This window comes from Zootoca vivipara, chromosome 15 (genome assembly GCF_965207765.1).
Source record: "Zootoca vivipara chromosome 15, rZooViv2.hap1.1, whole genome shotgun sequence".
Lineage (NCBI taxonomy): Eukaryota > Metazoa > Chordata > Lepidosauria > Squamata > Lacertidae > Zootoca > Zootoca vivipara.
Genome location: NC_142598.1, coordinates 17,927,764 through 18,060,779, shown reverse-complemented (window position 1 = coordinate 18,060,779; position 133,016 = coordinate 17,927,764). Strand labels below are relative to the sequence as shown.

Here is a 133,016-nt window from a genome sequence, read left to right as displayed (position 1 = left end):
CTGAGAGGTAAGCTTCCACTGGCACTGGAGAAAGCTTCCCTATCTGGAGCAAATAGCAACTTTTGCACACAATTTTAATCAGGGCTGCAGTAAAGAGGTTACAACATACACCCATCACCATGTGCTACAGTTCTTATCAGCCCCCATATGGTTGCTATTTAAATAAGAAAATCATACATGCATACACATATAGAACATATAATCTTGTTTGGCCCTCTTTGTGAAAAACCAGTGAGCTGGCCATTAAACACAAGCAAAGCAACACCCCTTCACAGTCCCATGGCACCCCTGTTGCTGGTTCACCTTACCACAAGTCAACTCTTACTATCCATTTCAAGGCCTTTCTCCAAATGTATGACATGCTGAAACCAAGCCATATCAGTGGAATGTTTGCCCTTATCAAGTCATTACAGATACCCAAATCTGGTTCCACTTTGGGGAACAGAATGCTCTGTTATTTAGATCATACGCGGTGGAACCTAATAAATTAAGTGGGAATGTATTCCTATTTGACATCACCACAGCATTTAACTATAACATTTCCTTGGGAAGAGTCTAACAGGTAACCTTTCAATACAAAGACACTCTAGATAGCATAGGTGAAGCCACCTCACCTCCAGTCAATGGAACCTCTTTCTTTTTGGATCGGGTTTAGCTGAAGTGAGACTGATATTCTCTTGGTACAAAAGGGACAATTTGAAAAGACTCTTGTCAACACATGTCACAGATAATTGTGACCTAGCAGCTTTATTTGATGACATCACTCCTTGTACCAGAGTAGGGTCTTCAACAACTGGGCAGAGTCCTCTACGCTTATACCATCTTCCTTAATTCCAGAGAAGCTTGGCCCCAAAAATGAGGATGCAGTTTACGGAAAAGAACCACAACAGTTTTATGATGCAGGCCCTCAACAAACAGAGAAAGAACCGGGAGTTTTGTGATGTAGCCCTCAGTGTGGACCAGAAAGTCTTCTATGCCCACCTCAACGTTTTAGCAGCCATGTCCTCCCATATTAGGAATCTGATATCCAGCAATGACATGAAAGCGGATGATGAACTCTTTATTATCATTGATGCCAAGTTCCTGAGCTCCGAGTTGGTGGAGCAATTGCTCGACTACTTCTATACTGGGAAGATTGTAATTTCTGAGAAGAACGTGGAGGACCTGCTGAAGGGAGCCAAGTATTTCAGTTCCCCATCTCTAAGGAGCCACTGTTCTGACTTCCTCCTTAGGTCCCTTAAGAAGAACAACTGCCTCTATTACATGCTCCTGGCCACCTCATATGATATGAAAGAAGTGGCAAATGCTGCTTATGATGGTATACGAGACAACTTCAACTACTGGGCAGGCCCTGGCATAACAGACTTTATGCACTGCCCCCCTAACGTCTTCAGCAGGCTCCTTAAGGATGAACATCTTCATGTGCAAAACGAGGACCAGACTCTCTCAACCCTCCTCCAGTGGGTGAAATACAGAAAGGCTGAAAGGGAGAAATATTTTAAGAAGTATTTTACCTACATTCATTTATCCGCTGTCTCCACCAGTATGCTTCTGTCCACTTGCCGTGAAGTGTTACTCTTTGCAGACCACACTGGTCCCCTGTCCCGGATAGAGAGCACTTTGAGTGATCGTAAAAAGGGCAATCCTCAAAGCCTGATGCTTCAACAAAGGAAAGGGGCGTTAATGGACTCTGTGGTGATCTTAGGAGGGCAAAAAGAGCAGGGCAAGTTCAACAGTGGGGTTTTCGCTTATATCATTGGAGAGAACATCTGGCTAAAGCTGACAGAGATGCCTTACAAAGCAGCTGCTCTCAGTGCAACATCACTAGGGAGATACATTTATGTTTCTGGAGGAACAACAGAGCAGATCTCTGGCTTGAAAACAGCTTGGAAGTATGATATAGATACTAACTCCTGGATCAAACTTCCGGATCTGCCTATAGGTTTGGTCTTCCACACCATGGTGACTTGTGGGGGGGCAGTGTACACTGTAGGAGGCAGCACGGCCCCAAGGAAGTACATTTCAAGTATCTACAAGTATGACGAAGGGAAAGAGAAGTGGATTCTTGCTGGAAAGATGAGTATTCCTATGGATGCAACTGCATTGATCACCAAGGGAGACAAGACTATTTACATTGTGACAGGAAGGTGCTTGGTGAATGGGCGCTTCTCCCGAGTAGGTGTGCTGGACTGCTTTGACACTCAGACTAAGAATGTGGTGCAGTACATCACATTTCCCATTCAGTTCAATCACAAGCCCTTGCTGTCCTTTCCTCAGGATAATGTCTTGAGCATACAGAGCCACAAAGAGAGTTTGGAAATAAACCTGCAGAAGATCAAAATGAGCAAATCCACAAAACTTGTCCCACTCTTGCCGAATAACTACAGCTTGGATCTTTCACATGCAGTGTGCTCAATTGGGGATAACAAGGTGTTTGTGTGTGGTGGCCTGATTTGCCCAGGTGAAACACGTCCAGAGGAGTATGCCATCAACCGACATGCATATATGTTAGATCAAAGTGTAGGGGAATGGAGGGTTTTGGCTCAGCCTCCAGAAGCTCTGGATTGCCCTGCTTGCTGTACAGCTAAGTTGCCATGCAAGATTCTCCAAAAAACTGTAGTCAATTAATAGGGAAGACAAAAGCAAACCAGAATTTCTAGCAATAAAGGATGACTGAATTGTAAATCACAGGTAAACACCAGGTTTCTTCCCTTCGTCTCTTTAACAGTGTAACTAGGGTGGGCACAACCATCCAAGACAGGGGCACAAATGGGTCATGTATTGATAGTTTAAAAGGTAAGATTGTGTCATGTTTTCTTTTCAGCATGGAATACTTAAGCATGTTTTCAAAATGGTAGATGGAAAGTCAGAATCCAGCTTGCTCTGAGGCCAGCCAGCCAGCCCGAGAGCCACCACTACAGTTCCTCCTTGGGCTTTGTGCCTGGAGCCTAAGGACCTCTAGCTACTGATTGCCACCAGCTGGGGAGAAAAGCAAATAAATGTGATGTTGGATTGCAGCGACCAGCACAGCAGCTTCTGGGAAGAAACACTCATCTGACCAGTGGGACTTTGGAATTGCAGCAGCAACAGCTTCTAAAGTCCACAACTATTCTTAACTATCTTGCTGCTGGTTTTTCAGGTGGCAGCAGCAACAGAGAATTAGGGGCCAAAAAATGACTAGTTATGGCACTGATGCATATGGTTCTGTAGCACTAAGGCAGCCTGTGCTCTGTATATAACCAGGGGTGGGTGCCTGTCTGCTTGTTCTCGCCTGCTTCCTACCCCTTAGGAAGCACAGTCTACTTCCTGAGGAACTAGAAAACGCACAGAATTTTAAAGAGGAAGAGATGTTACTCTCACTAATGCAACGTTATGATTCTTTGATCTTGTGACTCCAATGCGAGTTTGCTGACAAAACCTTTAAGAAGGTCTAAGCCCTGCTTTCGATTCCATCTTTGTTACCGGATGGACACAGTTGGAAAAAATAAAAGCCCTCTGCCAGTTCTCTTCCTCAAGCAGCTCTTTTGCCATTTACAAATTGCCTCTGGACCTCAAAGGAAGAAAATGGGTGTTATCGGTGCCATAGACTTCAATTGGTTTAATAGTATTGATCCTACCCATAGCCCCCCTGTTCAGAACTGGGACCATTCTGCACCCCTGTGAACTTTTTGCTTCACAGGAGGAAAGCCACTATTGGTGTTCATTATAGTCTTCCCTCCTAGGGCAAACAGAAGGGTATGTGCAGTTCTCATCCCATGGTGCAGAAAAGGGGTTTAACCCACGTGCCATGTTCCAAATCCTGATTGAGGGCCCTGTGATGGGTTTTGTGTAATGTTTAGAGTGTTGGACTATGATCTGGAACACCAGAGCTGGAATCCCCACTCAGACATGAAGCTAATTGGGTGACTTTTGGGCCAGTCACTGTCTCTCCGCTTCACCTACCTCACAGGGTTGTTGTGAGGATAAAACTGGGATAAGAGAACCATGTTTACCATTTTGAGATCCTTGGATGAAAAGGTGGTACACAAATGTCATCCATCAAACAAACAAACAAACAAATGTTATATGCAATCACACATTTGACATAACATTTTAGTTTGTGTGCCTGGCTGCTATGAAAAGTGAGAGCAGCATAGCAGGTTTAAAAGGAAGGGGGAAAGGCAGAAGCTTCCCACTTTTTAGCAATGGATGCTGGTCCACTGAGGTTACTAAGGCACAAAACTCCCTAGGAAAATGTCAAGCATTTTTTCCTCTTCAAAATCACTCTCTCCTGACACCTCCCCCCATTTATACTTCCTTGACCATACAGGGAACATATCTGCCAATCTCCTGTTCTCTGGCCAATCAGCTCTCTGCATCACTCAGTCAATCCTAATCCAAAAGTATGGCTATGGCAAAGAGGTGCTTCCCATGTGTCTCTAAGGAGAAAAACCATGTGATTAGATTGCAGGAAATTTAGCCCTAGCAAACAGACTCTTATTCCATCTGTTATTATGGGGCCTGTCCAGCACAGTCACCAGAGCAGATATGGGAGGAGTAAGGAATGCTTCCCAAACAGCCCTATGTGCTAACATTAGCCCATGCTTTCCCTGAAGGCCAGAGAAGCATCAGGAAACACTTCCTAATTTGAGGAGCATTTTGTTTGTTTGTTTGCTGAGTTCAGTATTGTTTTGTGACTTTGCTAGAAAGAGCAAGCGAGTCTCTTTCAATAAATGAATTTACTTAATCATTTTGCATATTGCATTTATCTTTCTGGGAGGCAAAATAGTGGGTGGCTTGTGTATATATTGCAACAAACTATTAATAATTTCTCTACATTCATTATTAAAAGCTGCTGCTGCAGAAGCAACTGACAGGACAGCACAGTGCAGATAAGGTAGATTTGAACTGCGTGTAATTACAGAGTATTTTCCAGGGTATTTCTAGAAAAGGTGTGTGGATCTGCTTCCAATCAGCCCTTCCCCTAGCAAGGTATATATCTTGAATACACAGGAATTGGGTAGGGGGATGCTGTCGCTATTTGAATTTGTCTTGTGAATTTCTAAAATGACAAATTTGGGCTCTGTTTGGATATGACTCAATTCTACATCCTTTCCCAAACCTGGAAGATAGTATCCCAAATCTTGAAAAATATCTGAGACTGATTATGATTAGTCTGGTGTAATGACTCTGCACATGAGCAGAGACTGCACATTGTCAGGACTGAGCCATACACTGCAAATACCGTATGTTCAGCTGTGCACTGGTGTGCCCTGGCTTGAATGAAACAACCTCTCTTTTGGGGGGGATAAATTACCACTTTGAATGATGAATGCTGTAGTTAAAATGATTTGGGGGGGGGAAGAAAAGCTACATGCAACTGGACACACATTTTCCTCACGTGTGTACAGGCAATAATCATTTTAGGCACATCCAAATGATGCACGATCATGCATGTGCAGGTTGTTCTGACGCATGATGAAGTAGGCAGAAAAAGAGGCTGAACAGGCTTACACACTTTGACAACACAAGCAGGGGCCAGGAATGCAACTCCTGTGCAAAATGGTTGTCAGTATATAGGGTTTTGGCAACATGTTTTTGGCAACAGATGTGTAGGTGTAACTCATACATGAATTCGTCATGCGCTATGGCTTAATTTCTAAATAGGAGTATGGAGTCAATCTTGTCTGAAAACCATACTTTGGCCGTGGAAGCTCTTTCTTCCCCTGTACATAGGTATGCGTATAATAATTGATTTTTACTTTTATTTTAGAGAGAGGAGACAATGGCACTCTGCACATGTGAAATGGCTCACTTTCCTAAATAAGTTCTGTGTGAGTCCTATTGTGATGAAAACTGCAAGGTTAAAAATTGCGGCCCTACCATGTCAAATTGCTACCAGTTGCCATTGCCTTTCAGTGTTCCTTCCTTGGCTAAAATGACATATGCAGTGTCTCTAACCCATTTTTATTTTTAACCCAGCTGCCTCAGAGGCTGCAATCTTAAGCAAAGAGTGTGTGTTAGGAGGGGTGGCTGCATTGCTTAACTCTTTCTCTTCTTGTAGTCATTTCCCCCCTGCTCAAAATCCCCCTATAGGAGCTTTTCTTCCTAAGCAAGGATGGAGGAATATATATCCATTCCCCATCCCACCCCCACATCAGCAGGAGCCCTAGCCCTGTCTCTGCTTCCTAACTCTCATAAACACCAATCAAGCCCTCTCTTACAAGCATGCTTCACTGCAGGTTGCTAAAGAGTTAATCTGCCCTTGTTTTTCCTCTTGAGTAGCTTAGGCTGAGGATATTTCACAGAGGGAGCTGCATTGAACTGTCTGTTCAGTTCTTGGTCTCTCACAATCCATACATTCTTGAGCATATATTTAATACAATGCTATTTGGATAAGTCTCATTTTTAAAGTTTCCCAGCAGTCCAAAAATCCTGCCGTACAGCAACTGGAAAAAGATTGCTCAAGAATTCAAGGTCCTAGCTAGCTATCCTTCACAACATCAATCAATCATTTTATTTGTATGCCGTCTTACCAAAGTTAAAACCATGCTCAAGGTAGCTTACAACATATAAAAAATACATAACTACAAACATAACAAAAGTAGTCATAAACCATAAACAAAAACATCAAAACACATAAGACCAAATTGAACCATTTCCACATAAATCATAAGATCCAATATAAAGATCCAAAAAATTGACAGCAACAATAGCAACAACCCCCACCAAACAGTCCCCCCTAAACAATACCCCAGCTCCTTTAATAATCTTTAAGGCATGTATGTTGCTAGATGTTGCGCACGGTTTAAATCCAGGTCTTGCTAGCAGGTTTGCTATCTAATATGTGAACCAGCTTCATTGGGTTCATCGGATACAGGCTGTGTACACATTACTGGCTTAAAAGCACAGTTAGGTTATTCTTTTTCTCAATTTGGATAGAAGCTGGTTTTGAGGGTAAACTCTTCAAATATTTTGTGCAGTATTTCATTAAGAAACAACAGGATAGACATGGACCGTAGCTAATGCCGTGTGCACATCGCTTCCCAAACCAGCAGTGAGAACGCACTAGATGGATAGTAAACAGGAGTGTGTACAAATCCTCCATATTTTTTAAGTGGGCCTAAACCCAAGGTTGGCTGCAATCCTAAACACATTTAAATGCTGTAATCCAGGACTTTTGAATTTAATTAGATTTAGATACTGTATAGGATTATGAGGTCTGGCTTTTAGGCTGTAGCTGTATTCCACTAAACAATAAAAAGGAGAACAAAGAATTTGTTCATCCCTAGGATGACCACTTATTTTATTGAAAAAATATAGCCCGCAGAAGCCCATGAGAGGTAGTTGCATGCAATCTGGAGAAATCTGGCGAGGTGAAGACAGGAAAAAAAACCTGATTAGTCAGGAGCAGAGTCAGATGGTAGGTCATGGATTATGGGTGCACAGCAGCTTGTCAGTGAGAGGCAACCAGAAATAATCCTTGCTTGAAGTACAACCTGGGCGTGGGTGCCACGATAGAATCAAAGCTTGGAAAAACAACATTGTATCCAGTATTATTTCAATTTGGAATAGATTTCTTCTCCCCCCAAGGCGGTAGACAATCAGCTTGCTCAAAAGCCCCAATCTGTAGCTTTGTAGGGCAAACAAAAGAGCCCACTTCCTCCCTGCTTGCATTTTTTTTCCACAGGTGGTGACATTTATTTACTAGAGTATCCCTAATTATTAATGCCGCTCACCACTATTCTTTAGCTACATTTTAACTGGATTTTTTGTCTTTTAATAGAGTGCTTCTGCACAGAAAGTTTTAGGTGCTTTCCTGACACTTTGCAGGTTTTCTTAACAGAAAAGTGACTTGTAAATACACAAAGTAAATACTAAATATACCCACACAGAGACAAACATATTAAATGAGGTGGCTGTGTACTCCATGGTTGTTCTGTCTTACTCAGATGAATTGAGGAGCAGAAATTACACCAAATCCAGGTCAGTAAAGAGGAATATGTTGTCTCCTGCTGCCCCTTCCTGCAATTGTAATTGAGGTGAAAAAAGGTTGTAGTGCGTGGAAGCGGGGATTTTTGAGCAGGCCATTGGGTTGCATATGAGGTCTAGCGCACTGGCCCACTAGATCTTCCATTCCAGCAAAACTAGTTGCCAACCAAGGGACTAGGATGACTCTGACTGCAGTAAGGCTTTGGAAGTTGAGCAACCAAGCTTACAATTGCACACATTTCCAGAGAACTATAACAGAAAGCGGAACCAGTTGTCCTTTAGAAGGAAGGGAAATGAGAAATAATAAAGCTTGCCACTGGAACTGGCTGATGTAAAGTTCTGTGCAACTATCTTAAGACCATCTTGCTCCAGTAAGGATTCATAATAAATACAGGGCTTTTTCTGGCCTTGTTCCTGTGCTTTTAACAGCCTGCTATGCAAATATCTATCAGGCCACACTTTCATAATTCTGGTTTACATGTCAGTCAAAACGTCACCTGCTTTGTTTCTGCATCTCAAGTAACTGTAAAAAGTGCAGAGGCAATGGAAGTTAAACAGAAGGCAACCCCAAGAAAATGGATTGCAGGCACTGAGTTTTACATTAAAAGAAGCAACCATTTACCGTGTTTCTCATATTTTAAGACATGTCTTATATTTTTTTACTCAAGAAAATAAGCCTATGGCTTATTTTCGGGGGTGTCTTATTTTTTGCCGAGCCCCGACTGAGCGGGAGCTGGCAAAGGCAGCAGCCCGCCGCCGGCTTGGAGCTCGAGCCGGCAAAGGCAGCAGCGGCGCTTTGCCGAGCTCCAAGCCGGCGGCGGGCTGCTGCCTTTGCTAGTTTTCGCTCCGTTGGGGGGGGGAGCAGGAAGTCGCTCGCAACTTTCCGGATCCCTCCCCGCCGGTCTCCTCCTCCTCCCCGCTGCGCCTCCCCTTTCTGGGTTTCTCGGCGGCACCTCCTTCTCCTCTTCCGACGCTGGCTGGCGGCTTTGTGCTGGAATGCCGCGTGCGCAGCTTTCAGGTACCGGTAGACGAGGACGCGGGTCGGGGGTGGAGATGCACGTGTGAACGCCCTGGGTGAAGGGTCAGAGGCTGCAAGGCAGGGGTACGAACGCAATTCTCACCCGATTCGGTGGAGCTCGGCAAAGCGCCGCTGCTGCCTTTGCCGGCTCGAGCTCCAAGCTGGCGGCGGGCTGCTGCCTTTGCCAGCTCCCGCTCAGTCGGGGCTCGGCAAAAAATAAGACACCCCCGAAAATAAGCCATAGGCTTATTTTCTTGAGTAAAAAAAAATATAAGACATGTCTTAAAATATGAGAAACACGGTACTTAGGAAGGAGAAAAAATAATCATTACGTTAATAATAACAATTTAAATAGATTTATTCAACTGAAACAATAACATTACAGCATATGTTATTTGCTTAAACAAACATCCATGTTTGTTAACTAATTTGGCTAAACAAAAACAAAATGTATATATTTTAAGAAACTTAGACTGTCAGCCCAGCCTACACATGAAAAACTTAAATACTGTCCACTCCAAACAATCAGAAAAATATTGTTTCTATCCTATTCACTGAACTTCTTGAAACTTAGCACTGAAGGAGTTGATTCTGTATTCATAGGTTTGTAGAACAATAGAATTAAGGTCTTTTTCTCAACTCTGTTCATGTTATAACATTTTTGCTGTGAAGAAGAGGCATGTGATCTCTGCTGAGTCAAATTCAGTTTTGAGAACTGCAAAAGTAAACCAAGCACCTGTGATAATATCTTGTAGGCAGAGAAACTGCCCAATAATCTTACAAAAACCTCTGGAAGAGCATGACATTGTGAATGGATTAATGGAATTTATTTACCAAAAAAATTAAACATATACAACCTTATTCTACATAATTAAAAAACTAATCTTTATTTCATGATGGAATAACCTTTGGATGGTAATATATTTTCCTCAAAAAGCATTTGATTTTTTAAAAAATCCAATTTAAATAAATAAATCAAATTTAAATTTAAAAAACCGATTTTTTTTTTAAAAAACCCATTGATTTTTATCCACCCTGCTTGCTCCCCCCCCCCCACTTTCAAGGAAAGTCCAAAAGGGGATAAATGTAGCACAGAATAAAATGAATGTGTATCACAGTCACTGACAGCTCTACAATACTGCTTCAAAGTTTCTCAATTTATCGTAGTGGACACATCCTTAAACTGCATCTATAAAGCCTGCAGAATAAAACGGTAAATGATGTGGACCATACCATATGATCCTTCACATAAAAGTCACACTGAAGGCAGGAAACTAACACATCAGAGAGAAAGGTTCTAAGCTAGTTCCCTACTTGCTGAGATAGTTTTCTATTTGCAGGATATTTTTGGTGTTTTTTTTTTTCAGAGGTCAATACATATTCAAAAGTGTTATCCCCACCTGCAGTCTGTTGTACCATCTCAGGTCCTTATTCCATAAAAAAAAAAACACCACCCTAATCTCTATATAACAGGGGACTTCATTATGTTGATAGTTGATAGAGTGCCTTTCTCACTCTAAAAAATAGAGAAATTGTATCTTTCTAGGCCACCTTCTGTTGAAATAAGATTACAACTGTAGAGGCTGTTCATGTGAGTTCTCACACACTCCACATTGTCATAACTGGATTCCAAACAAGGGTTTTGCTAGGGCACGGTGTGTTATCTGGTTCAACATAGCTCAAACAGGAGAGTCTCACACAATGCTTTTTTTCTGGGGGTCCTCAAGGGTAAGCAGTACCGGCACTTCCCCCCACTAAATGTTAAAAGTGTGGCACTTACAGTAATAACATCATGCCAAATAAAAAAATTCCTTCAGTAGCACCTTAAAGACCAACTAAGTTTTTATTTTGGTATGAGCTTTCGTGTGCATGCACACGAAAGCTCATACCAAAATAAAAACTTAGTTGGTCTTTAAGGTGCTACTGAAGGAATTTTTTTATTTTACTTCGATCCAGACCAACACGGCTACCTACCTGTAACCAACATCATGCCAAGTACGGCACCTTTATAAAATAAAAAAGCAGCAGCAGCAACACTGGTTTCACCCATCAAATATAAAGCAAAACAGTGTTGTCAGTCCCAACCAGCTAAGTGGGTCTTACTCCCATGCAAAGTGTAATCCTAAATTAAGGACCTAAGCCTGCACCCTATACACAATTACCAGGGAGCAAGCTCTACTGAATCCAGTGGGACTTATTTCTGAGTAGACATGTATTGTATAGGATTGCGCTGCACCCAAGCTCTCATTTCATTTCCAGATCAATCCTAAACATGTTTTACTCAGCTTGTGAGTTTCAATGAGCCAGGCTCCCAAGGAAGTACCGGTCTGTGTAGGAACGCTGCCCTAATCCACAATAAAAAGGACATAACCTTGTGGCATGTCTTAATATAGAGCACAGCCAACAACAGCTCTGCTCTACAGGCATAACCAGGCGGGGCCAGATTTAGGTTTGATGAGGCCCTAAGTTACTGAAGGTAATGTTGTTGTTGTTTAGTCGTTTAGTCGTGTCCGACTCTTCATGACCCCATGGACCATAGCACGCCAGGCACTCCTGTCTTGCACTGCCTCCCGCAGTTTGGTCAAACTCATGTTCCTAGCTTCGAGAACACTGTCCAACCATCTTGTCCTCTGAATCTTTCCCAACATCAGGGTCTTTTCCAAGGATTCTTCTCTTCTCATGAGGTGGCCAAAGTATTGGAGCCTCAGCTTCATGATCTGTCCTTCCAGGGAGCACTCAGGCCTGATTTCCTTAAGAATGGATAGGTTTGATCTTCTTGCAGTCCATGGGACTCTCAAGAGTCTCCTCCAGCACTGAAGGTAATGGGGTCCTTTATATGTCCAGCTGTCCTATATCAACAACAATTTGTTGCTGTTTTTTGTGTTGAGTATATGCTATATGGTAATTTATAGGTATCTAAAGCCATTTGCACATATGGTAACAAAATATGTATTTTATCAAAGTAATTGTTGAACTGAAATACAATTAAGAAGTAGTATATTGATAGTGAAATACAATCAAGAAGTATATTAATAACAAAATACAATAAGAAGCATATTAATAGTGAAATACAATTAAGAAGTACCGGTATATTAATAGTGAAATATGGTAATTATTAAGCTCTAACTTAAAATGATTTTTCACATTTTAGGGAGCAGGCTAGCAGGCAGGGCCCATTATTTACATCATAGGAGCCTACACAACACAAAACACTATTGCTGTTATGTAGGGTTTTTTTATTTGTTTTTTAATCTTATATTTTGGAAATGTACATCCAGGTTTTTTTCTTTAATTTTTTGGGGCCCCCCAAGAGTGGGGCCCTGAGCTATAGCTTGTTTAGCTTATAAGGAAATCCGGCAGGACCAGACCACGATTTTAAGATTTGCTCGCCCTCCCATCGCCAGATTGTCACTTCCGGAGCGATAAACATACATATTTTGCCCTCAAGCTTCCTGAACAGTGACTTATTTACTTATTTACTACTCTGCCCGCTACAATTGCGTTTCATTTTTATCTAGTTTTCAGGGGGGGGGGAAACCCTCCATTGACCGTTGCTGTGTTTTTATGCCAACCGTTTAGAGACTCTTATGACTGAGAAATGTGCACAGTGCAGTTGCCCCTCACGAAACCATTCGGGCACCGTCTTCCTTACAGCGCAACCGAGAAGCGAGCGGAGTGGGGGGGGAGAGGGGGAGGAAGCCTAAGCGAAACGCCGAAGGGCCGCGCGTGCGCACAATTAGGCCACACGGCCCCCTCAGCGGAGTAAGAGGGAAAGCGGGGGGAGGGGGGAAGGATAGATCACGTGCGGCGCACTCCGCCAAGCCCGCCTCCTTGGCGCGCTGGTTGGCTTCACGTTTTCGTCCCCCTCTCAGCTGGTTGGTGGCGCGGCGCCGTCGCTCTCAGAGCTTTCCGTCTAAAAGGAGCGGGGAGGCAGGCAGGCGGGCGGCGCTGAGTGCTCGAGTTGGCTGCTTCACGGAGGCCGGAAGTAGTAGCCGAGTCCGTTAAACGGCGACGAGGCGGGGGTCTTTCCTTGGGCGCTCTTCGGCTTCTCGCTCCCGCGCGGCCCCTTTACTTCCGTTGGCTCCTTCCTTCCTGCTGCCTGCCCCGCCTCCCCTCCTCTTGCGCCCACCATGGCCGAGTTCGATCTCTTCGGCTCCCCTCAGCCGGCGGCGGGAAACGGAGCGCTGGGCGGCGGCGGCGGCGATGAGGACCCGGCCGCCGCCTTCCTGGCCCAGCAGGAGAATGAGATCGCGGGCATCGAGAACGACGAGGGCTACAGCATCCTGGAGAACGGCGAGGTGCCGGCGGGGATGCAGGAGGGGCTGTCCGCGGGTAAGCCCGAGGGGTAGGGGCGGAAAGCTTCGTTCGCTTCCTCGCAGTCACGTGATGGGTGGCACGTGTGAACGGGCTGACGCGGATATAGTTTCTCCGCCACGGCTTAGAACTCTTGCAATATTGGAGGGGTGGCGGCAACTGTGGAGTAGCGCGCTCATGTGGCGCTTGTTCGGAGACGGTGCGGAGTAGAGATTAAGGGAGCGAAGTAGTGAGGTGTAGTGGTTAGAGAGTCTTACATGGGCGAGACCAGTGTTCAGAACCCCCCACTCGGCCTTGAAGCTTAAGGCGTGACCTTGTGAGGGAGGCCAGTCATTGCCTCTCAGCCTAGCCTACATCGCAGGGTTGCTGTGGGAATGAGATGAGGAGGGGCAGAACCATATGCGCTGCCTTGGGAGGGAAATGCGACCGTCTGCATAGCCCACTTCTGGAACACGAGAATCACAGTACCTACAAGCTGCTACTTATTACACTTTGGCGATTTTCATTAGTGGGCAGCTACCTTCCCCTTTCCAGATTTATTTAGGAAATGAAGCCCTCCAGTAAAAAAAAAATCCACTCATTTGGATCCACACCCAACATTATGGCTTCCCAGCAATTAGCAAGCCAGGAGGCTTTGGGTTGCTTATAGGTAGGGCTTGATGGAGATGCACATCCCTATGTTTATTTCATTTTATCTTAGAAGACACACATTCTCAGAACATGGCAGCTCTTTTTAAATAATTTCACCAAAAATGTTGGTTTATATAAAGGTAAAGTTACCCCTGACCATTCGGTCCAGTCGTGGACAACTCTGGGGTTGCAGCGCTCATCTCGCTCTGTAGGCCGAGGGAGCCTGCGTACAGCTTCCAGGTCATGTGGCCAGCAAGACTAATCAGCTTCTGGTGAACCAGAGCAGCGCACAGAAACGCCGTTTACCTTCTTACCGGAGCGGTACCTATTTATCTACTTGCACTTGACGTGCTTTTGAACTGCTAGGTTGGCAGGAGCAGGGACCGAACAACGGCAGTTCACCCTGTCGCTGGGATTTGAACCACCGACCTTCTGATCGGCAAGCCCTAGGCTCTGTGCTTTAGATCATCTTAAATACGCAAAATAATCTCGGTAAACCTTTTACAACAGGGGCTACTTTTGCTGAGGCACATTCTGGTGATTGTGAACTGCAGTGTCAAAGCAGTAGGGGCTCACTTAGGGCTCTATAGCAAGTTCATGGGGGAGATGAGGCAGTTAGCTGGAAACTCTCAAGCCAAACTCTTAGTTACGTAGAATTATAGACTTGTAGAGTTTTATGGTACCCTGAGGATCATCTAGTCCAACCCCCTGTTGGGCTCAAATCACAACCTTGAGATGGAGAGTCTCATACTCAACCAATCACCTGCTGTGCTAGTGTTGCTCAGGGTTGCAACCTCCCAAAGCTTAACCCCACCCACCCAGGTTCTTAAAAACATGACTTTTTTTATTTCTGTCGCTCAATTTCTGCAGGTTTCATTATAGTAAATCTCTTCAATCCCATATTGTCCTCTGTTGATAGATATTTTCTCAGTCATACTAAAGCAATAACTTGATCTGTTCTGTGGTTTCCTGTTGAGTTTTTTGATCACATGACATATGTCTGTTAACACAGCTCCAATATTTTATCTATTCATTTTAAAACTTAGACCCTGCATATTTTCAAGAAGCCTTCAAGGTGTTTTTTTACAGCATTAAAATGGCCAGACAAGAGAGAGAGAATACACTGTTTTATGGAGTTTTGTTCATCTGTTTTATATACATCACAGTGGACTCTTCTGGGGAAGAAAATAATAAAGAACAATTAAAATATAAATTATAGACATACCATATATTCCGGCGTATAAGACGACTGGGCGTATAAGACGACCCCCAACTTTTCCAGTTAAAATATAGAGTTTGGGATATACTCGCTGTATAAGAAATACGACCTGGCGTATAAGACAACCCCTGACTTGAGAAGATTTTCCTGGGTTAAAAAGTAGTCTTATACGCAGGAATATACAGTAATTATAAAACATACAGATCGGCAGCATATAAGATGGTAATAATGAGAAATTATAGTTAACAAAACTCCAGAAAGCAATTAAATAAAGCATTGATCAAAAAAGGAACAGTAATCATAGCAGCAAAAACAAAAGGGAATAGGAAATGTGGGTTAAATAGTGCTTGAGGGAGAAATTCTTTTTTAATCATTGTATGTTTTGGTGGACTTGGAGGCTCTTCTGAGTTCTGAAAGGTGGTATAAATTGATTTTATAAAAAACAGGAGGTGAAATAATTTGCAGCAACACAAGAGATTACAGCAAACAACTTAACATATAACTGCAAAGCTGTCAAATGTAATTTAGAATAGCACAGAACATTGGATGCGTTGTACTTGCAGCAACGAAAACATGTGATCACTTCCCTCTGAAGCATAACTCAGCCTACATCTGCCCAGTAGCAATTTCTCCTTTCCTGTGAGAGCTGTCAAGCCCACAACATTGTGTGTCTTCTGCTCTCTGGCTGCAGCCTGCTTTTTAGTTTTTAGTTTTTGTTTTTTTTAAAAAGAAGAGTTTTGGCTGATTATTCTCACTGAGAGGCAGGCATAACTATGGATTGAGCTAGTTCTTCAGGGATCCCAGCGTCCATATATCATCAGCAATAAATGAACTTATCGAGTGCTAGAATGATTTGGGTAACGTGGTGGAGCCCAGTGAACTGAGTAATACTGTATTTCTAAAACTAAAAGTACTGGGTTTCCTTTGAAATATAAAAAAGAGAGACTGCTGGATATGGACTAGTTCTCCAGAAAATCTTTCAGAGACATGAAGCAAACAGCTGATATTGCCAACTGGTTAGATCCATACCAGTATCATCTCAGTGTACTCTTGAAACAGGTCTCTAGTATTCTAGGCTTCTCTCGGCTCTTTTAAAAAAAAGAATACCTAGATGCAGGTTCATTACAGCAATAAAGTATTAAAATGTCTTAAGATAAAGATAAGCTGCCCAGTACTAGTTCCTTGCAGTGTGGTTAAACTGACAGCAATAGCCCAGTAGCAAACATAAGTATTGGGCATAAGTAACGTTGACTCTGCAGCCTTACCCAGCTATATTTCTCTCCAGTGAGCTCATCTCTGGTATATCTAGTGCAGCTGAAGGAACGTGATGTTGCAGGCAGATTTGGGGGAAGTAAGGCATTGGTTTGGAGGCAATTAGACTTCCCCAGCCTTTGTCTTGTCTTAAAATGTTTCTCCTCTTACTCTCCTTCATATATAATTGAGAGCATTCCAGGTTTTAAGCACATGGATATGTTGCATGTCATGCCATGCATTTTCTAGATTTTGGATGCTTGGAATTATTAAATCAACTGGTTGACTTATCTTCCATCAGTGCAGAAAGGTGTCAGCTTCCTCTGGGACTGAAGCACATTTGGTGCTAGGAATTGGGAAAGCAAATGGTAAGGTGAAATTGAGCCAAATGAAACATCTGGTTTTTAAGGATTGGCAGTTCTCTGCTGCTTCACTTTTTCTAAAAACAAAAACTTCTGCATCATTAGGTTGAGACAGTTGATTGGAGAATTCCATATCTGCTGCCAGCTGCCTTGTAAGAAGGATATGTGAAAAGATGTTTGAGAGATGGATTCTTCTCTTCCAGCTCCTGTGGTTTTCAAATTGTAATCAGGGAAAGACAGGCTTATCGGTGAGATCAGAATTTAGCAGATCACTTGCCCATGTGCCACTGGAGAAGATGACGAATGGGTACAGCCACGAGAGAGCATTGACCATGTTCTAAATCACTCTTCCATGGGTATGTGGTTGGCCACTCAACATGGCCACTGGACTAGATAGGCATTTAGTCTGACCCAGCTCTTGTATTTTGCCGGGCAGCGATTTACACTTAACAGACCTAGTTAGTGCCACATGTGAGCCAGGGGTGTCTCTAGAACATGCCCCAGAAGCATCTGTAGCATTCTGGGGTAGTTTGGAAGATGCACACAAGTTTCATCAACCCAGAAATGGTTTCCTGAAGGTAAATGTTTGAATAGCTACTGGCCTACTTTATTGGAGGTTATAGTGCTGGCTGTTTTTAAAAACCCTAAATGGAGGGACCCAGGTGGCGCTGTGGGTTAAACCACAGAGTCTAGGGCTTGCTGATCAGAAGGTCGGCGGTTCGAATCCCTGCAACGGGGTGAGCTCCCGTTGCTCGGTCCCAGCTCCTGCCCACCTAGCAGTTCGAAAGCACATCAAAGTGCAAGTAGATAAATAGGGACCGCTCCGGCGGGAAGGTAAACGGCGTTTTCGTGCGCTGCTCTGGTTCGCCAGAAGCAGCTTTGTTATGCTGGCCACATGACCCGGAAGCTGTCTACGGACAAACGCCGGCTCCCTCGGCCTATAGAGCGAGATGAGCGCCGCAACCCCAGAGTCGGACACGACTGGACCTGATGGTCAGGGGCCCTTTACCTTTAAATGGGTGATGATTGGGATATGGTCCTTCCTGTCCCTTAAGATCAGAAAGGGAGGCCCTTTTGTATGATATATGTATGGCAGGCATATGGAAAAGGGCATTTTCCATTGTTTCACTAGGGTTGTGAAACCTGCTCTAGGACTGTTTTCTCTGGTGTCTCCTGAAGACATTCTGGTTTCTTCAGGCATTTTTTTTTTTTTGCTATGGTAAGATAAGATTGGCTGTGGTGTTGAAAGTGGCTTGACTTGCTCTTAATTTAAGCTGCTGGTCACTTGGGTTCTGCTTTTGAAAATGGAAAAGTGGAATCTAAATGAAGTGTCCTGATCTCAATAGTTACTGTTAGCACTTCAGAGAAAGATGCTTACTAGCACTATTTTCTTTGGCCAAATGACCCACACACTGTTTAAAAAACAGGAAATGGTAGTATAGAAAAACAATCTTTTGCACTACAATGGAAAAACATTTTCATGGAATGTCTGCTTTTTGTGACATTACAAATACGCTGATAGGAAGTTTGACTTGGACTTAATTCTTGTTTCAGGTGTTCTGGGCCAAACCTTCAGAAATAGGATTCACTTTAAATCTGGATAGGCTCTTTCATGAACTTACTATAGTTGATGGATAGAAACAGGGCATGTTTTAATAACGAAGTTGCCATTTTATGCATGCACAGTGGGACTTGCATTCCACTAAGCTTGGTAGAACATGCTTCTGAAGAAATTTCAAGTTTTATGGTGTTATGTGGAAAGATACCCAACTAGACTTGCTTAAGGTGCTAATGAACTCTTTTTATCTTAGAATTCTGAAAGGCTTTGCTTATTTTTGCATGTAGAAATTGCCTTTCTGCAGGTTGATATAAATAGGGAGAGAGAAGCAATGAAACTAGTTAAAACATTAAACGTACCCTCTCCCATTGCATACATGCCATTTGCCAGGATCCATCCCCTCTTCTGTTGAGGTGAGAGGTAAGTAGTAACCTGATTGGCTACCAAGATGCCTAAACATTTTGTACCCCTATCAGTGAGTTTTTACTTTCATTTGTGATACACTGGTAAATAGAAATATGTTGGCAAAGGCTGTCCAATTTCTTTCTTAATGCAGAGCGAAATTAACTAGCTACATGCGGACGAACTGCTTTTTTGCACCCATGTTAATTTTAAGCACTTAAGCAGGGAGAGCAGCTGGGGATTTTGTGGATTTACTTTTTATAACTCTAACCTTCCAGACCATCTTATTCAATTTGTTGCTATTGAAATGTGTGGCTTGTGCCAAGCTTGACTCTGATTTGGAATGAAATACGGTATCCCAGCGGTAGTTGTGGCATCTTAGGTGCTTTATTGAAACTACATTGTGAGTAAAATTACATAGTAAGAGTGACTGTTTTACGAGTGGGCGTCTATGAAATGATGCCCTGGAGTATCCCATAAGAGAGCTGATGACTCAGTAGCTTAGCAGCATTCCTCATATCTAAAAAGAACAGATATCCTGCAGTGATAGGTGATGGAGAGAAAATAACATTTCTTTGGATTTTCTAAAACTGAATTTCCCAGCGATCTTAATACTGTACACAGTTTGTATTACTACTGTCATTCTCATTTCTGGATATTCAATATAGATAGGCACTTCTAAAAGCAAATATTCAAATGTTTTATGAACAGCCATTGACAGATTCCTGTATCTGTCAATATGACTGCATCACCACATAGGACTGGTTGAAATACTTACCTGGGCAGTAGTTCTTGGGAGATGGAAGGGTGGACATGCACCCTTCTCCTCTGTACACCTAAAGCATGAGTAGGCAAACTAGGGTTGGCAATCTTTTAGCCCCAAGGTCCACATTCAGCAGCGGCTGAGCAGTTTGGGGTAGGGTGGCACAAATGGAGGGTCACTATGAAGGAAGGAGAATGGCAAAAGCTCTAGTAGTGTATCTTAAACATGTTCTTCGTTTTTGCCTTCCAAGGCTATTCCCTGAGCACCTCACAGCCATCGCTGTCATCTGACTAGTATGAAGCGCATTTTAGGACAGCAGGTGCTAAATAGTTCCTACTTTGGCCAAGCTTGCACAGCTTAGCATCTCTACTAGGGAGCATACATTTTGGTCTTACAGCTGTTTTTGAAGTAGTCGTCCCTTGGAAGTCAAACGGAATCCATTCTGGAAGTCCATCCGACTTCCAAAACGTTCGGAAACCAAAGCACAGCTTCTGATTGGCTACAGGAGACTCTTGCAGCCAATTGGAAGCCACAGAAGCCCCGTCAGACATTTGGCTTCCAAAAATAGTTCGCAAACTGGAACAGTCACTTCTGGTTTTCGATCATTCGGGAGCCAAAATGTTCTACTCCCAAGGTGTTTGGGAGTCAAGTTACAACTGTATCACCTTCATCACCATGTTACCAGTAGTTTATTACAGTGGTACCTTGGGTTACGAACGCGATCCGTTCCGGGTCGCAGTTCGTAACCCGAAAAGTTTGTAACCCGAAAAAGGCCCGAACCGCCGTTTTGCGCAAAGCGCGTGGCGAAAACACTTCTGGGGTTGCGCAGTTCGTAACCTGAGTTGTTCGCAACCCGAGGTGTTCGCAACCCGAGGTACAGCTGTAGTTTCCATAGTTAAACCATGGTCAAGATGGCTTACAACATGTAAAGATTTGCTCAATTAAAAAAATACCAGAAGTAGTCATAAGCAATAAATAAAAACATTTTAAAGTGGGGTTCTAGACTAGGGTTGGTGAACCATTTTAGTTCAAAGGCCCACACTCCTTTGTTTTGGGGGCCAAAAAAATACATCCATTCACCCATTCATTTTCTTACTCTTAGCCTGCCACATTAAGGCTTGGAAAGAAATTCCTCTTTCAGGATGCTTTTTTCCAGCCAGATTGTGTGGAGCCATTTTTGCTGGAGGCGGCGGTCACACTGTGCAGAGAGTTGCATCAATTCACATATCTCGCTAACCTTTGAACCTGCACAAAAAGTAGATTAGCACTGTTCTCGTATTGCAGATTGGTCGTGGTGAGACTGAACCGTAGTGGCTTTGTGTAAATCCCTTGCGTTCATTGCTGGGGTAAGAAGATTTGAACCTGGGACTCCTTGTAAGTCACTTCTTTTGCTCTTAAGAATTATTAAAATTGTACCTGCTTTTGTATTGGAAATTCCTTTTTAAAACCTTCAGGCTAAATGCATTTAGGTCTCTTAAAAGCCAGGCTGGTGGCGTCAGTCTTGAGTCGATATCTTCAAAGGATGGACCGGTGGTCTTGTTAGCATCGCTCAGTTTGAAACCACCCCAGAAAAGCAAATGTTGCTGTGATGGTTTAGGCAAGCACTGCACATGCTCCAAATGAGAAAAAGGAAAGAGAAAAGGGAGCAGGGTTAGGAGAAATATGTGTGCTATCTTTGCCGTCTCAGGATGCTTTGTGGGCTGTATTTGGCTTGTTGAGTCACAGGGTGCCAAGGCTTGACTTCAACCTTCCCGTTCTGATAATGTTCCCCCACAGATAAGATGGTTTTGGATATGTTAAAACAAAAACTGACCACGGGAAGCAACTGTTTGTTCTTTCTGGCAGCTCTTGATAGCTTGTGTCTCCTCTTTGTTCTTAGTTTGTGGAAATGGGTCTTGCAAATGAATCTACACTTAGCTGATCCCTTCCTTGGAAGATACTGAAAGCAGTATACAGTTCAGTACATTCGTACCTCTGAAGCCAAATGCCTTTAAACTTGAATGTTTTGGCTCCCAAACAATCGAAAACTGGAAGTGATTGTTCCAGTTTTTGAACGTTTTTGGGAAGCCGAAAGTCCGGCATGGCTTCCGCAGCTTCTGATTGGGTGCAGGAAGCCTTGCTTCTCGAACCGTTTTGGGAGTCAGACTCCCAGGATGGATTAAATTCAAGAACCAAGGTGCGACTGTACTGTACTTGCAGGGCAGTGTCTCTTCCATGTCTGACTGTGTGCTAGCTTATAAACCGGGCCAGCAATTGTTACCCAGACTCCTAATACTAAATAATGTAGGCATTGAAATCTACAATGCCGGGTGTTGTGTTTCTACGTCTGTGTAGTAAATCATTTCCTAGTGTCGTGCACCCTTTTGCACTGTTATTTTGCAGTATGAAGAGAGGGCAGTGTCTTGGGCCTGGTGAATTTTACTTAGAAGGATATGTCTAGATCAGGCACCCCCAAACTCGCCCTCCAGGTGTTTTGGGACTACAGTTCCCATCATCCCTGACCACTGGTCCTGTTGGCTAGGGATGATGGGAGTTGTAGTCCCAAAACATCTGGAGGGCTGAGTTTGGGGGTGCCTGGTCTAGATTGCTTTTCAAGCTTCCTAAACAACATGCAATGCCTTAAGAGACAGGAGTGGTGAAGAATACATTTTTAAAAGGGAATGGGAAACCTGTGGCCTTCTAGAACAGGCGTTAGCAACTTTTTCTGGCCGTGGGCCAGAGCATTCGCACGGACTCTTCATCTGTGGGCCGGACATGCGCAGAAGCGATTTCCGGTGTTGTGCTGCCCATGTCTGGAACACCAGAAATGGCTTCTGCGCATGTCCGCAGCTTCTGCGGCTGCGTAGACACTATTTCCAGCGCTGCTCGGCGAGTTGCCGCACTGCGCCAGTTTAGCACAGTGTGCGGGGGACTTGCTGAGCAGGCAGCTTGGTTCACGGGCGGCCTGTGGGCCAGATAAATGGCCTTCGTGGGCAGCATCCAGCCCATGGGCCAGACGTTGCCGACCTATGTTCTAGAAGTTGCCTGGCTCCAGCTCTCACCATCCTTTATAGTTTGTCTTGTTTGTAACTAGGGGGAGTTGAGAGTCTAGCTGCATGTCGGGACGCACAGTAGTGTTTTGATGTACTAAAACAAAGTAATTAAATCATTTACTCAGTGTAAAATATAAACCAGCATTTAAGCAACTAAGACCATAGATTTAAAAGTGAAGAGTGAAGAAATTAAAGCTTCAGTATTGCTAATTAAACACTGGTAAGCCTGATGAAAGAAATGTGCTTACTGCCTTCAAGTCTTTGGGGAGGGAATTCATCATGAGGTTGCTGCCACAGCATGTGCAAATACCTAAAATACATATTTTTCAGGCAGTCCCCCTTTTGTGCGGGGGTTAAGTTCCAAGGCAGTGTGTGCATCAGTGAAATAATGTATATTTGAAACACCCTTGAAAAAGACTGCAAGCACCCCTTTCTTCTCTCCCCCTTTTTGTGAGGGTTTTGGGTCACTCCTGGGTTCAGTGTGATGCACGTATGTGCAGTCATGCACATATTGAACGTGCATAAATGGGTTGCCTGTATTTACAAATAACTAAAATAGTACAGTGGCGCTGTGGTTAAACCAGAGTCTAGGGCTTGCTGATCAGAAGGTCGGCGGTTTGAATCCCCGCAACGGGGTGAGCTCTTGTTGCTCGGTCCCAGCTCCTGCCAACCTAGCAGTTCGAAAGCACGTCAAAGTGCAAGTAGATAAATAGGTACCACTACAGCGGGAAGGTTTCCGTGTGCTGCTCTGGTTCGCCAGAAGCGGCTTAGTCATGCTGGCCACATGACCTGGAAGCTGTACGCCGGCTCCCTCAGCCAATAATGCGAGTTGAGCGCCGCAACCCCAGAGTTGGTCATGACTGGACCTAATGGTCAGGGTTAGCGGAGTCTGTAACCCGAAGTGTTAGTAACCTGAGGTGTTTTTAACCCGAGGTACCACTGTATTGAATTTTATGATGATACTGAGTTAACTTGTTGCTAATTATGGTTTTAACACTGATTAAGTGCTGCCTTGGGAGTGAAGGGAGGATTACGAATACCTTAAATAAGTAAATGTATGCCGCACTGGCTATGTACTATTTCACCACTTTTGATAAATGCTAAGATAATGTTGCAAAGTATTTATCTATTCCTGTGCTTCTGATCCATATGTTTTTGAGAGTTCATAAAGGAGTGCACTTCTTCTGATGTTCACTAGTTCTATGAGGTGAAATTCAGAGCGACACTGAGATCACTGTCAGTGCAAGCGTTCCTGCTTGTCTGACGGCACAGTCTCCCCTCGTTCCTCCCTGCTGTGTTCTGGGAGAACCAGTGTGGGGTACAATGGAAGAGGGGGAATGCCCTGTTGCACTAGTGGGGCTCATTCCACTGGCTTCTGCTGGCACAGCTATTTAGTTGAATCTGGTCCAAATCTAATACACCCCCCCCAATTAATGCTGTATTCCAACACCTGCATAACCAGTTCATTGAGATTGCTGTAGAGCAGGGGTATCAAATGTGGTGCTGTCCAGTTGTGGACTACAACTCCCATTAGCCTCATTCTGCTTGGTCCGAGGTGATGGGAACAGAAGTAAACAACATCTGGAGCAGTGTTAGAAACACATATATATATAAGCTAGGTGCCAACTGGCCCCTTAAAGTTAGTCGCCAAAATGGAAGGTCTAGTTGCCATTTTGGGGCAATGGACTGACTGTGATTGATTCTCAGTTAAACATCTGGCTAGTTTAAATGACAACCTTGAGCCAGCTTAAGAGCTTTGAGAACTTAAAAGAAAAAAAGTCACTTGATCCAGGGACAGTCCACATATATATTGACCTATTCCAACCACTTTTTCTTAATTGTGGCTGCTGCTGCTCAGGCAGCACAGAGAAAAGCATTTTGGTTCCAGAAATTCATTTTGATTGTGCATTTAAATATGACTGATAGAATTCTACAGGATGGGGTATTAGTGTGTGAAAACAGTCCAGATCCAATTGTCCCCAGATGGTGGAGATGTCAGACACTATCCTGGCAGCCGGGCATCTTCACTTCGTTGCAAGTGGTCGAAAGCCAGGTGCAAAATTCGCCTGTGCCTGATCTGGAGGGCACCATGATGGCTACCCCTGTTGCATATCTTAGAAGAACTGAGAAGAGAATATTTTCTGCCTACATACTGAATGCTAGTGCTAAAGCATTCCAGGTGCTTCATAACCACAATTGTCGGATGCTTTTTACAATAACCTTGTATACAGTACAGTCCGAGATTATTGTATTGCAGCAAGGGCAAGGTAATGGGGGTGAGGTTGAAAAGTAACAGCTGCCCCAAGATCGCCAAGTGTGTTCTGGACTGTGATGAGCCTCTGAACAGGGTGCTTCTGCCTCGTGTTTGCCTCTGGTCTACATCATCCTCTTCCAATTCCCTGTTGAGAGTGTGCCTGAAGCCTGTGTCCTCGCAGCTGTGTAAAACCCTCCAGTCTTTTTCCTCCTTACATAGTCTTTGAACTGCCGTTATTGTCTGTAAAAACACTTTCTTGTAAAAAGAAAAAAGCTAACACAGATAAATTCTTCTTCTTCTACAGATTCAATTGACAGTGTGACGAACGGTGATGTCTACCAGGTAAATGGAAGTGAAATGAGCTTTAAAGCAGCTCTAGTTGCTGGATGACTCTCCTGATAAAGAGTTTTATTATTCCTCTGGCTTTTGCTCCCATCCAGACTGTCAGCAGATTTGCGCTCAATTGTCGTAATGGTGTTTGCCTCCTGCATGCCAGAGTTGGCAAAGGTCAACAAGCCGAGTCTTTAACTGAACAGGGGTGGAAGGGCCAGGCAAAGGGTTTTGTGGGTTAAAAGCACTGTCAGTCCTCCTCATCTGCCTCTCCACAGCCCACACACCCAAGAATGGGGAACTGAGGTGGATGAAAGGAAGAGCTCTAAAGGCTTCCATTACTGTCCTCGTGGGAAGAGGTCATCTCTTGCCTCTGTCTACACTGAAGGAAAAGAAGCAGAGATGCCTCAAAGCACTGGCAGAGCAGGGAATTAATCCGGAAGCCCTTCGATTGGGTACCAGTTGCCTGCTTCTGCCACAAAAAATGGATTTTAAAATGTGCCTGTTCCATTTTGGGAAGCTGTGCCTGGCACGTGATCGGTGTGTTTACAAGTGCATGTTTTTCTCTTTCTACTTTATTTTAATTTTTGCTACACTTGTACCCCATCTTTCCACCAAGAAACTATGGGTGGCATACATGGTTCTCTCCCTCCCTATTATATCCTCACAGCAACCCTTTGAGATAGGCTGCGAGAGGCCCAGGGTCGCCCCAGTGAGCTCCATGGCTGAATGGAGATTTGAACCTGAGTTTGCCACCCGCTAGTCTGGCACACCAACTATTAAAAGTATGTTGGTGTTTCAGCAGCAAGGGTGTCACATATCTCTCTGAATTTGTCCTTTTAAAGCAGCAGATGTACCCCTCTAAAAGTTTGGGTTTTGGAAAGCTGTGCAGCCTAACTAATATGGGTAGTTGTTAAAGATCAGTGACATCAAACTTAATGATAGTAGGGAAAATCCAACATGAACTAGGGATTTATTGTATCAGCTGCTTATTTTCTTCCATCACTTTGTATTTTGGAGGGAATTGTTAGATAATTTGTCTTGTCTTGGTGCATTCTATAAAACGCGGTTTCCAAAACTTGGGTCTCCAGCTATCATCCCTAGGTAGCAGGATCAGGGATGATGGGAACTGTAGTCCAAAAACAGAAGAAGACTCAAGTTTGGGAAACCCCACTATAAAACAACAGTCTTCTGAACACCGCTGGCTTGCTGTAAAACAGGTGATAGGTAACCAGTGTTGTGGGATGGGTGGAAGAAAAAAGACTTGTCAATATGTCAATTCAATTTGACATGTTCCTTGGGTACATGTCTCTTCCTGCTCCCCACACATTGTTGCAGGGGTGCAGTCCAGGTACCTCCTACAGGCTAGTATTGTGATGGTTGCTGACACAAGAGTTGCATCTGATCTGTTGATTAGGAGTGGAGGCAATTTAGGTTTACTATTTCATATAGTTAGGTAGGTAGTCTGGACTAGCAATTGAGGCAGGTAGCTCTTTTTCTTAGACCAGTCAGAAACCCTGCTTTATGCCCTTGTTTAAAATGTCGTCGTCCATCCCCCCTTCATTTGAAGCTGCTATCTTATGGCAGCCTCCCTGCGCTAGTCATTTTGCTCAAACTTGACCTGTTCTCTAAATCTCTTCATCCTTGGATCCTGCTAATTTTTAAAGTTTTTTACTACAAAAGAACTGCATTTTTATCCAATGGCTACCCTAAAATGACTGGTCTTTTTGTGTGGTTCAAGGAGAGTAACGGTCCGACGGACTGCTATGCAGCTATTTCGCAAGCTGATCGTTTGCAGACAGAACCAGAAAGTATCCGCAAATGGAGAGAAGAGCAGCTGGAGCGTCTAGAAGTACTTGGTAAGGGCCAAGGAACATGCACACTTCTACCCCTAGCGTCTGACAAGACCTAAAGAGCAGTCACGGTGCCTCCATCTCTTGTTCTGAGATGCAGTCAAGGGCCAGTTTGACCCCCATCCCAGTGTGAATAGCAGAATTGGTTGGGATCTCCTAGAATGCACTTCCCTCTCGCTTTTGCACATAAGAGGAGAAATCTATTAGTGCTTCTGTTGCAGTTCTGTTGGCCTCTGCTTGTCATTTGCATCAGAGACCTTGTCTGAACAGCCTCAGCACTGGGGCCTGCACTAGGGACTAGATGAGAAAGATCCTGGAGACTGTTGGTCATCGTCAGACTCTCTGTTGCCTTTCCCTTCTGTAGCACCTTTTGCCGTAATGGCCCATTTTAAAAATTGGTACCCTGCTTCTTCAGTTTGTTGTAATGGGCCAAGGAACCATGGTGCAGGTATTGGAAGATGGCTTTCCCTCAGATTGGTAGCAGGGTCCTCTTCAGCAACAGGAGAGGACCTGCCACCAATATGGGGGAATGCCATCTTCCAATGCCTTGGTTCCTTGGATCAACACAGGAAAGAAGCCTGATTCCTTATTGCCTTGTGGGCAGCATTAGGTAAACACAGAGTACACAATCAAATTTCTTGCCTGTAGTAACTCAAACACCCAGAAATTAATGCAAATGTATATAGTTACCCCATCTTGTATATTTGCATTGACAAAGCCAGTTTTTGTGTCTTGAATTCCTAACCTGGACTGGCTGACCTGCGGGGGTCATTTAACCAGTCCACTAGCCACCCCCAAACTGAGCCGTCCACTTGGTGCTTCCCCGTGTGCTGCGCTAAACCGGCGTTGTGCAGTGCAGGGACTCGCTTCCGTGGTGCCAGAAATAGCATCTGGAGTGAACTGGCCCGGTAAACCTTGCCGACCCCTGCTCTAGATGATGCTAGACTCCAACACCATCCATAATGGTTGACCGTGGAAGTTGGGATTCCACCAACCTTTAGGGCAGGTTTCCTCAACCTCGGCCCTCCAGTTGTTTTGAAGCTCAGAGGTGGCTATCTGGCAATCTTTGCAGCCACATCTAGTCCATGAAGCAATTCATTTGACTCTTGGCTGTCCTACCAACTTATTAATCGAGAGTATAATGAAAGTTTACAAGTAAAACTGAAAGAAGGAAGAGGGGCTTCGTAAGCTGGAGGGAGAGAGGTTCCACAGGTAATCTTTTTCTCATTTGGCTTTTGAATAAAATGCTGAAGACCTTCATTTCTGGGTGGCACAGATTTGATTAGAGCCTGACAATCCATGAAAGGATGTAGATTGTACCGCAAAACAGACTTACTCCCTAGTCCAGGGGTCGGCAGCCTGCGGCCCATGAGCCACAAGCGGCCAACGGGGGACATCTGGAGTGAACTGGCCCGGTAAACCTTGCCGACCCCTGCTCTAGATGATGCTAGACTCCAACACCATCCATAATGGTTGACCGTGGAAGTTGGGATTCCACCAACCTTTAGGGCAGGCTTCCTCAACCTCGGCCCTCCAGTTGTTTTGAGACTACAATTCCCAGCATCCCTGACCACTGTCCTGCTAGCTAGGGATCATGGGAGTTGTAGGCCAAAAACATCTGGAGGGCCAAGGTTGAGGAAGCCTGCTCTAGGAGCATCAGTTCCCCCTTCCTTACATAACCCCTGGCAATCTTAGTCAACTGATCCTGTCTGCCCATACATTCAAGCAACTCTTGCAACCGAAGGGGCTAGGAAACTTCTCATTTAAAAAGAAACAAATGAGAGCAGAGTTAAATGTTTAAGAACTGCTGTGGGTGTTGGTCAGTCTGGTGAACATTTGCAAAATTACATGGAGAGTTTGAGAAATGGAGACAGAACAGTCAAACTTGTTCTGCCAGTTGAGCTTGTGTACCTGAAGCTAATGCTTATCTGTGAATTCAAACCATTGAACCCCTCTGTCCCTGCTCCAACAGCCCTTTAATCCAGCAGTGTTACGGTCAACACCCGGAGTATTTCGGATATCAAGCTGACTGGTTTCTGCTAGTGTGGTGACTCTTTGCCCTCCAGCAGCTCCCTGCCTCCCAAAGCCTTTGCCTACTTATAGTTCAGAATCTTAGCTATATTTAGCTCTCAGAGCAAATGTCTGTTCATTCTCGTCTGCCTCTGTTTTAAAAGATGCAAACTCTCGAAAGCAAGAAGCAGAGTGGAAAGAGAAGGCGATAAAGGAGTTGGAGGAATGGTATGCGAGACAAGATGAGCAGCTACAGAAAACGAAAGTGAACAATAGGTAAGGCGGGTTTGCCAGTTCTCTTGTGTGTCCTGGAGGGGACTGAGAGGTGACTCTGGATCAGCTGCAGCCCAGTTGGCGCACACTGGTGTATGGCCTAGTGCCTGCATGGTGTTGGCCCCCTGCAAATCAAAAATTGTAAGTGGGAAACCAGCCTCCAGAATACCCAGCCCTATGTCCTCCCCTCTCTTGTGTGAATTCCTCTGCCACCCCCTTCCATTGCTTGCCATTTTTAACTTTGGTGTGGTTATTACTCTAAATGATGGATGATTGATCCCCTTCTTCCCTTGGACAGAAATGGCAAGGAAACGGTTATTCCCAAGGTTAGGATGGGTTGTGAATTTGCAGGAGGCTGCCATTGTGCCTGCACCGGATCCCTTATGATAAGCCCGACTGTTGCCAGAGTCCTGTGGGTACCGCTCCCAAAGATCAGACCTTGGTTATGGCATGCTGCTATTTGTATAGGCAGAACCCTGTAATATGCAAGTTAAGAATGCCATATTCCTTGTACAATAATGGGGAAGGCAAAAGAAGTACAGTGGTACCTTGGTTCTCAAACTTAATCCATTCCAAAAGTCTGTTCCAAAACCAAAGCGTTCCAAAACCAAGGCACGCTTTCCCATAGACAGTAATGCAAAACAGATTAATCCATTCCAGACTTTTTAAAACAACCCCTAAAACAGCAAATTAACATGAATTTTCCTATCTTAGGAGACCATAGATCCATAAAATGCAGTATAAAATAAAAAGACAGTATTGTATTGTAGATGATAAAAATTAAAAATATTTTTTCTCTCTTACCTGCACTGATGATAGTCATTGTTTGGATGGGGGCCTTTTATCCATTTCTGCAGTCACACAATCAATCAATCAATGAATCAATCAGTAGCTGAACTGGGTTCCACACAGTCACAAAAACAAATTAACTGAAAAAGCCACAAAAATGCAAAATAAATACCAAAAACAATAAGCTCCAAACTTAATCCATTCTGAAAGTCCGTTTGACTTCCTAAATGTTCGAAAAGCGAGGTGCAGGCACCTTGGAAACAATAGCTGACAGCCACATTGGTCGTTTGGCTTCCGAAAAATGTTCAAAAACCAGAACACTTCTGGGTTTTTGGCGTTTGAGAACCAAGGAACTACTGTATTACAATGCTAAGCAGCCCTTCTAAGAGCTACATGGTTCTTTCCCATGTGTCCTTAAAAAACAACAACACCTAACTGCTCATGGCAAGTCTGGAAAAGGAAAAGGTGATATGCTGAATTCAGAATACTTGCGGTTTCTCATGCCAGCAAGGTGAACAGGCTTTATCATGCAAGTCAACAGGATCATGAAACTAGGCCACACAAGCTGCTCAACAGTCTCCCGTGCTGTGTAGTAATCCTCCTTTTATTAAAGGGGCTTATTTCTGTAGTAGTTGTGATTCTTCAGGGCAAAAGTCTTTTTCAAAGAGAATGGGTAAAAGAAAAAAATGCAGGGTCTACCCAAATCTTAGAGCATGTCTCAAAAGAGCCAATGGCCAGGATTCAAGGAGTTAGAACTCTACTGGTTATTAGTCCTGGGGAAGCCAGTGTAGAGCTGGAATGCTTGCCAGTTTTATGCCAGTATTAATTTAAAACCCTTGGCATTGTCTGGGCTTTCTTCTCAAGCCGTATGCTTGGACGCATAATAATGGCAGCAATGATTCACTAGGACTCAGGCAATATCCACTGGGTATCCTCAGCCGATGGAAGTTGGTGGAACCAGTGAGACTTCAGTAGAACACGAATGCCTAATTGTATTCAGTGTATCTTGCCCTGAGACCCTTTTTTGTATGTTTGTTGCTGAAGGCCTCCTTTATAAATGAGCTACGGTAACAAATAAATACTCCATTGTAGGACTCCCTGAGAAGTAGTAAGCAGGCCACTCATTTAATTGAGCTTAAGTGTACTTTGCTCTCTGGTTACGGTGTATTGACTCAAGGTATTGTGGGTGGGGGGTATCTTAGAGGAGAAGATTTTGTAGTACAAAATCTGGTGGTGGTGGTATAAATTAGCAGGGAGATAGCCTGGTCTTTGTCTGCTTATTGCGCTTAGCTGATAATTCTGTCCTTTTCCCCCTCTCGTTTCCCCCCACCCCCGACTTTCTATAAACAGTTGTCTTTTATCTTAAGAACCAACTCTCGAATCTAGTAGAAGAGAGCTGCTTCCTCCTTGTTGAAAACTACAAACAGCCAAAGGGGGAAAGCAGAATTTTGTCATTCCTCAAAAATGTTCAGGATGGTGTCCCTGAAGTCACCTTTACTGTTTTGCCAACAACTTCTGGTGCGTTTTAGGCTAAAATGTGGCTATTTATCCAAGGCTGTGGATGGAGCTTTGTGGCCAAAATGTGGATTTGAACCCAGGGCATCCTAGTGCTATTTACTAGTGGCAGATGAGTCAGTGGTAGCACAGGTTTTTGAACCCTGCTTTTGCTCCTTTTTCATATCCTAGTAAGGCAGCTGGGTCTATAAAACCAAAAACTGAAATAATGGGCTAATGCTGCCAATTTCTCCAAAAGTCCAATACAATACAAGCAGCATGCAAGGGCACAAGATTCAATCAAATTTCCATCAAGTATTATTAGTACAAAAAGAAAACAATAAGAGAACCATATACAAATGCTGACACAGAAGCCAAAACCAAACATATACAAATAAATACCGAAAGGCAAACCAGTCTTTATGGTCTTTGAGGCTATATAGCGGTCAGCAAAGTGGCAGCAGGTCGAACGAAGGGTCAATGATAGACAGGCTCGAATTTAGTTCGAATACTAATAAGACCTGGTTTATACCACCAGTGAATGTATTATTAAACATAACAGAAAGCAGAAGGAGAAACTACTGAAGAAGCCCGTCATATGGGCGAAACAGGTGAAAAACGCCGGCAGCCTGTCTATCATTGATCCTTCGTTCGACCTGCTGCCACTTTGCTGACCGCTATATAGCCTCAAAGACCATAAAGACTGGTTTGCCTTTTGGTATTTATTTGTATATGCTATCTGCTTGACGTTTGGTTTTGGCTTCTGTGTCAGCATTTGTATATGGTTCTCTTACTGTTTTCTTTTTGTACTAATAATACTTGATTGAAATTTGATTGAATCTTGTGCCCTTGCGTGCTGCTTGTATTGTATTGGACTTATGGGTCTATAAAACCAACAAGTTAAAAATCTACCACATCCACAGTAGGCTATTTTTGTTTCAGGTGACCAATAATTCAAATTAATACTAATATATTTCTGTGTAGGATAGCTCAGAATTCCTACAGCTGCATTTTTTCTTCTTTCTCCCCCACTTTTTGTTTGTTTCTTAACACATCAATAAAATATCACACACATCCAAGTCCTATAGCATTCAGTTACCTCTTGGATTGGTCATGGAATTAAGGATTATTTCTTCCTTTCATTGCTAGGCTCTTAAAATAGAATACTGAACTTGTCTCTTACTTGTACAAATACGTGAACTGTTTAAAAAGGGGGACGGCATAACAGAGCACAAGATGTCACAGGGCAGTTTGCTGGTGCAGACATAATGCTTGCCTGTACCAGCCACGTTGCACAGATTGGGAGCCAGCTTCGTGAACTTGCGCTCGTTTGCTTTCTGGCACAATTCTCTTCCTTTCTTGGCCTTAACCAAAGCACTAACACAAATGCCTAATGCAAGCCCAGGGCCCTAGTTAGTCATAGTTTATAAATCTATTCCAGTGGTTACAACCAGAGTGCCCTGGTTTGCATTGGTGCACCTGTAATGCAGAACCAGAGGGAAGGCCTGGGCTGGGAGGGGTGGGGTGGTTGACTGACTCTCAGTATGAAAATGATGGTGTGTCGGGAACCAGCCTTGTACCCGCTCTGGGCCAGAAGCATCCTTTTAACGACGCGTAAACCATTTTCCTAATATTTTTCCTGCCTATGAATTTAATATTTCTAAGGTCTTGTTGCATGTTTTAATATATTAAGCCTAACACAACTACAGCTGTTTTTTCCCTTCTGCTTATTCTTCTCTTTTTCTCTCCTGCCTGCTTGCCTCTTCTGTGGACCACCTTGCCACTTAGGGTGGCAGATGAAGCTTTCTTCAAACAACCCTTCGCTGACATGATTGGTTATGTGTATGTTGCCTAACTACTGTTTTGTTTGTTTGTTTGAACCATTCTCCATCAGTTTCAGTTAGCACTTCTGATCTGTGAGGCTGACTGTTCTCAAAGCGTCCCGAGAACAAACAACTTGAGGCAGAGAGGCATGTTCTCAAGCCACCAGGATGTGGGAAGGATGTGGGGCAGGGCTTTCATTCATAAGATGGAAAGGCATATTTAGTGGTGGTGATAAAGTAGGAAGGAATACTGAAGCTCAGAGGTGGCTATCTGGCAATCTTTGCAGCCACATCTGGTCCATGAAGCAATTCATGTGACTCTTGGCTGTCCTACCAACTTATTAATCGAGAGTATAATGAAAGTTTACAAGTAAAACTGAAAGAAGGAAGAGGGGCTTCCTAAGCTGGAGGGAGAGAGGTTCCGCAGGTAATCTTTTTCTCATTTCGCTTTTGAATAAAATGCTGAAGACCTTCATTTCTGGGTGGCACAGATTTGATTAGAGCCTGACAATCCATGAAAGGATGTAGATTGTACCGCAAAACAGACTTACTCCCTAGTCCAGGGGTCGGCAGCCTGCGGCCCATGAGCCACAAGCGGCCGACGGGGGACATTTTAACGGCCCACGAGCCACTGCCGAACCTAGCTGCCTGCTCGGCAAGTCCGCACACGCTGCGCTAAGCCGGCGAAGCGGGGACTTGCTTCCATGGCACCAGAAATCGCGTCTGCGCAGACGCGATCCGGCCCATGGAGCGATCTCCGCAGGAGTGAACCAACCCAGGCGAGGTAAACCTTGCCAGCCCCTGCCTAGTCTGACAGCTGATGAGAGAACAGCATGGTTTCTGTTACTATATGGGAGTTGGCCATCCATGCTGTGTCTGAAATAAAATGGTAGGATTCAACTGCTTCTAAGTCACACTGCTGAGTTCTGTAAGTCTTGTAGGAAGCAGGTCTGCCTGAAAGGGAGCTGTCAAAGGTATGTTGGAAAGGAAATGCCTCTAACAAAGTGCAGTTGATATTTTTCCCAACCAAATTAAGCTGACACGTATTTGGAAATCTGAAGATTGGAAGAACCAGTGCTAGGTTATTTCTGTGTGCCACCAACTAGGTGCTAAACAGCAACATATTGTGCAGTTTAATAATAATAAAAATTTTATTTATACCCCGCCCTCCCCAGTCAAAACCAGGCTCAGGGCGGCTCACACCAATAAAATTACAGTAAAACATAAAAAAGCAATTGATTAAAATACAGATTAAAATACAGTATTTAAATTTAAAATGCAGCCTGATTTTAAGTAGTCCATAAATCCAAGCCATGAGGGAGGAAAACACAGGGGTCAGACTAAGTCCAACCCAAAGGCCAGGCGGAACAGCTCTGTCTTGCAGGCCCTGCGGAAAGATGACAAATCCCGCAGGGCCCTGGTCTCCTGTGAAAGAGCGTTCCACCAAGTTGGGGCCAATACTGGCCATATAAAGTTGGGTGCCAGGAGCATGTCCAACTTCAGAGCAGCATGTGTGCTATAATAGCTTTTAAAAGCTGTGCTTGATGAGCAGTAAGTAATATATAAAACACAGGATAGGAGTCAGTAGGAAGTGCAGAAGGCTTGGATGCATTTTATCAAATTAATTGATTAAAATGCCAATTATGTTGGCATGAAGTATGGTAGGACTGCTATATACTACATGAATAGGTCAGATTCGTTGCACTGCATATAGGGAAGAAATAAGCAGTATGTGGAAGTCCTGGAAGTTAGACTTTTTTTTACTCTAATATTAGATTCATTTGGCTGATATTCATCTACACCACCCTCAAATCTACAGGATGACCATTTCCATACTAGGAGTGCTTGCACATGTGATGTTTCTTGGTTGGTTGGTACTCTGAATTGGGAAGTCTTCCACCCTGCAGTGCACATACTAAGAAGGTGATGATCCCTATGCTGGTTAATGGTAGTCAAGACTGAGGAGCAGGATCATCATGGGAGGCAGAGCTGTTGCCTTGCCAAATAGTGGCAGTGCTTCTAAGCCAGCCTTCCCCAGCCATGGGTCCTGATACGTTGATGGATTACAAAACCTGTCATTCCCAGTCAGCATGGCCAATGGCTGGGGATAACAGGAGTTGCTGTCCCGCAACATCCGGGGACCCAAAATTAGGGAAGGCTGCTCTAAGCAATAAAAAATCAAGAGCAACACAGTGCCCTTGTTGTTTGTTTCATTTTTGAAAGCCGTCACCTGAGTGACAAGATCAGGAGGCGGAAGAAGTTGCTCTGCCTCCATCTTTGTGGGGGCAAGCTTTATTTGATTGACATGGCCCCACCCAAATGACCAATTGGGAAATAGCAGATCAAACTGGGAACCCCTTACACATCAAATCCTTCCTGTTTCACAGGCTGTCTGGGCCACCAGGAGAGATTTCGTGACAGCACCTGAAGAGGCAGATAGTTCTTGCATGCAAGTTTCTGTTTCGTGTCTTGTATTTAAAGGCCCCCTTCCCCGATGGAAATTTGGTTTGACAGTTACCTGGAATAGTGTTGGACTTGTGAAATGCTGGACTCACAGGTGGTGTTTGCCCTTTTCTGTTAATGCAGAAGGACTTGTTTCCCGTAGCCAGTGGGGGAGAAAATTCTGCAGTGCCATTGCTGCAGGATAACATGGATGGCATGTTTTCCTGACTGTAGATGGTGCTGCAAGAAGTGCATGTCTGGCCAGCTTTACTTATCATCTGCATTATGCTCATTTTCATTTTCTATATCTGACTTAAACTCTCCTTTTTGTTTCTCTTCACCTTTAAGCACAAACATAAACCATCCTTGCTACAGCCTAGAACAGTTAAGTAATTTCTTCACTGCCCCTTAAGTGTCTTGTCACATGAAATAGCAGTGTTGTAGTGACCCCCTCGTCATCAGTGGTGTTTGTAAAATACAATCATCCTTGTGAACTGTGCTTAACCTCATGGGATCCATCATCATTGCTTCTTTTCTATACTGCTTGTTGGAGTAGATGAAGTCATCCTCTTCCCTCTCCCATTATTAGGGTGCTCACTGCATCTGCCCATGTGTGAAATCCAGGGCATCACTGTTTGCTTTAACCAGCCGTTGGGGGTGGGAATCACTTTGTTCATGCAATATGGTTAGCAGTGCACCAGTGTTGGAAGGATAACATAGATTCTTATAGAGATGCCCACTGAGCACAACTGTGTGTATGGAGGAATAGGCAAAGTTATCCTCTGAGCTGACCTTTTGTTGATCTCTCCTGCTCCAACCGATACCATCAAGTCCATAGCACTTACAAGCATGAGGCCTGTGACTCTTTTGCTGCTTCACCATAGCATTGGAAATGCTGTCATATACTCTCTTACAACATGGTTTTGTGAGCCTCGGAAATGGTGGCATTTGAAAACTTTAAGGGCAGTTTTTAGCACAAATTCCAAGCATACTCAACTGGGATGGTTAGCGCCCCCCCCCCCCGAATCTGTGCCCTATCCCAAACTTGAGGATGATGAGGAGATTGGAATCTTGCCTGACCCTACCAGTTAATCTGAATTCTGTGCATTGGATGATGTCATGTTTGCACAGGGACCTCTGCATGTAAAGTCCACCCTTTTGGGCCCCAATTACATAAACTGCACACCTTGATTTTGTGGCAGACCCAGTCTCCCTCACTATACATAGTCGGTGTCTGCATAGGACATCAGTACCCTTTAACAACATCACGAAGCTCCCTTGTAGTTCAAGGCTGGGTTTATACTGTTCTCTTAAATCAAACACCTGTATTCCAACATTTTACATAGCTTCTCCGCTCCTGTGGGCCTGACTCGCTGCCCCATCTCCCTTGTCAGGACTTTTTGGGGTGGAGGATGTGGGGGAAGTCCTCAATGTGCTACAGTTGACTTGAAGTCCATCGTGTGTAGGGGCGAGGGATGGATTCCAGGGGCTCCTGGGGGCAGGAAATGTGCACGGATGAAATCAAACATTGCACTGCATTGCTTCTAGGGCAGCTGAAGAAGCCTTTGTGAACGATGTTGACGAATCTTCCCCAGGCACTGAGTGGGAACGCGTGGCTCGGCTCTGTGACTTTAACCCCAAGTCAAGTAAGCAGGCAAAGGATGTGTCCCGCATGCGCTCGGTGCTGATTTCACTCAAGCAGGCTCCGCTGGTTCGCTGAAGGGGAAAGCGCACGCCACACTACAAATGCAATATCTTTAACTTTACTCAGAGAAGCTGTGTTTGCAGTAATTGGATTAATTATGTTTCAATGTTTTTTTGTTTTTTTGTTTTTTTGGACCAAACCTCATGACGTACTTAGAGTTTGATCATTGTTTTGTGATTGCATGTTTTTTTTTCTCCTCCTCCCCCCTTATCCGTGTCCTCCTGGTTGTACATACTGGGAAGAGACGTCAAGAACTGTAGTCTTTGGGCTCTGTGGTGCAGAGACTTCACTTTCAACTGTACTGAAAATTAAAGATCTGTTTAAGCGGCACTCTTGTGTGGGATTTAATAAGTCAAGGCAACTTCCTTGTGAAAGCTTGCACAGTAGCTAGGCTCGGGACTGTATGGGTGCTAATTTTAAAGAATGTGTTTTGAAGCAATCATGTTCTTAATGGTCCTATTTTTACAGTATCATCCAATGCACGGATGCGTTGTTTTTTTTACAAGAGACGTTGCCCCCTACAGCTGTGCCTTCAGTGGAATAAGCTTTAGCACCAGGTATTAAGGCAGATAGTTTGGGGTTTGTTCCATACATTCCCCCCTCCTCTAACTGCTAGCTTAATGTAGAGCTGTGGTTTCTTTCTGAACTGCTGCTGCTCTTGGTGTGTTTAGAGGAATGGTAGAAAAACTGGAAGCGGTTAACAGAAACTGGGTTCAACAAATGGTAGGTAGGTAGGTTTGGGGATGGGGGATGCCCCTGGTGCAAAAAGGTTTTCCAAATCCAGAACCTGAGGGCACTTTTAATTATTTTCCAGATGGCAGTAGGGACAATTCCTTCAGTGGCAGAAGTCATTCTTAAGTGATACAACAGGAAAAACCTGTAGCTGGTGAAATTGTATGTGCTGTCAAAGAAACAAATGGCTGGAACTTGGCAATGCTGTTCTTAGCATGTGGCAATAGTTTATCTTTCTGCCTAAAAGCCACCTCCAAAAGGTGTAACTGCTGTTCTTTTGAGGGCAACGTGGATTGTTTTAATTCCTGTGTTGGACTCCAGAGGCAGAGGCAGTCCTATTAAACAAGCATCCTATTAAACAGCCAGTCTCCTAGGGAAAATGTCATCTACCCCCTTGTCCCACCTTAACCAGAAAAGCTGCCCCCCCCCCCCGGCAACTGTCATTGAACAGACTTCCACATTAATACTAACACAGGCTTTCTTCCGTTGTACTGCTAGCTTGTTGGGGGTGGAGGGGTGAGAGGCAGTCTCCACATAGGAGCTGGAAGTGTTTCTAATTTCAGGAATGTCTCCTAGCTTGCCCTACCCAGTGGCATAGGAGTGTACTGTGTTGGCAACCTCCACATTTCTCACTTATGGAGTCCCCAATCTCCTTAGTGGCTGGCCAGAGGGACAACCTCTCAAGTGTGGTTTAATAGTTGTGTTCTGCACATGGCTAAGTAGGCCAGGTGTGGGAAAACATTGCTCCCCAGAAGATGCTGAACTTCCAACACTATCCCCAGCATGAATGGCAGATGTTGCATAACTCTGTCAGTAGAGCATGAGAGATTTTCCTGCATCACAGGGGGTTGGACTAGATGACCCTTATGGTCTCTTCTCTACAATCCTAGGATTCTAGATGACCAGGGATGATGGGAGTTGCAGTTCAACAAAATGTGGAAGGTCAGAGGTTCCCTGCATCTGAGCTAGGCCTGTGAATGAATAGGCACCACAAGTACCTGCGCTGCAGCCATGTTGTGCATCTTGCTCAGATAACACTAGGGGCCCAAATATTATCTGTGGCTAGGAGTTCATTTTACCAGATTTGTCAGCTGTGTCAATTCTTGCTGGTAACTCACAAGCTGAATACCAGTGTTATATACAGCTTCACTCCTTTAAATTTGGCAATAGGTTGATGTGTATGGTTTCTTTAGACTACATTAGTGATGTGTTCATTGAAAATGAAATAATTCCAGAAACTTGGGGGACATACTTAATAGCTTTCATTTTTATTTAAACCTTCACTGTTCAACGTAACACATAACCTACGTAAACCTTGTCTTTCAATGTAATTGGTAGGTCAAAGAGTAAAATGGTACAAAATTAATTTTAAGATGCAAACTAGGCTTCTATAATGAGGACAATGTTCACATCCTCGGTGTTCATGGTTACCCCCCCCCAAAAAAGCAATACAAAATGGCAATGAATCTGATACAGTAGTTCTCTACTGATTTAATGTTTTGCACTCATCACTTGTGCATAAATGGTTATACCAGAGAAAGATGCTTGTCACTGCATCAAAGGTGATTACTTCATAAGGAGTCAAACAACAAATGTAATTTTTTAACAGGAAGGGACATGATTCACCTCTAAAAGCAACATGGTTGGTATTCAGCTTATTAAGAGATCTACTGCCCTTTGCCAGAAGGGTAGTTTATAATTACAGCCCCCAAACACAATTCAAAAATAATTATCTCGATATAGTTAATAAAAGCAGCAGTTTCAAGCAGCTCATAAATTCATTCCATCAGAGTTTCCCCTCATCCAAAAGCCTACTCAATGTGGTACGCCTTCACTAGTTTGTGGAAAGAAAATAATTATGTGGCTGTTACAGTCACCACAACAGTAAGTCTAGGTGTTATCCCCACCCCCACAACAGTGGGGATTATTACCTTATTCTTAATTTCATTTCTATAACACTTTATATTTTAAAGAAAAAACATTAAAGCACCAAATAAAACAATCCAGTAGAAAACAAATTCAAGCTTCAAGATTTCAGATCCTTCTCTGACATTTTCCTTTCTCCATATTTACGCACTTAATTTAAGTAGCTGCCCCATAGCAGTATTCTAGGAAGCCAGTGTGGTGTAGTGGTTAGAGTACTGGACCTGGGAGATCATGACTGAGTGGGGATTTGAACCCTGAAGCTCACTGAGTGACCTTGGGCAAGTCACAGCCTCTTCACTTACCTCACAGGGTCATTGCAGGGGGATGTGGTGAACCATGTACTCCTTAGAGCAGGGATAGGCAACCTAAGGCCCATGGGGGTCGTTTAACCGGCCCACGAGCCACCCTCAAACCGAGCTGCCTACTCGGCAAGTCCCCGCACGCTGTGCTAAACTGGCGGAGAGGGGACTCGCTTCCGCGGTGCCGGAAATCACATCTGCACATGCTCAGACGCTGAAAATAGTGTCTGCACAGATTTTCTGTGCAGATGCCAGAAATTGCAGCTGTACATGCTCATGTGCGTGTGCTCCGGCTCACGGAGGGATCTCCACTGGAGTGAACCAGCCCAGGCAAGGTAAACCTTAGAGAAAACGGTGGGATAGAAAGGCAGTAAATAAGCTCTTCTGCTTGCGTGATTAAGAAAGCTGGAGGGGCCTGGCTAATTTCTAACACTGACACTGAAATAGTTAAAAGTGGACAACAAGCCATTGCTAACATGCTCACAGTAATTTTGATTTGAGAAAGGAATCCCCCCCCCCAAAAAATCATATTATCCACCATCAAACTGGACAGCATTTAGGGAAACTGATTCTCAAGTTTCTGTGTGATTTGAGGGTGATAAGAATTCAGAGCAGTGTTAAATAGGAAGCTACTGAATAGGAAGCTACTGAAGGTATTTGAATATAAATAGGAGTACCATTTGTACAAGAGCAGGAATTCTTATAGGAGCAGCAATTAAAACAATACAAAAGTGTAGTATTGCCCTCTGTTGGTGAGTGCATTTGTCTTTGCTACTCCACTGTAATTCAGGCCTTGTATGTGTCATATATTTGATATTTTTCTAAGATTGTCTAAGGGAGTGCTCCAATTTATCCTTATCCAGCAAGAGCAGAGCATAAGCAATTACTGGCTCTGGGGGGTCTTTCAATATAGGCATTCCCTTCCTCCACACATAAAGTGTGACCTGATGATGATTTGACATTTCATCTGAGATGTGTGTGCCTCTGCAGGCCCAACAGTGATCATATACATAGCCCACATTCAACAACCACAGTTCTATTAACTGGAGTGACAATTGTTTTTTTTTATATATATATATAAACCAGAAACCTGAGCTAGTATATACCTTTGCTGCAGCCAGTGTTACAGGATTCACACCTCAATGAAGATGGGTACATACAGTAGTATTTTTGTTCTACCCCCCCCCCCACTGCAAAACTTTCTTTCTTTCTTTCTTTGCTTGCTGGCTAAAGTGTGACAGTGAAGCATACCGCCATGCACAGAAAATTGCCAACTACTTCTGCTGGTGAGTACCAAATCAGTCAAGTCAAGATAATTCTGCAAGTCACACCAGTGTGTACAGAAGACAAATCAGAGGTAAACTGACAACACAACAATCCATTTACATATTACATGGTCATCACTACCACTCTTCCCAGTATCAAACTTCAGTGTTCCTGTACTTAATAATTTGAAAGCAAGTCAGGGCTACATTTTGAGCTCCTACTTGTTCCATCCAATACTGGACTTTGTGCTCCAATGCCGCAAAACATATGAGGTAGCCCACGGTGGCTAACCACATACAAGGTAGCAGTTTCTGTATATTTGGCAAGTTTGGAGATACGCAGAAAAAAATATCAGTTTGTACAATTAAAAAAAGCCAGTGGAATGAACATGCTTACTGCCCTCCAGAAGGCACGGAATATAGGGCAACAGCATCATTTGAAGGACAACGAAGTTGGTATGATCAATTATGTACTAGCAGCTTGTATGAACCTGAATGAGAGGTAACTATTACTCTTTAAATAAGTATACACACACTACCTTTTAGAATAAACTGTCTGAGGCTCAAAGAATGAGAGCTGAGGCATATGCACTTGCCCCACAATCCAATTCTCTCCCCCACCAATCCAGGAAGCTACAGTGGTACCTCGCAAGACAAATGCCTCGCACAACGAAAAACTCGCAAGACGAAAGAGTTTTGTGTTGCGCGAGGCATTCGCAAGACGAGGTTTTCTATGATCGCTGCTTCGTCTTGCGATACACGGCCATAGAGTGTAGAGCAGGAAGGCGGCAAAGGAAGATCAGCATGTCAGCTGATCTTCCTTTGCCAGGGGGATGGAGCCGAAGTGCGGCGGTGCGGTGGCTGCCCCCGCCTGTTTTCCTTCTGCCAAGGGGGAGACAGGCAGGGGCAGCCACCGCACCGCTGCGATCGGACGGGGCTTCGGAGACCTTCTCCGAAGCCCCATCCCATGCCAGGGAAGACAGGCAGGAGGGAGAAGTGTCTCTCCCCCCCCCCTGCCGCGCACAGCCGGCATCGTACGCAACTTTGGAGACCTCCGAAGCCCCGACCCATGCCGGGGAAGACAGGCGGGAGGCGGCGGCGGGGAGAAGCGCTTCTCCCCACGCCACCTCACACACAGCCGGCATGGGACGGGGCTGCGCCTTCTCCGAAGCCCTGTCCCATGCCACCGCCAGTCCCCCGGAGCCCTTAGGAACGCATTAAGTTTCAGTGCATTCGTATAGGAAACCACGACTCGCAAGACTAATTTTTCGTAGGATGAATTGAGTCCTGGAACAAATTAAATTCGTCTTGCAAGGCACCACTGTATAGTGTTTTAAGGATTGTGACCATTTTAAATCTAAAAATGTTTCTGTGGGTTTTTGGGGGGATTAATTAGGTCAAGGAGAGCCCTTCACTTGATCCTAATTATATACACTTTGAGTTACAAAATGGACACAGCCCAATGCAGGGGAACATCTGAGGACTGCTTTCTGGGCCCCACACCACACTTTTCACCACCATTACTCTAAACCTTGGCAATGCCTCCTGATTGCCTGGATGGTGAGACGGGCTGAGGGCAGAACCCAAAGTGGGCAGAGCAATGAAAGTAAAATTTACCTTTGCGCAGTAGGCCAATTTCTATACCCACCCCTCTATTCTCCTTCCAGGCAGGGTAGAGGCATTATCAGAGTTTATAGACACATCCCAGCCAGCAAAAACTACTTGGCATAAAAAGCAGGGCTAGTAAAGGGTGTGGCCCAAGGAGAGCTGCAAGGGCCAGACAAAGAAGCACAGAGGGCCGTATTTAGCAACAGATCACCATTTTCAAAATAAGGACTTTCAAACAGTTAAAAAAAAGACCAGTAGCCTGACCGTGCAGTACATTTTGGATCAAACCAAATCAGCACCCACAGCTGGTTCATACTTTGTTGGGGACGCATTAGTAATTTGCTGTGACGGAGAGAACTGCATCTTCAAACACCCCAAGGAACACAGCCATTGATGTGTCTGCAGCCAGTCTCCAATTAATGTCTTCAAGCAGGGTTAATACAAACATCAGTCAAACATTGCCATGCCTGTAGTGCTGTATAAAGAACCAGTTCTTGCTTCTGAGTAAGCCTGCTTAGACTTTCAGCCTCAAGGGGCAACATATAGCTGAGGCTATTGTTGGGAGCATTGTAAGGTAGCCTAACAAAAATCTACCTATAGAAAATAGGCACGTAAATACATTAGAGCTTGGGCTGCTGTGACATATTTGAAGGTCAGTTTAAGTGTGGAATTTATCCAGACAATGAAGACAAAGCAAGTGTTGAATGATACACGCACACACATCAGACAAGATTCCTTTCTCCAACCAATTGTCTAGCCACCAGCATGGATAAGAAAGCATGTAACACAAAAGACTACTCAGGTTAACTGCACATTCCTCTAAACATGAAGCTGCAACAAAAGACCAGGAAGTGTCTTTAACCTCCACATTAGAGGATAAAACGCGACTACAGGCGGATGTGACAAAGATATCACTTTCTTCTTCATCCAAGCATATTGTCTAGGGCTCTAGGCTCTTGGAAGCTGTACTTGTAAGTGCATCATACATCATTGGGCTCTTCTTCCAAACTAGGTTTTTCAATATTAATTTAACAAATAAATACATGGATGATCACTGCATACTGCTGGATTGTTGTAGTCTCATAAAGATTAAAGCTGCTCATTTAGCCTCTGCAGAGGCAGGAACAGTTGTACACATTCATATGGAAGGTTTCTTTCTTTCTTTAATGACTATTCCAGTTTCTGGTGACTGAGATGACTACGTCTTGGCTCATGTAGCTGGAAAATCCATGAGTAGGAAGTAGTGAGGGAATTAAGGTCTCTCATTTTTATTTTTAGATGTCTGGCATTCAGACATCCCCAGGAATTATTTAGTTTCATAAAGATCTGTGAGAAAGTCTCCCTGTGAGCAATCTTCCCAGGATCCTGTGTTCTTCCAGCACCCAATGAAACAGCACATTAAAAAAGTAAGATATAGATTTGAAGACCCTACTAGCCTACTTAAAAAAAGAAAGTTGACTTCAGTAAGAAACTTCTCTTTTCAGAGAGCTGCTATAAACTGCAGTAATGTGTTTCCAATGTTTTGCCTAGTATATCCTGCGTGTTGTATAGTCCAGAACCATACTAGCAGCTCCAAGCAAGGCAGGATCTGACAGCTCTGAGACAACCACCTTGACATTCTGCACAGAGAACAAGGCCTGCTGATGAATCACATCTTTGACAGTGTTGATATAATGGCTTGCAAGGATGCCAGAAAGTATCACAAGGGAGGGGTTAATAGTGTGCAGGATGTTCACAACTCCAAGGCCCAGAGCTCTCCCTGCTGTGAAAAGAGGAAACAGAAGTATGAATATGGCAATGGTCAAGAGGCAACTTTTTAAAGTTGAAAAATGCTTCCACAGAAGTTGTCTTGCCCTTGGTCTATATATCTACAGTTCTTTTGCTTCACTGTCATATACAAACAGATTTTGGTGGTTCTTAACACACAATGAAACATGTTTATTAGAGGTAATAGTGGAGGTGAGTGTGCAACACCATGTCTCTCATACACCACTTTCAAAAGTGAAAAATAAAGCTACTGCCTGCTTTTATTTTAGGGCAGCTCAATATCAAGAGCCATTAAAACTAATTTTAAAAAGGTTCTGGTATCGTGACGAAATTCATTTATTTAATGTGTACTAATTTATTTTGAAGGCTTACATCCCAGAGAAGATCTCAAGACAGCTAACACAAGATTCACAAAATAATATTGCACTCCAATCTAGCACAGGAATAGAAATGCCATAATGTCCCAGAAAGCAACAATCCCTGATAGGTATTATTCTGTTTAGGAGCATAAATAGTTTCTTAAATTGTGGGCTGGACTGATGCTTAGAACATCCAGCAAGGAAGAGAAGAACAGGACACAGCTGAAGTGACAAGGGCCTTCATTCAATTCAGGTTATGTCAGACAGCTATCTGCAAAACATCCATGTGTTGCCTGCAAACAGAACCAGTTTGTCAGACAGCAAATATTCCTCAGTCTCACCACATCACATCTTTATCCCTAGCCAGGATTCTAACAAAGATTTCTGCCCCATGTTTGCATTCTTACCTGTTTTGACAATATGGTCAGCTTTTGTATTTCCTAGTTTGGCTGCCTGAATGAGATGTGCAGCAGTTACTGCCTCTTCCTTCATTACAGACATCCCCCCAGTTAACAATAAATCCTCTGCTTGAACAAAAAAAAGAGGGGGGGAGAGAAAAGGGTAGAGAACAAGGCATTACAATTCAAGCACTACCATAAACAGGCTAGTGGTTTGTTACATTTCACCAGCCATAAGAAGCGAATGAAATACAGATTCTGATGTGAGCAAGTAAGTGCAAGGCCTTTGTTGTAGCTCAGATGATATGAAACTATTCTGTAGAGATACCACATTGTATATGAACTTTTTTCTTTTAGATTGCTTGCAATATGCAAATAATGTGGTTAAAAAAAAAAAGAGGAATAGGTTCCACCTACCATCGTGCAACTTCTTAGCTTCTCTCTGCAAGGCTATTCCAGAAGCATACGCTTCAATACATCCATGGCTCCCACAGAGGCACTCGGGTCCATCTAAAGAGACTACAATGTGCCCAAGCTCAGCAGCACAAAAAGAACTTCCATGGATCAATTCATTCTGATGAATGATTCCGCCGCCAATACCTAGAAGACATGAAAACACATTTGTGTTGCCACTTCAAAACTTTTCTTTTTCTTTCTAATTCATGAGATAGAAAACAACAGAATTCTAGAAAATAAATGCCAGGCATCATCTTCTACTAGAATTTGTAAATCTCCATTCCATTTTGATATATTTTCCACACCTATTTATTTATTTTTCAATTATATATATCAATCTTGGTTAACACATACCAGAGTGGTTAAATAACATTAGGCTTGGATATAACTGTGAGCAGAAGGAAGTATGGAAGGGGCATTTCCATCTCCTCCTCCTTGTATTCCAGGAAAGTCTATCCAAAGGGTCAGAGGACCTCAATGAATAGCACTAAATGGTGCATATGGGATGCTTGTGTAAGGGGCCTCCTCTCCATTTCGCAGCAATTGCTTCTTGAACTTGTATCTGAGAATTAGCAAGTTTGGCTCGTCTCATACATGCTCTTCTATGAGTGTCATAATCAATGAGAAGCTTTCTATTTGAGCTGCTACTACCCAAAATGACCACATATGTTTCCTATAGATTAAGGGAATTAAATGTCATAGCGAACAGTCAGGTTCAAACTGCAACCACTGGCACATAATTCATTAAAAAAAACTGCTTTGAGTCAGTGATTATGATCCAACACAATATTTAAGTGTGTTTAAAATGCAGGATTTCAGTGGTTTAGCTCTATGTTGGATTTTGGCCGAAGCACATAGATAAATACCTGTACCAGTGATGAGGGTTACAAAGTTTTCCACTCCTTTTCCTTGCCCAAATTTTCTCTCTGCCAGAGCTGCACAGTTACCATCATTGTCTACCCACACTGGCAAGTGAAGCACATCCGATATCGGAGTCCGCAGATCAACAGTATTCCACTCCTGAATAAGTTTTGTGGAATGAAGAACAACGCCTTCTCGGGGATTTACTCGTCCACCTGTAGAAATACCTGAGCCACAAAGAACCAGAAAGGAGAGCATATAAATATGGTGCTTTTAATATACAAAAGAAAAAAATCTTGCCATTCAGAAATACCTTCTCTCCAATCAGTCATTTTTTCCCCAGATTTTCAAATAAAAATAGGCAGTCATCAGTAATTCCCCCCTAAGCAAGCTAAGAACTGTCACTCGTTTTCTTCAAACTTTAAAGAAGATGCATCAACAGACTAGCTGGCTTCAGATTTTGACTTGTCCTTCATTGTTCCTTGTCTATCACACATCTCATTCATATAAAAGTATAAGGAATCCAAGAGGCCGCAAAGGACTTAAAGGCTGATTAGGGCTGTGTCTTCCATGTCACCTCAAACTTTAATACTGCAATCAGTGCCTTTTTTCCTTTAGTCTCAAAGGAAAAGAATATGATCAAATCTGTATGTGCAAATGCAAAATACTTTTGCAGAATTTAGCAACTTGTTATGAAAAGCACAAGGTGCAGAATTACAGAACTATATATAAGCATTAATATAACATAGTAATGCATTTTGCAGTTTATAATTATGAACAGATCTGCCTTTAACTGTTTTCTGTAGTCAGTTTAAATTGTACGGCAGATCCAGTATTGTGTGACCCACCCAGGGGACTCTGTTCAACAAAATGTTCTAAGTCAATAAATATAGTAATTATCTTTGAAATGTATAGCACTTTGATTTAATGTTCTCCTTTAGTGAAGTAAAAAAGATAAAATGTTTGTTAAAAACTTACCCACACCCAGAATTCTGCAGTTCAGATTTACTGCTTCTGAGGCTGCCTCTACACACATCTTAAGGATCAATTGTATTCTGTCCTCATAAGTTTTTGGATTCAGCTGGGTATATTTCTTAACTATTTCACCCTAAGTGAGAGGGAAATACCATTAAGCTTCTCATATTTTTCTAATTGACCACAACTACATTAAAAGTGGCTTCTCCACAGGCTGTCAAATATGTGATAGGGGTCAAAGAGCAAGAGAATATGCATGGTATACAAATGTAAGGTGAGGAGACAGAAGTGTTTGTGTGTGGACATGCAACCTCCCTAGGCTTTCATTCAGGGATGGGATGTACTCAATTGGCATATCCTACTCCTACCAAGCAATATGCCCAAGCTCAGTCTATGCTTAATTGCTGGTCCGAAGACTGTTTGCACTCCAGATGGGAGGAAAATGGTGAGGTCAACACACTCTACAGCAGGCATCCCCAAACTGCGGCCCTCCAGATGTTTTGGCCTACAACTCCCATTATCCCTAGCTAACAGGACTAGTGGTTGGGGAAGATGGGAATTGTAGTCCAAAACATCTGGAGGGCTGAAGTTTGGGGATGCCTGCCCTACAGCAGGAAATGAGCAATGGAGCAATACAAACAATCGTTTAAGGGAAATAAGCACACTAGCAGGTGCCATCTTAGAAAAGTATCCCTCCTCTGCAAGTGTGAAGGGGAGAATATCCCTTCTGAAACTGTGCTTTTCACCTGTACTTTTAATAAGAGCTTACATTAAATAAGTAATGCAAGGTTGCAGATGGCTGCAGTGGCTGGAAACAGACAGACAGGTCTTGCACAAATCACAGTGACCAGAGGAGAAAGGATCACAAGAAGCGCAGAGAAAAGAAATGCCATGGTACATCTGCAGCAGCACAACTGGACACCTTCATCTGCCCCAGCTACAACAAAACATGTCTCTCCCATATTGTTCTTTACAACCACAGCAGGCACTGCAACCTTCCAATGGTTTGATTCCCCCCCCCCCATGCACTCCTTCACTGTCTTCTGAGATAGATGGATCCCAACCCTTTCATTAAATAAAATCAAGCTTTTTAAAAAACGTTTCAAGTTATTCACCAGGAATACATTTTTAAATCAATTTAGAGCAGGGCTGACTAGCATGGGAGACCCACCCCACGTAATGCCTTCCAGTTGCATAGCACAGGAGTTCATCTTGTTGGAGATATGCATTATTTGTATGCAGCCTTCACCATCAACCAGGATGTAACCTGCATGTGACAGACTTTCTTCCTGTTTTTTAAGTGGTTCAGTACCACTCTCCAAGAGTGTTCAATGGCATTTTGACTTAAACCTTCTTCTGTGAATTGTTTGAATTCAAGTGTACAACCCTTTTTGGATTGTTGGGACATTCATGTACGGCTATAGCTTTAAGTTTTGTTTTATAACTATGGATCAATATAAACTTATTGAAGTGGGCTGTATATCATATAGGAAATTCTCATGCCTTTGGGTTTCAGAGGGTTTTTCCTATGCACCTAATTTAGTGCCAACATGCTACTCTCCCTTCAGAACTGCCTTATGTTTGGGTGAAATTGTTATTTATTAATTGCCTTCCACATATGTCCCAAAGTGATGCACAAAACATAACAAAGCAGTTAAAAACAGCACAAAACTAACTTATTATGAGCTTTTCAAAACATACAACAGAAGCTTTTTAAAGAAAGATGTATTCAATAATTTCTGGAAAATGTCATATCTTAGCAGGGATGGTGTTTTGCAGGACAGGGGCAGAACATTAAAATTCATTTTCCATCTTACTGTAGAACAGGCTTCTGATACCTTTGGAACTTGAAGGAGGAACTCTCCTGCAGAATGCAGTTACCTATTTGGTGGTATGTTAGGGATAAGGCAGTCTATCAAATAACCTGCTTTTATAAAGACCCTTGTCTGGAAGTACCAAAACCTATGTGACCTAGTAGCAGATTGGTAGCCAGTACAAATCTAACTAGCAAGGTGTTATATGCTAGTGATAGTTTGCCCCCACAAGCAACCCATCTGTGTTCTGCACCAGCTGAAACCTTTGGACCAACCTCAAAAACAGCACCACATAAATAGATAAACATGTACACTCTGCATGTATTATTAAATATGATCCATTAATCTATTTAAAATTTGCACTGTGCACCCCACCCCACCCCAACCTCCCCAATGGAAATTCCCGCCTGGTCTTATTGTTTATATTTACCTTCATGCTGACAATTGCTACTCGGAGGTTTGTTCCACCCAGATCCACTGCCAGAGCACTCTGGGTCTCAAGGATATGGTCAATATCTTGAGAGATGTTTTCCTTTACAGAAGGGAAGCAGAATTTCTTCTGAAGGGGTTCTTGAAGATCAATAGACTTAAGAAACTTTAGGATTCTTGGAACAGCATTCCCATCTCCATATATCTTTGAACTATAACAGCAATTAATGTAGGTGACATGTTACAAAACTACATACCTTAATACCCTAAACAATTTCTAGATTGCAAGTAGGGGGGAAGAAGACAAAAATATTACTTTGCAAATAGTAAATTTGCAAATTTATAGGAAACATAAATTTGAGAAGTTAAACGCATTTAGTCAAAAGTTAAGTACATTTAAATCTCATCTATTTCAAATGGAAAACTACATTAAGGATATCTAAAACGACATTTTTCATAGATCTATATATCAACCTGCATAACTGCTTATTCAAGAAATCCAGCAGGGTTTTTGCCTAGTTGGCAAAATTATGTGCTTATATTATTTTTACCATTTCTACTGTGCTTATGACCTTGGCACTGTACATAAAAATCAGAAGCTAAAATTCTATGCATCCTTAACTGGAAGTAAACCAAACTTAACTCTGTGGGATGTTCTTCTGAGTAGCTCTGCATTAAATCAAACTATATGAGACAGATTGTAACGACGCATAGGAAAGTGATGGGAAATGGTAAAGATATAAAGATCAGCTAGAGAAAGAGTGCAGTACAGACACATTTTTATCAAGCACTGAAATACACCCACAGAAAATAAAAGCGTTAAAGATTCCTCCAGTTATGTCGAAGAGTTCCATGTGATGGATTAGTAAACCTAAGTGAACTGTGAGTCTGAATAGGAACGTATGTATATAGAGCTTTTGAGTGTGCAAAGTGCTTTATATACATTATCTCAGTAATCCTGAGAATCTAGTAAAATGAGTTAGTTACATTGCAATTTATTTTAATATAAAATCACACTACAAACTTCTTATTACAAAAATGAAAGGGGAATACAGTGGAACCTCTACACACGTACGGAATCCGTTCCAGAGGTCCGTTCGTGAATCGATCAGAGTCGCTGGTCGAAGTGCCATTCTGCGCGTGCGCATTTGGCGGCAGCGTCGTTTTGCACATGTGCAGACACCGAAAGCTGCTTCTGTGCGTGCGCGAATCACAGCAAACCCGGTATTTACTTCTGGGTTTGCGCGGTCGCAAGTCAAATTGTTCGGGAGTAGGGGCAGTGGTAAGTCGAGGTTCTACTACAGGGGTCCCCAGACTTACCGCGCAGTGGGCCGGAGGGCAGGGGAGTGCGTGCGCAGCGGGCCGGAGGGCGGGAGAGTGCGCGCCCGTGCGCATGCGCACACGCACGGGGAAAAAAATCGCCGAAAATCGCTTGTGCGCATGCGTATGGGCCTCCCCCGACCCGGAAGTGCATCGGAAATGACCTCTTCTGGGTCGGGAGAGGCCCATACGCATGCGCACAAAGGATTTTCGGCGATTTTTTGCCGATTTTTAAGATCGTCGCCGCGCGCCGTAAGAGCGGGCGGCGGCAGCGGGCGGCGGCAGCGGGGGTCGTCGTGGGCCGGATTGGGAGGCCGATTGGGCCGCATCCGGCCCGGGGGCCGTAGTTTGGGGACCCCTGTTCTACTATAATGTAGGACACCCAACTTTAAGACATTTTGTTGCCATTAAGACACTGGTGTAAGGGGCTCAATTAATGTTGTCTGCATCAGATCCATTCACAGAAACAAAACAGTTCTATTTTACATAATGATGAGATCCTCTAGAAAATATGGCTGAACAGTGTTTCACCAACCTCATGGGGAAAAACTTTACCAGTGCCAGTTGTAGATGAGAATGTGACACATATTTCTGCAATATAAATGTAACAACTGTACAAAACCAGCATGGCACCAGCACTTGTTAGCTATATGCTCGTGCAGCCATAGGCCCTTCCTGTATTAATGCTTAACATTTATCTGCTAGTGACTAGGGTTGCCAGACTCAACAGAGGACAGGACTTCGGTGCCTTTAATTGCCCTGCCCTCTTTTGAGTCTGGCAACCTTAAAGAGAAACCAGCAGACCCTTTGTTTAATTTCCAAGCAAAGGGTCTGCTGGTTTCTCTTTAAGGTTTCCAAAAGAGAGCAGGGCAATTAAAGGCACAGAAGTCCTGTCCTCTATTGAGTCTGGCAACCCTACTAGTGACGCAAACTTTCATATGTATTAGGGATACAGTGGTGCCTCGCAAGACAAATTTAATTCGTTCTGCGAAAAAAATTGTCTCGCAAATTGGGGTTTCCCATAGGAACGCATTAATTAAATTTCAATGCATTCCTATGGGAAACCGCGATTCACAAGATGAATTTTTCGCAAAACGAATTCGTCTTGCGAGTCACCATCAGATTTTTCATCTTGCAGGGCATTCGTCTTGCGAGGTACCACTGTAGTTCAAAAAATATGTATTGTGGATTAACAAAAATGTAACTACCAGTATTGTAATAGCTATGGTGCAACTGTACTTGGCAGAGCCCAGTGTGATGCTACACTGCCAACTTTCTGACCAGTGGCACTGCTGCTGCTGAACCAGCAGGGGAAAGCTGCAACATAACAAATGTATTTTCACTATTTTAATGACTGTACTTACCAAGGATATTGTTTCCCAAACTGGAGGTGCAGAGCTTGCAGTATTTTGTCCTGGGTGTCAGCATCACGAACGTGAAGGACATTTTCACCTTGATTTTGTTTTTGGAAAAGTGATAGCAGTGATATTTAGGAAGAAAATGAATTTAAAATGAAAAATACTTGCTTTTGAACGCTACCAACATATCCTCACCAGGCATAATTAGTTACAAGTGATGTGATTGCAGTTGGAGAGATATTACACCCGCATTGCAGGCAGATATGCTAGTATAATCAGTAGCAGATTACATGAGGCAGAGGCCGTGCTTACCTAGCCAGGAAGGAGAGGGGAAGGGGTGAGGAGGTTGGTGAAGTGCAAACAGCACTGACCTTCCCACTACCTTGCCCCTCTAATAATAAACAGTGGTTCAACTGTTGGGAAGTCAAGTTAGCCTCTCCGCCCCACACTTCACCGTCAGCTATGGACTAGAACTATTCAATTTTAAGATAATTATACTATTGTTTTCACACTTTTGGCAATGACAGTCTGTGTATATGAATTAAAGTGCTGAACGTGTAAAAGTGTACATGGTGTGTTCCCTGAAAGCATGACAAAAAGCACACCACTCCTGTCCATGAAAACCTATGCTACAAGAACACTGCTAGCCTTATTTGAATACAATACCTGTTTCTCTTCCTATCTGGCGTGTCCCAAGATTGATGACAGGAGTACCAAATGCCCCAACCTCTCGCACACCACAGCTGCTGTTTCCAATCATACAGCCAGCGTGAGCCACCAGCTGAATGAACTGGTCAAATGGAACATGCTTTACTGCTCGAAAATTGGGGTGGTGTTCAACACCCTTCTTCCTCATTACCCGAACCATTTCTTTGCTTCCTGTAATGAAAATAACAGTAGATCACTTAATGGTAAGTAACTGAATTTTGGAAGCATCACTATGTACACCAGGAATGGGGAAACTTTTCTTTTTCAGCCTGTGAGCCATATTCCCTTCTAGGCAACCATTTGGGAGCTGGTGGGCCTGAGGGGCTGCATTTGGTAGTGTTCAAAAGCAAATATTTTTCATTCTCTTCACAGGCTACAGTATTAACTTTAGATTCCTTGAATAAGAACTCTTTCCCCTCACCTGCATCAATATTTGGAAATAAAACCAATGTCCTCTTGTTAAAAGAGATTAAGGCATCCAAAGTCAATTCAAACATCTTTATGGAATGTTTAATGTCTGTGGTCACTGGGTGCTGTAAAGCAATTATATAATCCTTTGGTTTTACATCTTCACCTGTAAAAGCAAAGTAAAAAACAAACAAAAACCCAGCTTTAAAAAAGTAGTATTATTAATTGCGTTTAACAAGAACAACCCCCTCCCCCAATACTTCATTCTGGGAAATTACTCAAGATTTATTCCACTGTGAAATAAAAAATAAATTGTTCTGAAGTCTTTACCGTAGTTACCTGGGGTATTTCTTGCATTATCTACTAGTGGTTTGGGAAGATTTGATCCAGACTGAATTGTGTATGGTGCCAGATTATTTTAGTACAATCATTTATCTGTTCAGCTTTGTGACAATCCTTGGCCTTAAAAGGAAGGTGTCTTCATTTATTTTAAAGACAGACAGAGATATTGGATTCTAGTCTCTGTATATTATACAATACTTGGTTCAATTTATACCTAATAAGCAGTTTGTACCCCCAATGCAGGAGAAGATTTACATTTAAGAACTTCTCTTGTCAAACCCCAAAGAATTGAACCAGCTGATCTGGATGGTTACAACAAATCAGAAGTTTATTAAATATATGCTGCTACACTGTTTATTGTACATGCCTTATATTCATTGTTCCTAATGCAAAATTCTCTAAGGGTTCCGCAATATTATCCATACATCCCAAGATTAACAGACCCCAATTTTCACTCTAAAATGTCTACTTATGAAGATATGAACAGGACTCTGACTCTGGGCATTTAGGAACATGTAAGGATAATCCTGTGAGACAGGAGAGTGCAACTGAGCTCATAACCCTACCTCTGCCTACCTAACACTATCCCACATTGTCAGTGTCAGCAGCAGGACAGCCTACCAAATGTATGAAGGATGTCCTTGTGAGCTGTAACCCCAAGCTAATGGATAACACTGGGAAAAGGCTGAAATAGAGGTGCACAAAGGGCAAATGTTCACAGCCCAACTGTACACAAACCAGCCTCACATGAGTATACTTGTGTGTTCCTGAATAAGCCTTCCGTACTCATCTAATCAGAGGTAAGAGAACAGCACCAATCTCCAACACATAACCTAAAGAAAGATTGCACAATGTGTGACACACCAAGACAAATGTAGCCCACTAACCATGATGGCAGCCCCATTAGGGGGTACAAAACACCCCCTCTTTGCTCTGTACCTGCAACCACTATTATTAGGCTGCCATATAAAGCTGCTGGCCTGCATTCAGCTTGGAGGGTCACAGGTCGGATAGCCTATATTTACAGCACACCTACCTAACCACATGAGGATAATGCTCATGTAGTCCTTGTTTTTGGCAGATAGCAACTTATCATATGAAGGGCAGCCTGCCAAGAGGATACGGTCGTGGTCTTCACACATAGATATCAAATGCTGCTCTGCACTTCTTGTGCAACACACATGGTAATGAGCCAGTTTGGTTATGGCATGTCTGATGGAGTCATCTATAGTACCGCTGACTTCTCCGCCTTCAATATGAAGAATTCGAATGTTCATTAAGGCTGCAGATGTTGCTAATGCTAAAGCATCAAACCTGTCTCCATGGACTATCATTATGTCAGGCTTCAGACGATTGAGGACATCTGGCAGCTTGACCAAGGCAAGGCCTACAGACTCCACCATGGCTGCCTCATCTTCTCCTCTCACTATTGTGTGTAACCTAGTGTGGATGTCAAAGTCGTCCTGTTCAATCATACGGTAAGTGTTACTGGGAAGAGGAAGAGGGGAAAGTGTTAAAACTGCAATGCTACATACCTTCATAAAAATGGTGTTTCTTTGACAATGTATGACAAGCATTAGGAAATAATAACATATTTTAACCCATGCAACTAGTTACAAACTGTTAAAATTTCTATGTTTATCTATGTCTGAGAGGTTTGGATACTCTAGGTTCCTAAAGTTTATCCCAAATGATAATGGATTCAGATGATCAACTTTAGTCACTTGTGAAAGTGAATGTTGCTCCAATTCCACTTTATGAATATGGAGCTGAACAGCATTCTAGTGTTTAACATAACTTCTGATATAATCATAGGATTAAATCATGTACTATGTACAATGACAATAAAGTATCTCTCTATCTAAAAAACTAGTAATATAAAAATGAAACTGCACTGTGCCAAAATAAAACCATATTTTGCTGTTAATAAGAGGAAATGAACGCTGATGAGACACAACGAAAGGGGAAAGATGAAACACTTGTGATGTTCCAGCATCGTTATCAGTGTTAATCACAAACCTATCTGCAAAATGAGAACTGGGCAAAAGTCAGGAGTCATAAGAATGAGGAGGAAAAATATTTTCCTTCCATCTCTAAAAGTGATTTACTTTCATGCCTCAATTATATTGGAATTCTTAATTGTTTCAGTCCATAATTTAATCCCTAATTCCAGCCAAAAAATTTGAAAGCCAGCAAAGCACTCTTTATTTTTTATCTTTTTTTAAAAAAAGCAAACACTTCAATTTGAATTGGATGGTTAGCAAAACTACTACCTTCTTCGTGGCCACTGGCATCCTGCCAAAATGGAAACCTATCACTTAGAAAGGACTTGAAGGTTAGACCTTGTGATTTCTTAATAACTGGCATTATTCCTTAAAATTATGGTGCATTTCCTACATAGCCCTCACACATTTCTCAGTTTATATATTGCTCATGGTCTGGACCGAACACCTATGTAAAAAAAATTGCAAGCTACTCACTTTAATTAGCCATCTATTGAAAAACGATGCTTTAAAAAAATATGGATGAAGCTGCATCTCTGAATTAGCATGGTGTTAATTACAATATTAGCAGAATAAGTTGTTCAGGACAGGGATCAGGAAAACTGGAATAACTCTTTTGCAATAAAAAAAATCATTTTATTAAGACTGCTGTACAGCAAAACAAAACCTCTCCTTTTAGGGTCATTTCTGCCACATCATTTGAAGACACCTATTACTGTGTTGTGTTTTGTGAACACTACATTCAAACACAATCCAAAGCCTAAGGATTATGATCATCAAACTGGCCTAGTCCTCCTGCAAATGGTGTTCAGAGCAGTTATCTCTAAAAACCAAAATAAATGACTATTTCTGAGATTTTTCAGTGCCAATAAGTACCCCAGGAAAAGGCAGAAACTGCTTCCCAGCCATGTCCACTGCTATGCTTTTATTCCCTGAAAAGCAGTTGAAAAATAAGCGTACCCAAAGGCTTTCCATGCATTCTCAACCCTAAGACTTAGCCTACCATTCTTTTTCAACTTGATTAAATATTGTGTGCCATATTCCAAGAAGGTAACATTTTATTACAGAACAAAGGCACTGCAGTTATGGGTGACATGGAAGAATGAAAGTTGGTATTAGTTTTCCTCAGCTTTACTACTATGTGTCTGGTATTGTTTGCAAAAAGAGCAATAAATCCATTGTTACATAATCAGTTCATAGAAATTGTCCTATTTGATGTATTTATCAGCACTGCATGCCAAGATAGCAGGAAAAACAAAATTATATACCTTACCCATAGTCATCAATCAGATGGGAGCCCAAAACCACAACATCCAGCTCAAAGAACTGTGGCTCTGTTTTAATGCCAAACATGATTGGGGCCAATTTGGAATAATCAGCCCTGTTGCAGGTAGCAACACAAACCCGAAGTTTCCGGTTGTTCCCATTCTTCTCCATCACTCGCTTTTGTTTCTGTTTAGAAAGGTTCGTGAAATATAGTTCCTGAAATGTAGGAAGCAAGATACAATTGCATACACATTATTACACTAGGAGTCAAGAGTCGAGTATTAAACAGAGTACTGGACAAGGTGACAGATACTATTCGGTCATGAAACCCACTAGATGATTTTGGGATAGTCACTCATTCTCAAACTAACATATGTCAAATAGCTGTTAGGGTGACAGTAGGGATAGGGTGGAGTGGTGATGCATGCTGCTAAGAGCTCTTTGGAGCAAGGGTGGGAAACAATTGTGATTGCCAGACGGGCACTATGCAAAGGTTGTAAGCTAGAAGGCCACATGCCCAAGATACTGTAAAAACTAATAATGCATGCATGCATAAGCAATGGCATTGCATAGTGCATATACAGGAAAAAAATAACTACAGTGGTACCTCTACATACGAATTTAATGTTTGTAAGTCGAATCCCATAGGAATGCATTGGGAGAAAAAATTCGTAAGTAGAAGCAACCCTATCTAAAAATTCGTAAGTAGAAAAAATCCTATCTAAACCGCATCCAAGATGGCTGACAGAGCTCCATTCGTAAGTAGAGGTACCACTGTATGCTGAAGTGTCTATTTATATACAACATATTCCTGGGTGCACAAATGTCTTCATTCTGTAAATGAAGCAGCTGTTCCGTATGTGAGGCAGATTTTTTAGCAATTGGTCACCGTTACATAATAGACTCTGTACCATTCCTTTATAGCAGAAGCGGGAAAACTTTAGGCTTGTGGGTTTACTTTGTCATGAGAATCCTGAGGTCCACCATCTGGAGCCACATACAAAACAATGTCTTAGAAAGAACACAGAACTGAGGAAAATGTTGTCTCTGAGAATATGCTCAGCCCAGAAATTTGTTTTCAGTACCAGAATGGAAACTCACATAGATCCATTCATACAAACATCTTCATCTTCCTCTATTGTTTTTGTCACTAATCACCCACCCCATCCCCCATCCAAAGGTCCCACGTCAGGTCACAACAATTAAAATATTAAAATCAGTTTATAACAACTTAAAATTATAGAAATAAGGTGGGTCCTGAAAACATACACCCCAAATGTCAAAAGCCAGGGTAAAGAGGTATACCTTTAGCATTATACGAAAACTATATAATGAAGGTGCTAGACCAGCCATCCCCAAACTCGGCCCTCCAGCTGTTTTGGGACTACAACTCCCATCATCCCTAGCTTACAGAACCAGTGGTCAGGGATGATGGGAGTTGTAGTCCCAAAACAGCTGGAGGGCCGAGTTTGGGGATGCCTGTGCTAGACACACCTCTAGTAGTAGGGAGTTCCAGTGATTCAACAGCCTAATTTGGGGAGTGGGGGGGGGTCATATTTGTTAAACCATAAGTAGCAGGAAACCTTTGCTGGTCTACTGCAAACCACCCAGAGACCTACCAGTAGGTTCTGAACTGCCCTGCTCTGCTTTACACATGTCTATACGCTGCCAACAGAATTCTAAGGATGGATTTTTTTGCAAAACAGAACAAAAGTTTTCATTTTCATGTCTTATATAGAGAGAAATCCAGAGTTGAAGACAGATGACCTAAGTAGGAAAGTCTCATTAAGCATTTTCAATTTACCGTATTTCAAAATACGTGTTTAGCATTTGTTTTGTTATGAAAGGTAACCATACAGAACACAACCAACTTCCTTCTGTAGTCTCACTGAACACACCCATAAATACAAAGTACTTTCCAAGAAGTAGAAAATGAATTGTGCTCTGCCCTTGCTTGATAATAGTACAAAATGTATTACATGCCTTGCCAAAATGAAGCAATTTTTTGAGGCTATTGTGACTTACCCAGAACCTTTATCTAGCTTGCCTTGGAAGTAAGCACGATTGGGACTTACTCCAAGGTAAATGTGTACTGTATATAGGGCTGCAGGCTAAATTGGAGAGACCTAAGCAAAAGAAAAGAACAGGACTGAACTCTGATTTCTTACTGCCCAATTGCAAGCATAAATGGAAAACAATTATCCCCCTCCACATTTGCATGGTTTAGTAGGCACAGAGCTACTAACTGACCAAGTTTTATAGCTTTAAGTGGCCATGCTAGACCTCATGTCATTCAGTTATTTTTTCCTCTCAAAAGCTGAGAATAATTACATGACATGCTACAAAAATCTAGAACAGACATTTCCTTAAAGTTTAAACAAGTCAAACATGCTCAGTCTAGTTACACATCTAAGTATTCATGATTTTTCTCATATAAAATATGTTTAAACTCTGGAAATTAGCTGCTGGCAGGTTTACAACAAATTTATCATTAGTCATGGGCTGCAATACAACTTTATACTGGTGGCCAAAGTACTGCTTTCCCTCAGAATCATAAAAGAGAGAGAAAAGTTCCTCTTCGTTTAATACCTAGTAAAACACCTTCTATAAACACAAAAGGCTACTGCAGAAAGTATTACTTTGGACAACTCTCTCAAAATATTTTTAAAAATCTTTTTAGCTTTAGAACAAGTAAATGTTACCTTGTATCTCTTTGCACACCACCCAGTGAAGGATTAAATATTAGCTTTTACTAATATTTGCATCAGAATTACTCTGCCTCTCCTTCCTCAACACTGGCCAGTGAGTCATGATTAACTCATAAATTACTCATCTTTTGAAGCTTGAAACTTTTTCAGCTGAAACAAACAGCATGCAACATACAGTATAGGAGGAGCAAGGGAACCTGTTCAGTCAAAGGGTTATGCCAATTTAAATGCCAAAACAGCAAAGGAATGTGAACTGCAGTAAGAAAGAATCTACAAAACTGAACACCTGTTAACCAAGCAGAATGTGAAAATTAAATAGGTATACTTTTCTGAGCTGAAATCATTGTCATTATTGTGGCAATGTGGGAGCTGGAAACAAATTACAGTACATACTTTTAAACCATTATAATAAGTTAACCAGTTCATTAACTGTTTTCAGGATCAGCAGCAGAAACCCACTTTTATTTATTACTACCTCCCATTGCAGTAAGTTTTTCTTCACATAGGGGCATACCTAGGGGTTGGCTAGGTTGGTCCCTGCCAAGGGCATAGACAGGGGGGGGCACAAAAATTGTGCCGCTGGTTGGCACCCCTGAACTGCTACCAAGAGCTGCGGCCAGCCTTGGTCTTCTTAGCACTGCTTGCTCCTTTAGCATGCGTCTCCTTTTCCTTGGCACTCAGCAAACTTGGTGGGCACCACTGCAGCGACTATTTACTGTTGCCCTGAGTGAGAAGGCAGCACCTCTGCCCTCCTTCCCCGCCCTTTTTGTTTGAGATGCTTCTAAAAGCAAAGGGCAACTGGGTGGCAAGGTCACCTTGCCCCTAAGCCCTCTTTACTGTGTCAAAGTCCTCCTCAGAGTTTGTTGAGGGCATAAGGAGAGAAATGTGCTGCCCCTATGGCTGGCAGAGCATCCACTCCCTTCCTTTCCAATAAAAGAGTCATTTCTAACAGACCTGAAGCAAGAGACAACACCCAGATACACAGACTGAAAACTGAAATGCCTGAAGGCTTCAACTTGAAGGATAATACATAAAGGGCTCTCTGTGTTTTTAATCCTATTTTAAATATTTCTAGCACAAATATATCCCTTTTTACGTAAGCTTTCCTGAGAATTCCCTCTGTCCAGAGCATCTGATGAACCTTGACTCCAAGTGTTCCTTTTGAAATTAAACAGTTTTGTGTTACCAATGAAGGCAGAAGCTGAAACGTATCCAACCAATGTTATGCTTATCTTGGATCTCTCAGTCACATATTTATGGAGGTTTTTTTGTGAATGCTTTCTGGTAAGGACCCACAGCCTTGTTTAACGTAGTACTGTAGTTTATTTGTTTTCTGCATAATATATTCCCTTCCAAAATGGGTGATACCATGTAGCAAAATAGGGTCACCCACATACACGGGGGAGGGGGAGAAGATTACATATCCAGATATGCATAAACATATTAGTTGTGATTAAAGCAAACAAGCAAAAAACAAACAAACAAACCCATTCTTCTCCAAGTTAATCATTACTTTTTAAAGGGTGGGGGATTGTTTTGATAAAGGACCTAATAGCTAAAACATCCTAAGGGGATGGAGTTAGGAAATACACCTGGCAAAATGCACATCCCTCAACTTTTATTTCAACACAAACAATCTAAGATGCTATAACATTTCAAGGTTATAGCACCCTTGCAGCTAAAAAAAGTAATTCAATGCAGGTAGGTCCATTAATTAGGACTAGAGGAAAAAACAATTGGATTTAGAGAAAGGAACACTTGCAAAAGCAGCCAGAAAAATAGGCCTATGCTTGGAGAATGCAAACTTCATTTATATTTACATACAGCTATTCTACCCACTGGAGATTAATATTATTTTTTTGCATATGTTAACCTAACCTAATGCTGCAGCCTCTATGTGATATACATTACTGTATAATGTTAGCCTAATTCAATAGAACAATATCACTGGTAACCAATAAACATACAAGCAGAACATTTGCAGGGAGTAAGATAATAGCTTGGTTCACACATCTCTTTAAACAATAATTAAACTAAACTATGGTTTAAAGGTAGTTCATTTTGGAAAACCAAACCATGAATTTGGGCTTGAATGTAATGTTCAGCAAGCCCATGGCCTAGGTCACTGTAGGGAAGAAGCAAAGTGCCCATGATTTCAGCAGCATGCCCAATCAGGCTACACATTCCACTTTAAACCATCAGCTGATGAGCAGGCATTAAATCCTGCTACTTAAATCCATAGGTGTTAAATCCACAGGGAACTGGCAATTCAGAATTGAACCCCAACCCCCTGCCCATCAGCTGATGTCACCCACCTATTGGAGTGATGTCAGCTGACTGACAGTTTGGCATAATTTTGAACAATAGCTTCATGGACCAAACTGGAACTCTTGGCAGATCAAGACTGGCCCACAGGCCAGAGGTTCCCCCACCTCTGCTGTAACACTTAAAAATAATGCAGTAATTTAATATTAAACGATGTTGGGGCCATGGCAATATTCTGAAGCTGAACTGGTGCTATTAAAATATTTATCCTGTGACTTTCAAGGCAAAAAAAAAAAGGCAAACGCCCTCAAAATGGGACTGATCTGTCTATAGTGATTGATAGCCATTATCAAAATATATTTATCTTGTGAACCACCCTGAGACCTGCAGGTATAGGGAGTTATACTAAACAAACAAACAAACAAACAAACAAACAAACAAATGTACTTATGTTTGAATTGTCCCTATTTTACCCAAGAACAGATCCACTTTTCTGGTACATATCCCTGATATTTTTTTTTCTTTTTTAAAAAACCTACTGTCTCTGTCTTGCCATTTGGGGGAACACCTTTCAGAGCATTATACTAGGATTTAAAACAGTTTAAGCAAAATAGGGAATCCTTTAGATTTCAGCCTTTTTTCCTGGGTCTTCGAAGCTGCCTCTCTGAGGGATAACATCTTGGCTCTGGCACACGGTGGGCCCCAAATGCCAACGCGCCCACTTCCCTCCATTTCCTCCCAACTGCTAATCTCTAAACCACAGAGCATCTGCTTTCTAGCAGGCACCACTGCACCCATTGTGAGATGATGATTATCATCACTATCATCTCTCTCTCTCTCTCTCCGTTTTTTTAAAGGCTTCCATTTGTTAACTAACATCCTGCTTCGGGCAGGCTTTTGCAGACTCAATTTTATAACCACCAAGCAGCAGGCAGGAGAAGAGGAGGAGATGGAGAGCCTCCTCCGCTTGTCATGTGGCACGTAAGGCCTGCTGCCACGATTTACCTGCTACTCTCCACGCTCCCCTTCAGAATGGAAACCAAATTATATAGTCGGAAATAGGAAAACGAAAACAAGCGGGTTTTTTTTCCCCCTACCCCCTTATCTGGGTGGTTGTTTCGAGCGCATCATGGGGAGGGGGCTGCAGCAAAGTCTCTCTTTTTTGGAAAGGCAGGCATGGCACCTTCTCCCCAAATAAAAGAGCAGCCCTCCACACAGACAGCTTCCCCCCCCCCACCCAAAAGCAAATGCCCGTTTTGCCGAAGACGTGCCTCTCTGCTCCTTGGAGGCGAGGGAGGGCGATGGCACTGGCCCTTCCCGCCTCCGCGGCCTCCCCTCCTGAAGAGAAAATCCGTGAGGGAAATATTTACCTCAGTTTTTTCCGCTTCGCGCCACCGCCCCCCGCCCCGGGCCTGGGAGGGCTCGGCTCCGCCTCACGCGGCCTAACGGGGCAGCTTCTGCTGCGGAGGCGCCTGGGGCCGGCGAGGGGGTTTTCGAAACAAAATGGGCGCGTTGCTGCTGTGGGGATGGATGGGCTGCCGCGTCGCTCGGAGCGAGGCGCCTGCGTCGCCGCAGCCCGGCTCGCCGTTAAGCGCACGGGCTCTCTCGCAGCACCTGCACGACTGCGAGCCGCCGCCGCAATCCAGGGAGGAGGCGCTTTCCCCCTCAACCTCGGAGGCGGCTTCTGCTCACCCATGGCAGCCGCCTTCTTGCAGAGAGAGAGGGGATGGAATTGGCGGGAAGAGGTTCCTCGGCCGCCTCTCCCCTCCCCCTCCCTTGTTTCTGGGTCGACCCTGAGAAAGACTTACCTGAGGCACGGGGTGGGGGTGGGGAACGAAGGGGTATTATTAATATTGTTGGTGTTGTCCGTTATTACCAGTGTTGTTGTTGTTTTCTGGAAAGAAATGTAGCGGAATTCACCAGGAAGTTTGCTAATTTGTTTATTATGGGCCCAATCGCAGTGCCCCCCCCCCACACCATAGCTGCCAAGTTATCCCTTTTTTAAGGGATTTTCCCTTATGCTGAATAGGCTTCCTCGCGAGAAAAGGGAAAACTTGGTAGCTATGGTGACACACACACACACACACATCGGCAGTGGCTAAGAGCCAACTCTTAGGGGCCATGGGGTCTTTGCGCCCCTCATAAAATATTTGAGGGGCCTGGCCCCCACAAAGTGGCCCCCATTCAAATACTGTAGTGCAGGCATCGCCAAACTTCAGCCCTCCAGATGTTTTGGACTACAATTCCCATCATCCCTGACCACTGGTCCTCTTAGCTAGGCATCTGAAGGCAGCCCTGTTTAGGGAGGCTTTTAATGTTTAATTATTTTATTTCATTTTTCTGTTGTAAGCCGCCCAGAGTGGCTGGGGAAACCCAGCCAGAGGGGTGGGGTATAAATAATAAATAAATAATAATAATAATAATAATTGTAGGCCAAAACATCTGGAGGGCCACAGTTTGGGGATGCCTGCTGTAGTGTGTGTGTGTGTGCACCGTATCATGTGATCGATTATGCAGGGTGGGGCTTACCTACCTCCCACCTGCCCCCCATTTTTGGGGACAAGTTGGCACTCCTGAAATGTAAGTCTGTGGTCAATAAACTCAAGCAGACAATGGTCTGGATTAGAAATGGCCACAACTTTATTGATAACAGTTATAGGTGGATTTTTGGCTCAGGCATTGGGTATATATTCATTCCAGGCCCCCCCCCCCCGGACAAAAAAAATATTTTAAAGGGTAAGGGAACTCAATTCCTCCGAGTTCCTGCTCAAAAAAACCCCCTGATTATTATTATTTATTATATTTATTAGTCACTTTTCCTTGCCAGGGCAACTCAATGCCACTTACAAAAACCCAACATATTGTTATGAGTTTGTGGGTGCCAGACCCCTATAATCCCTGGATCCAGCAAGTGTTAAAAGCTATGCATATAAAACTGGGCGTATAAGACAACCCCCAACTTTTCCAGTTAAAATACAGAGTTTGGGATATACTCGCCATATAAGAAATACGACCCGGCGTATAAGACAACCCCCGACTTTTGAGAAGATTTTCCTGGGTTAAAAAGTAGTCTTATACGCAGGAATATACAGCAATTAAGCCAGGCTAGCTTCCTGTGATTGCTTGGGTGACTGGCCATTAAGAGAACAAAGGATCAAGGGGTTTGGTGCAAGATAAGAAACAGATAAAGTCAGAGTTTAGTGTCAGTGTTCGAAACTCCCATTGTTGTTTGCACATTTTGCGACAGGGAATTTCATTAGTGTGAGCAGTTTCTGAGCTCTGGGCCTAAGATTTCAGATTAAAACTACAGAGTGGAAAGAAAGGACCTTTTCCTGCGTCCCCGCTTCCAGCTACTCTCTGAAGACTGGAGAAGAGACCCTCTTAAGAATATTAGGGGTGGGTAGGCAGTGGATGTAGACCATGTGAGAAATGAACATAATATTTTAGCTGCAGTTCATTCATTTTCAGCTTTGTATACTTGTTATAAAAAAGCGTGCCTAGACATTCCATTGTTGCACCCATAACCTAGGTTTAAGGTGCCATTTAGCTCCTAGCTTTCATATCTCAGTTTCTAACAGTGTTTAGCGTATAGATATGAGGGAGAGTAATGTGACAGAGAAATGAGGCAACTAGCTGGAAAGTCAGAGAGGCTCGAAATAAATAAAAAAGTATTCAGGCAGCTCTGCTAATAAGGATGCAAAGGGTTGCTGCCTTGGTTGGATTTACTGTTGAAAGAACTAGCTTAAGGTTGGGCAGTCAGTGACTATAGATGTACCTAGTGATCATAATTTGTCTACCTGTACGTAGGGAATTAATTTTCCAGAGCAAATAAATGAAATTCCTCCAGGAGTTTACTAAAAGAAGAGAAAGAGCATGAACTGACAAAATGGGACCAAGAAAAGGACTGGTGCCATATGGGACAGGAAGCAATAATGCTTTGTGGTGATAGCCTTATTTCAGAATACACTTTGGAGCTGCCCTGTAGATATTGATAATAAAATTAGGGTGTTTATTTCCCTATTGTCTATATGTAATAGGTGTATTTCAAGAGAAAGGGAGATGCTATGATAAGGTGCTTAATATAGCTTGGTTATCTCTCTAGGTTTTAGAAAGGAAAAGTTCTTGTTAAATATTAACTCAGTGCACAAGGGCAAATGGATAAATGATGCAATTTATACATGATCAAAAGGTCAGCCAGTGAATTTAAATTCCAGGTACCTAAACTACGGCTGGCTGTGGGGCGGGCGGAGGGAAAGCCCCAGAGCCGGGCAAAGCGTTTGGCCAACTTTCCCTCTGCCCGCCCCACCACAGCCAGCCAGGGAGAAGGGAGACCTAAAAGAAAAGGAGTGGCACCGTGCGGCAGTGAGCAGCGGGGCAGGCTGGCCAGCGGCCCTGCTTCGGGGGGGGGCAAGTGCCCCCGGCCACGCCCATGATAGCCCTGCATCCTGAGAGTTCTGCAAACTAGAGCTAACTATAGAACAGTGATGGAGAACCTATGACACGTGTGTCAGACGTGACACGCAGAGCCCTCACTGCTGGCACGCGCCCCATCGGCCCGTTCGTGCTGTTGTTGTTTTTTCCCCATTTGTTCTCCCGCTCCTCCTACAGCTTGTCTCTGCTAGAGCTTGTCTCCACTACAGCTTGTCTACGCTGTTAAAAGCCGGATTGTTGTTGTTGTTGCTGGTAGCCAGAGATTGGTTTTTTAACCCTTTCTGTGCTGTTTTTTCCTGGCGCTTTGGCAGACTATGATTGGGTGTAACAGCATTCATTTTTTAACCCGTTCTGTGCTGGGTTTTTTTGGGGGGGGGCTCTTTGGCAGACTATGTCGGTGCTGTGTGTTATTTCCAGCGAAGGTATTATTCGTCATTTATTTCTGTTCTCTTTCCCCCCCAAAAAGTGCAGCAGCTTTGGGGCACCCCCCCCAAAAGCAAAGCAACTTTTGCACCCCCCCAAAAAACCTCCAAAACTTTGGTCAGCAGCTCCCCCCAGAAAGCTCAACATCTCTGGGCACTTTATGATAAATAAGGGGTTTTTGATTTGGTTTGGTTAAATAATTACCTATTCCGGCGTATAAGACGACTGGGCATATAAGACAACCCCCAACTTTTCCAGTTAAAATATAGAGTTTGGGATATACTCGCTGTATAAGAAATACGACCCGGCGTATAAGACGGCCCCCGACTTTTGAGAAGATTTTCCTGGGTTAAAAAGTAGTCTTATACGCAGGAATATACAGTGGTTTTTGTTTATTAAATACAGTTATATATTACAATTATACATTTTTGTTATTTAAACTATAAATATCGCGAAATTCTGGTTTTTTTCTCGAAGTGACACACCACCCGAGTTATGCTCGGTTTTTTGGCGAATTTTGACACACCAAGCTCAAAAGGTTGCCCATCACTGCTATAGAAAGAAGTGTCCCTGACAGACTGAAACACTTCCTCTCCTATTATCACTTCTTGGAATACACTTCACTCAAGGAACTGCAGATTAAGATAACAACAGTCTGACTTCAGTGACAGAAAGGCAAACTATTCCCTACCACACAGCATGCTTTGCTTTAAGGCCTTGTACAACCACAATTACCTTTAACCAAGCTTTGAATGTCAGCATGCAGTGTGCTTGCCTGTACATCAAGATATTCCTCAGAATACCTTTTTTGGGTGCTCCTGCTAGCCAGTGAGTGGCTACCATGGGAAGGAGCTTCTCTGTGGTGGCACCCTGACTGTGGCATGCATGCTCTTATCAGGAAGACTCACCCAATCCATACTCTGATGCAGTTTCAGCATCTTTTTAAAAAATAATAATAATAACCAGGCTTTTCAATCTAATTTCTGCTGAATACTTTTATGCTGGTCTTAATTTTTTTTAAAAACAGCTTTTAAAATGTTTTTGGTTTTGTTCCCTTTTCTTTGTTGAAGGATAGAATATATGTCCCTAAAGTATATTTCAAAGCCAGCATCAAACTCTGGCTTAAGGCTAACCATAGAAAATGTTATTGTTACTACAATGCTTTTCAGATGTTAAAGCAGTTGTACCTTGGATCCCAAACACCTTTGTACTTGGATGTTTTGGCTCCCGAACTATTCCAGTTTGTGAACTATTTTTGGAAGCCGAACATCCAATGGAGCTTCCACAGCTTCCAATTGGCTGCAGGAGCTTCCTGCAGCCAATCAGAAGCTGCACTTTGGTTTCTGAAAGTTTTGGAAGTCGAACGGACTTCCAGAACAGATTTCGTTCGACTTCCAAGGTAAGACTGTACCAAACTATGGTTAAGTAGAAACAAACAAGCATGAATGAGCTCAGGCTCATAAACTCTCCTCCTGCCACACTCACCAAGAGTAGCCATTTCTGTTCCAGGTTTGCAACCAGCCACAGTTCTGTCACTTCATTCAAACAAGAATTGCAAAATATAATTTCAACATAATTTGTAACACTAGTTTGCAAGATTTGGGCAAAATGGCAAAACTATGTTGTGCCACAAACTGGAATCACAAGTATTTAATATTGGCATGGGGATGGGGACGAGGGGCGGAGGGAGTGTTGCAGTCCTATGAATGTTATTGTTTTCCCCATAACACTAAACAATGGCTTATGTAGCCCTTGAGATACAATAGTAACCCTGTAGGTGGGAGCAACAGAAGCTGGGGCAGGATGTCTTCTGATCATTTCCCCATTTGAAATTACCACACACACACTCTACATGGGTTTGGCAGTAGTTCATGCTTGGAGATGAGGCTTTGCTACTGTCCAATGTAATTCCACCAGTGCCAATTCAGGTGAACATTTTTATATAGAAGAAGAAAGACATTTCCCCAGCAATTACGGTAGAGCTTTACTTTAAAATTCTCATGTTACAAAACCCCAGCAGTTGATTACATCAGCCATCAAATCTGCTCAACTCCTCTCACCAAGTAATGTATTTCTTCCTAAGTCCATAAAATGAATATACAGTAACAGTATGTGAGGTGGCGATCTTTAATCTAGGATGTAGGAGACTCTAGGAGAGGATTCCAAGTACTTTTGTTACACATTATCTCTATTCCTGCAGATATTTGTAACTAGAATTGATTTTATGTTATTTAATATAACTTTTACATCAAAGACAACTCTACATGTTTTGCTTTTCAGTTATGTATTAGTTCCGCTAATGCAGTCTTACTGATCGATTAATGCAAAACTGTTCAGTGTATGATTGCTGTGGTTTTGGTTATGTTTCTTTTTCTGCTCATCCGCTTATTTTAGGCCTCAGTGTACATGTTAAAGTGATTCTGAAGTCATCTTTGCTGTGGTTTGGTTGTGTTCATGTTTCTACTTATTGTCTGCTTATTTATTTGCTTAGGTAATTTAGAAGCTGCTATCCATTAAAACCAATCCCAGAGCAGAACACAGCATAAACTTATATAATACATAATAAAATTTCCAAGAATCAAATCACCACAACAATAAACCAAATTTGCCTTTATATGATTAAGCAAGCACAGGGTTAGCTTTCAACAGTTTGATACCCTAGGCTGGGGTAGCCAGTGTGGTGCCTCTAGATGTTTTGGAGTACAACAAGTATCATCCTTGACCATTAGCCATGCTGTCTGGGGCTAATTAAAATTTTAGTCCACAATTTCTGCAGGGGGCCCTGCTGACTACCTCTGACTTTGGCTACTGATGGCCAGACATGTGGCGAGGGAACCTGGGTTCTTCCTGACGAAGCTGCTTGAGGGATAAATCCCAACCATGAGAGGTTTAGAGGGTAGCAACATGAGAACGGGCCTTTTCTGTGGTGGCTCCCCATTCGTGGAATGCTCTCCCCAGGGATGCTCACCTGGTGCATTTGTTATATATCTTGAGGTGCCAAACAAAAAATGTTCCTCTTTGACTAGGCCTTTTTACTTCCATCTCCATAAAGCAGCAGGAATAAACAATGGTTCAAATGACTTAGGTGTTAACACTGTTTGCTTAGGAAGCCCCCTCTCCTTTCATAAAGTTTAGTTAGCTTTGAAGTACAGTATACTCAAACCCTTGATTTTCAATGCTTAGTCAACTGACAGCTCCAATAAGACCCGCTCTTTGTTCCCCAGTGATTTTAAGCATCAACCCAACTCCTTGCAACTTAGGAATCCTTTGCCCAACATGGACTCAAACCCACAATCCTGAGATTAAGAGTCTCATGCTCTACCCACTGAGCAACTCTCACTCCCAAGCAGGGAGCTTAAGTCTCATAGAAGGCACAGATCTCTGATCCCCGACTCTGTGTTCCTTTAGGCTTCAAGGACAGTATAACCACCCCTTCTCTTATTTTCTTTCTTTTTAGTGCACATTGTAGCACATTGCTGCGCTCCCTCTCCAGACTTCGGAGTTAGTTAAGGACTCTTCTTTACCCTTTAGAATCAAGCTGTGTATGCACTGTACGGTTATTTTCTGCCTGCATAATTGTAAGCTTCTTGTTTGAAGCAGCACCCACATACTCTGCTTATATTTCTTTGTAATAAACCCAACATTTTTCTACTTCCTTGTGTGATAAGTTCTTTATTGGGCATGAGAGTTAAAGGTATACACACATTTTTAAATGAACGCACATACTGATCCCATGCAAAAGGTTCAAACCCTTTCAGAGCTGAATGTTAAATACACATGAGTGCTGGACCTGCCGTGTAACAGTGCTTCTAGAAGTCTGTGCAGTGTACATTTCTTCCACTAATAACCGAGCCACAGAAAGCTATGCTTCTGAGATTTGGGAGTAGGGCTTCTAGATTAGACAGCATAATTTCCAGGTAGACTTGATCTCCAAAGTAATTCATGTCATGTTCTTGAAAAAATTATGCAGTGTGATCTGAAGCATGCTTGTTCAGAAGTGTGTTTTGTTGAACTCACTGCCTGAACTTACTTTTGTGTTTATGGTTTTCATCTTAAGGACACCCCGGCATGCAGTCTCATCCCTAGCAAGTGGTCTCCCAAACCACTTAAGAAGAAACTTTTTTTTACTCGGTGTGTTCTCAGTAAATATCACCTATAACAGAATCAGTGGCTTTGGCAAATCTGCCCAGTGAGGGTGCACAAGACCTGTAATATTTGTAGAGCTAAGAAAAAGGGTACAATAGATTCTAAAGGGGAAGGAACTCTGTTTTGTAGGCAAAATAAAAAAAATGCTGTGAGGGCAGGGAAGAAGAATGGGCAGAACTAATTTATTTTTGGCAGATGCACCTGCTGCCTCCCTGCCCCCTGCCTTCTCTATGGCTCTAAGAATCATGCTGTTCAATCTCACTCAGAAACTTCTCCCTGAGTTCAGCTGAGTTTAGGATTGCATTATAACAGGCATCCCCAAACTGCGGCCCTCCAGATGTTTTGGCCTACAACTCCCATGATCCCTAGCTAACAGGACCAGTGGTTGGGGAAGATGGGAATTGTAGTCCAAAACATCAGGAGGGCCGAAGTTTGGGGATGCCTGCATTATAAGAAGTACAAAACCTGTAAAACTGAGTCACTTCCCATTTTTGCAAAGTAAACCTAAGGCATCACTTATCTTCCGCTTGCATCAACACTGCATTTGTTCCCTTTACACATCTCACAGCAACCTGGTCAAGTTTATCAGCAAATACATTAAAAAAAAATCCAGTTTTCATGGTTGTGAATTGTGGGTTCCCATTACGAAAGAAGCTTTCTTTCTGTCCAGCTTAGCAACCCTGATCCAAAACATAAGTGAGGCTTGTTTTTATGTTGTGTGTACTATTAAGATGCAAGAATCCATGTAGCAATTACTATATATGCATAGTGGGTGGAAGAGGTCAATAGGTCACTTTGCCCCATGAGCACGTTTAAGCACTTCCCATATCAATCTTCTATGAATTCATAATCTCAGCTATGTTGGCTAAGATTCTACTTAACAGTTTGATTTCCAAAGCAAGGCACCTAGGGCGCTATGGGTTATATTCTGCCTGGGCGGAACAAGTTCCAGTTGCGCAATGGGACTTTTCTGTGCTTTCCCTGTGTGCCTCCTAAATCTGCTCTGGCGATTCCTCCAATTCTCCAGAGCAGATTTAGGGATCACAGGGGTGAGAGTGCCACATGGTTGGATACCATCCTGTGTTCACAGCAACAGTTTCTTCAATTTAACTTGTGCAATTTAAATCAGGCTCCTGTACTATTCATGCTGTGCATTTCATGATTGCTTAATACTTGAAGAAAGTGCTATACCCCCCAAGATCAGAGGGGTGCAATGTGAAGGATGTGCACACATCTTTTTGCAGTACATAAGCCCTCCTCAAACACAGTAGGCATTTTGCTCATTGTACACAAACATTTGTCGTTCTTTGAATGCAGTCTCACAGGTACACATATAGATGCTATTCCAGCCTTTCAATGAGTGTGTGAAGCCAAATAAAAAAATTCCTTCAGTAGCACCTTAAAGACCAACTAAGTTTATATTTTGGTATGAGCTTTCGTGTGCATGCACACTTCTTCTTGTGAAGCCTGTGAGCAGGAGCCCGTGTGCTTCCCTTTGCACACTTTTTCAAATGTCTGCAAAGTGCTCTAATTCTATGCAATTTTCATCAGGGCTTTCTCCCAAGTAAACTCAGTGGGACTTATTCTTTCTGAGTATTTATATGAAGGAATACTGGGCTTGATGACATGAAACATGTACTTCATTTCCAGGCAAAGACTTCCAGAGGAAACATCTTGCAATAAAACAACAGGCACTCCCCCAAAACTTCCTGCTGCCCATTTCTGAAGACACAAAGCACTACTGTACTAGCTTTAGGTCTCAGATAATTGCTTTTAAAATAACTGCTGCAGGGATTTCAAACTCTTGCTGTGTGCAATCCTATATGTATCTGTTCAGAAGGAAGTCCTGTTAAGTTCTGTGGGGCTCAGTCTCAGAGTTGCAATGCAGCCTTTACACACCACCTCAAACTAGAACACGGCAGGGACAGCACACACAGCAGCATAGCTTCCTTAGAGTAAGAGTAGCAATCGTGGCACAACTCAAATTAGAAAGTGTTTTAGTGTATCAAGACTTGCATCTACAGCTCCTGGTGGGGAGTTTTGGCAAGATGTGAGAGGGGAGGAGGACAAGTTGCGACCTCGGACTTCCTAAGCGAAGACTGGTGTATAAATTAGGCTTCCTCTGAGCTCAGCTCAGCTATCTGTTCCCAGGAGATGAGAGTGCGCCTGAGCACGTGAAGAATGCATTTACTTTACACTCTGGGGAACCCCCCCCCAAAAACAACAACTTACTACTACAGTATTGAGTATCTGACCAGAATGGGAGTGAAAAAGGAGTAGGGCTTGTCCCTCAGACGTTTCCAGACAGTCTCTGCCCCTCTGTCTGGAAACGAGCTAACGGCAATCGCTGGCCAGTCATAACATTTCTCCGTCGCCGGAGAACGGATCTTCTCCCCTTGCCCGGAGGAAATGCAGAGCAGGAGCGGGCTCGGTGCATCAATTGTAGGTGGGAGAGACCCATCTCTGTGTGTGCGATGTGTGTTTTGTATGCATGCATCGGTCCAATTCTGTTCTGAGCTGTCCCTACCCTACAAAGGTGGGGGTGGCTTAAGGCACAAAAGGCGAGGATGCAAGCGAGCCCCCCCCCCACACAAAAACGCCTCCCCCGCGTCCCCCATTAGTCGCAACAAACGCTTTCGCTTTCTCCATTGCCTTCCAAAGGCTCTCTCTCCCTGTATCTGTCTGTCTCCCCCCTCCTGCCGCCCGCAGTTCCCGAAACAAAGGCTCTCTGTCGAGATCTCGCTTACATGGGGACCGAGGGGGATCTGCTGCTCCCGGCGAAGGCGCACGTTGCTCCCCATCCTGTAGAGAATCTCAGCTTCTGGGCGTCCTCCTCCTGCTTTAGCGGGCGAAGCAACTCTTGGCTTTCCCTGGGAGATGCTCTGATGGGCACCTGAATTCCATTCTCTACTTGAAGCCCTGCCCCCTTCGAAGGCATTCAGAGAGAGAGAGAGAGAGAGAGCGATCTGACTCATTCATATGCTTGCTCCTTCCTTCGTAGCAACCAGGATGTCAGCTGAGCCTCTTTTCCAGATGAAAACATAAGAGTTTTTCTATTCCCCTAAAAGCAGCCAATGGAATTGTTTCTGAGTCTTCCTATTACCTCTGCCAGTCTCCATCTTGAAGCACAGAGGCCCCCTTTTAAGCGCAAAGGCGCTTTACATAACGAGACCTTTACAACAACCCTGCAGTGAAGGCTGCCATTAGCCATAGCCCCATATCGGAGAGGGGAGATGCTGCTGTCACATAAAGTCCATGGTAGAAACTAGAATCGAACTCAGAACTTCCTGGGAGGGTTCAGTCACTTAGGAAGGTACTATATATGCTATACATGCAATAATGGGGTATCACCATGCATGAAAGGGGTGAGCTAGGAACCCCCCCCCCCCGGTTCAAATCTCACCCATTTTCAAAATCCATTAGCTGGCCTTAAGCAAATGTCTCCTGGCCTCCCATCGACAATGGTAGGATAATAATACTGGCCTACCTTTTAAGGTTCATCATCATCATTGTTTTATTTGTATACTGCCTTTCCATGCTCAAGGCGGCTTACAACATGAGAAGATTTTCACAATTGCAAAAGAAGTCATAAACAATAAATAAAACACACCAAATAGTACACGACCAAACTAAACAATTTCCACACAAATCATAGTAAGATCTAAAACTAAAGGTACAAATAATATCAGCACACATACATACACCTTTTCCAAGGGGCCTAGGTAAAAGTCAGATCTAGCAGAATTAAGACAGATCCTCTTAAATTGCCACGATTTGATGGAGTGTTCATCCCCCCAAAACATCAGCAAAGTAAAGCCTACACTGATGTACTGCACAAAAAAGCATATGTTTTGACCTATGATTTGATGATAGTTTGTATTTTAAAATAGAGGATTAATAAAGACCCATGCTTGGGATCAATGTCTTTGTACCATAGCGGTGCTGGAAAGCACTAAGGTGTGGTTTTTATTGTTTGGTTAATACAGTACAGACAAACAGATGTAATCTGTGATTTGGTGGTGGTCAGGCAAGGAGAGAGAAAATTCTTAGTTTCAAGAGGATCTGTTTTATTGGATCCAACCCATATGTTTGTGTGCATTGTCTCTCTCTTTTGTGTGCCCAGTTTCTCTCTCTTTTACATACACACACACACACACACAGTGCATAGCTGCCAAGTTTTCCCTTTTCTCGCGAGGAAGCCTATTCAGCATAAGGGAAAATCCCTTTAAAAAAGGGATAACTTGGCAGCTATGACACAGTGACATTTTGGCCACAGACACCACATTGGTGACCCTTGCTCTAGAGTTCATCTCTAGATAAAGCTTTCACTCTAGGTCAGCGTTTCCCAATTTGATGCTCCTCAGGTGTTAGGGACTTCAACTTAGCCCCAGCCATCACAGATTGGGGGAGAATGCCGCACATGTCCTCTTCATGTGCAAATGCAGCCATGTGCAAGCTGCCTTTTTGCAAGGTAAACTGCGGCTAACACAACCCCCGTGTGTTGGATTCGGCCACAGCGGAAGGTGCAGCAAAACACTGGCAGGGAGCGGCAGGGAGAGCGGTTTGTGGGTACCACTGCCAGTGCCCACCTGTGCTACGTAAGAAAGGGATGGTGAAGTCCCCATTTCTAACACTCTGCTCTCTCCAGGATAAGTACCCCACCTCACAGGACTGGTTTCCTAGTTTGGGACCTATCTCAAGGACTGGAATTTCCCATGTCATTTCATCTCATCCTGTTCTCACTGTGATATGCTACAGAGAGTCACTGAGACAAAGGGGAAAGACAATCACTCCTGAAAGTGTGTCACTTAAAGATACACACTCCCTCTGATCTGGGACAAGGTAACCTTGATCTGTCAGGATTTCTCATGAAGCAGCTGCAGAAGGTGTGTGTGCAGTTGCCCAAGAGGTCCTGTTTGCCCCTTCTTGGTGGTGGAATTCTGGGGGAACCTGGAAAGCGATGGAGTTGGCTCCTAGAAGAGACTGGCTCCTGGATAAAATAGCTTCCCCCTCGCCATGCTTGCTTGTGATGATGTTTTCCATCTGGACAAAACATCAGAGCTTGCATCGAGTCATGTCAGCTCAGTGCTCCAAGATCAGATAACTGATTTACAAGGCTTCTCTCCTATACATTCAGTCACACTGTTAATATGTCATTATTATTTAGTTGCTCTATGCAGATTCAGGCTTATCACCAAAGATGTATTAGTGCATTGGTTCAAATTGCCTCTAGATCTTCCTCTAGGCTGCAATAATTGTGATGATGAAGGGTTTCTGAAGCTGTATGTCTCTGGCGCAATGTTGCAAGGGTGGGGGGTGGGGGACTAATATTTTCCCAAACTGTCTTGCAGTCATTTATTATTTGGAGGTCATAGGGAGTTCACCTGAGAGCTGCTCTTCCACTGCTATAATGAGTTGCCTCCTCTAATAGTTTTGGGCAATAATTCCAGAATGACCTAGATGAAAATTCATTCATCTGCCATTATTGCTTACTTTCCACTCCTTCATCTGCACATGCTCTGGATGCCATCATCTGGGGTCGGTGCCTCCTCCTTTTGAGAACATACAAAGAGCTGAAGAATTTGGTCAACTGGCACGTTGCTCACATTTCTATGAACCTCTGTGTGCTTGGTGGTACAAAGGCAGTTCTAGCACAACCTAGTTATTACCGGTACCTTGGTTACTCATTATGCTGGGAAGGAGGCGGCATAAAACTGCTATGAGCTACCCACCAAAAACAACGATTCTGTGCTATAATCAGAGCTGTAGTTTCATGACAAGGCAGAAAAGCTGCAGAATTTACCGGCCACAGAATCCAGCTCCCAAAGAATATTTCATTTAAAGAACAAGCAAATTCAAGTTCCTAGCCCTTATGGCTGTGAAGACAATGGTTATGTGTAAGGAGCAAAGCTTCCTGGAATTTCAGAAGCCAGATGAGTTGGTGAATGAGAGGGCAGGGTGTCCAAGCCAGATCTTTACTCCACCCCCATTATTAGTAAAAGCACAATACATCATGCTCGAAACTTTTTAAAAATTGCAGGTTATGAAAAATGAGTGACATTGTGCAAATTTCACTTGTAATTATGACTGTCTCTTAGTAGCAGATCCCCACTTATCTTGGTACCTTTGCATATGGAGTATTCACGGCAATGGTGGCGCCCATACAAGAGAAGCATGCTAGGAAATATACTAGTCTTGTAGTATTCATTCATGCAGAAATATTCATTCACAAGTACATGCCCTCTTGATAGGTTTTAAACAACCTACTGGTTTTTCAGTCTTATGGTTCCTGATGCCAGATTTATGTCCATTTATCCTTTGGCGTAGGGTTTGGCCTGTTTGTCCAATATAGAGAGCTGAAGGAGAACACTTCAATCTCCCAGGACATTCTATACAAGATCTCAAAGCAGCTGTTTTATTACAGAGAAATTTCAGGAACAGACTGGAAAGAGAAGTTGCTGAATTGGAAATCATTACCAAGCTTAAAACCATGGAAGCACCTGGGATGAATAGAGACATCAGATTCTTATCTCATTATGCATGATCAAGCTTTCTTTAGCACCTCAGCCCAGGACTAATTGCAGCCATCAGCAGCCATTAACAGCCATATACAGGTTTACCACTCCCATCAGCCCATCTCCCATTCCCACCCACCCCCACCACCCTCTGTATATATATAGGGTCTGACACTTCTGTTTCTAGTGTATCTGAAGAAGTGTGCATGCACACGAAAGCTCATACCAAAATATAAACTTAGTTGGTCTTTAAGGTGCTACTGAAGGAATTTTTTTATTTTGGAAAAGATATGTCATTCCTATATGTCTTGATACACTGGTTATTGCTCAATCCAAACTGGTTCAGGCTGTTATCTGAGCTGGTGTGTTATCCCTTACACACATCAGTCTTTATTTTGTATTTTGTTGACATGTTCTGCTTAGCAACAATCCCAATAAATTGGTATCAACTTTCTTCTTCTTTGGGAAAATCACTTCTTTGGGGAGGTATTTTGTCAAATGGAAATGAACTTACGTGATTACTTTCTACTTTTCGCAATGGCTCGTCCATTCCATCAAAGTGTTAAATCAGCTGTTTTGAGAGTCTTCCATCTTGTACAAAAAATTCATCGGGAGGAAATCCTTTGATCATACAACCAACACATTAAGGGAAATTACTGCAGCTCATCCAGCTGACTGTGGGGATCTTGCTAACTTTGGCTGATCATTAATTGGCACATAATACTCAGGCACAGTATTCCTTACAGTTGATTTTGCCAGAGTCCTAGAAGCCAATTTCCCCCCCTTCTCACTGCATTTTGGGACAGTGCAAAACAAGTCTTTGCTCTCTTCTATGTGACAGCCCTGCCACTTGCCCCCCCCCCACCTGCTGAACTCCTGTCATTAACATATGCTGCTATTTTTCTTTATCACCCAACTAGGAATATACTTTGCCCCTTCTCTACCCCCCAAAAATTGTTTTCTAGTGCTGTCACCGAGTCATGGTAATGCTACAACACTTGTGTATAAAATAGAAGGGTAAGTGTATTCCCTCCCTCTCTCCCTCTCCCTCTCCCTCTCCCTCTCCCTCTCCCTCTCCCTCTCCCTCTCTCTCTCTCTCTCCCTCTCTCTCTCTCTCTCTCTCTCTCACACACACACACACAGAGAGAGAATTTCAGCATAAGTTAAGGCCTTCAGTTCATATGTCAAGGTAGATCAGACCCACACAAGAGATGTCAAAGAAAATGGCTCTGCTTCAAAAAAAAGTTGAATTTTTATATTTGCATGTATCCCTGCCTGTTCCTAGTAGTAACACTCTGCTCTAACGTGACACTCCTGTGACTGGAAAAGGAAGATGTTTGCACAAGGCTATTGAGACTCTGCATCAGGCAGAAAATGGAATGTGAACTTCCTGTGATATAGATCTATTTGCTCTGGGGCAAGATGGACAAAGCAAGTGTTTTTACAACAGGGTCAGAAAGCACGTCATATGGGAGCACTTCCTTTAACAGAACTTGGACCACTTGTTTTTCTTGTTTGCAGTTCTACTTGCATTCCTTCCTCCTCGTTTAGCCTGCATTGCCAGCTGCTAGTCCTCTCCCCTTGACTGTGTCCACCCATTTTAACTCCTCAAAGCCTGAAATCTGCTGAGGGGAGCATACAGGACTCCGCGGAAGGGAGTGTCGCTGCGGGACATTCATTCTGCCTGGTTGGCTCTCTGTTGCTTGGAGAGCTGTTTGACACACCAGGCAATGTGAAATGGTGAAATATCGAGATGCACCACTTTGTTTGACTTATGTGCCTCTCCTCTCTCTTTATGGAATAAGGAGACCTGTCCCCAAACTGAACCAGGCCACTTGATCTTTGTGTTTTCTACCTTCCTTGGGGTGTATGGGGTGTTAGATGAGTGGTAGTGCCTCTGGTGGGGGACATGCTGTGCTCCTTCTGAGGTAGTAAGTCCCCACCCTGCACTCAGCTCTTACCTGTAGCTCATAGAAGCTGTCAGCATGCGACAGCAACCACACTCCCAGGAAGCGGCTTCGACTGGCCGTCTAAACCAGGTGAGGATAGCCAATGAGTCTCAAACCCTCGGTGAGTTAGGGGCTTCCCCTGCATGCAAGACAGGCTCTGGAGCACTGAGTGGATGAGATCAAAAGTGGGTCCAACAATCAAGAAGGTGGTTCCTGCATGTGCTGTAGAGGGAAGTGAGGAGCAGATGGGGCTCGTCAACCTGGGAAGGTAGCTCACCTAGGAGAAAGAAAACTCTGATCCAAACCTCCACTGCCTTGCAGGATATCTTCAGGAGAAGAAAAAGCGAAGGAGTAAAGCCTTCACAAATCCAGAGTGGAGTCTCTAGGACGGTTGGATGGTGCCTTGTACGCCTTCTTCTGCAGCCAAGTTGCTGCCGAACGTATTGCTCTGCTTTCCTTTGGACCACATCAGCAAGGCCGAGAGTGGGGTCTTGTCATCTGGGCGGCTCAGGACCTCAAGACACTTCATTGTCAGCCAAAGGAGCACTTCAGAATCAATTTCGACTTGGGAAGGCTTTATTTGTCAAGAAGTTCTTCCCTCTGCGGAGGCGCTTTTTTGAGCGATGCAGATGGAGTCAGTGGACTTCAGGATACCGGTTGCTAGAAACTGAAGGAGGGGAGAGTACTGTTGGGCTCAGTGCTGCTTGGGGGCTTCCCATCGGCGTCTGGTTGGCCAGTATAAGAGCAGGATGCTAGACTAGATGGGCCATTGGCCTGACCTAGCAAGCTCCAATTATGTAGATTCTCAACTGGCAGGGCGAGCTCAGGGCCGTCTTAAGGGTATCCAGCGCCGTGGTGCAAAATCACTCCGGCGCCCCCCCCGCTTGCTAGGAGCCGTTGGAACGGCAGCTAGCAAGCTTGCCATTGTGAGGGGGCTTGGCGGGAACAGCGCACCGAAAGTAGCCCTTTCAGGCACTGCTCCCCCTGCCCCCCCCTGCAAGCCTGCTGTTGTGAGGGGGCGTGGCAGGAACAGCACACAGCAGATGATACAGTCGACCACCCCCTGCAAGTGCGACGGAGGAGGGGCAGCGGCAGAGCTAGGTTGCTTCAGCAGCAGCGCCTCGCTTGCCGCCTCGAACATGAGCAGCGCACCGGGCTGCTGGACGCCCCAGCCCAGCGCCCCTGATGGGGAGGCACCGTAGCGCACCGCGCCACTAAGCCAAATGGAAAGGATGGCCCTGGGCGAGCTCTATACATTTTGCTGCCTGGTGCGAAGGACAATATGGCACTCTCTCCCACAGCACATACAGAAGCCAATTGGATTGGTAGTTGAATCTTACTGCAATCGAGGGCAGTAGGTACAGAACAGGCCACATGGCACTTACAGCTCTGTCCCCTCCCTGCACCTCTGCACCTGCCACCTGAGGCAGCTGCCTCATTTTGCCTCATCCTAGGGCCTGCCCTGTCAGCTGATAACTCCTAATTTGTATGTTTTGAAAAAGAATAGCTGATGTACTATGGGAAATAAATTAAATAATGAAAGGCTTCTGTGCATCCCAAACATCCACAAATAGTGGAGGCTACCCTTTATGCCCCTATATGATTTACTGATTCACTGGTGCCTCCTTCTAGTCAACAACTTTCTTTAGGATTGACTGGCATTTAGCTTCCATTCACGTGGGCAGGAAAGGCTGCAGTTTTACACCCTGCCAGCTCCATTTCTCTCTCTCAGTGTGACCAAGTTTGAAAATCCCTATGTGTTTCCTTATGTGGGCTGAGGAAAAGCTTACATTATTTTTATAACCTGCAGTCATTTACAACGAGCAAAACTCCAAATTAATTCATACAGAAATGTTCTTTCATCTTGGGGGAACTTTGCATGAGGCTTGTTTGTAGCAGGCGATTTGCGCATACGTGTATTCCCCGTTGTGCAATCGTTTATTTTAAGCGAGAGGCACTAATCCTGCACACAAACCAACGAGAGCCAAGGAGAAGACTGATAAAATCTGCTCGCCTAATTTGAAACCCGTTTAGGCAACATCTGTACGTGTTGTATGCTTGGAATTGCCTAACACAATGGAGTTCGGGAAAGGTTCACAACCCTAATGATTTTTACAATGACTATAGTTACCTTTGGTTGGAATTCCTGGCACGCAGGCAAGCACAGTAATGGAGAAAGTAAATGCAGGTTTGCCCAGATGTCACGATAAAGGCAAGAGCCTTGTGGAGTGGCTGGGAGCAAAAAGAAGTTCTGTGTCACCTTGTGGCTTCTGACTCCAGCTTCAATTGATTGATCAACCATCCAGTGTTGAAGGTGTCACTCCAGTACTCATCATAGGCTATAGGTGAGGAAGCTTGCTTTGGCACATAGACCATCTTTGATGGATGGGGTGTCAGTCGATTAACCAGCGAGGGCAAATTTAGATCAGTGAGACTGAGCAACGGGCACACTTTATTGTGAAGCCTATTTTGGTTCTGGTGTGTCGCTGCAATAGGAATCGAAAAAGAAAATGCAGTCTTTCATATTTATAATGAGCGGTAGTTTGCATGCATGTGTTTTGGGTTAGTGGTAATTTCACACTCGAGTAACCCCCCAAAAGTACCTCTCTTAAGATTTTGGAGATACGATAAATGGATAATAATAATTTATCTATATGTTGGGTTTAAGGTGCTTCATATACATTATCCTGACAATTCTCACAACAGCCCTGTAAGATAAGGCACTATTATTTCCCATGGTGGAGGATGGATTCCAGTGTTCTGCACCAGACAAAACTTTCAAAGCTACCATCAGGGGACAGTCCTGCACTGAGCATATGACAATATATCTAGTCCCAAAGTGACCAAGGCATGCAGGATAGTCAGATCTGTGAGCAAAAGCCTGCAAATACGATCATACGAATTCTGCACGATATGCACATTAATTTAAATTTAATGCATTAATCAATCAATCACTCTAAAGGCTCGTGATTATGCTGATGGAGAACCATACTTCATTTCATTTCTGTAAAAGTGTTTTCAAAAGGATGTCTTTGAGCAGGCAAGCCTCTCTGGGGAAAACAGGTGAAGCTCTGATAAGAAGAAGTAGGAGGGAGGGAGGTTTCGACTGAGTCCTTAGCAGCTGAGGCCAAAGAAGAAAGCAACTCCTGTGGCCAAGCAGCATGTGATCAGCTTGCAAAAAGAATCACAAGGTCTTTCCATCACGGCCAAACTAGGCATGACAGAATTCTCTGTTTCATTTTCCTGCTTTTCTTTCTTTTTAAAAGAGACACAACCTTGGAAGTTGGGAGAAAGTGTTTAACCCTCTCCTCTCCTGTGGCTCATCCACCCAAAGCCATTCCCTTAAGTAGCTTTTCTCCTGTGTGTTTCTTTCCCTCCACAATGGTGAAAAGCAATCCGGGGAGGGTGCTTTTCAGTGGGCAAAGGCAGGATGACAAAAAGGTTAAGACTGTTTTTCCAGTCCTGACTACAACCTCTTTGCTTTTCCAATAAAAGAAGCAATTGTAGGAATGAGGCACGTTGCAGACTGTGGTGCCTTTAGGATACAGTCGTACCTTGGAAGTCGAACGGAATCCGTTCCGGAAGTCTGTTCGACTTCCAAAACACTCGGAAACCAAAGCTCAGCTTCTGATCTGCAGCCAATCGGAAGCTGCGGAAGCCCTGTCAGACATTCGGCTTCCAAAAACAGCTTGCAAACTGCAACTTCTAGGTTAGTTTTGCGATGTTCGGAAGCCAAAACGTTTGGGAACTAAGCTGTTTGACTTCCAAGGTACAACTGCATATGGTTTATTTACACATATATACAACCTGAGCCTATGGCGGAGGAGTTCACAGCATTAACACCCTCAAAAGGTCTTGCTTCTCCCTTACCTGCAGTCCTGGATTCAAACAGACATCAAACCATAAGGCTTCCCAATGTTTTGTTCAAGTTGATGCCAATCCCTCAAGCATATTGCCCTGTCTCTCTGTCTTCTCCCAGCTTGCTGCTTTACATCTATTTATTTATTTATTGAATTTATATACCCCCCTATACCCGGGGGGGGGGGTGGTCTCAGAGCGGTTCACAGAATAAAATCAAGATATACAACCACAAAATGCCTAATAAAAATAAAAACAACAACCCAATACCCCCGCCACACAAAAAAACCCAACATATTTTAAAAGGGCATAGGATGTAAATCAGATCAACCAAAGGCCTGGTTTAAAAGGAACATTTTTGCCTAGCGCCTGGCAGGGAGCCACTGTAGAGAAGGCCCATTCTTGTGTTGCCACCTTCCGAACCTCTCTAGGAGGAGGCACATGAAGGAGGGCTTCAGAAGATGATCTCAGGGTCCGGGTAGGTTCATATGGGAAAAGGCAGTCCTTGAGGTATCGCGGTCCTGAGCCGTTTTAAGGCTTTATTGGTCAAAACTAACACTTTGAATTGAGCCCGGAAACTAATTGGTAGCCAGTGCAGTCGGACCAGGATCAGTGTAATATGTTCAAGCCGTCTTGCTCCATCTAGCAAACTCTCTGCCCTCAACTCTGGCTTTGTCTGTTGAAGGACATGCCATTTTCCGTCTCCCACTGAGCTCCTTAACCCCCCATCGCACCACCAGAAAGCTAACTTGGCTATTCCAGGAATTAGAAGGCTTGGTTAGCTTTTAACACTTGCTGGATCCTGGGAATAGAGGGGGCTGGCATACATCTTAACACCCCAAACTCCTAGCACTATTTTTATACCCTCTACTGCACTTAAGGTACTATCCAGTTGGCATCATAGTCACCAATATACCCCCTAATACCTTATTTGATAACATGGGCAAAGCCAGGATTTATTTGGGTGGCGGGGTGGCAGGCTTTATGTTGGCTTTATCTGTGACACAATTGGTCAGTTAGTTAAGTATTTTTATTTACTTACTTGATTTGGGGGGCACCTCCCTGGCTATGCTCACGTTTGATACCCGGGCAAGGTCACCACTAAGTGCACCCCTTTTCCTGGTCTCTTAGATGTGGCAGCCATTTCGTGTTATGCCCCCCCCTGGCAGCCATTTTTTGACTGGCACCCACGGCACTTTCTCAAAATTCCAGTTTTGCACGCTAGTTGGTGAGCTATCTGAGCTTCCTCCTGTGGCCCAGAGCGTTGCCAAGATGATGGCATGGTGTTTCAGCTGTTAGGTCCCTTCAAGAGCCCCTGCAACCTCTGGCACAGCAATATCACAGACTCCTTCCACACCTTTTTAAATACGAAGAGCGTTGGCAAAGTTAGAGCAGTGGATGTTAGCAGAGTGAGCTGACATCTAGAAACCTTACTGTGTATCCATCTTTGTTCCGAATAGTTCCGGAAGGGGAGATAAATGCAGGATGAAAGGACCCAAGGGACAGAAAAATGCAAAGTGTGCTTTTTTTGTTCTTTCTTTGCTTCTCTTTTGGGCCTTCTCTTCTCTCCCATCCATTGTTTAATTAAATATAGAGTTATTGTTTCCATAACAACCCTAATCAGGACACAAGTGCAGGCTGTTTTTCTTTTATGGGACAGAACAGCAGCCTCAGGAAATCTCAGTACTACTCCGCAAATAAAATGCAGAAGAAAGTGCTTAATTGGCCAGGAAAACAAAAAAACAAAAATGAAAATAAAATGACCCAACCAGCCCAATCTTTTTTAAATCATTATTTTTTTAAAATGATATTTTCATCTGGTTACCAGGACAGCAAAGGAGCAAGTCTGTTCTGATTTTCCCAGTCAATTTGTTTAAGGATGTAAGCTCTGGGTGGATTGATTGCTTTGGGACTGGTCTCTGTCTCTGGACTTGTAAAAAAACCACTCAGCTCTGCCCTTGAGTCACAGGCTCCAACTGCCAAGACCCACCCTGTTACTAGCTTTTTAAATGTCAAAATATGATAAGCCTTGATGAAAGTTCTGGGACTTTGAAGACTCTGTGCTGAATAGATGGGAACTTATAATGTGGACAGAGTACAGCCTCACAAGTAGTTTAAGAAATGGGGGGGGGGACACCCTACTCCTACTCCTCTCTTTTCTTCCACAAATTCCCAGGTAGCGGGAGCTCAAAAAAGACAGAGCAGTAGTTAGGGCTAGGGCTTTTTTTCTAGCTGGAACTCACAAGAACTCAGTTCTGGCACCTCTCAGGTGGGACCAGGGGTCAGCAACCTTTTCCAGCTGTGGACCGGTCCACCATCTCTCAGACCATGTGGTGGGCCGGACTATTTTTTTTGGGGGGGGGGAGGTGAACGAATTCCTATGCTCCACAAATAACCCAGAGATGCATTTTAAATAAAAGGACACATTCTACTCATGTAAAAACATGCTGATTCCCGGACTGTCCGTGGGCCGGATTGAGAAGGCGATTGGGCCGCATCCGGCCCCCGGGCCTTAGGTTGCCTACCCCTGGCGTATTCGGTGAGTTCTGGTACCTCTTTTTCTAGAAAAATAGCACTGGTTAGGGATGAGTCAAAATGCAGAGAGAGCTCTTCAGAAACGCTTTCATTCCCTGCAAAAAAGGCACCTCCTCCATTTGGTAGCTTCTCATAGGGTGGGGTCAAGGGCGTAGCCAGGATCAAAACTAGGGGGGGGGGCAAGCCATGATCATTCAGGGGCGGGGCCACAAAGTGGGAACGTGGGCGGGGCTACAGGGCCAGCTGGCCTGACGACATCGTGGTGGCGGCAGCGGCGGCAGCGGCCACCTTGTGCTTCTGGGGCTGGCAACGGCGGCGGCTACCCTGCTTGGCTGGAGAGGACGGGAGGGTCGGGCAGGCAAGAGGGGGTGACAGGGTGGGCGAGGGCAAGGCAAGGCACGGCCGCAGTCACGACGGCTCCGAGGCGTTGCTGCATATCAGCATAATATTTCAACCATGTTGTGGGTTCAAGCCCCACCTTAGGAAAAAATTCCTGCATTGCAGGGGGTTGGACTAGATGACCCTTGTGGTCCCTTCCGACTACAATTCTATGATTCTATTGATATATTGCCATAGCATATGCATCATTCTGCTTTCTTGAATTGTCCTACTCCTAGGCATAGCAGCCAACTCCTAGAGGCCTAGGTGCCTCCCCCCCCCAAATACTAGTAAATAGCGTATGTGAAAGAGTCATCCCCCCCATGTTGATGGGCTTTCTAAGTGGGGCTTATCTGCCCCCCCCCATATTTTATTAAGAATGGAAGAGGGAGGGAAGGAAGGAAGAAATAGAGAGAGGGATAACTCATATTTGTGGGTGCCTCTGGGTGACGCTGTGATGCTGGAACTCTGCAGCAAGAGGACGGGGGGGGGGTCGGGCAGGCGAGAGGGGGTGGCAGGGCGGGTGAGGGTGAGGGAAGGCACGGCCGCAGTCACGACGGCTCCGAGGCGTTGCTGCATATCAGCATAATATTTCAACCATGTTGTGGGTTCAAGCCCCACCTTGGGGGGAAAATCCTGCATTGCAGGGGGTTGGACTAGATGACCCTTGTGGTCCCTTCCGACTACAATTCTATGATTCCATTGATATATTACCATAGCATATGCATCATTCTGCTTTCTTGAATTGTCCTACTCCTAGGCATAGCAGCCAAATCCTAGAGGCCTAGGTGCCTCTCCCCCCCCCCAATTACTGGTAAATACCGTATTTGAAAGAGTCACCCCCCCCCCATTTTGATGGGCTTTCTATGTGGGGCTTATCTGCCCCCCCCCAGTATTTTATTAAGGATGGAAGAGGGAGGGAAGGAAGGAATAATAGAGAGAGGGATACCTCATATTTGTGGGTGCCTCTGGGTGATGCTGTGAAGCTGGAACTCTGCAGCAAGAGGATGGGAGGGTCGGGCAGGGGAGAGGGGGTGGCAGGGCAGGCGAGGGCGAGGCAAGACAGGGCCGCAGTCTCGATGGCTCCGAGGCGTTGCTGCATATCAGCATAATATTTCAACCATGTTGTGGGTTCAAGCCCCACATTGGGGAAAAATTCCTGCATTGCAGGGGGTTGGACTAGATGACCCTTGTGGTCCCTTCCGACTACAATTCCATGATTCTATTGATATATTACCATAGCATATGCATGATTCTGCTTTCTTGAATTGTCCTAGGCATAGCAGCCAACTCCTAGAGGCCTAGGTGCCTCCCCCCCCCCAAAAGAAATTACTGGTAAATACTGTATTTTAAAGAGTCCTCCCCCCCATGTTGATGGGCTTTCTATGTGGGGCTTATCTGCCCCCCCCCCAGTATTTTATTGAGGATGGAAGAGGGAGGAAAGGAAGGAAGAAATAGAGAGAGGGATAACTCACATTTGTGGGTGCCTCTGGGTGACGCTGTGATGCTAGAACTCTGCAGCAAGAGGAAGATACTGGTACGCCTGTACAGGAGCCTTGTAAGCAGCTTTCTCTCTGCTTGATTTACAGCAGGCACGTCCAACAGGTAGATTGTGATCTACCAGTAGATCACTGGATGTCTGTGGTAGATCACTGCTAGATCACTGGCACCCCTAAAAAAAGCTCACCCAAATTTTTCCTCCTCCCTAAAAAAAGCTGAACTATGACCTGAAGCCCTAAACAAAAATGGGCCTCCCTCCCTCCTTAAAGAAGCTCAACAAGTTTGACCTAAACCCCCCAAAACAGGGCTTCCCTTCCTTAAAAAAACTCAACAGCTTTGACCTGAACCCCCCAAAAGGGGGTAGATCACTCCCAGTTTTTAACTCTGTGAGTAGATCAGAGTCTCTTGGGAGGTGGCCACCCCTGATTTACAGTATACAGATGCAGGAGGAGGGGCAGACTGGAACACCAATGCTTTTTATAAACATCACTGTGTCTATCAAAGCTACAGCCCCCCCCTTCTTATTCACTTCCTTTTAGCCTTGCAGGGCCACCTTAGTCAAATTGAATCCTCTGCACCCTCATTAAATCGCCAATAGAACTGTTAATGCGATCCCTGAATGCCCATTAACAACTCCCACTGAATAACAATAGGGTGAATAGGGTGGACCTTGCCTGAAGGGATATTCTGCTCCATTGTCTTAACTGCTTAAGTACTGGTAGCCACTTTGCTTTATTTATTTGATGTGTTTTTGTTACAGCTGTGTTCCCGCCCCCAGCAAGTGGAGAGCTGCTCTTGCTAAAGCAAAGCCCTTTCCACTTCAGTTTTTGGAGGGGCAAAGTATTGGTTATGGTCTGTAAAATACAATAATTTTTTGCTTCTGGGGGGGGGGCAGCTGCCCCCTCCTGCCCCCCCTGTCTACACCCATGGGTGGGGTGGTAAGCAAGGTTGAAAGTGTCGTTCATAAATTCAGACTGAGAGCAGGCAACATGACCCTCACTCTGAAATGCCTTTGTGATGCCACCATGCAGCAAAACCTGACTGGCCACATGGCCAGGTTTCAGAATGAGGACCAAAGACCTAACCTAGTGGTACCATTGCATTCTTTATTTGATACCCGAGTGGCTGGAATTACTTGAAGCGGGGGGGGGGGGGAGGAGGAGAGAGAATATGGTGTTGAAGCTGCTGAAGAGAGAGGAACAAATTGTTACAAAGTGGAAACAGTGGCAGAAAAATAAGAGCTTCCCCCAAATTATCCTGGGAACTGAGTTTGCCCCCCCCCCGCAGCAGGACAATTCCTAGCACTTTTAATAAACTACAGTTCCCAATAGTCTTTAGGGGCCTTAAATGGTGTGCTGCACAGCACTAGCTTACAATATTTGCCGCATTAAGGTTTAAGGCAGCTTGACATTTTCCTCCCTGTTGAGGCCTGGGTGTATGTTTTATTACATCACTACAGTAGGGCAGAGAGGTCCAGGGGAACCATAATTCCGGATTTGTATCCTTGACCCTCCCCTCTTTTCCTTGTACTGGATCATAACTTTCCTTAAACAAAGCACCACAATGTTTGCTTTGTGAGAAGCCAGTCAGGTACGGATTAGGCGTGTTTGCCTCTTGCAGGTGGGAGGGAAGGTAAAGAAAAGGAAACGGTAGTTGCACAAAAACAGCAAATGCCAGGGAGTTTGATAAACTTCAGATTTATGTTCTGTTTCAGATGCAAACTGTTCAGCTGTGTTTCACTGGGGGGGAGGAAATAGTTCACTCTCACGCTCCACTGACTGTCTTTAAATAGCTCCAACACCTGCAGAAGAAATTGTACCAGAGTTTTGCAGTTATAAAGCAGGGCTCCTTTGGAATGGAGTTTTGAACCTGTGGCCCTGCAGGGTGTTGTTGGATTACAGTTTCCATCACCCCTGAGCCCTGTGGTAGCTGGGCCCATTGGGCGTTGGAGGACCACAGACTCCTTAGTCTTGGTCTTCAAACAATAGGCTGTGGACCTTCTAACTGCTATTGGGCAAGTGTCTGTGTCAGGCTGCATATACACTAAATCTCCACAGCAGTGCGAGATGTCAGATGCCATGGGCTGGTTGGACGCTGAGGAATGGTGGGAGGAACCAGCTGGGGAACCACCAAGGGAAGAAGTCTCAGAGCCTGGGAGTGGTGGTGGGACCACAATGAATGATCAGAGGGGAAAGGGAGAAAACTGGGAGGCGGAAGTCCATAAGTGTTATGTATTCAGTGGTCTGTGTTTGCCTGAGCTTGAGTCTGGACTAAGGATTCTGAGCCCCTGTGTTCTGATTCGATACATGATATCCAATCACAGAACATTTGAGGATTTGGGCCTCTGCCATTGGCCCTTAAACTCTGAGTAATGATTCGCAGCTTGGAAGTTTAGACAGCCAATCACGTTGGGTGTGGGAGTGGCCCAGGACTTCAGAAATGTATAATGTATAAGCAGTTGCTTTGCCCCTGTTGCCCAGTTCTGTTAGTTCAATAAAGGTTCTTGCTGTTATCACTGTGTCTTGCCTCGTGGGAACCCACCTACACTTCAGTAAGAATCTGTGGCAAGCCACATCCTACTATGTAAATTGAAATATAAACAGTGGGTGAGTGTGAAAAGAGTGTAGCCCTGGAAAAAGAGGAAGCGATCTACTTTTACAACCTCTGGAGGACACCAGGTTGAGGAAGGTTGCTTTGATGCTCCAATGCAGGGGTTTGACAGCATGTGCAGTAACCACTTTCTTGGAAAAGAATAAGCACTGAAAGCCATTTATCCTCTCCTTCTACAATGCCTTCCCCCAAATAATGGATGCATTATGTCTGGAGGCACCAGATGGCACTGTTAACACACATCATTTTACAGATTGTTGTTGTTTTTCCCATGCAAGTTGCTGTTTGTGAATGAGCTGGTAGTACATTGATAGTTTGGTTTGTATATTACTGTATTCCTTTTAATTTCCTTAAAAAATAAAATAAAATGTATGCTTCACCTATGAAAATAATTGCTGATGGTATCAGGAAGTAAAACATTAATAAACCAGCCTGGGGGGCCGCAAGTGGCCCCCGGGCCGGACTTTGGACATGCCTGCCAAAAGGAGTCTCGCCGTGGCATTCTGCACCCACTGGAGTTTCTGGGTCAGTTTCAAGGGCAGCCCCACATAGAGTGAGTTACAATAATCAAGCCTGGAGGTGACCCTCGCATGGATCACAGTGGCGAGGTCAGGGCAAGAGAGATAAGGGACCAACTGCTTAGCTTGGAGGAGATGGAAAAATGCCGTCTTTGTTATAGCTGTAACCTGCACCTCCATAGAGAGGGAGGAGTCAAAGATTACACCCAAACTCTTGACGGAAGTCGCTGGCACTAGTTGCGCCCCCGCAAGGGATGGGAGTTGGCCCTCCTACCCCACATCATCTTGACCGAGCCAAAGAACCTCTGTCTTTGAAGGATTTAACTTTAACCGGCTCACATGTAGTCACGGCTTCCAGACATCTGAACAGTGTGTCTGGGGCTGAGTCGGGGTGGCCGCCCATCAACAGATAAAGCTGGGTGTCATCAGCATACTGATGACAACCCAAAGCAAAATTCCGGACAAGCTAGGCAAGGGGGCGCATATAGATGTTAAAAAGCACTGGGGAGAGAATTGTGCCCTGCGGTACACCACACACCAAGGGGTAGCGCGACGACAACTCCCCCCCCCAGCGCCACCCTCTGCCCCACGACCAGAGAGGAATGAGTGCAGCCATTGAAGGACTGTGCCCCAAATCACCATGTCGACGAGGCGGTGGTCTAGAAGGAGGAGACTGTCCTATGTCTGAAAACAAACGCTGGAGTCTATTCCTTGTGTGCACAGTGCAAACAGCAACTGAATAATATATGTAGATAACTTTTTCACCTGCTGGCATTTTAAGGTCAACATTTGCCTGTCAATATTTGCCCAAAAGATCAACTATACTTTTCATTTTGGCAGCTTGCCATGAATATGAATGCACCATAGATCAAAAACATGGACGGATATCTTTTTATGGTGGACAGGCTTAATTCAGGTTTTTACTTTGCTTCTCTCACCTGTCTGTGACAAGGAAGAGTGATTGCTTACATTTCCTTCCTTCTTGGCTACAGATGACTAACAGAGGCAGGCGGGCTAGTAACAATGGATGTCTGTTACGGTAGTAACTGCTGTGGATTTATCTGCAAGGTTGGCCAGCCTGCCTGGTTGGGGAGTTATGAAGCACAAAGATGGAAACAAATCCATCAAGCCGCCCCCATTCTTGCCTTTCTTGCAGAATCCTGCCAGGTTGTTCTATAGTTAGACTCAGGGTGGCTCTTAGACAGCTGTATTCCCATATAATGCAATACACGTCTTCACCTCCTGATACAGGCAGGATACTGAAATCTCAGAGGCATATCCACCCCATTGTCACTGAGAGAAATGTCTGCTCCTCATTGTCAGAAAAAGAGAGGACTTACAGGTGGAGATGGAATCAAGGCGCTATAGAAAAAGTTGCATTGGTTGAGATGGTGATGCTAACCTATTTTATTACAAGGGTATTTTCTGAAGATTTCTTGATAGTTTGCCTGACTGGCAATACCTGATGAAATCCCATCTTCTGCATAACTCTTCAATGTGTAGGAGGCATCTGGTATAAGGTTGTACACACCATACATTGAAAGTACCCCCCAAATGAATCCTGGGAACTGTAGTTTGCTAAGGGTGCTAGGCAGCAGTGGAGGTTGGTCCATGAGGGGCTTCTGGGATGCCTCCCAAGGAGAATGTGTGTGTGTGTGTGTGTGTGTGTGTTTGGCTACTGTGAGAACAGGATGCTGGACTAGATAAGCCTTTGGTACTAATATGATGATCTGTTTCTACCATAGCTGTCAAGTTCTCCCCCTTTTTAAGGGAAATTCCCTTATGCTGAATAGGCTTCCTCGTGAGAAAAGGGAAAAACTTGACAGCTATGGTTTCTACTAGTGTTTCCCAAACTTGGCTCTCCCGCTGTTTTCAAACTACAATTCCCATCATCCCTGACCACTGGTCCTGCTAGCTAGACATGATGGGAGTTGTAGTCAAAAATCAGCCGGAGACCCAAGTTTGGGAAACACTGGTTTATTCCTCACAGGTGAGGTGAATGCACTCAGGGCATGTTCATGCCATTTGTTTCTGGGGTGCATAGTTCCTCATATGTCTCTTCTGTGTGAAGAGGACTTGGTGATATTAATAAAGTCCTTAGGTTGCACCATACTTTGAGTAGAATATTGAGTAGAATATTGCCTCCTTCTCAGTAAGCCTTCTCAAGAGCTCCTTGTCTTCATGTCTTTAAAAAACAAGCACGCCACAGGATCTGGAGACTTAACTTACAAATATTCCTCTCTGTCAGGGACTCGTTGTGTGGTGTTGGGTACATTACTCTGACACCCTTTCAATCACAGGGGTAGCCAACTAGCCAAGGCTTACATCAGAAATGAAGCAACATACCCTCCAAAATGTTGAGCCCCAAAACTGGGGTGCATGTCTTCCCATCCGTGTCACGCAACCTGCGCAAAATCACAGTCCAAAAGATGCACTTTTTTCCAGGGCCGTCCTCTCGTGTGAGAGCACAGTGCCAAAAAAATGCACATTTTGGGGCACCGTGCAAGATCACGCCCCCTAAAAGCACCTTTTCTGTGGTGAGATCTCAGTGCGAAATTGCACGAAATCACGGTGCCCAAAATGGCCCCTGTGCTATTGCGGGGGGGGGGGGCAGGGAATGGGATGTCCCAGTTTTTCCAGGACGCTTGCCGAATATGAAAGTCCAGTAGCACTTTAGAGGCTAGTAAATGTATTATTGAATAAGATTTTGTGGATTACCGAGAATGATGCCTCTGATGAAGTGGACTTTAGCCCCCAGACGCTTATGCCGTAATCAATGTGTTAATCTTTAAAGTACTGGTATTGTTCTTTTTGTTGTTTTGCTAAATTGCACTATAATCTACTTTCCAGATTAATTGTGAGGATAAAATGACTATAAAACTCTTAAAATGCTATTATGAAAAGTAGGATGGTGCAGAGGGTGGTTCAGACGAGAACTCAGAACCAGGCAAGGTTCCCTTAGCAGACAGCCATATACTAAGTTTGCTGAAGTCCTACAGGTTTATTATAGACTTAGTTTGTGTCCCAGATTCCTTTTCGTTTTATTTTTAGGTTAGGCTTGCTTCTTCATGATTTCAAGTGTTATGTATTCCATGGTCTGTTTTTGCCTGAGCTTGAGTCTGGACTAAGGATTCTGAGCCCCTGTGTTCTGATTCGATACATGATATCCAATCACAGAACATTTCATGATTTGGGCCTCTGCCATTGGCCCTTAAACTCTGAGTAATGATTCGCAGCTTGGAAGTTTAGACAGGCAATCACGTTGGGAGTGGCCCAGGCCTTCAGAAATGTACATAAGCAGTTGCTTCGCCCCTGTTGTCTAGTTCTCTTAGTTCAATAAAGGTTCTTGATGTTATCACTGTGTCTTTCCTTGTGGGAAGCCACCTACACTTCACCAAGACCAGTACAAAACTAGCAGTAGCGTGTCTCGTGAGATGGAGCCATGTTCCTGACCTCAGTACCATTGCTGCTCTCCTGGTGGGGTGTCACAGGGTGGTGGTGAGACCAAGCCTACACAGTTGCACCCATGAGAGCACCAGATTGGCAGCTGTCCTCTTAGTAGCCCCACCCTGACCATTGTACTGCCCCACTCCAATCACATCTAGTAGGGTTGCCAAATTTTGAAGAGTAAAAAACGTTTGTCGACTTCTACTTTTAACTAGGGTGAGGCTATGGGTTAAACCACTGAGCCTAGGGCTTGCCGATCAGAAGGTCGGCGGTTCGAATCCCTGCGACAGGGTGAGCTCCCGTTGCTCAGTCCCTGCTCCTGCAGTTCAAAAGCACATCAAAGTGCAAGTAGATAAATAGGTACCACTACAGCGGGAATGTAAACGGCGTTTCCGTGTGCTGCTCTGGTTCGCCAGAAGCGGCTTAGCCATGCTGACCACATGACCTGGAAGCTCCCTCGGCCAATAACGTGAGTTGAGCGCTGCAACCCCAGAGTCGGTCACGACTGGACCTAATGGTCAGGGGTCCCTTTACTTTTATCTTTTACTAGAGTCCCATGGACTGCAAGAAGATCAAACCTATCCATTTTGAAGGAAATCAGCCCTGAGTGCTCACTGAAAGGACGGATCCTGAAGCTGAGGCTCCAATACTTTGGCCACCTCATGAGAAGAGAAGACTCCCTGGAAAAGACCCTGATGTTGGGAAAGATGGAGGGCACAAGGAGAAGGGGACGACAGAGGACGAGATGGTTGGACAGTGTTCTCGAAGCTACCAACATGAGTCTGACCAAACTGCAGGAGGCAGTGCAAGACAGGAGTGCCTGGCATGCGCTGGTCCATGGGTTCACGAAGAGTTGGACATGACTAAACGACTAAACAACAACAACAACAGGGATAACTATGATGACTCATTTTACATACCAGTGAAAAAGAGGACATGTCCTGGAAAAGGAGGACATATGGCAATTCTACATCTAGCTAAGCAGCAACAATGTTGATGGGAATATGGTTCTTCCGCCCAACCAGACACACTTCTGCTGAAGGTGGCAGCTCTAGTCTGGTGGCCGGAAGCTCTTACTAAGGTGCTTTCCCCCACTTTCCAGCCAAAGAGCATAACATTCAAATGTCAGCGAACTGAAGGGATCCTGCTTCTTGCACTGACGAAACAGAAGGGCTGTGCAACTTTCTGAAAAGGTTATTCTACGTCAGCCTGTGGAAGGAGACAAGTTTGTCCTGCTTTACAAAAATCTAAGATTTTGAAAAGAAGAAGAAGCATATGTTATAAAAATAACACTGACCTGGGCCTTTGACCTTCAACCACACTGCCTGTCTATTTTGGCACTGGTGGATAAATTTATGAATGAACCGCCTTGCTGGAAGACTGCCGTCCAGCCCCCGCGTGAGAGTTTGACTCAACAATGACGGTGTGTGCAAGTGTGCCGTATAGCGTGCCAAAGACTGGAGCAACTGCAGAGTGACAGACTGTCACCTGGGGAGTGTGATTCAAATCCCTGCCGATGATGATGTGGAAACTCCAGATCTGGATTGTAAACAATGGGCTAATAGCGGATTTAGTAACTGAAAGATTTAGTCACACCCCGTGGAGTGATGTGGAAGAAGCCAAGTAGAAGGGGATGGAAGATGGAGCAGCAATTTGTACTACGGGTGCCGAGTTGCACCCAACCTTGGGTGGCTGGCATCATGTTGCGTGTGCATGATGTCACGTGTGCTGTGTGTGTGATGACAGTTGTATCAGGAGAGGCTGAGCAGGCCTCCTCCAGATGCTTCATCTGCATACCAGGCCACGCTAGTCCGTGCGACATCTCCCGACACAGCACAGACTGGACTGAAGAGGAGGAGGAACGGTAGAGGTCTCTCCCTCCTTCTCCTGTAGCTTCCAGAGAGAAGGAAGGCAGTCTTGAATCACAGTACAGCGGGGCTTTGAGGAAGATAACAGCTCAGAGACAGGCAAAGAGCAGAGTTATGCGGTGAAGGAGGAGGGGAGTCAGAGCAGCTAGCTGACACATCACTGGACAGCATAATTGACCCACCTTCTCCCAAAACGTGGCATTCATTAAGGGTGCAAGAGCAAAGGGCACAGAGACAGTTTCCCACAGACAGACACCGTAGGAGCAGGTGTTGTTGCTAGAAGGGAAGGGGGAGGAGATCAGTGCGAGCAACGCCATCATTGAGGAATGACGGTATTTCTTTGTCTTTCACCATGATGACTGAATAAATCATAAGTCAGAACTTTCTTGTTTCCTCCCTTGGTGCCATCAGGGGAGGGAGAGAATTCCTCAAGCCTGACACTGGGTGACTTTTTGCCAGGCTGCGTTGCATCTCGGGGCAACATCCCGCCAGGCCTCCTCTGACCCCCCCCCCAAGATTGGGCGGGGGCTCAGCCCTGCCCCAGCAGACATAGGGGGGCTGTAGAGGCCTCAGCCCCATATAGTTGACACGTCTGACTTGTATAGAGGTGCAGTGGGCAGCATCCTCCATGGGTGGGTACCCCCAGGGTCATTTAATAACTTAATTCATTTATTTCTCATGGCATTCTAGAGCATCCCAGCATGGAAACAGCTTGGTATGGTGCTTCTTAATATACACAGCATGCCTTTCCTCCAGTCCCCCTCCCCCACTCTGTATTGCATCTGGTTCTGTTTGGATTGTAAGCCTTTGGGCAAGGATTTGTCATTTGTTCTTAATTTACCATGAAGCGCTTAGAAAATTTTAAGTTCTGCACAAATTAATCCTAATAATAATGATAATAATAATGTCATAAATGGTGCTGCTAAAGCTGTCCCCCCCCCCACCCTGGCTGCCACAAAACATAATGTGTGAGGAAGGCCACAGGCAACTTTCAAAATGTTATACATGAATAGCTGCTCCTTTAGGCTTGGCTGGGAACTGGGAGGACTTGAAAGCCCTTCTGACGTCAATAATAAAAATCAACAAAGCTGTTATCTTATCTTATATCATGCCAGGCCAAGGAGCCATCTTTTGCCAATGACCTTTCAAAGAGAGAGAGAGAGAGTGTGTGTGTGTTTGAGAGAGAGAGAGAGGACACAAATAGTTTAACATTTATTCTGTGGAAGGTACAAAGAGAGCATTTATTTGCTAAGGTCCGTAAGGATCTGTGCCAAACCACATCCTACCTTGTGAACTGAAATATAAACAGTGGGTGTTTCTGAAAAGAGTCTAGCCCTAAAACAAAGAGGGAGGGCTCTACTTTTACAACCTCTTGAAGACACCAGGTTGAGGAAGGTTGGCGGTTGACTGTGTTGAGAAACGAGCAGCGGGTGGCTGGGAAACATAGGCAAAAAAGAAAGAGTGTGTTTAATTCCTTCTATGCATCTTCCATTGCTTTTCTTCCTTCCCCATTTACCAGGAGAGCCCACCGCAAACCACATTCCATGCACTATTTTGGAATGATGGATGATAATTTTTTAAATTGCCTTTTCATTCCACAAGGTGATGCCTTTTATTGGACCTTGCCCAAATGCTACCCATCGTTGAGACATGTGATTAAGAGTGAAAGAGCGATGGGCTTTGTTACTACTGTGCTCCTCGTATTCCGGCATCCAGAAGAGAGAAGTTTTTGTCAAGCTACTGGTTTGCAAGGTGTTTCCATGTGCTGCTCTGGTTTGCCAGAAGCGGCTTAGTCATGCTGGCCACATGACCTGGAAGCTGTATGCTGGCTCCCTCGGCCAATAACGCGAGATGAGCGCTGCAATCCCAGAGTCGGTCATGACTGGACCTAATGGTCAGGGGTCCCTTTACGTTTACTGGCTTGCAAACAATAAGAAGTAGATGTAGTTACAGGTAGGTAGCTGTGTTGGTCTGAGTCGAAAAAGAATAAAAAAAATCCTTCAGTAGCACCTTAAAGACCAACTAAGTTTTTATTTTGGTATGAGCTTTCGTGTGCATGCACACTTCATCAGATACACTGAAACGGAAGCCACTAGACCCTTATGTATATTCAGAGGGTGGGGGTGATGGGAATGGGTGATGGGCTGATAGGAGTGGTAAACCTGTTGATGACTGTTAACGACTGTTAATGACTGCAATTGGTCTTGCGGGGGGGGGAAGCAAGGGCTGAGGTGCTAAGGAAAGCTTGATCATGTATAATGAGATAAGAATACTATGCCTTTGTTCATTCCAGGTGGCTCCATGGTTTTAAGCTTGCTAATGAGTCGCAATTCAGCAACTTCTCTTTCCAGTCGGTTTCTGAAATTTTTCTGTAATAAAACAGCTGCTTTGAGATCTTCTATAGAATGTCCTGGGAGATTGAAGTGTTCTCCTACTGGTTTCTCTGTCTTGTGGTTCCTGATGTCAGATTTGTGTCCATTTATCCTTTGGCGTAGGGTTTGGCCTGTTTGTCCAATATAGAGAGCTGAAGGGCACTAACAGTTAATGTGCAAATAGTTACGGTATATATAACAAAACTGGATTGCAGCATTCAAGTACCTCAGGATCCTGCTTTGATAATAAAGTTATTGATCTCGAATCTGTAGTAAGAGGGCTCTTCAGCTCTTTGTAATTGTTTTAGGCCAGGGATGGGGAACGGTATCTCTCTTCCTGTTGCTGGATTCTCACCGGGACCAGGGATCTTAGGCAACAGTCAGAGATTCTGGGAGCTGGAAGTCCAGAGAGATCTGCAGGGCACACCTTTGCCATTCCTGTTGTAAGCAGACAAAATCCTTCCAGCCCACCGCTCCCAGTTTCTCCCATATTTTCACTCTGATCAATACAATCATTACTGCTTTTGAAGAGCGGTGCTGACACCAAGTGGTGATTAAGATAATTTGCAAGATGTTTCACTTGATATCCTGCTGAAGACCCAATTATTCTGCATAAGGAGTCTCTGGCTGTATTAATCTCAGGGGCTAATTTAAACCTGGCCCAGAAACAGATTGTTTCAGGTCTTCCGCTGCTCTGGACATTAGGAAGCATGGGCGTAGGCAGGGGGGGCAGGAGGGGGCAATTGCCCCCCTAGAAGCAAAAGGCTGAGGGGCGCAGGCGCGGCAGCCCCAGGCTCCCGCTCCTGACGCGAAGCTCCAGAGGCGCGTGGGGAACGTAAGCGGAGGAGCACTAAGCAGGAGTGGGGAGCATAAGCAGAGGAGGCAGCCACAGGCTCGTGTTCCCCGCGCGCCTCTGGAGCTTCGCGGCAGGAGCAGGAGCCTGGGGCCGCCTCCTCGGAAGACCGGGGAGGCGCGGAGGAGGCAGCCACAGGCTCACATTCCCCGTGTGCCTCTGGAGCTTCGCGCCGGGAGTGGGAGCCTAGGGCTGCCTCCTCGGAAGACCGGGGAGGCGCAGGCAACGTAGCCCCGCCCACATTACCACTGTGGCCCCTCCCCTCCCGCCCCTTGCCCCCCCTAATTTTTATCCTGGGTACGCCCCTGTTAGGAAGTTTCAGAGCCAGCATTACAAAATCCATTTCCAATGGAGTAGGGAGAATGCTGGAGTTGATGTGTTATTTTTAATACACGTATATTTGTTTGTGCACAGAATGTGTTGAGAGAGAGAGAGAGAGAGAGAGAGAGAGAGAGAGAGAGAGGGAGATAGAGAAATGTGCAGGGTGAGAAGGCAGGAAACAAGCAAGTACAGTAGCTGCAAAGTAGCACCATCCAGTCCAGCTCCCACAAAAATCAAGTGCTCCAAAGCCTTAGAAAGAGGCTTCTGATAGCCAGAAACATAGCTAAGCAACATATTTACATGTTTGACCAAATTCTAGGGTGATCACTTATGCGCCACCAAAAAGGATGAAATGTCTCACCATTACAAAAGAGGACATTGCCTTGCATACTAACTGCTTATAATAATTTATATGTAGAGATACAAATGTAGAAATGATTACTATGATTCAGACAGAAATACAATGCATTCATCCTCCTCAGTCTGCTGTCCTGGTGACAACTCTTGACCAGCAACTTCAAGGGCCCTGCATTCCCCCCTTTTTTAAAACAACAACAACAACTGGACAGCCCTTGAAATAAAGGACTGCCCTTGGATTGCTCTTAAATAGAGGACTGACCAAATTCAGTGCTTGTCCACACTTCTGCTTGTCTTGTACCTAGAAAGCACAGGTCCAAACATTTTCCCACTTGACCCACACTTTCAGGCATGGATCTGAGTGGTTTTATGCCCTCTAACATTTCTCTGATGAAAATAGGGCCTTCTTAACAACAACAACAACAACAACAACAACAACAACAACAACAACAACAATACCCCACCCATCTGACTGGGTTGCCCCAGCCATCTAGGTGGCTTCCAACATATATAAAAGCATAATGAAACATTAAACATTGAGAAACTTCCCTACACATGGCTTCCTCCAGAAGTCTTCTTGTATAGTTGTATAGTTACTTATTTCCTTGGCTTGGGGGGGGGGTGTCACATGACTTCGTATCCTTCAACATTCCTCTGATGAAAATAGGGACGTCCACAGGAAAAGCAGGACATTCCAGGATAAAATTGGAAACCAAGACGGCTTCTGTAAATTTGGGACTGTCCCTGGAAAATAGGGACACTTGGAGGGTCTGGTTCCCCTTTGGCCTGCTCCTTTCCAAGGGAAAACCCTCTCTTTAGTGCTAAAGAGGAGCAAACCTCAATCCAGAGGAAACCTGAATTTGTGCTAAAGAGCCATTTTCGCTGGGGGAAAGCAGCAGGAGAAGAGGAATGTGGATAAGCCCTCAGACAGTACAAACTGCCTTTCTCCCCGTGCCACTCATGCATATAGGTGGATGTGAGCATGTGGTACATCCCGGGATGCCTTGCTGTAGCCGGCAACCTCCTGGAACCTGTTGCCCATGAGTGCTATTGAATGTTGGAAGTTGCCTTACACCAAGCCAGAACACTGGTCCACCTGGCATTGTACTGATGGACTATATCAGCCATCTCCAACTTGGTAGTTCCAGATGTTTCAGGCCAGGTATGTCCAAAAGGTAGATCATGATCTACTGGTAGATCACTGGACATCTGCGGTAGATCACTGGTAGATCATTGGCTCCCCCCAAAGAAGCTGATCAACTGTGGCTCCCCTAAAAAAGCTCAACATTTTACCTCCTCCCTGAAAAAACTCAGCAACTTTCACCCGAACCCCCCAAAATGGGCCTTCCCCATTCCTTAAAAAAAGCTCAACAACTTTGACCTGAACCCCCCAAAAGGGGGTTGAAGTTCAAAACATCTGGAGGGAGCCAGGTTGAGGAAGCCTGGTCTCTGGTAATGACTCGCCAGGATTCCCAACAGATCTCTTTCCCAGGCACAGTTGGAAAGGCAGGGATTTGAACCTTGGACTTTGCAGAGCAAATACTCTCCTACCGCTGAATTACAACCTTCACCCTATCATCATGTGCCAGGCTATAGAAAAACACAGGGTATATAAAATTATATCCTAACAACCTGTGATGGCTTCATAACAACATACACCGGTATTTAATTATTTTTATTGTGGCTTTAGGGTGATGAATTGTTTCGTTTTTAACTGCATTTGCTTTTCCTTGTGTTTTACTGCTAAGTCAGCCAGCCTGCATGCAAGAGAGGCAGGGTAAAAATAATTTAAGCAAACTTTTTTTGTTGTGGCTTCCCCCAAGGAATTCCAGGAATTGTCGTCTGGTGAGGGCACTGATCATTCTGCTGAGAGATCCTTAGCACTGCTAGCAGCTAGCAGTGGTCTCTGGAGAGAGAGAATGAATGGTCATTCTAGGTGCCTATATTACGTACACACACAATGCAACTGTTTTGATGGGGAAAGTGGCATAGGGAGAAAAGGTTAACACACAAGTTGGGAGCCCTCCAGCATTAACATTTTAATAAAAGAATGCCTGGGGAGGGTGGAGGGGAAGAATCACTTTTCCATGTAAGATGTATTTTGTCCCTTAGTCTGTAGTGCAGAGCTGGCCTTAGAAAAGATAGATCCTTTTTCATAACATAATAATAGAACAATATTATTGCTTTTTGCACCAGGGCTCAGTTCAGAACATGCAAAGTGACACATTAGTCTCTGACAAAATAAAAACACTATCCCAGATATAAAAACTAACACCCATTTTTGTCACAAGGACTACTATTCTACTGGAATGTAGAACAGAATCTGTGCAAGAGGCTACACCATTCTTCCTGGTCCTAATAATAATAATAATAATAATAATAATAATAATAATAATAATAGGTATTATTATTATTTATACCCCGCCCATCTGACTGGGTTTCCCCAGCCACTCTGAGCATCTTCTAGCAAAATATTAAAATACAATAATTCATCAAATATTAAAAGCTTCCCTAAACAGGGCTGCCTTCATATGTCTTCTAAAAGTCAGATAGTTGTTTATTTCTTTGACATCTGGTGGGAGGGCGTTCCACAGGGCAGGCGCCACTACCGAGAAGGCCCTCTAGGCTGGTGTATAATGGAAGGTGTATTCTGCAGCATGTTATTGACAGTGCATCCGTAATGGATTTAATTCTGCTTTATCAGCTGTTCTGGGATGCTTCCCCAATGCTACCATATTATTGCTGTCCAGAGGGGCCAGAGCACAATGAAAGCAGGACAAAAATAAACCAGAACATTTGTGGCATAAAAAGTTACAGGAGTTCAGCTGGAAGTTACAGAAGATGCACTGATTTGACATGAACCAGTATAACATTGTGCCACCAGATGGCGACGTGGACTCCCGTTTTTCTCTACCTGTTTTCCCTGTTTAAATTTACAACTGAAACGCTTCTATGATGTGTCTAGATCCAGCCAAAGTTTGATGCTGCACACCAGGGGCGGCAGGGCAAGCCCCAGCTTGGCTGCTGATGCCTATTCCATAGCATTCAATGGCAGCCATTGAGAGCAGAGCCAGACCCTATCTGCATGGCCACACACTACCATTTGCATGATGGAATGTTCTGAACATTAATGTACGATGCAATATTGAGCATTTAAGATTGTGACGCAGAAACAGAGCATGCTGGGAACTCTCTTTCACAGACAGCCCCATTTTGTGTTCCTTGGGATTGTCTCTTAGTTCCATTTAGGTTGCTGTGCTCTGCTGATGTTCACTGTAGTTTATTTCCTCATGTGCTTGTAGCCTGACACCTTTAGCCAGAAGACATCCATTCTCTTTACTCTGTGTGCTCCTTGACTTGATGACCACCCTCTCTTACAAATTTGTCTCCTTCAAGAAATGACATCTTGTGTTCTCCCCTCAATCCCCTTTAGTAATAGAGACCAACACGTACGAGATGAATGAGAAATGACAGACCCCAAGGCATCGCCGGCCAGCCCCACATATTAAACCTCTTGCTCCCTCATGTCATCTTCATTAATGATAGCATCAGTCAGACAGCACCTTTATCATGGGAGCCTCGGCAGGGAAGACGGCATGTCATTATTAAAGATGTGCCTCAAGTCATGCTGGCAGCTTTGTGGCCACAGACAACTTTTGTCCCCCAGGGACCACTGTTGTCAGGGTCTTTTTGAATTCTGCTTCGACAGGCAATGACACACACACACACACACACACACACACACACACACACACACAGAGAGAGAGAGAGAGAGAGAGAGAGAGAGAGAGAGAGAGAGAGAGAGAGAGAGAGAGAGATATTCAAGGCAGGTATCATTAGCTGGGGTTGCACTCTCATCCAAGTCTTTTTTTGTAGCATCTGAGAATATTTGTATTCTTCTGGTGACTGTAATATAGTCAGTTTATGTGAGGACCCCTGATAATCAATTGCACTCACACAGGGATTAGTGGAAGTCATTCATCCCTCTCCTAAGCACTCGGCCTTTCCCCAATGATCAACACTGTCATGACTCCTTGGCGCCTCCTTAGCAACAGGCTCCATTCTTTCTTTCTTTCTTTCTTTCTTTCTTTCTTTCTTTCTTTCTTTCTTTCTTTCTTTCTTTCTTTCTTTCTTTCTTTCTTTCTTTCTTTCTTTTAAATTATTTTTATTGATTTTATGCTTACCAACAACTAAACACTACAATACAAAACAAATAAACACAACACAACACTAAAAATAATACAACTATGAATTTTTCATAAACATTGTTTTGTGGGCTTCCCCTACCTCCCCCTTTTCTGATTTTCATTTTAGAATCTTATTTAGCAGTTTTCATATTATTTTCCCCATTCTATTTCCAAACTTTCCAACCTTATATTAACATACTATCCATGTTTTTTGTTAATTTCTCCTCTATTATCATTTCCCACCCCTTCCACCCCCCATCCCCCAGAACTCCTCCTGCCACGAAGAGTCCCTAGGGGAAAAAGGATGGAAGAGGGTGGTTCTTTTTCCAGTTGAATCCTTTCCCCCTCCCCGTCTTCCCCGTTCCAGAAACCCCCTCTGCCACCGAGAGCTCCCAGCATGCAAGTGACCGACTAGAGAACCACCCAACCGTCCCCACTTAACAACTCATCTTGCAAAAATTATATTTTTAGTATTCTCATTTACTTACTATATCTTCTTTCTAGCATATTTAACATTTCTTTTCTTCCCTTCCCAAAATTTTCTTCCAAGAACATCCATACATTTTAAATCCTTTTTACTTTCCCAATTTTAATTTATCTCTTTTATCCTGTATTTTACCTCCTTCTCCCCTGATCACGGCTATTCCCTTCCAGTCCAGCAAGCTCCAAAGTCAGCAGTCCAGTTTTCAATCCTTTTTATCCATCCTAATATCCATTCTTCCTTCATCCCACTCCCTTCCTAGAATGTTTTACAACCCAAACGTCTCTGTCCCCCCCCCCAATGCTCCCTTCTTCCTTGCACATTGTTTTTCTTGTGGGGTTTCTGTTCCTCAAACAAATCTTGTCCCCCCCCCCAAAGGGGGGTATTCCAAAGCCAGGCTTGGTCTTTTTCCTCTTGTTCTTCCTGAAAGACTTCCTCCTGTTCTTTAGTGATATTATAGTTCAGTTTAATTACCTTGTTGTCTTCTTCTACTGTTTCCTTACTTATGTCCTCTTTCTGTGAAACTTGGTTCATTTCTTCCATTTGCTATTCAGTCTTGTACATTCCAATTTTGATTTCCCACAAGAGTTTCAAAACTTTCTCCTGGATTCCAGGTGCATAGTCTTTTGTTGACATTTTCAATGCTTTTCAAGGACAGAGTAGTACTTGAAAAACAGGAAGTGGTTACAAATTGCTACTCCTCCATATTACTCCAAACTGGCTGCAATGTATCCTCTCCAAATCTTGTTACATTACTTTTTAAATATTTGTTTCAAACAAGCTGCTGCAATTCTCTGTATTTAAACTGTCAAATTTATCCAGTTTGCCTCAGCTCACTCTCCTATTGTCACTGAGAATCAATGCATTCCTTTCCTTTATGACATCACAATAGGCTCGCTGTTCTGTCCGGGTTGCCGATTCCAGGAGAGGAAGAGGCTCTTCCGACTTCAATTGACTGAATTTGCAGAGATTTTTTTCAACTTAAACAGTTCTCCCCTTTTACCCTGCCTCTGGGGGAGTATATTAGTACAATCCTTGGAAGTATTTAAATAAGAAGCTTCTTTCCCCCGGCATTGGGAATATTTAACTGCTTCTTTCCACAATCAGTGGGGGGAGATCGGCTTCCGTTTTTTAAATCTTCCTCCCATTTCAAATTCTCAGTCCAATTAAACTTTTTAATCCTTTTACTCAAGGTCTCCAAATTTTCCCAAATCTTTTCTTTTGGAAGAATCCACCGCTCTCCGCTGCCAGCACGGAGCTTCCCTCCGCGAGGGTAACGATGACGCTCAAAATGGCCCCCACAACTACCACCCTTCTCGCTCCGGAGCTCTTACTAGAGCCTCCCAGAGAGTAGGGGAGTCGAAATTGGGACACTGCCAAGCTCTTTGTCCCCAGAACGCTCAATCTGGGGCTCTTTCGGGAGGCTGTGTCGCTCTCGCGGCTCGCCCCCCCTCGCGAAGTCGGGTTGCCTCGGAGCTCGAGGCAAACCCTGCCGGACGGTGCTGGCACTAGACCGGAAGCCCCCCAACAGGCTCCATACTTTCTTCCCATCCCCCCCAATCCCTGCTTGCTTGGACCAGCCCTGCCAAGGAGTCTCCATAGGGCTCGTGACACTCTCCCCCTCAATAAAATAAAGCCCAACATTATCTGGCAAAGTAACCCAAATTCAGCCCCACGGAAAGCAGAATTCAGCAGTGTGTATAAGCAGGTGGTGCTGTGGGTTAAACCACAGAGCCTAGGGCTTGCCGATCAGAAGGTCGGCAGTTTGAATCCCCGCTACGGGGTGAGCTCCCATTGCTTGGTCCCAGCTCTTGCCAACCTAGCAGTTCAAAAGCACGTCAAAGTGCAAGTAGACAAATAGGTACCACTACAGCAGGAAGGTAAATGGCATTTCCAGAAGTGGCTTAGTCATGCTGGCCACATGACCTTGAAGCTGTACGCTGGCTCCCTTGGCCAATAACGCGAGATGAGCACCGCAACCCCAGAGTCGGTCACAACTGGACCTAATGGTCAGGGGTCCCTTTACCCTTTATAAGTTATGCAAGTTAAACAAATGGGGCTCTAGGTTTGCATATTCTGCCTCTGCTGATCAGGAAGTAGAGGGGACAAAACTCCTTTAGCCACCATCCATCCTCTGCAGCCTTTGGCTTCTGAGGGCTCACCAGACAAGGTGCGCACACACTCTCTCAATAATACCTTCACACTGACGCCTGGAAACTTGATGTGTTTTTTTAAAAAAAAATGGTGGGGGAGCTACAATTATCAAGTAGATTCATTTTTCACTCAGCACTGCTCTGCACTTTTTCTATACTTCTGTGGTGTCACAGCATGCAGGGATTGTTCAGAGCAACTACCCTGTATATCACAAGGAGTTCTCCCTCCATCTCTCTGCCTTTCTGATGTTAGGTTTTTGTCTTCCTGTATTCCAGATGAACCTTTTCCTTTGAGTTTGCCGCTCAGCCCACATTCCTTCCTAGTCTTTGGGCGGTGAAGGCTGGTTCATGAGGGCAAATGGGGCAGTGACCCACCAACCTCAGCCTACCCTCAGCCCATAGCTGTCAAGTTTTCCCTTTTCTTGCGAGGAAGCCTATTCAGCATAAGGGAATTTCCCTTTAAAAAATGGGAGAACTTGACAGCTATGCCTCAGCCAGACCCCACCAGCCTGCCTTCTAATGTATAACCAATCCAAGGCCCTTGCAGAACGAACCCAGTAGGGAGTAGAATAAGTTCTCCAAGGTTTCAGGCAGGATTCTCTCCCAGTCCTACCTAGAGATTCTGGGGACTGAGCCAGGGACCTTCTGCATGCAAAACAGATGCTCTACCCTTGAGTTATGGTCTTTCCCTGGATCCTGGCCCTCATCCTTTAAACCAGAGGTAGCCAACATGTGGTCATTCAGATACTGCAGGATTACAACTCCCCTTACCCCTGACTTGTCAAGGGTAATGATTTAATTTCCTGAAATGGGAATGTTTACTTACGTTAAATTACTGTGTACTTTTAACATGGGGTTCCCCCCCCCACAGAAGTTCTCATGTGGTTGGCTGACTGTGAGTCACATGAGAGAGGCACTCCATTCTGTTAGGACTGTTATTCCAGTAACTGTTGTTTTTTAACTGCTCTCTTTTGTCTATGTGTGAGGGAGAACGGCTGCTGAGAGAGGCTTCTGGGGTATGCTGTGTGGTGTCAGTGTGATCTGTCTGAACTGAAACAGAGGAAGATACCTAAATGTTAATATACGTGCAGGAGTTCTCTGCAAGAAACAAAGAGAATACTGCTGAGGTGAAAGTAAAAACCTTTCACAAAAAAACCCTGCAAGTCCTGAGTGCGGCAAAACTCCATTGCAAGTCTCAGCACAGTTTTATAAACTAACTAAGAAGACTTCAACCTACAATGCAAGTGAGAACATACTCATGTTTGAATAAGCATGAGATTGTAAATACTTCTCAGTTATATGTTTATGAAAGTCAAGTTCTTTTGAATATAAAGAGTCTGGACAATATATAGTCTTTACAAAGAAGCTATCAATCACCTAGAGGAATTATTTAGCTTCCTAACTGTAAGCTACTCTGCTACTTTGCATATCATCAAAATTTATTTTATATACATAACCTGACCAAGACTATGCTGCCTAGGAGTTGGAGGGAGTTGATGGGAGTCGGAGCTGAACAACATCTAGACATAGCTGCCAAGTTCTCCCCTTTTTTAAAGGGAAATTCCCTTATGGTGAATAGGCTTCCTTGTGAGAAAAGGGAAAATTTGGCAGCTACGGTATGCATCTAGAAGACTACAGCTTCCACGCCCCTTCTGTGTGGGCTCTTAAACTCTTGCTAAAAGTACTGCTTCTATATTCTCTTGAGAGATAATGACCACTTTCTTTAGTCTCTCTGTCCCAGGTCAAATAAATTCCAGCACTTTGCTGTAGAACACACTTTGTTATCCTTTTGTTTTCTTAAAGTGTCTAATGTTTACCAATGTTATGATTTTGATTTAAACACAGAAGAGATATCTGCATTTCTTTTGTCATTATTCCGAAGGCTATGCAATGAAGGCAAATTGATTTTTTGGTGTGTGCGCCCCCCCCCCTCCCCGCAGCTCTGCAGAGATTGAAATCTGCTGGATGGATCACAATGAGGGCCTTTTCTTGTTTGGAGATGGCAATTGATGGTCTAGGTAGCTATTTAAGCTGCCGTGATGAATTTGTTCCACCCAAACCTGAGGTATGTATGCCACTCGAGAAAGCTATTTAAATGCCCCCCCCGTCCTTTCAGACTATTTAGTTTTCCATCCAACCCGTTTTCTCAAGGATTTGCAAGTGCCTGGCATGATGGAAATTTGCTATGACAACCATCACACTCCATTGTGCTTTTATATATAAAACAGCAGTGGTAATGATGAACTCCACTCCATTAGAACTTGGCGATAGCTCTTCTTTCCTGACACTCTGAGTAGACTGGGCTAGATTTGCAGATCTAATTCTAGTCTCAGAAAGGAGCAAACCTTTAAATGGTTGCAATCTGCTTTCCCCTGCAGCACACACATGTTGTCTGTCCCAAATTTCAAATAAAAAGAAAACGAGAACATAGAGTAATGTATGCCAGGCAGAATCCTGCTTGGGAGGACAAGGCCAAATCCAACATTGTATCAACCCTGATCTGTAGTCACACACAAAGGAGGTGTTCATTTTTTCTGCCCTGGTGCATTTTACAGCTCTTTCTCCTTTAGCTGCCCCAGTGTCAGATTTCTTTCTATTTGTGTTCACACCAGTGGGTGCTGATGGGTGCAATTTACAATGGCATATGTAAAACAGTCCCATCACCGCTGGTCCCATCACCTCCTGGCAAATAGAAGGGGAAGAAATGGAGGCAGTGAGAGATTTTACTTTCTTGGGCTCCTTGATCACTGCAGATGGTGACAGCAGTCACGAAATTAAAAGACGCCTGCTTCTTGGGAGAAAAGCAATGACAAACCTAGACAGCATCTTAAAAAGCAGAGACATCACCTTGCCGACCAAGGTCCGTATAGTTAAAGCTATGGTTTTCCCAGTGGTGATGTATGGAAGTGAGAGCTGGACCATGAAGAAGGCTAATCGCCGAATAATTGATGCTTTTGAATTATGGTGCTGGAGGAGACTCTTGAGAGTCCCATGGACTGCAAGAAGATCAAACCTATCCATTCTTAAGGAAATCAGCCCTGAGGGCTCACTGGAAGGACAGATCGTGAAGCTGAGGCTCCAATACTTTGGCCACCTCATGAGAAGAGAAGAATCCTTGGAAAAGACCCTGATGTTGGGAAAGATTGAGGGCACAAGGAGAAGGGGACGACAGAGGACGAGATGGTTGGACAGTGTTCTCGAAGCTACAAACATGAGTTTGACCAAACTGCGGGAGGCAGTGGAAGACAGGAGTGCCTGGCGTGCTATGGTCCATGGGGTCACGAAGAGTTGGACACGACTAAACGACTAAACAACAACAACATGTAAAACAGTTATATATATATAAACAGTTCAAAAAGTTTCGATACATTTTTAAATAAATACTTTATTGAATTGCAGTAACAAAAACCAAACAATATCCAAGCAAAAAAAGAAAAAAGAAAAATAACAAAACACACAAAAGAAAAAATAAAATATAATAAAAAGAACACACCCAAAATACATAAAAACATAGACTTCTGTCCACCTCTTTCCCTTAATCTTCTTTTATTCGTTGTGTTATTAATATTACATTGTTTTTATTCCACTTCCATCCATTTCCTCAATATTTCTACCCTGTAAACTTTATGCATTGCATAGCAATATATTTGTCCCAGAACAATGTTTTTTCCCATATACTCTTTTACACAATCCCATTCTTCAATTAATTTTTGATCTGTTTGTCCTCTTATTGCTGCTGTAAGTCTAGCCCAAACTATATATTCGCAAAATTTGACTTGCCACTCTCGAACAGATGGGATTTTCTCCCCCGTCCAGTTTTTTTTTGCTATAAGTATTCTGGCAGCAGCTGTTGCAAATAAGAATACTTTTCTCTTGGTCGCAGTTCAAAAAAGTTTCATATGCCGGGAAGATCAGAAATCAAGAAGATAGAAATCTTACTAAGGAATGGGAAAAAATTCTAATTTATCTTGGAGAACACTGTAAGCAGCTAAAAACTTTGGCAGGACTGTAACAACACTTGTAACGTAACAAGAACTATGGGAAAACAGGGATTTTTAAGAAAATGGAGAATTTTATAAGATGCAGTTGAAAAAAAGAATGCTGACGGAACCGATAGAGGGGCAGAGGGAAGTCCAAGGATCCAGTGAATCCTTTACATGTATGATTATGATTTGAATATAAATGCAAATGGTAAAAACCAATTAAAAAATTGTAAAAAAGCCCCACAACCCCCCAAAAGTTCCATATAGAAAACCTTTCTTTAAAAAACGACAAACCATTATAAGTATAAAAGTTTAAAACAACAGAACATATTTACAATCCAATTCCAAGACATATATCAAGTGGGATAAAGATTTTAGAAGGCTTGTTGAAATTAACCTATGGAATTCCCTGCTACAAGGTTTTCAACTTACTGGCATCCCAACTCCAGGCTATGTCACAACTCCAGACTTTACCTCGATTCAGATTGGGTGATGTTTGCTTGATAGCTTGGTCAATGCATTGAGAGTGCTTGTGCCTCTGCTTCTTCCTGAACTCTTTCTCGCTTTTTATTTCTTTAAAAAAACCTTTCTCTGTATTCGCACCAGAGAAGCTGAATGCTTCAGGCATGTGCAGATAAACCTCCCTCACAAACCCTCAGGAAAACCATTCAACTGTCCTTTCAGTTGGATTCAAGGTGGACAAAGAGAGGTTTTTCTCCTCCTCCCATTAATAGCACTGGAAGTTGTGGTCACTCTATGAAATTGATTATTAGAAAACCCAAGAAAGGCAAAAAAAAAAAATTCTTCACACGCCCTGTGATTTTTTGTTTGTTAAGATCAAATCTTATTAACTGCACCATCCCTGCTGATTGTATTTACTTGTAAATTCCCCCCTTCCCTGTTTGTAGGCAAATCCTGCTTTCTTCCCTGAAGGAAAAGACTCCTGTCTTGAGTACCCCACTGCTTGGTGAAGAGGGAACTGAAATGGCATCAAAGAACATTGTTCCAAGTTAAAAGCCTAGCTAGTCTCAAGGGTTGTGGGGCTACTTTTGCACAACTTAGCCACTAGAGGGAGAAAGAAACACACTGAATTAACTTGAATTACCATGGAAAAAATTAATATGTATTGCAATGCTTGGCTAGAAAGTGGTACCTCTTATGAGTATCAACCCCTCGGTATTCTGTTAGGCAATAGTAAGTTTTAGGACTGCACTGAATATTTTCTAGTTTTGGTTTTCAGGCCAAATATAAGAACCTCAATATTTGAATATTTGTCAAAGTTCTTCATTGTGAAAATAAATCACTTCTTCACCTGTTCCTCTGTTGTTTCTCTTCTTGGCTGCAACTCCCGCATCAGCACAACCCCTCAAGAATTGCATCCTTCCCCTTCCTGGATTAGTCACACAGGCCACCCTGGCTAATCAGGGAGCACAGGCTCTTTCTGGACACCACACCCGCCTAAATTCCTTGCTCTTTCTCCCACCCACTCAAAGTTATGCTCTTTCTCGCCTCCACCTGCCCAATTTTCAAGCCACAGCCAACCTTGTCTGCCACTCAGGAGCGGAGGAAGGGTGTGTGTGTTGGGGGCGGTCCGCCCCGGGTGTCATCACTGAGGGGGGTGACATTTGGTGCGCCACCCGCCCACGACTCCCAAGCCTACCCCGAGCCATTGGGGGAAGGGGGGAAGCTGTGCCGCCTTGCTGTCTTGCCGCCTTGCCGGCAGCCTTCCGCTTTCCCCCTTCATTTTGACAGCTCAGGAGAGGCTTGGGAGTTGCGGGTGGGCGGCATGCCATTGCCCTCACTCCTGGGCTGCTTCCTGGGGGGGGGGTAAGCCTCCCCCGAGCTGTCAAAACGAAGAGGGCAGGAAGGAAGGTTGCTGGCAAAGCGGTGCAGCTCCCTCCTCCCCGCCCAGGAAGCAGCCTGCCATGGGTGGCTCGCTTTGCCCCCATGGATGGCTCGCCCCCTGGGGCGCTCGCCCTGCCCCCATGGCCCTGCCCCTGGGTGCACAGCATGTGCGCTGCTCCGGGTTCGAGAGTGGCTATCTCCACCTCTGCTGCCACTGCCTTTCCTTCATTGTCTGTCTATCCTCTGCTGCCATGGTGGTTGACTTCAGCAGGAGGTCTTCTCATAGCCTTCTCAAGGCCTATTCTGCTTCACTGGCAGAAGCGGGGTGTCTACTTACGGATGTGCTGTGCCCACTTCCGGCTGTGCGGAGGGGGGCCATGGTAGAGGCCGTCCCGGAGGAGGCAGCGAAGGTGAGGCGGTGGAAGTGGAACATCCCAGAATTCAAACAGAAGCAGGGGCAGCTTCTGTGGATCAGTGATGTGCCGCTCAAATTGGGACAGTTGAGTGATATCAGATATTTGAACAATTGTACAGAGGCTAGTATTTTTCCATTGCAAAGGTGGGGTAAGCTAAGTTTTTGCAACTGAATCACAGCTTTTCAGAGAGTTTACTTACGTTAATGAAGCAGCCCACACTACTCTGAGCCACAAGTTTGTTTTGCAAGCACGCAGAGATCTCCCTGGGCATTGGCCAAGATGCAGCAAGCAGAGAAAAGAGGGAGACAGAGTTCTTTTGATTTTCAGCTGAAAAATTGGGTTTGGGGCAAAGATATGTTCTTGAGCCTTTTACTGGGATCAGTAGATGTAAGAATAGAAAGGTATAGCTGAGACAAGGCATCGTTTATTGTTTTTGTAATGTTTAAACCAAGTTTGTGCAAGTAAAGCTTTAAAACTTATTTTTTTTTGTGATGGGAATTTGTTTTCTACACAAGAGGCCGGATCTGGAAGAGAACTTCTACTGGCAACATTAACAATTTACACAGAGCGGGTAAGGCAATGAGGTTTATTTTATAAAGTCCCAGGGTTTGGGCTAATTTCTCAGTCCAAGCCTTGCCTCTTGAACCAGGAGGACTAAGCTACGTACCACCAGATCTCTTGCCCTGCTTGTTAGCATGCAGAAGTCCACCTGCTCAGTACTGGCTTGGCTTTGCATCAGCCTGCCTTTCTGGTGACAGTCCCCCTTCCGCCTGTTTGAAATGGGAGGCAGCCTTGTCTCTAGCCTGCTAGCCATGACACAGAAATCCCTCTCCTTGCTCCCGGCGGCTCAGCTGTCCTTTGTCAGCTGTGTCATCCTTTCATATGTTCAACAGTAACAAGAACATTTTGCGGTTTTCACATTTGCCCGTCTTGATCAGTTGAAACCGGAAAGGCGTTAAACACCCATTTGGGACAGAGGGGTGACAAATAAAACGTCTATTTCCAGCCATACAACAATAGCCTTACAAACAGATATTTAAAGAGTAACAGGATAATGACTTAATCTCCCTTGTCGCAGTAATGCACTTTAAATTGCTGCCTAAAACTGCCACAGCCTTTATTATCAAACTTCCTGTTGAAATATCTTCCTTTGCTGGGTGTCTGTTTGTGTGTGGCTGGAAAGGATCACACCCTGGGAAGCATGGGAAGGTGAGCCCTGTAGTTTTGCCCTGCAATGGCAGTTCTGGGGCTTGGCAGGTGCCCAGGAACACAGGACAGGGCTGGTCTTGGAGTGGTGCTGGTAGTGTTACCCCAGAAGGCAGGCAGGTCTTCTTTTAAAAAATCATTTTTATCTGGTTTTACAATTTTGAATTTATAACATTCCAAATACATATCCCTAGACAGATTACTCTGACTCTCAAGACTTCCCCCCATCGCCTCCATGGGTCCTATTGTCAACATTTACAACTGCATATTATTCCATATTCTGTATTTTATATCCATCCATATTGTACACTGTATTTGTTACATTACAAGTGGGTTTCAAATCCTGCTAGTGTTTCCATCTGCTTGCAGTGGTCTCCTATAATTTCCCCCCATTCTTCTTTAAAGTTTTTGTCCTCTTGGTTCCTGAGTTTTCCATTCAGCTTTGCCATTTCAGCGTAGTCTGTCTGCTTGGCTTGCCATTCCTCTATGGTAGGGACTTTATCTTCTTTCCATCTCTAGGCTAGTAGCATCTGAGCGGCTGTTGTACCGCACATAAAAAGTCTTTTCTGCTCCTTTGGGATGTCAGTACCTATAATTCCTACTAAAAATGCCTCTGGTTTTTTTTTTTAAGAAAGGTTATTTTAAACATCTCCCCCCATTCATTATATATCATCTCCCAGAAAGCTTTTATTACCTTACACTTCCACCACATATGATAAAAGGTACCTTCTTTTTCTTTACATTTCCAGAAGGTACTTGTTCTGTAGAATGCAGGCAGTTCTAAGCCACATCCTCACCATCCATTTAAAGCACTATGATGCCACTTTAAACAGTCGTGGCTCCCCCAAAGCATTCTGGGAACTGTAGTTTGCTAAGGGTGCCAAAAGTTGTTAGGAGGTCCCCGGTTTCCCCCTAGAGCTACAATTTCCAGCGGTCCTGGGGAAGAAGGCTGCCCAGCCATTCTTGAGAACTGTAGTTCTGTGAGGGGGATGGAGGTCTCCTAGCAACTCTCAACACTCTTAGCATACTGGAAGATATCACAGAGGCTACCCTTGGTGTAGGTCAGGCATCCCCAAACTCGGCCCTCCAGATGTTTTGGGACTACAACTCCCATCATCCCTAGCTAACAGGACCAGGGGTCAGGGATGATGGGAATTGTAGTCCCAAAACATCTGGAGGGCCAAGTTTGGGGGTGCCTGATGTGGGTGGTGTGTGTTAAGAGCTGAACATACGGGAAAATACCACTCCCCAAGCTATTTGATACCTACACTATAGAATGAATAGACGGCATTCTTTTCATTCTCCTTCAGATCTGTCCCCTGGGATCCTGCATGCCATTATTTTGTCAGTTGGAATCCTATCTTGGAATCCTCCGCCAGCCTGCAAGAATTAAACTCCTGACCGTTTTTACAATCTACCTTAGCGATGTGTTACCTCGAATAGCTTAATCCTTTTGTCTCTCTAGGCGAGCTGATTCATCCCGGAGAGTTCTCATAGGAACTAATCTTTGTAGTGTTGTGCTCCGGCTTCCGACCAGGACTCGAGGCTGGCCGAGTCTGCCAGCCGAGCCTCTTTTCAGACATTTTGTCTGGAGGCTTCCAGGCAGAGACAAGGTTTGGGGGGGAAAGCAGTATTGCGTGATATCTTCCTAAGCCTGACTTTAAATCGACCTTGAAAGCTGCACATAAATAGAACTTTTGCATAACAGGGGAAAGGCAGGCAAACAGGGGAGGAAGCAAGTGCTCTGCTGTTACAGCTGACTAAATTCAGCTAAATTCAGTGAGAGATTTTACTTTCTTGGGCTCCTTGATCACTGCAGATGGTGACAGCAGTCACGAAATTAAAAGACGCCTGCTTCTTGGGAGAAAAGCAATGACAAACCTAGACAGCATCTTAAAAAGCAGAGACATCACCTTGCCTACAAAGGTCCGTATAGTTAAAGCTATGGTTTTCCCAGTAGTGATGTACGGAAGTGAGAGCTGGACCATAAAGACGGCTGATCGCCAAAGAATTGATGCTTTTGAATTACGGTGCTGGAGGAGACTCTTGAGAGTCCCATGGACTGCAAGAAGATCAAACCTATCCATTCTTAAGGAAATCAGCCCTGAGTGCTCCCTGGAAGGACAGATCGTGAAGCTGAGGCTCCAATACTTTGGCCACCTCATGAGAAGAGAATAATCCTTGGAAAAGACCCTGATGTTGGGAAAGATTGAGGGCACTAGGAGAAGGGGACGACAGAGGACGAGATGGTTGGACAGTGTTCTCGAAGCTACGAACATGAGTTTGACCAAACTGCGGGAGGCAGTGCAAGACAGGAGTGCCTGGCGTGCTGTGGTCCATGGGGTCACGAAGAGTCGGGCACGACTAAACGACTAAACAACAACAACAAATTCAGCTCAGTTCGTTAAAGTTTCCCCTTCTAAAAAAAAAAAAAGCAGCTGGAATTTTAAGCTACCATTGGTCTACAGAGGTGATTTCCAGGTGGGTCTTTCCTCTGAAGGTTTTATTCTTCTCGCTTCCATTCATTGTAGGACAATTCCCAGAATTCCTGGCCCTGCTGTGAGCCATACACCTGCATGGTGCTGACAGAGCTGCCTCCCTGCCTTGGCTCCCACCTTGCATCCCCCCTCTGGTAAAGACATGCCTGCCCCCTGAGCACTAAGCAGCAGCAGTGAGCTCTTACTCCCCTGCATCCATTGTTTCATAAATGACTTTAAAGTCAAAAATAGCCTCTGAGCCTGGATCTGGCAGGGCCCCAGCTTTATCTGCTCCCTCTGATAAGCATAGCTGCCAAGTCTCCCGTTTTTCGCGGGAAACCCCCGGATTTTAATCCGTTTCCCGCTGGTCTCCCGAATTGAAAAAAATCCCGGAAATCCCCTGGATTTCCTACCTGCCAGGGAAGCTCCATTTTGGGTACTGGCGCCGCCCAATTTCCGGTGCCCAGACATGGGTAGCGCGGCACTGGAAGTCGCTTCTACGCATGTCCAGAAATGCGTAGCAGCGTCTTTCGGTGCCGCTCCGCCCATGCCTGGGCACCAAAAATCGGGTAGAGCGGCACCGGAAGTCGCTTCTACGCAGCTTCCGGACATGCATAGAAGCGACTTCCGGTGCCGCTCTGCCCGATTTTTGGTGCCCAGACATGGGCGTAGCAGCACCGGAAGTCGCTTCTACACATGTCTGGAAGTTGCGTAGAAGCGACTTCCGGTGCTGCGCCGCTGCTGATCCCGTATTTTTCAGCGGGAGACTTGGAAGCTATGCTGATAAGGATGTAAGAGGCCCTCTGTCTTTGCTGCCCCATAGCTGCATCCTCCTCCCTTTCCTGCTTTGTTGGTTGTAACTGTGTGAAAAAGAGAGGGAGCTCTGGAGTGCCATTGGCAGCCCTAAGGATCTGTGAGCTCGCCCTAAATGGCATGATAATAGAGCTAAATTATGTGGGAATGTGCACGATTTTCAGGATTTCGCCACAGCACGAGCAAAACGTTAATTTTGCATTCGGCGTGTCGTTGCCAAAGCGTTCCACTCCCATGAAAGCGCTGGCAGGGATGTGAGCGTCTAAACCCAAAAGCTGTGTTTCCTTCCAGGTTATTTGACTAAAAATAGAGGAAGATAAAGAAGCAGCCCTTCCGCCCGGTAACAAAGCAATGCTAACTCCTGCACTTGACTGAGCAAATCCATCGCTTTAGCCAGATAGCCTTGACCTAATACAATGCTTAGGAGCTGACTCCTGAGCATCGCTCGTGCCTGCTCCATTTTCATTCTGCCCTTTAAAAAATGTTTGCATTGCAGTACAAAATTGTACGACATGATTGAGCCTGGTCAAGATGAGCAGATAACATTTTCAAAAGCAAAAGCTGCAGCCACCCATAGAGATTGCATTTTGGGGGGACATAACACCTAGGCCTCTAAGCACCAGATAAGGCTACCCAATTCGGCATCGGCTGGTTTTGTGCCTAGGGTGGCCAGACGCAAAAGAAGACAGGGCTCCTGAACCTTTAATAGCTGTGTGCAGAAGACTGAATTTTCAGCAGGTGTTATATGTGCCCCATTGAGCAATCTAGCTTTCTGCACTAGCTGCAGATTTCGGACCAACCTTAAGGGTATTCCAACATACAGCATGTTATAGCAATCTAATTGTGAAGTTACCAATGCACAGGTCACAGTATCTAGGCTTTCTATGTCCAGGAGTGGGTGTAAGCCTGCGCACCTGCCAAAGCTAGCAATAGATGCTCCTTGCCTCTCAGATAACTTGTGCTTCCAGGAGCACCCTAGATCACACACCTATGGTTTCAGACTGATGGCAGCCCCATTCACAACAGGCAAATTTCCCAGTTCCTGGTCTTGGGAACCACCCACCTCCCAGTGCCTTTTGCTTATCAGGATTCAACAGATTTACAGAAGCCGCTCCGGTTTCTCATTTGATCCTGGAATGTCACGCTTTTCCTTAGGACCTCTCTATTTTCATTGGAGAAATGTTGGAGGGTATGGAGATATGCGATGCCCGAACCAAGGAGATAAGTAACTATACAGTTGTACCTTGGTTGTCGAATGCCGTGGAACTTGGACGTTTTGGTTCTGAACGCCGCAAACCCGCAAGTGAGTGTTCCGGTTGGTGAACGTTCTTTTGGAACCCGAACATCTAACAGGGTTCCGTGGCTTCCTGCAGCCAAACTGAAACCATGATTTTGTATTCGAACGTTTTGGAAGTTGAACGGACTTCCGGAACGGATTCCGTTCGACTTCCGAGGTACGACTGTACAACCTTTAGAAGACATTTGAAGTGAGCCCTGTAATAAGGAAGTTTTTAATGTTCATTGTTTTATTATGTTTTTATGTGTCTCGAAAGCCAACCAGAGTGGCTGGGGCAACCCAGTCCGGTGGGCGGGGAATAATGATGATGATGATGGACTAGGACATCCCTATTTTCATCAGAGAAATGTTGGGGAGTATGTAGCTCTCATCCAACAGCAGGTGAGTTGTGACTGATGCTGGAAGCTGGAGACAGAGATATGTGTTGCTCTGTGCTGGAGCCAAAGCTTCTTCCTTGGAAACCTAATTGGGAAGCAAGGTTTGCTGGAGTGTGGCGCTGCAAGCCCCTCCATCCTATGCTCGGGTTGTATACATGTGTAAACAAAGCCATATATCCTGAACACACTAGTTTCCACTGACCTTCTTTGCAAGGAAACGGAACCCTGGGCCAGTGCTGAAATTCCTGGAGTCTCTCGCCACCACAGAGACTAGGGTGCACACAACAATATGAGCAAAATACATTTCATCACTCTTTGGTACCTCCTTCGAGCCTCTTATAGTAAAGCAGGGAGACAACACTTGGCAACCTTCCTTGAATCCAGTTGGTACTTTGAACTGGGAATGGCCGCATGGGTGGTGTTTTGATTGCCAGCCTGCCATGGAGAAGGCATGGAGAAGATGGATTGTGAGGGTCCAGTCAGTGGCATGCTTCTTATTAGCAGGTGAATCTGGCAGAAGATACCCAGGGGAGTGGGTGGGAAACAGGTATAAGCTAGTTTTCTCCTTTTAGAAGAAATGAAAAGATGGCGGTGAGTGGAGTAGGCAGTGAAGTGCTTTCTTTCTGTTTGTCATTGCTAAAAGAGCGCAAAAACTTGCCTGGGAACTCTTGGCAGCTAGCTATTAGACTGCAGAAAACAATTCAACTGGAGGCTGGGGAATGGATCGTGTCATTACCGGCCGCTAGTCTTACATCCCCTTCCTAAGTCAAATGTATTTGTCAAACCTGTTGGCTATATATAACACAAATGTGTGTGAAATGCCAACTGCCTGTCTCCTTTGGGTTCAAAATTGCAATTCTTGTGTCAGAAACTTAGATGTGAAACTTGATTTCCTAGGTGGTGGCGACATAGGTAGGAATTTTCCAGAACAGAATATAAATGTGGCAGCGGTGTGTGTGTGTGTGTGAATAGGGTTAGGAAATTTAAAGGGGAATATCTTGAGGTGTAATCAGCTCCATTTAAAATAATTGGCAGCCTGACCATCAGTGGCATCAGTAGGATGTGGGATGCACACTGAGAGTTTAAGGGTGATTTCCAATGAATGTTTATTATGGCATTGGTCCACACTCCACAGGATGTCATTTTTATGCTGTGAACCACCCAGAGATCTAGGGATGCAGGGTGGTAAATCATCATCATCATCACTATCCAGCTGTTATTCCCATTGACTCCTATCCGGATTTACACTTTGTGAGTAAATTTCAATAAGTTTTTAAAAATGCCAGTGCCCCATTTACAAAATCTGAATGACCCATTTGCAGTATTAGTGGTCTTAAGACATAGAAGGAAGAAGAAGAAGAGTTTGGATTTGATATACCGCTTTATCACTACCCGAAGGAGTCTCAAAGCGGCTAACATTCTCCTTTCCCTTCCTCTCCCACAACAAACACTCTGTGAGGTGAGTGGGGCTGAGAGACTTCAGAGAAGTCAGCTGCATGTGGAGGAGCAGAGACGCGAACCCGGTTCCCTAGATTACGAGTGTACCGCTCTTAACCACTACACCACACCACACAATGGAACAAACTTGAAGGCTTATGAACTGACTCTTCCGATTTCCAGAAGTCATCCAGGACATTAATCCAGTTTGTTCAGATTATATTCTGCAGTGGATTCAGCAGGTCCAGCTTTCAACCAGTAAACCGAATTTAAGTGGCTCTCGCCGCCATGAGAGTCAGTGACGGAGCTTCATGCTCCACCACCGGGGGCGGAGAGCAGGCACACTGCCCCCAGTGATGTGGCGCACGTTCTGGGGGCGGGCCGGGCCGTGTGCAGTGATGTGGCACATGCTTTTGGGCGGGGCATAGCGTGTGTTTTGGGGTGGGGCAGGCAGTGGCGATGGCGCCCCTGGGATCGCGTTGCTCGGGGCACACCGCCCCTACCGCCCCTAACTTCCTACGCCCCTGATGAGAGGCCCAGGTTTATGACATGGACCGCATCGCCTGTTGATTGCTGCCTGTCACTCACAAAGCACAGTGCTTAACTGCAATAAAAAAGATGGCTGCCAGTCTGAACTCCAGCTACATTTAGAATGTTTAAGACTACTCTGCCTCCCTTTAGGACAATATGAAAACATCATGTGTGTGTGTGAGGGTGAGAGAGGGAGAATGAGAATGAGAGAACAAGGGAGCATGGGTGCTTTATTCTTTTTAAAAAGTAACTGAAAGGAAATAAAAGAGCTGAATTAAGCTGCACCCGTCTTTTTCTCACACAGGACAATAAATGACAATCTTTAGTCCATTAGAGAGAGAGACAGAGAGAGGAAAAGCTGAATAATTCAGGAACCTAGATTTATAATTTCTATTAATTCTGACATAAAATAAAAATAGCAGTTATTCCTTGGCTTCTAGCCCCACCCCCCACGTTGCTATATGCAGGGACTTGTAGATAACTGTTAATAATAGTTCTCATTATAATGAGCAAGCAAAAGAGAAGTCTTTGTGGAAAGTATCGTTAATGAACGTGCCTCCTGCTTTAACGTGGACTGGAAAGAATATGAGAGCTTCACCAGGAAAGTCTACATTTTCAGAGGGTTTATACGTAGGATTGCCATGGTGTTTCACACGGACAGGAAGGTAACACAGGGATGAGGAACCTGTGACTCTAGAACTTCCATCATCCCTGTTCACTGGCCATTCTGGCTGGGGCTGGTAGGAGCTGGGATCCAAGGACATCTCAACAGTCACAGGTTTCACCATGCCTGCAGGGACTCAGCTACATTAGTTTAAAAAAGCGTTTTAAATGCATTATAACACTGTGGCACCAGTTGGCGCTGTAGAATTACATTTTTCGGCAATGTGATTTCCCATTATGAGGTTTACAACGGGTTTTCCTGAAACTTTTTAAAAAATGTGTCTAGATCCAACCTGGGAGAAACTTTCCTCACTAAGCACCTGCTAATTCAGTACATGTATATCATGTCATTATGCCATAACACAAACAAGGCAGGTGGCCCCCCATCTGGATTCTGATCCGACTCAGACCTGTTTAGCTTTAGCAAATACACTGCACCCTTTGACACGGGTCAGGCTTTGTTGTGACCCATGCCAGGGTAACATGACTTTCTGCCTCTCATGCAGCCATCAAAGGCACTAAGCCATACCAACTCCAAGCCCCTCAGACACTATAGCCTTAATACATTTTCTCCAACTTTATGTTAAGTATAATGGTTTAATTGACACGGAAATAAAAAATGGCTAAAGTTATATTGCATAAAGTTTAACGTGGGGTTTTTCCATAGAGCTATAGTGGAAGCACGGAAAGCACTTTGAATTCTTGCTAACTAACTAACTAACTAACTAACTAACTAACTAACTAACTAACTAACTGATTGTTGTTTCTCTGGTAGCTAACATGTGAGGGTTGTAACCTTAGATCATCTGATGAAGGTATTGGGTTGCAAATCTCAATTTTGAAGGGAGTTGCCTTTGAGTCTTTTCTCCCAAACTCAATGGAGTGAAGATGTTAAAAGAAGCTTTCCTGGAGGCTGGAATGCAGGCTGTGGAGAGAGAGATCTCTCTCTGCTTCTAGGTCTGTTTGGATTATTTCATATTTTGTAAGATGCTGCACCTGTACTGGACAGCACAAGACATTGTATGGATATTTTGGACGTATCATTCGATGTATTCTGTTTTATTTTAAAGAGTTCTGCCAGTAGAAGTTTGAATAATATTTTTATGGGTCTAGACAATGATTCATTCCATAAGGAGTCAGTTCTTATGCTTCCAGTTGCTTCAAACTGTGCAATATTAATATCTGCAACACTTTGGTCCTCAAGTTTAAGGTGCTGTCAATCAACACTTGCAGAGAGGACAACTCATCTTCCCCCCTCAGCTGTCACCGTTGAGCCTTCTGTATAAAATTTGTATTTGCTGAAACACCTCAGAATCGCAAGAACTCAGCCTCTGTCACATGTCATCTGTCCTGCTGCCTCGTGAGCAGACATTGAACAAAACTGAAGTGTGGTTTTAATAAGTCATTGTCCTTTACTGCTCTCTCATCCACCTTCACTCATTTCAACAAATGGGTCTGGGTTGCTTTTTATTGCTGGACTATCAGGCGTGCAACTTGGGTTGCCACTTCTTACTGCCTCTGTGCCTTTAACAGGTGACTTCCATGCAGAAATTTCACAGGCAGAGCTCTCCCCTGCATCTGATGTGGAGAAAAAGTGATGGGGAAAGTGACACCTGTTAAATTTTTGGCATGACATACTGCTGTTCAAGGTGCAGGGGCAAGACTCGGGTGAGGTTTTTTTGGCTATCATTTTTATAAACTCTGGAACATCATCTTGCTGAAGGGCATATGAAAGAAAACCTCAGCTCACAGCTGTTAAAGGTTTGACAGCAGACATTATTGGAAATAACTGCATAATGCTCGCCGGCAAACGTATATTGTTGTGGGACCTTGCATGAAATACTTTCCCTTTATTTATTCATTTAAAAGTGTTGATATACTGCTTAATATTTCAAAAAAATCTCTAAGGTGTGTACTGCCTGGCAAACAAACAATATATCATTAAAACAGAAACACAACCTAAAACCCGTAAGACAGCAATACAGTGGAACCTCAGTTGTCAAATGTAATCCATTCCGGAAAACCGTTCAACTTCTGAAACGTTTGACAACTGAGTTGCAATTTCCAGTTGGCAGTATCCATTGAAAAAATGGAGAAATGCACCTTGGAAGCCGTTCAACTTCCAAAGTGTGCTTGAAAATGGAAGCATTCACTTCTGGGTTGTCGGCGTTCGAAAGCCGAAATGTTCGATTACATCGACTTCCAAAGCGTTCGACAACCGAAGTCCCACTGTATAGAAACACAGAAACACAGGGCCGTCTTATGGGACAGGGGAAGGCTGGGCAAAAAGGCCAGTCTTCCCAAGATGCCTGAAGCAACTGACGGTTGTTGCTTTACATATGTCAGAGGGAAGGGCATTCCACAGGAGAAGGGCAATGGTAGAAAATGCCAATTTTGGGGTCACTGCTCTGTGACATTGTTGCATGCTACCCCAAGTGGTGCAAGATTCCTGGGGTTCCAAGCATTTTTCCAAGGTTTGTGTTTCCTTTGGAATGAGGTACAGCCATAACTGCCAAGTCTCCCATTTTTTGCGGGAAACCCCCGTATTTTAAACCGTTTCCCGCTGGCAGCCTGGATTGGAAAAAATCCCGTAAATCCCCCAGATTTCTTACCTGCCAGGGAGGCTCCATTTTGGGTGCTGGCACCGCCCAATTTCCCGGTGCCCATACATGGGTAGTGTGGCACCAGAAGTCGCTTCTACACATGTCCGGACATGCGTAGAAGCGACTTCCAGTGCCGCGCTACCCATGTATGGGCACTGGAAATCGGGCGGCGCCAGCACCAGTAGTTGTTTCTACGCATGTAAGCGACTTCTGGTGCCGCACCGCTGCTGATCCCGCATTTTTCAGCGGGAGACTTGGCAGCTATGGGTACAGCAGAGACTGTGGTTTATTTACACCTATATACAACCTGAGCCCACAATGGAGGGGTTCACACCCAATAAGCCTTCCTTCCCTCTGAACCACAGCCTTGGATTCAAATAGAAATCAAACATTGTTCTGCCTCTCTGGCTTCCCAGCCTTTTGCTTTGCTTCCAGCTCACATCACATCACATCAACTCTCTGCTCTCAACTCATAACTACCCATGAGTTAAGGGAGGGAGCCCACACATTTCCTATCTCGCACAGAGCCCCTCCCTTTGTTCTCTTAATGGCTATCACCTCACCAGGAAGCTAGCTTGGCAATTCCAGGAATTAGAAGGGGGCCCAGATATTCAACTCAACCCCTCTTCCAAGCTCATAACACTACTCTGTAGGGTGCAATACCATGAGCAGAACTTCCTCAGAGCCAACTGACCCTAAGGCAGGTGCTCCTTCAGGTAACCTGGTCCCAAGTTGTTCAAGTTGTTCAAGGCTTCATATGGTAACAAGAAGACCTTGAACATGGCCTGGTAGCCGATTGTCAGCCAGTGCAGTTCCATCAGTACAAGTGCAATAATATGTGTGTGTCCAAGCGCTCTTCTCAACAACCTGGCTTCAGCCTTCTGCACCAGCTACAGTGCCCAGATCAACCCCAAGAGGAGGCTCCCATAGAGAACATTACAGCAGGCCCCTCTAAATTTACATACTTCCTGACTGGAGATTAAACATCATTACTTGAGGAAATTCAGTCAGCCAGGCCTAATTAGCACCCCAAGAAGGTCTTGCTTGCGTGCCAAGGCACCTGAGCCACAAAGTTCCCAAGGGAACAATAAAACACACTGACATGGAGTATTTTGGCTTATGGGTTCAAATAGGCCACAACTTTATTGTTTACAGATGTGAACAGTTTGGCTTAGGTATTGTGGTGAAGCCAGGCTATATCTTGACTCCTGCCCATCTGCAGGGAGTCCACAGAAGAGTAAGCCACTGATAGGGGTGCCCTATGACTTACATCAGATAGTGGCACCCTGAGGGGTCCCCGTCGGGGCTGTGACATGGCCCTAGCCCACGCCCAGGCTTCGGACAGTATTCACAACCTGGATCCCTTTAACAGGATACCCTTACTGAGGAGGGGCAGGCAAAGGGAACAACCTCCCCTCCAACCAAATGAAGGCTTACCCAATGCTTAACCTCACAAAAGTTGTGATGATTGCTACTAGGTAGGCAAAAACCCAATGGCCGGTGCCATTTGTCAAGTGGACAAAATTCCTACCCAGCCCCAACAACATAGCGATCAACAACGATCATAGCAAGGTCATATCAGAGCAAAGCAGGAAAAGAGGGTGGGTGGGTAGAGTGATCCCACGAAGAAGAGGGTGCCAACCAGCCACGCTGTGATTAAATTGCCCATGGCCACACCCACCCTGGCAGCAGATTGGCTGGGGCTGTCCCCAGCACAGATGATGCGGCTGGCCGTGGTGTGGTGGGAAGGCAGCGTTGTCAGGAGTATGGGCAGGAGTCAGGCTCTGGGGCCTGTAGTGCTTTGCAGGACTGGGGCCTGCCTCAGTTTGTGCTGGAGAAGCAAGGAGTGGCTACTCAGGTGAGGCCACTTGATAACTCACTGCACCTGGTGGTAAGAGCTGGGAGGGATAAAAGCTCAGCATTTCCCATCAGCTCTTTGCCACAGCAATGCTATCCCTGCCTTGTTGCATCTGGCCTCCTGTTCCTTGATCCTTCGCCTTACTCCTTGGACCTTCGCCTTGCCGACGCCTTGCTCCTCGACCTTCAGACCTTCAGACCTTCGCCTTCGTAACTCCTTGCTCCCCGACCTTCAGACCCTCGACCCTGCTTCCCGACCATCGGTTCTTCGACCCTGCGACTTCCTGCTGCTTGACCCACAGCCCCACGCCACCTGGACTCCCGTTCCTGCTTCCACTCTGCCATCTTGCCTCTGGTCCTGACGTCCTGAGTCGGGACTGCTACCTCCCGCCAACCAGACCGTGACAAGCGTACCTCCACCCTTACGCTGGAAAACTGTTGAGGCTTGGCTGACTGGCCACAATGCTGCCCACTGGATAAAAGGTGAATGGACTTCTCCCATAGCTACAGCCTTGAATTCTAACAGAAATTAAACATGACTTGTTACCTTAATGGCCCATGTTTGGGGGCCATTACCAAGAAGCTGATGCATCTATTCCAACAACTGAGTCCTCCATTACATTTTAACCCTTGCTGGATTTAGGAATTAGAAGGCTCTCAGGCATACAACCTACCTCCCCTCCAACTCATGACAATAAATTACAAGGACTTCAACAGCAGCAGGATCACATTTTGTGTAAGCAGAGTAGGACTCAATTTGTCACTATCTAGGAATTTCAGCGGCTTCATATGCTGCCTATTTAATTATTTCCAATAAGATGGCACCTTTCCATTGCATCAAATGCAGCACAACTTCATCCATTCAATTGTCTGGGCGCTCGTTTCAAATATTTGGATTAACAGAGGTTCCGCTAAATGGGGGGATACTTATTTAGAGAGGGTTATATTTGCATGAGAGGCACAGAGTGAATCCAGAGTCTAAAGAGAACTGGATAAACAAGGTTTGGCTTAATGAGCTTTCGGCTGTGTTTGTATTGAAAGTTGGGAGTAATAATGGAGATTGGCTCTGTAATTTGAGTTACAAGATTGATGTAATAGGCCTTGTGGTACTAATATGATTTGCTATCTGATTCATGTAGCTTTATGGATGATGGCCCAGTTTACATGGAAAATTCATTGGCACATGCACACTGGCTTGCCAATGTCTGTTAATTTGTTTCTGTTGGTGGGTCACGGCTGTTTGGTAAAGATTGCTGCTTCCTCAGGAGACACAGAAGAAGTTGTGGTTCCCCCCCCCTGTCCCCCGGTCTCCCCTGCCCAGAGAAAACTGATCCAGCTGGGCCGAAATCTCTCACAACAGAAGCGTGACTTGATTTGAGAAAATAGCAGGTCACATTTTCAGCCGGCGTAACCAAAGACATCATCATCATCACTCAAAAGAAAGACGGAGAGAGGAACAAAGGCAAGGCAGACAGGGAGGCATTCAGGAGAGAATTGCTATAAGGAATGCTTTTGCATTAAAAATAAAACCCATCACATTTTCTATTTTATTTTGCATGGTATTTGTTCAAGGATAAAAGGTACCATCTGTCTCTCGCCTACGCAGCGAGCCGTGTCACATTCCAGGCGCTATTAGGATAGCTGGTGGCTGGATTAGAAAAAGAGAAAAATCTTAACGTGGGAAGGTAAGCACAAGAGCAGAAAAATTAATGAGTCAGTTCTCTAGCAGTTGGCAAATGCTTGTTGCCAAGGTTCTAACGAAGAAAGATCAAGAAAGGTGTCTTTTGTCCCCCCCCCTTTTTGTCAAAAAGATATCTGTATAGTCTGATACTTGTCTTTGTTGAAGGCAGTAAAAGAAATAAGAAAGAAAATGTACCAGAGCAATAACATGGAGGGTTGAGTGGCAATGTGTGCAGAGATGCTGTGATGGTAGGTCTCAGAAAGAATGCATGATGGGAAAATTATGGCCCTATAAAGACCAAGGAATTGATGGATAGGGCCTATCAAAAGGACACCCCTGAGTTCTAAATGTTTCCCATCTTGAATTTATTTACAGTCAGTTCCAGTCCTTTACTCATTCTTCCATCCGTCTCACAGGAGAGACATCGGCCAATTTTTGAGTGATTTGATATAATATTATTTTGCCAGTAGCTACACCAAATAAAACAGTATGTCCTGTCCTGCTTTGTATGTGTAAGGATGCTGAGGATGCTTCCTAACAGTCACGGCACGACTACCTTGAGTAATACCGTGTTTCCCCTTTTTTAATACGTAGTCATAAAGTAAGCCATGGCAGGATTTCTAGGCATTTGCGAAACGTAAGACATACCCCGAAAAAAAGACATACCTCGGAGAGGTTTGAGACCATGTGGGAGGGGGTGCATGAATTGAGCGCGTTGCCAGGCGAGCCGCGCTGGGAGCCTCCCCGCTCTTCCCAGGACTTTTTTCCACTCGGGCCGAGCGCCCGGACAGGGAAACCCCCCCGCGTCAGGAGCGCTGCTGGCCCTTTCCGCGCTGCCAGGGCAACGGGCGGCGGCGGGAGTGCTGCTGGCCCCTTCCACACCTTTAGAGCGTCGTGGGCTGCATGGCCCAAGGCTGAGCAGCAACGGGAGGCCTGCGGGCCCTTCCGCGCCGCCGGGGCGATGGGTGGCGGCGGGAGCGCTGCTGGCCCCTTCCGCGCCTCTGGAGCGTCGTGGGCTGCATGGCCCAAGGCTGAGCGGCAACGGGAGGCCTGTGGGCCCTTTCGCGCTGCCGGGGCGACGGACGGCTTTTTTTCTAATCGCTTTTAAAAACAAGGCGCTGGACTGGAGGGACCTTTGGTTTGGTCCGCCTGGGCTCTTTCTGTTTAAGCGCGTGCCGGGAGAACAGTTCTTCGGAGAGGCTCTCCCGGCTTCCGCCTTGGGCTCTGTAGCACCACCTGCCACACAGAGGAAGCGTGAGAAGCGCAGCTGCCGAGGGCCCCGCTGACCCCCGCAGAAGCCCTCACGCCCCTCCCTTAAAGCCATGTTGTGCCGGAGCAGCCCGGCAACGTCTCGCCCCGCTCCCAATCCGCCTTGCCACCCACGAGTGGGCCATTTCAGATTCCGCCCCACTCCTGCCCTGCCTCCTCAGCCGCTGTGCGACCTAACCCCCGCCAGCCAGCCAGCCAGCCAGCCGCCCAAGCCTGGCTCCTTGAAGGCTTTGCCTTAGCAAAATCCCTGCCTAGGCTGGAGCTGGGGGAGCCTCGCGCCATCGCTTCACACGCCCGCTCACGGCGAGCACCAAGCTCCCCCGGCGTGGAACCTGCCCGGTTCCCGCGTGCGCAGGTTCAGGCCGCGGCTTCGGCACTGAACGGACAGCGGCGGGAGCGCTGCTGGCCCCCTTCCGCCCCACCGGAATGTTGTGGGCTGCATGGCCTCGGCGCCCGCGGAGCACCCAGCAGCGGATAGACTTTCCTCCCTTCCTGTATTCCAAGAGCCAGTCTCTGCAAATTCCACCCTTCCTGCCTGCCTTATAAGACCAACGAGCAACAGAAGGTACCATAATAAAATAAAATAAAAACCTAATGAAAAATTAAGACATCCCCTGAAAATAAGACACCTTGTGCTTTTTTGAGGAAAAAAAGTTATAAGACGGTGTCTTAAAAAGGGGGAAACACGGTATATACAAGGCTTTATTTTACAACTACCGGTATATACAAGACAGAGCGAAAATGTCCATGACTGTTCAGTCTAAGTCAGAATCCGGAAGTGCCGGATGGCGGGACCTCCTCCAGCATAGTAGCTTTGGTGCCCTGAGTCTCCTCCTCTCCTCTCGGTGCTTCCCGCCCCCTGCATTGCTGGGGAGAAGGCGCAATGGTGGTCCCCTCCCCTCCTGAACTACTCAACTGTTGGCCAGGCTCTTTGGCCACTGACCCCTCTCCTTCCGCAGCGCTCTGACCTGACACTCCAGACCTTCCCTGGTGGAGTTCTGAGCTGTCAGCGTCTCTGACCCCTTGTGCCGCTTCTCCAGACTCCGCGCTACCCTCTGAGCGATGCTCCGACCTGTCAGCATCTTGGAGCCCTTGCACCACCTGGCTGGGCTCTTCGTTGACCCTTACAGTATGCTATGCACCGTCATCTGAAACCTACTCTGGAGGAAGGAGCAGAACCAAAGGAATGACTTCCACTCAAGAAGGCAGACTGTAAAAATTGCCATGAGGTCCAGGAGTCCTGGTGGAGATCATTTGCCATGGAAACAAAAACAGTCTCTAACACCTTGGGGGAACACCAATAGATGTTATATCACGGTGATGAAAGTGGGTATACTCAGTTGCAATTACAATGAGAATAAAGTCATTTCAAAAGCCTAAACTGGAGGTTGGCCTTACCTGAGGATGTGACTAGTTCTTCTAAGAGCTACTTTGTCCACCCCTACTTTGAGGCAACAATTCCCATTTTCTTACCTCTTAACCTCCTGCAGATATCTCAAGAGGAGGCCATCTTAACCACACGTTGAGGTTATCGAATCTGTGTTAGGATTGTGAAACAGCTTGATATCTATCTGTAGGCAGACTTCCATTCTGAGATCTGTTATCTGACTTGGACTCTCCACATTTGATTCCAGCAAAATATCAAAACAAAAGAAACTTACAGATCTGGGGGTAACAGAATTTGGGGTGTGTGTGCAAGGGAATCAATAACTGCGAGAGTTAGTGAATGTTGGAAAATAGCAGAGGGGTGGAATTTAGCTGAGTTTTTGGAGGAGTGAAGTGGAAAATGAAGGCTCATCACAGGGAAATCCTTGGGACTGTGCCAAAGAAGCTGGCCAAGGTTATGCTGAGTGAAGATGTAGGTTACAGGAAAATTGTCACCTTTCGAAACCAGTCTACGAAGGGGAAGGGGAAAAGAGGGCAAGGAGGCAGAAGGGGAGGAGTTTCTTGGCAATGGATTTTCTAGGAAGAGAAGCAAGAAGCAGGAAGAATGCCATGTGGCGCTGGCTGGAGGAGACTTTAGACCAGGGGTAGGCAAACCTAAGGCCCGTGGGCCGGATGCGGCCCAATCGCCTTCTCAATCTGGCCCACGGACGGTCCGGAAATCAGTGTGTTTTTACATGAGTAGAATGTGTCCTTTTATTGAAAATGCCACTCTGGGTTATTTGTGGGGTATAGGAATTCATTCATTCCCCCCCTCCCCCAAATATTGTCCAGCCCACCACATGGTCTGAGGAATGGTGGACCGGCCCATGGCTGAAAAAGGTTGCTGATCCCTGCTTTAGACCCAAGCTCGCTGAAGTTATGAGAGGTGCCAGGAGGGACACATTTGGCGCATAATGTTCTGTGCTCCCTTCACTGAAGGTGTAAATCTGTGTAAAACAAACCCTATTCCTTAAAGAAATGGCAGTCTCCGCTGCGTCTTGCAGAATAGATTATACAAATCCAGGAAAACATGCACACTGACTTCTGCGCCCACAATCCAGACTGGGACAAAATTCTGCTTTTCTTGCTTTTCTTCCTCTTTCCTATGCTACCCTATCAGTTCTGCTTGCTTGCTTTTAAATTATATCTCCAGTATTTATATTTAGGCTGTCAGTATTACAGGGATGGAACAAGTCTTTCCAGACTGCTAAAATCCCCCCACCTTACAGGAAATGAGCAGTTCTCGTCAAGATCCCTCCCTACCCGCTTTGTTGGTGCTCCTAAAGCCATTTAATTTTGGAGAGCAAAATAGAAGTGCATTTAATTTTAAACAGCTGACCTTTTCTGTACAAGGTTGGCTGAATCCCTGCATCGTTTGCAGGAGTTGTCACATTAATTGGGGGGCTCTGTTTGGAATGATGGGTGTAGCCTTGGGCTGTCTCTTGTCAGGGTGAGAGGTACATATTCTGTTACG

At 44.6% G+C, this 133,016-nt stretch overlaps 3 protein-coding genes and 1 long non-coding RNA gene across 14 annotated transcripts in view; 3 read left to right on the top strand and 1 right to left on the bottom strand.

The window, feature by feature from the left end:
- Positions 1–4,726, top strand: part of CCIN (calicin) — a 6,136-nt gene extending 1,410 nt beyond the window's left edge. The window contains exon 1 of the mRNA XM_088658669.1: positions 1–4,726. This exon is cut by the window's left edge and continues 1,410 nt beyond it. Coding sequence (XP_088514795.1) covers positions 856–2,628 — 1,773 coding nt within the window. The 5' untranslated portion in view covers positions 1–855 and the 3' untranslated portion in view covers positions 2,629–4,726.
- An 8,164-nt stretch (positions 4,727–12,890) lies between these two features.
- On the top strand, positions 12,891–39,658 carry CLTA (clathrin light chain A). 3 transcript variants are annotated; one of them, XM_035140908.3, is made up of 7 exons: positions 12,891–13,321; positions 25,079–25,116; positions 26,846–26,963; positions 29,132–29,243; positions 33,312–33,365; positions 36,137–36,172; positions 37,337–39,658. In XM_035140908.3, the coding sequence occupies exons 1-7, from the start codon at positions 13,120–13,122 to the stop codon at positions 37,506–37,508; spliced, it is 732 nt and encodes a 243-aa protein (XP_034996799.3). In that variant the 5' UTR covers positions 12,891–13,119; the 3' UTR covers positions 37,509–39,658. The 3 variants fall into 3 exon arrangements, with proteins under 3 accessions (XP_034996799.3, XP_034996800.3, XP_034996801.3); XM_035140909.3 differs by lacking the exon at positions 33,312–33,365; XM_035140910.3 differs by lacking the exons at positions 33,312–33,365; positions 36,137–36,172.
- Positions 39,659–43,518: 3,860 nt separating this feature from the next.
- Positions 43,519–74,736, bottom strand: GNE (glucosamine (UDP-N-acetyl)-2-epimerase/N-acetylmannosamine kinase). Of its 8 annotated transcripts, none has more exons than XM_088658667.1 (13): positions 74,508–74,615; positions 59,813–59,913; positions 57,795–58,003; positions 55,555–56,006; positions 54,190–54,342; positions 53,727–53,939; positions 53,067–53,154; positions 50,384–50,594; positions 48,143–48,272; positions 47,170–47,391; positions 46,265–46,447; positions 45,857–45,973; positions 43,519–45,085 (listed from the first exon to the last, which is right to left on the bottom strand). In XM_088658667.1, exons 3-13 carry the CDS (start codon positions 57,956–57,958, stop codon positions 44,850–44,852), a joined length of 2,169 nt encoding a protein of 722 aa, XP_088514793.1. In that variant the 5' UTR covers positions 57,959–58,003; positions 59,813–59,913; positions 74,508–74,615; the 3' UTR covers positions 43,519–44,849. The 8 variants fall into 8 exon arrangements, with proteins under 8 accessions (XP_088514793.1, XP_034996781.3, XP_088514792.1 ...); XM_088658665.1 differs by having other exon boundaries at positions 43,951–45,085; positions 45,857–45,976; positions 74,508–74,617; XM_035140890.3 differs by lacking the exon at positions 59,813–59,913 and having other exon boundaries at positions 74,508–74,736.
- Positions 74,737–102,416: 27,680 nt separating this feature from the next.
- On the top strand, positions 102,417–114,422 carry LOC118097925 (uncharacterized). Of its 2 annotated transcripts, none has more exons than XR_004694098.2 (3): positions 102,417–102,502; positions 109,603–109,727; positions 112,554–114,422. It is a non-coding gene; the product is annotated as an uncharacterized LOC118097925 (long non-coding RNA). The 2 variants fall into 2 exon arrangements; XR_004694097.3 differs by lacking the exon at positions 102,417–102,502 and adding an exon at positions 107,484–108,906.
- The last annotated feature ends 18,594 nt before the right edge of the window (positions 114,423–133,016 follow it).

Excerpts from the sequence above, each read along its gene's own strand:
- CLTA (XM_035140908.3), top strand. The coding sequence starts at position 13,120 with ATGGCCGAGTTCGATCTCTTCGGCTCCCCTCAGCCGGCGGCGGGAAAC. Across the intron at positions 13,322-25,078 it reads GCAGGAGGGGCTGTCCGCGG|ATTCAATTGACAGTGTGACG; the intron begins GTAAGCCCGAGG and ends CTTCTTCTACAG. Across the intron at positions 36,173-37,336 it reads CCTTGCTACAGCCTAGAACA|GGCAGCTGAAGAAGCCTTTG; the intron begins GTTAAGTAATTT and ends CATTGCTTCTAG.
- GNE (XM_060269049.2), bottom strand. The coding sequence starts at position 74,735 with ATGAGTCAGATCGCTCTCTCTCTCTCTCTCTCTCTGAATGCCTTCGAA. Across the intron at positions 53,940-54,189 it reads ATTTCCAAATATTGATGCAG|GAAGCAAAGAAATGGTTCGG; the intron begins GTGAGGGGAAAG and ends TTTTCATTACAG. Across the intron at positions 48,273-50,383 it reads TAGCAATTGTCAGCATGAAG|GGTGAAATAGTTAAGAAATA; the intron begins GTAAATATAAAC and ends CCTCTCACTTAG.